Source organism: Jaculus jaculus, chromosome 19, assembly GCF_020740685.1.
Source record: "Jaculus jaculus isolate mJacJac1 chromosome 19, mJacJac1.mat.Y.cur, whole genome shotgun sequence".
In the NCBI taxonomy this organism is placed as follows: domain Eukaryota; kingdom Metazoa; phylum Chordata; class Mammalia; order Rodentia; family Dipodidae; genus Jaculus; species Jaculus jaculus.
This window is the reverse complement of record NC_059120.1, coordinates 54,072,135-54,204,762: the sequence shown is the minus strand read 5'-3', so window position 1 is coordinate 54,204,762 and position 132,628 is coordinate 54,072,135. Positions and strand designations below refer to the sequence as shown.

General features: G+C 44.2%; 2 protein-coding genes, 1 non-coding gene and 2 pseudogenes across 4 annotated transcripts; 3 read left to right on the top strand and 2 right to left on the bottom strand.

The window, feature by feature from the left end:
- Nucleotides 1-39,638: 39,638 nt before the first annotated feature.
- On the bottom strand, nucleotides 39,639-51,078 carry Plekho1 (pleckstrin homology domain containing O1). 2 transcript variants are annotated; one of them, XM_045138430.1, is made up of 6 exons: nucleotides 51,012-51,078; nucleotides 50,292-50,438; nucleotides 45,415-45,555; nucleotides 43,173-43,277; nucleotides 42,395-42,496; nucleotides 39,643-40,424 (listed from the first exon to the last, which is right to left on the bottom strand). In XM_045138430.1, the coding sequence occupies exons 1-6, from the start codon at nucleotides 51,036-51,038 to the stop codon at nucleotides 39,717-39,719; spliced, it is 1,230 nt and encodes a 409-aa protein (XP_044994365.1). In that variant the 5' UTR covers nucleotides 51,039-51,078; the 3' UTR covers nucleotides 39,643-39,716. The 2 variants fall into 2 exon arrangements, with proteins under 2 accessions (XP_044994366.1, XP_044994365.1); XM_045138431.1 differs by lacking the exons at nucleotides 50,292-50,438; nucleotides 51,012-51,078 and having other exon boundaries at nucleotides 39,639-40,424; nucleotides 43,173-43,326; nucleotides 45,415-45,551.
- An 8,026-nt stretch (nucleotides 51,079-59,104) lies between these two features.
- Nucleotides 59,105-132,396, bottom strand: Vps45 (vacuolar protein sorting 45 homolog). The gene is made up of 15 exons (XM_045138701.1): nucleotides 132,242-132,396; nucleotides 131,068-131,202; nucleotides 127,422-127,482; nucleotides 125,587-125,666; nucleotides 122,375-122,443; nucleotides 122,119-122,256; nucleotides 121,573-121,683; nucleotides 117,457-117,591; nucleotides 116,780-116,893; nucleotides 114,406-114,573; nucleotides 98,864-99,022; nucleotides 97,934-98,041; nucleotides 94,528-94,649; nucleotides 79,278-79,409; nucleotides 59,105-59,695 (listed from the first exon to the last, which is right to left on the bottom strand). The coding sequence occupies exons 1-15, from the start codon at nucleotides 132,332-132,334 to the stop codon at nucleotides 59,608-59,610; spliced, it is 1,713 nt and encodes a 570-aa protein (XP_044994636.1). The 5' UTR covers nucleotides 132,335-132,396; the 3' UTR covers nucleotides 59,105-59,607.
- Nucleotides 100,676-100,840, top strand: LOC105944037 (annotated as a pseudogene).
- Nucleotides 108,474-108,919, top strand: LOC101602801 (annotated as a pseudogene).
- On the top strand, nucleotides 111,289-111,391 carry LOC123456170. Its single transcript, XR_006634384.1, has one exon. It is a non-coding gene; the product is annotated as a small nucleolar RNA U13 (small nucleolar RNA).
- Nucleotides 132,397-132,628: the final 232 nt, after the last annotated feature.

Here is a 132,628-nt window from a genome sequence, read left to right as displayed (position 1 = left end):
GATGCTTGCCAGGTTTTAAGCTGCTCTCCCAGATGATTTAGATATCAACTCTGTGAAATACTTTTACTATACATTGGAGTAGAACCTTTAAATATTCTGATAGTTTTAAAGCATTATCAGATGTAGCATTTGCTTGGAACATAGGCAGAATGAGGAAAGTAAATATTAAAATTCAGATTGACTTCAGCTGGATGTCTTTTTAAAACTAGAAAATATTTGGGATAAGTATGTGTGTTTACCTCTAGCCACTAAGTACAAGTAAACCAGTGTGTCCATTTTTGTCTTGGAGGCTCCATGTTCAAGTTAATTAAATTTTTTTTTCCTGTTGTTTTACTTATTTGTAATTCTTTAAAGTCAGTGTCAGCAACTTAATTGAAGTTGTACTTCTCTACTGTCATACATTTAAATTACTCAGCATAGTACTGCTGCTGCTTTTTTAGTTTAAAATGTATGGCCTGGTGTTTTAAAATAAAACTTAGGAAGTTATTTGTAGAGAAACTAAAGAGTTGCACAGCTGACTGCAGTAAGACACTTGTGAAAATATTAATGGAAGGACTGGAGTCTCTGAAAGTCTTAAATTTTCCTCCTAAATTTAACAATTGGAATGCCTGCTTTTAGTCCCTAAAAAATTCTTATTGCACACTCTGCCAGATTAAAAAAAAATGCTTATTTTTCAAAAATGGAATTTATATATTGACTTTTTTTAAATCAATCATCTTACTGTGCAATCAACATTAAGAGTTCTTTGGTTTAGAAAAAAAAAAAAACCACAAAACGAAAACACTTAGAGCCTCCAGATAACTTTTAAGACCTATTTAGGTTTGTGGGGTGGAATTTTGATGCAAATAAGCGAGGGTGGGTTTTGTATTTTGTAGAAGTTTGGGTCCTGTTTCAATGCTCTTTGTATGGCGGTATGTATATAGTGTGACAAGCTCCCCAAGACTTTCTCCTTAAAAACTTTGAAGTTAATACTTTTGTGCAACTGTGTTTTGAATAAAGCCACGACAGTGTTAAAAACAAATAAAATTATGCAGTATTCTTGATCATTCTTTTACTGTTTCTGATTATTCCCTGTTTTTCTGTGAGTGCTGTAACTTAAAATTAAGTTTTTGAAATTGAAATGCTTCAAATAAAGTGACGATTTGTTATAATGATTAGTTTCAGTGTGTGACTTTTATTTATTTATTTATTTTTGAGGTAGGGTCTCACTCTAGCTCAGGCTGACTTGGAATTCACTATGTAATCTCAGGGTGGCCTCAAACTCATGGTCATCCTCCTACCGCTGCCTCACGAGTGCTGGGATTAAAGGCGTGCGCCACCACCAACCCAGCTCTCAGAGGCACGCACCACTTTTTGCATCTGCTTTATGTGGGCAACTGGGGAAATCAAACCGGGTCATTAGGCTTTGCAGGCAAACAAACAGCTGCTAAGCCATCTCTCTAGCCCGATTATTATTATTATTACTACCACACAGTTGCCATCTTTTAGAGAAGTAGCCCCTTTTGGTTTTTTCTTTCTTTCTTTCTTTCTTTCTTTCTTTCTTTCTTTCTTTCTTTCTTTCTTTCTCTCTCTCTCTCTTTCTCTCTTTCTTTCTCTCTCTCTTTCTTTCTCTTTCTCTCTCTCTTTCTTTCTCTCTCTTTCTCTCTTTCTTTCTTTCTCTCTTTCTTTCTCTCTCTCTCTCTCTCTTTCTCTCTCTCTCTCTCTCTCTCTTTCTTTCTTTCTTTCTTTCGATGTAAATTCTCACTCCAGCCCCGGTTGACCTGGAATTCACTATGAAGTCTCAGGGTGGCCTCAGATTCACAGCGATCCTTCTGCCTCTGCTTCCCTAGTTCTGTGATTAAAACAGGTGAGTCACCACACCTGGTGCAACTGTTAATTTATTTTATTTAAGAGAGAGGGAGAGAATGGGCGCACCAGGGCCTCCAACCACCTCCAGATGCATGCGCCCCCTTGTGCATCTGGTTTACGTGGGTCCTGGAAACACCTTAACCATGGTCTCCACCCCCGCGATAGTTATTCCTTAAAGAACTAAGGACAGAAAAAAAGGGGAACTGGAGCTCACACTGCAAGTCAGCAGGGAAGCCACTGTGTTCTCCACCCGAGTTAAGACGAACCTAATTTTGCAGTGTTGAGGCTTTATTGTTGGTACGTTAGTACAGAATTACTATTGAAGTTTCACCGAATTTGGTGTTCTTACCAAAAAAAATTTTTTTTTACAAAGCCATCTGTTGGAATGTGGCAGGAACCACTGCAAGAGCTGCTGGGCTGGGGCAGTTAGCCTGAGCAGCAGTCACAGGTCTAGAAGCAAGCTTCTTTATTTAACCTCAAGGACTCCTGAAGATTAAATTTTTACGATCTTGCTCCATCACACTCCCGAGGCGAACCATCGTGCTGTCTCAGCTTTCCTACAGCATGTAAGGAATTCAACCGTGATAAATCGGTCTTTTCAAGCGCTCGGGAGGCAGAGGTACGAGGATCGTCATGAGTTCGAGGCCACCCTGAGACTACATAGTGAATTCCAGATCAGCCTGGGCTAGAGCGAGACCTAACCTCGAAAAACCGGAATAAATAAAAAATAGGTCTTGAACGTTTGAGGAAGAGAGCAATAGGACTTGTAGTTAAAGAGAATTTCTATTCTGCGATGGAGAAAAAATAAAAATAAAAAAGCGCCGCTAAGTGTTTAGTGTTCGACTCGCGGGACAAACGGCAAAATTTTCTGCAAAGTCAGAATTCTGGATTTAGACCAGCGTCAAAAAACCAGGAATGGCCGGGCCGGTGGTGGCGCACGCCTTTAATCCCAGCACTCGGGAGGCAGAGGTAGGAGGATCGCCGTGAGTTCGAGGCCACCCTTGAGACTCCATAGTGAAGTCCAGGTCAGCCTGGGCTAGAGCGAGATCTTAGCTCGCAAAACCAAAAAAACAAAACAAAAACAAACCCAAAAGAAAACCGACAACGCAAAACCCGGCCTCGCGCCCCCAGCTCCCCCTGCGTCACGAGGGCGCCTGCCCGAGCTCCTCTCCATTGGCCGAGAAGTGCCGCAACGCCCGTCACGTGACCGCAGCGCTCCGCCCCCAGAGCCCGCGCCTGCGCATGCTCAGTTCACGGCGAGGCTTGCGCATGCGCGGTTTGCGCGGCGAGGACACGCCGGAAGTGTGGGCCGTGGACGTTGTCTCCTTGTGCTGCCCTCCTGGGCCCAAGCGCCGGGTCCCCTGGACTACGTTTGCTGCAGGGTTAACGGAACCTTTTCTTCATTTTTTTTCCTAAAAAGATCCCACTTAATTATATTTATTTATATTTATTTATATATATATAATATATTATATATTAATATATTATAATTATATAATTATAATATATTATAATATTAATATATTAATATATATATACCCGGCATATATATATATATATATATGCCGGGTATGGTGGCGCACGCCTTTAATCCCAGCACTCGGGAGGCAGAGGTAGGAGGATCGCCGTGAGTTCGAGGCCACCCTGAGACTACACGGTGAATTCCAGATCAGCCTGGGCCAGAGTGAGACCCTACCTCTAAAAACAAAACAAACATACATGCATACATATCACCCGGCTATTCCGCAGATTGAAAGCTGGGGCGCTAGCCCGCGAAGCCGAAGGACGTAGGTTCGAATACCCAGTACCCAAGTAAGCCAGCTGCTGGAGTTCTTTAGCGTGGCTGGAGGCCCAAGCGCACCTCTTCGCTCTCTCTGCCTCTCTCTCAAATAAATAAGTAAAAAATAAGTCTTTGGGAGAAAAAAAAAGAGGAAGGCTAACCAGTTTGTTTCTGTGTTTGGAGCCATACTTCCTTCAGTGACCTTGGCCTCTTGTCCCTATGCGCTACCTGCGTGGTGCCCCCCTGTAATAATTTAACGTATGTGAGAGCATTCCTCCTGAGAAAAGTTGGTTCCACTGGGAAAAACCAAGGGGGAAATATTAATTTTGGGGGCGGGAGAGGTGGCTTAGCCATTAAGGTGCTTGCTGTTTTTTTTTTTTTTTTTTTGAAGTAGGTTCTCACTCTAGCTCAGGCTGACCTGAAACTCAGTATGTAGTCTCAGGGTGGCCTCGAACTCACGGTGATCCTCCTACCTCTGCCTCCCGAGTGCTGGGATTAAAGGCATGCGCCACCACGCCTGGCACTACTGCGATTTTTTTAAAAGTATTTTTTTGTTTATCTTTATTTATTTGAGAGTGACAGGGAGGGAGGAAGGGAGGAAGGAAGGAAGGAAAAAAATAGGCGCTCCAGGGCCTCCAGCCACTGCAAACGAACTCCAAACACGTGCGCCCCCTTTTGCATCTGGCTAACGTGGGTCCTGGGGAATCGAGCCTCCAACTGGGGTCCTTAGGCTTCACAGGCGAGCGCCTAACGGCTAAGACATCTCTCCAGCCCAACCACTGCGATTTTTTTTAATTAATTAATTTATTTGAAAGAGAGAGAAAGAAAGAAAGAAAGAGAATGGGCGCCCCAGGGTGTCCAGACACTGAAAACGAACTTTAGACGTGTGTGGACTCTTGTGCATCTGACTAACGCAGGTCCTGGGGAATCCAACCTGGGTCCTTCAGCTTTGCAGGCAAATGCCTTAATCGCTAAGCCATCTCTCCAGCCCACTACTGTGATTTAAAATTTTTTTTCGTTTATTTTTATTTATTTATTTGACAGTGACAGAGAGAGAAAGAGGCAGAGAGAGAGAGAGAGACAGACAGACAGATAGGGGTCCTTAGGCTTCACAGGCAAGTGCTTAACCACTAAACCATCTCTCCAGCCCTGCTGTGACTTTTTTTAAATAGTCCATTTTCTCTGTACAAAAAACTCATTGCAGAAGGGGGAAGGGAGAATATAATCCTGAGCATGTGCAGATTTGGAGGGAGGACAGGCTGGCATTAGTATTCAAAACTGGTGCATCTATCGTCTGCTTTCAGGAGGTGTGTTTCTCCTGTTTTTTTGTTTTTGTTTTTGTTTTTTGTTTGTTTGTTTGAGGTAGGGTCTCACTTTGGCCAAGGCTAACCTGGAATTCTCTATGTATTCTCAGGGTGGCCTTGAACTCACGGTGATTCTCCTACCTCTGTTTCCCTAGTGCTGGGATTAAAGACGTGCATCACCACGCTCTGCTTTTTTCCAAGTTGTTTAAAAAATATTTATTTATTTGATAGAAAAGAAAGAGAATGTGCATACCAGGGCCTCCAGCCACCGTAAACAGACTCAAGACGCTTATACTACCTTGTGTATCTGGATTTACGTGGGTACTTGGCAATCGAACCCAGATCCTTAGGCTTTGCAGGCAAGCTCCTTAAAGCTGAGCCATCTCTCCGAACCCCCATTTTTTTATGGTATTTTATTTGAGAGTGAGAGGCAGAGAATGGGTATGCCAGGGCCTACTGCCACTGCAAACAAAGTAAAATAATAAATTCAAGCAACATAGTAAATTCAAGTCCAGCCTGGGTTACCTTGGCATCTGGCTCATGTGCTACTGGGAAATTGTTATAGTCAGGTCTGCACTGCTGGCAGTAAACACCTGACAAAGATCAGCTTGTAGAAAAAAAAGGGGGGAGGTTATTTTGGCTTACAGTAGCTCCATGATAGCAGGGGAAAATGATGACATGAGCAGAGCCTGGACATTACCTCCTGGCCAACATCAGGTGGACAATAGTAACAGAAGAGTGTGCCAAAGGATGGCAAGGGGACACTGACGGCAATACCCATAAACCCGCCTCTAACAATTCACTGCCTCCAGGAGGCTTTAGTTTCCAAATTGTCATCAGCTGGGGACCTAGCATTCGGAACACCTAAGTTTATGGGGGACACCTTAATCAAACCACCATATTCTGCCCCTGGCCCCCATAAACTGAACAATCCATGATGTATAATGCAATGCATTAAGGCCAACTTCAAAAGCCTCCATAGTTTTTATCACTACTGAGGATCTTCAAACATCCCCATAGCCCAAGGTCTTCTAACTGAGCTATAATATAAAAAACAAACAAACAAACAAACAAACAAACACAAAAAACCCCACCCATAATGGCACAGAATAAACATTCACACTGCAAAAGATGGCATTGGTACTGGATGGTGGCACACACCTTTAATCCCAGCACACAGGAGGCAGAGGTCAGAGGATCACTGTGAGTTTGAGGCCACTCTGAGACTACAGAGTGAATTCCAGGTCAGCCTGGGTTAGAGCGAGACCCTACCTTGAAGATGGCATTAGGCATAGCAAAAATATATACTCAACCAATACAAGGTTTAAATAGGACCAACATCAAACTTTGTAGCTTGAAGTTCAACAACTCTGGTCAGTGACAAATCTCCAAGTCTGATAATTCTAACCAGTTGACAAGTCTCTAGAGTTCCAATTCTGCCTCACAGTCCTGGAAGACTTCATCAGTTGTTGGCTGCTGTCCGTGGCGGCCATCTCATAGTCCTGACATTTCATTTCTATTGGATCTCTATTGCAACCTGCGGTTTAGCCTCATGGCTCCACTGGGCTCTACACAGATAATTCAACAAGCTTCCCTCACACTGCCCATGGACATTTCCAAAATACAAAACCATGTTGCAAGTTCAATGACCCTCTCTTTCCTGCACTTCTCATACTCCACAATACCAGGTGGGGTGCCAATTTGTTAATCCAGAGAGGAATAAAGTAGACTTTTCAAATCCTTCCACATTCCTCTTCAAAATCAGCTCCAAAAGGCCAAAGCCACACAGTCAGGTGTCTAGCAGCAAATGACACCACTCCTTGGTACCAACTTTCCTGTTGCAGTAAGGTTCACAATGCTGGCAGAAATCACCTGACCAAGAGCAGCTTGTGGGAAAAAAGGTTTCTTTTGGCTTACGGACTTGAGGGGAACCTAAGAATGCCTGTTTAAATCTTCAGACACCATGTAGCCAGAGGCACAGTGACACAAGCATGCAATGTCCAATGTCACACATGTCTGGAGTTTATTCATAGTGGCTGAAAGGCCCTGGCATGCATGCTCTCTCTCTCTCTCTCTTAAAAATAATATATATATATATATTTATATATTATATGTATGTGTGTGTGTGTGTGTGTATCTATCTATCAGGTGTAGGGGTTGACCACTTTAAAATAAGAATAGCCAGGGAGAGGGAGAGGGAGAGAATGAATCTTGCTCTAGCCTAGGCAGGCCTAGAATCACTCTGTAGTCTCAGGCTGGCTTGAGGCTGGCCTCAAACACATAGCAATCCTCCTACCTCTGCCTCCTGAGGACTGGGATTAAAGACGTAAGCCACCATGCCTGGTGAAAAATCTTTTTTTTTTTTTTGAAAAAAATTAGCCAGGCATGGTGGCACATGCCTTTAATCCCAGAACTAGGAAGGCAGAGGTAGGAGGATTGCCATGAGTTTGAGGCCACCCTGAGATTACATAGTGAATTCCAGGTCAGCCTGGGCTAGAGTGAAATCCTACCTCAAAAACAAAATGAACAACAACAACAAAATCAAAGAGAGAGAGAGAGAGAGGCAAAGAGAATGGGTATGCCAGGGCTTCCAGCCGCTGCAAAGGAACTCCAGATACATGTGCCACCTTGTGCATCTGGCTTATTTGGATACTGGGGAATCAAACCTGGCTCCTTAGGCTTTCCAGGCAAGTGCCTTAACAGCTAAGCCATGTCTCCAGCCCGCAAAGCTTTATTTTTTTATTTAAAAAATTTTACTTAAGCCGGGTGTGGTGGCACATGCCTTTAATCTCAGCACTTGGGAGGCAGAAGTAGGAGGATCGCCATGAGTTCGAAGCCACCCTGAGACTACATAGTGAAATCCAGGTCAGCCTAGACTAGAGTGAGACCCTACCTCAGAAAAACAACAAAAACAAAACAAACCAAAAAAATTTTTGCTTATTGGGGGGTGGGGAGGGAGAGAATGGGTGCACCAGGGCATAGAGCCCCTGCAAACAAACTCCAGATGCTTGCATCACCTTTTTTCATCTGGCTTACATGGGTCCTGGAGAATTGAACTTGGGTCCTTTGGCTTTGCAGGGAAGTGCCTTAACACTTAACACTAAGCCATCTCTCCAGCCTGCAAAGCTTTATTTTTGTTAAGCTTTCTTCCACCACTTTCTGTGGTATTCCTTGCACCTGCCTTTCATGAGCACTCTGATTAGAGATAATTTATTTATTATTTTATTTTATTTTGGGGGGGCTAGTCATGAGCCCTAGGAGTGTATTGTAAGTAGGGTCTCACTCTAGCCCTGGCTGACCTGGAATTCACTATGTAGTCTCAGGGTGGCCTCGAACTCATGCCAATCCTCCTACCTCTGCCTCCCAAGTGCTGGGATTAAAGATGTGTACCACCATGCCTGGCTAGAGATAATTTATTTTATTTTGTTTTTTATAAGAGAGAGACAGAGAGAAAGGGCACACCAGGGCATCTTGTCACTACAAATGTACTCCAGACTTATGTGCCACCTTGTGCATCTGGCTTTACATGGGTACTGGGAAATAAAACCTGGGTCTTTAGGGTTGTTTATTTATTTATTTGAGAGCAACAGACAGAGAAAGAGACAGAGGGAGAGCAGAGTGGGTGTGCCAGGGTTTCTAGCCACTGCAAACGAACTCCAGACGCGTGCGCCCCCTTGTGCATCTGGCTAATGTGGGACCTGGGGAACCGAGCCTCGAACCAGGGTCCTTAGGCTTCACAGGCAAGAGCTTAACCACTAAGCCATCTCTCCAGCCCTGTTTTTTTTTTTTTTTTTTTTTTTTGAGGTAGGTTCTCACTCTAGCTCAGGCTGATGTGGAGGTGGCCTCGAACTCACAGCGATCCTTCTACCTCTGCCTCTCAAGTGCTGGGGTTAAAGGCATGTGCCACCACGCCTGGCTCAGTCCTTAGGTTTTGCAGGTAAGCGTCTTAAAGTACTGAGCCATCTTTCCAGCCCCCTTGTTTTAGTAGATAATTTGATTATCAGATTGAGTATAATATTCATATTAAGCCTGAATGTGTTAATAAAAAATGACAGCTGGGTGTGGTGGTACATATCTATAATCCTAGCCCTTGGGAGGTCGAGGCAGGAGGAGCTGGAGCTCAAGGCCAGTCTTGACTATATGGTGGGCTTGAGGCTCGCCCTGGCTACACAAAACTGCTTCAGTAACAAAAAAAGTGAGGGCTGGGGAGATGGCTCAGCAGTTAAGGTGCTTGCATGCAAAGCCTAAGGACTCAGGTTCAACTCTCCAGATCCCATGTAAGCCAGATGCACAAAGGCGAGGCAAGCACAAGATTGCACAGGGTCCACTTGGTTGTGTAAGCACCTGTAAATTTGATCACAGTGGCTGAGGCCTGGGTGTGCCAATTCTTTCTCCCTCTGTCTCTGTCTAAAGTATAAAAAAGAAAAAAGAAGAAGAAGAAAAAAGACCAGTTTGTTGGGCTTGCCTCAAAAAAAGAAAAAAATTTTTTTCAAGGTAGGGGTCTCACTTTGTAGCCCAGGCTGACCTGGAATTCACTATGTAGTCTCAGGGTGGCCTTGAATTCATGGTGATCCTCCTACCTCTGCCTCCCAAGTGCTGGGATTAAAGGTGTGTGCCACCACGGCCAGCCCCCAAATTTATTTTCAAAAAGTGATACATCTTCATCATAGGCATGAGTGAAAATCCTCCACTCTATTCTCTGTATCTGGCCCAAAGAAAAGTTTCACTTTCTAACCATTTTGAAGAAACAACGGAGCTAAGAAAACAGATGTAGACACTAAGGGTGTGGTAAGAATGTCGCATTAGGATTCTGAGGGTGGGGAGAAAATGAATAAAAAAGTCAGTTATTTATGGGGGGGCATGTACCAGGGTATCTTGCTGCTACAAATGAACACTAGATGCATACATTACCTTTTGCTTCTGACTTTATGTGGATATGGGGAATTGAACCCTGGCAGGCAGGCTTTGCAAGCAAGTGCCTTTTAACACTGAGCTGTCTCCCCAGCCCCTGAAAAATTTAATTCTCTATATTTTTGTCTTTCATGAAGAAATGAAGTTCTTGGGTTGGAGAGATGGCTTATTGGTTAAGGTTTTTGCCCTCAAAGCTAAAGAACGCAGGTTCAATTCCCCAGTGACCACATAAGCCAGGTGGCACATGTCTCTGGGGTTTGTTTGCAGGGGCTGAAGGCTCTGGCACACCCATTCTCCCTTCCTCACTCTCTCTTTTTGTCTCTTTCTCTCTCTCAAATAAATAGTGTTTTTAAAAAAGAAATAAAGTTCTTCACTTTACACAAAGGACTCAGTCCAGAGGACTTCTTGTTCCTCACCATTTTCAGATCTAATATGAATGTTCCAGACACTCTTCAGGCTAATGAAGTGACTCTTAGCCAGGAGTGGTTTTGCTCCCCAGAGACATCACTGATGTCTGGGCATATTTTTGGTTGTCACAACTGGGCTGGACGCTACTCTATCTGTCTGGTAGGTTGATTGGATGATTGCGGAGGACCATCCAACAATGGACAAGACACGTCAATACTGTAAAGTTGAAAAATCATGGGTTAGAAAGATGATATTTGACTTTCCGCAGACTTCCTTTGCTTTGATGTTAGAGAAAAGGGCAGCGTTTAAAATTTTTATTATAAAAGCTCAAGCGCTAGAGGGCAGTACTTGATTAAAAGTTCATTTCAGGTGTGTGTCGGGTTGTATGCAAAAGAAAAAAAAAAAAAAAGGAAGGAAGGAACGGGTGATTTAGCCAACTAGAAGGGGATAGGTGACTGTAAGAGACCTTGAAAGGATGATTTAATTCTAAATCAAAAGACAGCTTTAAAGCCCGGCGTGGTGATGCAAATCCCAGCACTTGGGAGGCCAAGGTAGGAGGATCGCGAGACGATATAGTGAATTCCAGGTCAGCCTGAGCTAGAGCGAGACCCTGCCTTGAAAAACAAACAAAAAAGATAGCTTTAAAAACTACTGCATTTGAAGTCAATACAAGAAAACAGGACCCCCCCACCCGCCCCGCCGCCCGCCCTTTCTTTTAATAATGTCTTGTGAAGTTTTGCCGAAGGGAAAGATTCACACTAGGTTTTCACATGCACAAACACCGTTACTGCTGCTCACACCTGTTTGCTCTGTTGCAGAGCAGGTGATGGAGAGCCGCTATTCTGGGGTCTGTGGCTCCCTGGAGCTGTAGAAGGGGGGCGGGTGTGTGGAGCAGGGAGCTCTGCAGACAAGCCAAGCATCAAGACTGAGCCCGGGAGATGAGCCTGTGTCCACGCAGAGCTCCGAAACAGGAATAGGAGCCGATTTTTTTTTTCTTTCTTTCCTATGCAAAGATGTAACACAATTTCCTCCAAAGGATCCATCTGATTTTATTTTATTTTATTTTAATTTTTTTGAGGTAGGGTCTCACTCTAGCCCAGGTTGACCTGGAATTCACTCTGTAGTCTCAGGGTGGCCTCAAACTCTCGGTGATCCTCCTACCTCTGCCTCCTGAGTGCTGGGATTAAAGGCGTGCATCACCACGCCCAGCTCAATCTGATTTTAAAAAGGAAATAATTGTTTGTTTGTTTCTTTTTTGGTCAAGGCACTTGCTTGCTTGCAAAGCCTAACAGATGTAGGTTCAAACCCACACCTTTTTTTCTTTTGGTTTTTCAAGGTAGGATCTCCCTGTAGTTTAGGCTAGTCTCAGGCTGGGTTTGAACTCACAACAATCCTCTTACCTCTGCCTCCTGAGTGCTGGGATTAAAGGCATGACCGTCATGCCTGCCTCCTTTTACGATTTTTTTAATTGATAATTTCCATAAATATAAATAGTATACCATGGTGTGCAAGGAATTTTAAAAATATATTTATTTATTTATTTCAAAGAGAGAATGGGCGCACCAGGGCCTCGAACCACCACAAATGAACTCCACGGCCCTGGTGCGCCCATTCTCTCTTTTTCTCCCTCTGTCTCAAATAAAAAAATAAAAGTTAAAAAAAATGAATTTGTTGAGCCGGGCGTGGTGGCGCACGCCTTTAATCTCAGCACTCGGGAGGCAGAGGTAGGAGGATTGCCATGAGTTCAAGGTCATCCTGAGATGACAGAGTTAGTTCCAGGTCAGCCTGGACCAGAGTGAGACCCTACCTCGAAAAACAAAACAAAACAAAACAAACAAAAAAAAAAAAAAAAAAAAAAAAAAAAAGAAAAGAAAAAAAAAGTGAATTTGTTGAGATGATATACTTTAGTTTGGAAAGGATGGATGACCTGCATACACATATTTGATTTTTAGTTTGGAATTGTTTGATACTCCCAAACCTGAAAAATACCTTATTGGTTTCCAGTGCTCAGAACTGACTTAAAAACAATCAAAAATGAAAACAACTCCCTCCAACACCCTGTCTAGTGCCTGGTTTCTATGGGAGGTAAACTCCTCTCTTCCAGCAGAGACTCGAGGGCCCCTTTTCCTTTCTTCTTTCTTCACTGTTTAAAAGCGCCGGGCCCCAGACTCCTCTGTCCTTCCGTGTGCTGAAGCAAGACAGCTGGACGGGAGGCCTTTCTTTTTAAAGAAGTTGATGGACAAATGGCACCGGGCTCACCCTTCTTGCCAGCCGAGGGCTCAGCTTCCAGAAAGCTCTACTCCAGGGAACAAGCGAGGCAGTGTGGAGGCCTGAAAGGCCTCATTGACAGCACAGCCCGGAGTCTCTGCTAGCACACTGTCTGGTATGCGGCTCCCTTCCATAAACCAGCTCCCAGATCTGTGCGCCCCCCAACATCCCCAAAGCTTCGAAAATTAGTCTCTTAGTTTTCCAAGAGAAATTCCCCCAAGGTACTTACTGGCCCTTGGTGGTGGTGGTGATGGGGGTGGTGGTGATGGGGGGTGGGGGTGGTGGTCAGGCAGAGATTCCCAAGCCACTGGGCTGTCTCGAAGGACACGTGGGTCTCTCTGGGGGAGGCCTGCAGCTCCCCCGACAAGCCAGCACCTCAACATCTTGAGCTCATTTTCTGAACTAAATCTATATGCTGCTGCGGAGGGGGTGGTATCAGGAGAAATGCCAACTTCATTCTGACAGTTTATATCATTTTTAAATCCTTCGATTTCTTTTTTGTTGTTGTTTTGTTTTGTTTTTTGAGGTAGGGTCTTTTCGGCTAAGACATTTCTCTTTCATTGGACATTGGCCAGTGATGGTGGCATGACCCATTTGACCTGGGCCTTGCATCTGTTTTATTTTTATTTATTTATTTGTTTGTTTGTTTTTCCAGGTAGGGTCTCACTCTGGTCCAGGCTGACCTGGAATTCACTATGTAGTCTCAGGGTGGCCTCGAACTCACAGAGATCCTCCTACCTCTGCCTCCCGAGTGCTGGGATTAAAGGCGTGCGCCACCACGATTGGCTTGCTTGCCTGCTTTCTCTCTCTCTCTCTCTCTCTCTCTCTCTAAGTCTCTGTCTCTGTCTCTCTCTCTCTCTTTCTTTTTTGAGATGTCTCACTCTAGCCATATTGACCTAGAATTCACTCAGTTGTCCCAGGCTAGCCTCAAACTCACTGCGATTCTACCTGGGATTAAAGGCATGGGCCACCATGCTTGGTTCTCTTTTCTTTCCTTTTTCCCCTTTCCTTTTCCTTTCTTTTCTTCCTTCTCTCCCTCCCTCCTTTCTTTCTTTTTTAAAAATAATTTTATTTATTTGACAATGAGGGGGAGACAGAGACAGAAAAAGAAGCAGAGAGAGTATGGACAACTCAAGGTCTCCTGCCACTGTGAATGGCATACTTGGTACGTCTGGCTTCATGTGGGTACTAAGGAATTAAACCCGGGCCATGAGGCCTTGCAAGCAAGGGCCTTTAGCCACCAAACCATCTCTCCAGTCCTTCTTTTTTTGGGGTGGGGGGTTTCGAGGCAAAGTCTCACTCTAGTCCAGGCTGACCTGGAATTAACTATGTAGTCTCAGGGTGGCCTTGAACTCATGGTGATCCTCCTACCTCTGCTTCCAGAGTGCTGGGATTACTAAAGGCGTGTGACACCATGCCCGGCTTCTTCTTTTTTTTTTTTTTTAATTTAAAATAGCTTTATTTATTTATTTGAGAGGCAGAGACAGAGGTAGAAAGGATAAGTACAGGCAGGTGTTCTAGGGCTTCCTTCCACTTTGTGCGTCTAGCTTTATATGGGTACTGGGGAACTGACCCCAGGCCATCAGGCCTTGAAAGCAAATGCCTTTAACAGCTGAGCCCTCTCTCCAGCCCCTCCTTTTGCTGTCTTAAAGGTTCGTCTGAAGGGATGTAACTTTACACTGAAGGATAGCGTTCCCAGGACATTAAAAGTTATTACCTCCAGGCAGGTGTGGTGGCGCATTCCTTTAATCTCAGCATGTGCAAGGCTGAGGTAGGAGGACCAGTATGAGTTTGAGGCCACCCTGAGACCACACAGTGAATTCCAGGTCAGCCTGGGCTAGAGCAAGACCCTATCCTTGAAAAACCAAAAAAAAAAAAAAAAAAAAAAAATTACATCTGTATCATGGAATGGATTCAATGATAGAGCTTCTCCCACATGTCTTGAGAAAGCATGTAGCCTGAGGTCCTGCACATTGAGAAGTTCAGAGTCACACACTGTGGCTTAGCTGGCCTCACAGTGCTTTGTAGGGAGCACTAAGTCCAGAAAGGTTAGTTGTTCAAGGTTACACAGAGCCCTAGTGGCAGACACGTGATGAAAAGGCAGACCGCTAAACTCCTAGCATGGCCTTTATCCATTCTGTCACTGTTGGCATTGCCTTGTGGCCATTAGAGAACAAATCCAGCCAGTGTGTACTGTGTCAAACAAATGATCACTGCATTGACTGAATTATCTGCAAATATGATGGAGGTTCAAGAATGGGAATAGGGGGTTGGGGAGATCGCTTAGCAGTTAAGGCATTTGCTTGCGAAGCCAAAGGACCCAGGTTCAATTCCCCAGGACCCACGTAAGCCAGATGTACAAGGGGCACATGCATCTGGAGTTTGTTTGCAGTGGCTAGAGACCCTGGCATGCCTATTCTCTGTCTCTCTTCTCTCTCTCATTTTCTGCTTTAAAAATATAAAAAATGGGGCTGGAGAGATGGCTTAGCGGTTAAGCGCTTGCCTGTGAAGCCTAAGGACCCCGGTTCGAGGCTTGGTTCCCCAGGTCCCACATTAGCCAGATGCACAAGGGGGCGCACGCATCTGGAGTTTGTTTGCAGAGGCTGGAAGCCCTGGCGTGCCCATTCTCTCTCTCTCCTCTATCTGTCTTTCTCTCTGTGTCTGTGGCTCTCAAATAAATAAATAAAAATTAAAAAAAATATATAAAAAATGAAGAAATATGAAAATAAAAAAAATCATAAAAGAATGGAATAGAGGTTCACGTGTGGTGGCGCATGCCTTTAATCCCAGCACTCTGGAGGCAGAGGTAGGAGGATCGTGTGAGTTTGAAGCCACCCTGAGAATGCAGAGTGAATTCCAGGTCAGCCTGGGCTAGAGTGAGACCCTACCTCGAAAAACAAAATGAAACAAAACAAAGGAGGAATGGGAATGGCCTGGGCAGAGGATAAACAGAAAACTTGGTCTCTGGTCTGTATTGTTTGGGGACCTAAGATGTAAAGAAATTTGTATTCTTTGGAGGAAGAAAGCTTTGATCACGTCCTGGATTACAAGAAGTGTCTGGGAAAGGGCATATGCTGGAAAACCACTCTCTTCTCAGATGGGAGGGGAAGCATACACTTATTCAAGTGGTTGGAGGTTTCTGAGTAAGTCTGCCAGGTCATTGCTCCTTTGGGGATCAACCCAACACTTTGACCCCAAGCCACAAGTGGGCCTTGGGAAGCTTGGTGGAAAGAACACAAGTTGTTTCCTAACTTCTGCCAGAAGAGTTCATTCTTTTATTTATTTATTTATTTTTTTTCGAAGTAGGGTCTTGCTCTAACCCAGGCTGACTTGGAATTCACTCTGTAGACTCAGGGTGGCCTTGAACTCATGACGATCCTCCTACCTCTACCATCCAAGTGCTGGGATTAAAGGCATGCACCACCACACTTGCTATTCTTTTTTATCTTAAAATATTTTATTTTTCGCCTTTAATCCCAGCACTTGGGAGGCAGAGGTAGGAGGATTGCTGTGAGTTCGAGGCCACCCTGAGACTACACAGAGAATTCCAGGTAGCCTGAGCTAGTGTGAGACCCTACCTCGAAAAACCAGAAAAAAAAAAATATATATATATATGTATATGTATATGTATATGTATGTATATACATATATATATATACACACACACACATTTATTTATTTATTTATTTATTTATTTATTTGAGAGAGAATGGGTGTGCCTAGGCCTCTAGCCACTGCAAACGAACTTCAGATGCATGCACTACTACATTTGGCTTACATGGGTGCTGGGGAATCAAACCTGGGTCTTTAAGCTTTGAAGAGTAGAGCCTTAACAGCTAAGCCATCTGTTGTAGTCAGGTTTGCATTGCTGGTAGATATCACCTGACCAAGAGCAGCTTGTGGGGGGAAAAAAAAAGGTTTACTTTGGCTTACAGGCTTGAGGGGAAGCTCCACAATGGCAGGGGGAAATGATGGCATGAGCAGAGGGTGGACATCAACCCCTGGCCAACAGAAGGTAGACAATAGCAACAGGAGAGTGTGCCAAACACTAGCAAGGGGAAACTGGCTATAACACCCATAAGCCCACCCCCAACAATACACTGTCTCCAGGAGGTGTTAATTCCCAAATCTCCATCAGCTGGGAACCCAGCATTCAGAACACCTAAGTTTATGCGGGACACCTGAATCAAACCACCACATTCTGCCCCTGGTCCCCATAAACTGGTAACCATACATGATGTAAAATACAATGCATTCAGTCCAATTTAAAAGCCCCCATAGTTTTTATCAATCCCAATGATGTTCAAACATCCCCATAATCCAAGATCTTTTAACTGAGCCATAATACCAAAAAAATCCCTCCCAAAACCCATAATGGCACAGAATAAACACTCGTACTACAAAAGATGGCATTGGGCATAGCAAAGAAATATTCAACCAATACAAAATTTAAACAGGGCAAACATCAAACTCTGTAGCTCCAAGTCCAAAACTCTAGCCAGTGACAAGTCTCCAAGTCCAATAATTCTAACCAGCAACAAGTCTCTGGAGTTCCAATTCTGCCCCTCCAGCTAGGCTACTCACAGTCCTGGAAAACTTCATGTGGGGCCGGCAGCTCTCCTTAGCAGCCATCTCGTGGTTCCAGCATCTCCACTGGGTCTTCACTGCAATCCACCGTTCATCCTCATGGCTCCATGGGGTCTCCACAGGCATCCAGTAAACCTGCTTCACACTGCCCATGGCCGTTTCCAAAACACAAGACTGTGTTGCAAACTCAATGACCCTCTCTTTTCTGCATGACTTATACTCCATAATACCAGGTAGGGTGCCAATTTGCTAATCCGGGGGGAATAAAGCAGACTTTGAAAACAGGACACTCTCAGCACTCAGGCCCCTTCAAAAGAGTCCACATTCTTCCTGTTGCTCCAATGCAGGCCAGCTGGCCCAATCTTAAAAGTTGTAATCTCTCAAACAAATTTCAGGTGAATGGGCAGCAGTTTAGGTCCAAAGATTTCATTTTTTCTGTGTCATATCCCTCTGCTCACACCAGTCCATTTCTATGCAATGCAACCCTGCACAACTTCTCAGGACACGGGCATAACAGCAAGCCTCTCAATCTGCTTCTAGTCCACTCAGTCCAAGCAAAGCTCTTTCTCACCCTCATAAGCCAAACCTCACAGTCCGTAGTTCTTACTGCATTCAGGCCTTTCAACTCTGACCAGAATCAAGCTGTACTTACAGCCCTGCAAGATGTCTCTTAGGCCAAGGTTTCAAATCTTTCAACATTCCTCTTTAAAGTCAGCTCCAAAAGGCTAAAGCCACACAGTCAGATGTCTAGCAGCAACCTCAGTCTTCTGGTACCAACATTACTGTTGCAGTCAGGTTCGCATGGCTGGTAGAAATCATCCAACTAAGAGCAGCTTGTGGGGAAAAAAAAAGGTTTATTTTGGCTTGAGAGGAGGTTCCACGATGGCAGAGGAAAACGATGGCATGAGCAGAGGGTGGACATCACCCCCTCACCAACGTCAGGTGGACAACAGCAATAGGAGAGTGTGCCAAACACTGGCAAGGGGACACTGGCTATAATACCCATAAACCCACCCCAACAATACACTGTCTTCAGGAGGTGTTAATTCCCAAACCTCCATCAGCTGGGAACCTAGCATTTAGAACACTTGTTTATGGAGGACACCTGAATCAAACCACAATGCCCATATATTAATGTTACTCTAACTATTGAATATTTTATTTATTTATTTATTTGAAAGAGGGGGAATGAGGAAGAAGCAGAGAGAGAGAGAGAGAGAGAGAGAGAGTACACCATGGCCTCCAGCCACTGAAAACAAACTCAAAACTCCTGATGCATGCACCACCTTGTGCATCTGGCTTATGTGGGTCCTGGGGAATCGAACCTAGGTCCTTGGGCTTTGTAGGCAAATGCCTTAACTGCTAAGCCATATCTCTAGCCCATATTCTCACTTTTGGTTAGAGAAGCTTCTCTTCTCAGATGGTGGTGACCACTGGGATGACTGAAAAGGCAATATAGTGCTGAGAAGAAGTGACACCTTCCAATGCTCAGGGCCCAGTGAGGAAGAGGTGGTGGAAAGAATGTAAGAGACAAAGGAAGGGTGGACTGTTCAAATGCACTCTTCCAGACGCAAAATGGCCTGGATATCCCTGACTTCACAATGCCTAGTACTACATACACAGGACCCTCATAATAGGAGAAAAAGATGATGACATCAAAATGAAAGAGAGACTGAGAGAAGGAGGGGATATGATGGAGAGTGGATTTGTGAAGGGGAAAATTAGGGGAAAGGAGTTATCATGGTTTATTATCTATAATTATTGAAGTTGTCAATAAAAAAGTTAAAAATGGGGCTGGAGAGATGGCTTAGCGGGTAAGCGCTTGCCTGTGAACCCTAAGTACCCCGGTTCGAGGCTCGGTTCCCCAGGTCCCACGTTAGCCAGATGCACAAGGGGGCGCACGCGTCTGGAGTTCGTTTGCAGAGGCTGGAAGCCCTGGCGCGCCCATTCTCTCTCTCTCCCTCTATCTGTCTTTCTCTCTGTGTCTGTCGCTCTCAAATAAATAAAAAAATTAAAAAAAAAAGTTAAAAATGTGTGTGCTTATGTTTGTGTGTGCACAGGTGCATGTGCAGGTGGATGCACACGTGTGTTCATATGTATGTACAGGCTAGACAACAATCACCTCATTCATTCATTTATTTAAAATATATATATTTCTTCTTTTTTAAAATTGTATTTATTTGAGAGAGAGAGAGAGAGTATGGGTGAGCCAGGGCTTCTTGCCAGTGCAAATGAATTCCAGATATGTGCTCCACTAAGTGCATCTGGATTTACATGGGTACGGGGAAATCAAACATATGTCTAGGCTTTGCAGGCAAGTGCCTTAACCACTGAACCATCTCTCTATCCTGTTAAAATATGTATATTTTAAAAATATTTAAAAATTAATTTAATTAAAATATTTTTATTTATTTGAGAGAGAAAGAGGCAAAGAGAGGGAGAGAGAGAGAGTGAGCGAGAGGGAGAGAGAGAATGGATACGCCAGGGTCTCTAGCCACTGCAAACAAACTCCAGATGCATATGCCACTTTGTGCATCTGGCATTACATTGGTGCTGAGAAATCAAACCTTGGCTGTTAGGCTTTGCAAGCAAACACCTTTAACTGCTGAGCAGTCTCCCCAATCTCTTTTTATTTATTTAATATTTTATTTATTTATTTGGCAGATAAAGAGGGAGAGTGGGAGAGAAAGAATTGGTATGCCAGGGCCTCCAGCCACTGCAAATGAATTCCAGACATATGTGCCCCCTTGTGCATCTGGTTTACGTGGGTCCTGGGGAATTGAACATGGGTCCTTTGGCTTTGCAGGCAAATGCCTTAATTGCTAAGTCATCCCTCCAGCCCCCTATTTATTTATTTATTTGCAAGCACAGAGTGAAAACTATTTTTGAGACAAAGTCTCTCACTGGCCTGAAACTCACTGGTCAGGCTACACTTGCTGACCATTAAGTCCCAGAGTTCCTCTTGTCTGTGCATCTCCAGAGCTGGGATTCCAGGTGTATACCACCATTTTTACATGCGTACTGGGGATTGAATTTAGGCTCTCATGTTTGCAAAGCAAATGCCTTTCTTTTCCTTTTTTTTTTTTTTTTTTTCCCAAGGTAGGGTCTCACTCTGGTCCAGGCTGACCTGGAATTAACTATGTCTTCTCGGGGTAGCCTCAAACTCATGTCGATCCTCCTACCTCTGCCTCCTGACTGCTGGGATTAAAGGCATGCACCACCATGCCTGGCTGCAAACACTTTTCTTTATTTTTATTTATTTTTGATCATTTTTATTTATTTATTGGAGAGTGACAGAGAAAGAAAGAGGCAGAGAGAGAGAAAGAGAGAGAGAGAGAGAGAGAGAGAGAGAGAGAGAATGGGCGCGTCAGGGCCTCCAGCCATTGCAAACGAACTCCAGACGCGTGTGCCCCTTGTGTATCTGGCTAACGTGGGTCCTGGAGAATTGAGCCTCGAACCAGGGTCCTTAGGCTTCACAGGCAAGTGCTTACCCGCTAAGCCATCTCTCCAGCCCCAAACACTTTTCTAAATGAGCTAGCATCCCAGCCCGAACTTCTGATCTTGAGTGCTGGGATCACAGACATGCACTACCATGCCCAGTTTATGCAGGACTGGGGATGAGACCCAGGGCGTCGTGCATACTGAGCAGACACTCAACAGCTGAGCTATACCTCCAGCCCCTATTATTATTACCTTATTAATATTATTATTAATTTGGTTATATGAGGTTGGGTCTTGTTCTCGCCCAGGCTGACCCAGAATTCACTATGTAGTCTCAAGATGGCCTCAAATTCACAGCGATTCTCCTGTCTCTGCTTCCTTAGTGCTGGAATTAAAGGTGTGTGCCACACACCTGGAAATATATATATATGTTTTTTTTATTTGTTAGAGACAGAGAGAAAGGGAGGGAGAGAGATAGAACGGGCACACCAGGGCCTTTAGCCACTGCAAACGAACTCCAGATACATGCATCCCCATGTGCATCTGGCTTACGTGGGTCCTGGAGAATTGAACCTGGGTCCTTAGGCTTCGCAGGCAAGTGCCTTAACCACTAAACCAGTCCTGGAATTATACTTTTTTGAGATACAGTTTTGTTATGTACAGGCTGTCCCCAACCTCACATTTTTCCTATCTCACTGGGATAAAGCCCATATCCTTCTGATATATAATTTGGCTTTACAGGGATCTGGAGAGTCGAACATGGGTCCTTAGACTTCATAGGCAAAGTGCCTTAACCACTAAGCCATCTCTCCAACCCTGTATAATATATTTTTATCATACTCACCTTTTGATCTTTTTTTATTTTTTATTTGTTTTTTGTTTTTTTCAAGGTAAAGTCTTGCTGTAGCCCAGACTGACCTGGAATTTACTATGTAGTCTCAGGATGGCCTTGAACTCACAAGTGATCCTCTTATCTCTGTCCTCCTGAGTGCTGGGATTAAAGGAGTGCGCCACCACACCAGGCTCACCCTTTGATCTTGTTAATTGAAATGGGAAGATCCACCTTCACTGTGGGTGCACCATTCCATAGGCTGGAGTTGTGTACTGATTAAAGAGGAGAAAGCAAGATGAGGTCACTGCCTTCTGCTTCCTGGCTGTGGACTGAATGTGACATGATGCACCAACTGTCATTGCCTTCCTTAGCTTTGTGGATGGTCACTGTAAACTCTAAGCTAAAATAAACCCTTCCTTCCTTAAGTTGCTTCCTGTCAGGTGTTTGGTTACAGCAAGAAGAAAGTAACTAATACACCCTTCTTACCGTCATGACCGTCTCTTGTTTCCCCCATGCCTGCTGATCCCCTCCATTCTCCCAACTACTTCATTTGCTACTTACATAGCTTTTTTGTTTTGTGACCTATTGCATTTTATTATGGTTTTATTTTATTTTAAATTAACAAATATTTTCACTTATTTATTTGCAAGGAGAGAAAGATTGAGAGACGGGTGGCATACCAGGACCTTTTCGCAACTGTAAGTGAACTCCAGTTGCATGTGCCACTTTGTGCATCTGCCTTTACATGGGAACTGGAGATTTGAACTGGGGCTGTCAGGCTTTGCAAGCAAGCACCTTTAACCATCAAGCCATCTCTCCAGCCCAGGTTTTTTTTTTTTTTTTTTTTTTTTTTTTTGTGGTAGGGTTGCCCAGGCTGACCTGGAATTCACTCTGTATTCTCAGGGTGGCCTTGAACTCATGGTGATCCTCCTACCTCTGCCTCCTGAGTACTGGGATTAAAGGTGTGTGCTACCATGCCTGGCCCGTTTTAATTTTTTTTTAATTTAATTTTTTTTCAGGTTTCAAAAACAATTTTTTTTTTTCAGAAAATGTACCATCTAGCACCAATGCCTACAAATGCCGGAATTTCACCTGATTCCTACGTTTTGAAACTGGTGTGTTCAGTCCTTGACAGATTAGTCTATGTGAGCAGATGACTATTTTAACAAAAAAGGGAGACAACACGGACCAAAATTCATCTTATAAGTGTATATACAGCTACACTTGTAGTTATTCAAAACTCTTGCACTTTTTCATGTAAGAAGGTTAATACTAGTGTTCTAAGGTCGGGTTTCTTGGGGTACACAGACAAGGAAACCTGCATGACAAATCCAACACGGGCAGGCTTTGCTCCCTCCCCCTTCCCAAATGAGAAGTTGTGTAATGCAACTTTTGTTCTCCCAATGTCTTATCTGCTTACTAACTTACTATACTTCTATTTACTGTTCAAATCACTCACACACTTGTGGCAGAAGAGAAGGGTAAAACTTTGACTGATATAAATATACAAGAGGACGTTTTAAAAGATATTATTTATCTGAGAGAGAGAGAGAGAGAGTACACCAGGGCCTCTGCAAACGAACTCCAGATGCATGCGTCCCCTTGTGCATCTGGCTCACGTGGGTCCTGGAGAATCAAACTGGGATCCTTTGGCTTTGCAGGCAAACACCTTAACCGCTAAGCCATCTCTCCAGCCCCAACAAGATGACATTTTTATTTTTTTTTAATTTTTTTTTTAAATTTATTTATTTGAGAGCGACAGACACAGAGAGAAAGACAGATAGAGGGAGAGAGAGAGAGAATGGGCGCGCCAGGGCTTCCAGCCTCTGCAAACGAACTCCAGACGCGTGCGCCCCCTTGTGCATCTGGCTAACGTGGGACCTAGGGAACCGAGCCTCGAACCGGGGTCCTTAGGCTTCACAGGCAAGCGCTTAACCGCTAAGCCATCTCTCCAGCCCTGGTTTCCTTTTTGATTTTTTTTTTCTACATGGAGAATTAACTGACTATTGTTACTTTTATTTATTTATTTGACAGAGAAAGAAGGGGAGGGGGAGAGAGAGAGAATGGGCATACCAGGGCCTCTAGCCCCTGCAAACGAACTCCAGACATGTGTGCCCCCTTGTGCACCTGACTAATGTGGGTCCTTTGGCTTTGTAGGCAAATGCCTTAACTGCTAAGCCATTCCTCCAGCCCCTTTTTGATTTCTTCAATAACCCATTCTTTTTTTTTTTTTAATTTATTTATTTGAAAGCGACAGACACAGAGAGAAAGACAGATAGAGGGAGAGAGAGAGAATGGGCGCGCCAGGGCTTCCAGCCTCTGCAAACGAACTCCAGACGCGTGCGCCCCCTTGTGCATCTGGCTAACGTGGGACCTGGGGAACTGAGCCTCGAACCGGGGTCCTTAGGCTTCACAGGCAAGCGTTTAACCGCTAAGCCATCTCTCTCCAGCCCAATAACCCATTCTTTATTCAATAGTGTATTGTTTAGTCTCCATGAACTTGTATGCTCTGTAGTTTTTCTTTTAAAATTTTTTTTAATTTTAATTTAATTTTTTAAATTATTTTATTTTATTTTTGGTTTTTCGAGGTAGGGTCCCACTCTGGTCCAGGCTGACCTGGAATTAGCTATGTAGTCTCAGGGTGGTCTTGAACTCACGGCGGTCCTCCTACCTCTGTCTCCCTAGTGCTGGTATTAAAGGCGTGCACCACCATGCCCGGCTGCTCTGTAGTTTTTCTTGTTGCTGATTTGTAGTTTAATCCCATTGTGGTCAGATATAATACAGGGATTATTTCAATTTTCCTGTATTTGTTAAGATTTTCTTTATGTTCTAATATATGGTCTATTTTGGAGACTGTACCATGTGCTGCTGAGAAAAATGTATATTCTGCAGCATTTGGATGGATATCTGTTAGGTCCTAGGATTGTAATGTCCTCCTGTTGGAGTGTTCCTTTAATCAGTATAAAGTGACCTCCTTTATCTTTCCTCATTGTTGCAGTCAGGTTCACATTGCTGGTAGAAATCACCCAACCAAGAGCAGCTTATGGGAAAAAGAGGCTTATTTTGACTTATAGGCTCGAGAGGGAAGCTCCATTATGGCAGGGAAAAATGGTGGCATGAGCAGAGGGTGGTCAATAGCAACAGAAGAGTGTGCCAAACACTGGCAGGGGAAACTGGCTGTAACACCCATAAGCCCGCCCCCAGCAATACACCTCCATCAGCTGGGATCCTAGCATTCAGAACACTTAAGTTTATAGGGGACACCTGAATCAAACCGCCACACTCACTAATGTTGGTTGGAAGTCTATCTGTCAGATACTAGGATAGCAACCTCTGCTTGTTTCCTAGGCCCATTTTTTTGAACAATCGTTTTCCATCCTTTCACCCTAAGACAGTGTCTATCTTTTTTTTTCATTTTTTAAAAATTTTTATTAGCATTTTCCATGATTATAAAAAAAATCCCATGGTAATTCCCTCCCTCCTCCTCCCCTACACTTTCCCCTTTGAAATTCCATTCTCCATCATATTACCTCCCCATCTCAATCATTGTACTTACATATATACAGTATCAACCTCAGTGTCTATCTTTTATTGGGAGATGAGTTTCCTGGAGGCAACAAATGGCAGGATCCTGCCTTTTAAACCAGTCTGCAAGCCTGTGTCTTTTGGTTGGGGCATTGAGGCCATTGTTATTAGGTGTTATTATTATTATTTGCTCTTTTGAGGTAGGGTCTCACTCTAGCTCAGGTTGACCTGGAAATCACCCTGTAGTCTAAGAGTGGCCTTGAACTCATGACAATCCTCCTAGCTCTGCCTCCCGAATGTTGGGATTAAAGGTGTGCGCCACCACATCTGGCAAGAGTTATTATTGAAAGGTGTGAATTTATTCTCGCCATTTTTCTTGCTTTGTAGTGCTTCCTGTTTTCCCTTACTTATTTGTTTTAACTGTTATTTGAATATGGTTTATTTTTTTTTCTATTTCCTCCTTGTGTATGTTTTGCTTTCTCTTCAGCGTGAAGGATTCCTTCAAGTATTTTCTGTAGAGCTGGTCATGAATTCCTTTTGCCTGTTTGTGTTGTGGAATGCCCTTATTTCTCCATCAATTTGGATAGATAGCTTTGCAGGATAAAGTAATCTTGGTTGACAGTTATCTTTCAGAACTTGGAATACATCAACCCAAGCCCTTCTGGCTTTTAAAGCTTGTGTTGAATAATCTGCTGTGATCCTGATGGGCTTGCCTTTGTAGGTAATTTGCTTTTTCTAACTGCTTTCTATATATTTTTTTCCGGCTTGTGTGTTTAGTACTTTAATTACAACCTGGTGAGGAGAGGTTCTTTCCAGGTTTTGTCTGTTTGGCATTCTAAAAGCTTCTTGTATTTGTATTGGCATTTCTTTCCCAATTTAGGGAAAATCTTCCGCTATGATTTTGTTGAAAATGCCTGCTAAACCTCTGGATTAAAATTCTTCTCCTTCTACTATACACTGAATTCTTATGTTTGATCTTTTCTTAAAATTCCCATTCATGCCTTCCTATTAGCTGTCTTTCTCTTTGTTGGACTGTATTAGAGCTGCCACCTGATCTTTTAGTTTAGATATTCTGTTCTCTCCTTCATCCATTCTGCTGGTGAGACTTTCCACAGAGTTTCTTATTTGATTGACTGTGTTTTTCAGAAGTAGAATTTTAGCCTGGTTTTTCTTCAGTATTTATATTTCCTTACTCATGTCTTGTAATGACCTCCTTATTTCATTAAGCTGGTTTCCTGTGTTCTCTTTCAGGAGTTTGTTTTCTTTTTTTTTTTTTTTTAAATTATTTATTTATTTATTTGAGAGTGACAGACACAGAGAGAAAGATAGAGGGAGAGAGAGAGAGAATGGGCGCGCCAGGGCTTCCAGCCTCTGCAAACGAACTCCAGACGTGTGCGCCCCCTTGTGCATCTGGCTAACGTGGGACCTGGGGAACCGAGCCTCGAACCGGGGTCCTTAGGCTTCACAGGCAAGTGCTTAACCGCTAAGCCATCTCTCCAGCCCTGTTTTCTTTTTTGATTCCTTTGTTTTCTTCTTTGATTCCTTTTATTCTTCTTTGATTTCTTTGCATATAGATAAAATCAATTTTTTTAGCCAGGCGTGGTAGTGCACACCTTTAATCCCAGCACTCAGGAGGGAGGCAGAGGTAGGAGGATCACCTTTAGTTCAAGGTCACCCTGAGACTACATAGTGAATTCCAGGTAAGCTTGGGCTAGAGTGAGACCCTACCTCGAAAAAAACCAGAAAAAAAATTTTTTATAAAAGAGGACTGGAGAGATGGCTTAGCGGTTAACGCACTAGGTGGTGTAAGTGTCTGGAGTTTTATGGCAGTGGATGGAGGCCCTGGCAAATTCTATCTCCCTCTTTTCATAAAAAATAAGTCAATTAATTAATAAAAAAAGAAAAAAAGAGAGAAAGAAAAAGATAGAGGAAAAAACACATTAGTCATTTGGGGTATGTAAAGCAAGCAATCTGAGTAATCTGATTTTTCAAATGAGGAAATAGATTTAGGAATTGACATATGTCTAACTGAGACATGCCAGCCAATAAAAAGTGGAGCCCAAGGGGAACCTGATCTCTCAGCTAGTGACTTCAATGGCTCTTAATATTTTTATTGTTGTTACCATACTTTTATTATGTTGTTATCGTATTATGTAATTAGACTTTAAATTTTTTAGCCAGTTAATGCCTCATAGACATTCATCAAAAGCATTTATCCTGCTGGGCGTGGTGACGCACGCCTTTACCCCAGCACTCGGGAGGCAGAGGTAGGAGGATCGCTGAGTTCAAGGACACCCTGAGACTCCATAGTTAATTCCAGGTCAGTCTGGGCCAAAGTGAGACCCTTCCTCAAAAAACCAACCAACCAAACAAACAAACAAAAAACTCCATTTACCCTGCCTGGCATGGTGGCATATTCCTTTAATCCCACCCCTTGGGAGGCAGAGGAAGGAGGATCACTGTGAGTTGGAGGCCAGCCTGGGACTACATAGTGAATTCCAGGTCAGCCTGGGCTAGAGTGAAACCCTACCTTGAAAAAACAAATTATCCTTGAGCAACTGTGTAATGGCACACCATCTACTTGGAAGAAAGGCAAATAAATAAATGATTTCAAAGACAAAGCATACTTTGCAATTTGGAGACTTAAGTATTCTCTCTCTCTGTCTCTCATGTTGGAGTTGGGATCCAGAGCCTTGAGCATGCTAGGCAAGCAGTCTACCACCAAGCTACACCCCTAATGCTTATTTATTTATTTTGGTTTTTCGAGGTAGGGTTTCACTCTGGCCCAGGCTTACCTGGATTTCCCTATGTAGTCTCAGGGTGGCCTCGAACTCACGGCGATCCTCCTACCTCTGCCTCCTGAGTGCTGGGATTAAAGGCGTGTGCCACCACCACCAGCTTAATTTATTTTATTATTATTATTATTTCTTGGGGGGGGGCAGATAGAAAGAGAATGCGTGTCCAGGGCCTCTAGCCACTGCAAACAGACTCTAGATACATGTGCCACCGTGTGCATCTGTCTTATGTGGGTTCTGGGGAATCAAACCTGGGTCCTTTGGCTTCACAGGCAAGCTCTTTAACTGCTAAGCCATCTCTCCAGCCCCATAACTCTTTTTTTTTTTTTTAAAAAATTATTTTATTTATTTGAGAGAGGGAAAGAGGAAGAGAGAGAGAAAGAAAGAGAATGGACATGCCAGGACCTCCAGCCACTGCAAATGAACTCCAGACACATGTACCCCTTGTGCATCTGGCTTACGTGGGTCCTGGAGAGTCGAGCTGGGATCCTTTGGCTTTGTAGGCAAATGCCTTAACCACTAAGGCATCTCTCCAGCACCCCCACCACTCCTTGCCGCCACACTCTTTTCTGATACAACATCTTACCATATTGACCAGGCTGGAGTCAATCTTGGAATGCTTCTGCCTTAGCCTCCTGATGAGCATATAACTCCCGTACACCAGTGGAAAGCATGGACTTGTACATCTCAGCAAGCGGTGCTTCTCTTGGCATGGTAATCTGTAGGAAACTCCAGGCTGCAGCGCTGCAGAGTACCATCAGAGAATGTCAAGTAGATTACAGTATTATGTTACTGGGCTGCCCCTGCCCCGCATTGTTTTGGGCTGCTCATCTTGTCCTTATTAATAGACACATTTATTAAATCCTATTTCAGTATCATGTTTAAAAAGAATCTGTAGGGGTAGGGAGATGGCTCAGTGGTTAAAGGCGCTTGCTTGCAAAGCCTGTTAGCTTGGGTTCCTGTCGGGCACTGCCAGGCATCAGGCACCTGCTGGAGCCTTCAGGAGAGGGGCCTGAGCTTCCAGGCACAGCTAAGGACCCCTGGGCTACAGGAGGCCCCACCATCTCCAAGCCCAGCACACCTGAACTTAGGCTCTGCCCATAGCCCTGTGACCTTTGACCAGTAGCCTAGGAAACTCCTATCAGCCTTCACACAGCCATCCCCCTGAGACCCTAGATCACCTGACCCCCCTCCCATTGTTTACTGCTGGAATGAATGGACATGCTTATTGGGCATCAGAAATGAAGTTGGTACATCTAATCCCCTTAGGACCCTTCCCCTACCCTCAGATGCTTATAAACCCATTTCATTGACAATAAACTGAGAGAGCTGTTCAACTTTCTCCCGGGAGTGTTTCTCTTCACTGCACTCACCCACCCGGGGTTGCCTGGATGCCTTCTCGGGGGAACCTCAGCCAGTGTCTGGAGCAAGAATCCAGGAACCCACAGGTTCCCTATTTCCCAATACCAATGTAAGGTCAGAGCACAAGTGATGATTGTGTCTGGCATTTGTTTGTGGTGGCGGGATGCCCTGGTGTGTGTGCGTGCGTGTGGGCGTGCACGCACACACACATGCAAATAAATAAATATTATTATTTACTTATTTTTATTTATTTGCAAGCAGAGAGAAAGAGAGAGAGGGGGGCAGGGAAGAGACAATTGGGTGTGTCAGGGCTTCTTACTGCTGTAAACAGGCTGCAGATGCATGCGCCGCTTTGTGCATCTGGCTGTACATGGTCACTGGGGAATCAAACCCAGCTATCAGGCTTTGCAAGCACTTTTAATGGCTGAGCCGTCTTCCAAGCCCAATTTATTTATTTTTATTTTATTTGAGAAAGAGAGAGACAGAGAGAGAGAGAGAGAGAGGGAGAGAGAACTGGCTCACCAGGGCCTCAGCCAGCGCAATTGAACTCCAGACCTAATGTGACCTTGCGCTTGCCTCACCTTTGTGCATCTGGCTTAAGTGGGATCTGGAGAGTCGAACATAGATCCTTAGGCTTTGCAGGCAAGTGCCTTAACCACTAAGCAATCTCTCTAGCTCACAACTTACTTATTTTTATTTTTTTTTGGCTTTTCAAGGTAGGGTATCATTCTAGAGCAGGCTGACCTGGAATTCAGTGTGGAGTCTCAGGGTGGCCTCAAACTCATGGCAATCTTCCTACCTCTGCTTCCCGAGTGCTGGGATTAAAGGCATGAGCCACATGCCTGGCTTTAATATTTTTATTTATTTATTTGCAAGCAGACAGAGAGAAGAAATGGGTACACCAGGGCTTCCTGCCACTGTAAACAAACTGTTTTGTAATACATTTCCAGGTCAGTTGTCCCACTAATAATTAGTTCAAGGGGCTGCAAGCCGATTTAAACATTAACTTAACCAAAATACAATTGGGAAGTTAAGTATCCTGCCAAAAATTACATAATGCATTCCAAAGCCAATTAAAAATGAACTGTAGACCAAACATGACAAACATTTGCATTTAACATCGTTTTTTTTCTTTTCATTTTTTTAAATTAGCAACTTCCATGGTTATAAAAAAATATCCCATGGCAATACCCTCTCTCCCTCCACTTTCCCCTTTGAAACTCCATTCCCCATCATATCCCCTCCCCATTTCAATCAGTCTCTCTTTTATTTTGATGTCATGATCTTTTCCTCCTATGATGGTCTTGTGTAGGTAGTGTCAGGCACTGTGAGGTCATGGATATCCAGGCCATTTTGTCTGGGGGAGCAAGTTGTGAGGAGTCCTACCCTTCCTTTGGCTCTTACATTCTTTTTTTTTTTTTTTTTTTTTTTTGGTTTTTTGAGGTAGGGTCTTACTCTGGTCCAGGCTGACCTGGAATTAACTCTGTAGTCTCAGAGTGGCCTTGAACTCATGGCGATCCTCCTACCTCTGCCTCCCAAGTGCTGGGATTAAAGGCGTGCGCCACCATGCCCGGCTGGCTCTTACATTCTTTTTGCCACCTCTTCAGCAATAGCCTTGGAAGGTGAGATATTACAGTACTGAGCACTCCTGTCACTTCTTTCCAGCACCATAATGCCTTCCGAGTCATCCCAAGGTCACTGCCATCTGAAAAGAGAAGATTCTCTACCAAAAGTGAGACTAGCATTAATATAAGGGTATGAACATTAAGAGAAGTGCTTACTGGGCAGTTTGATAAATATAGTATATACATTCAGCCAGACAGCAGCAGATGTTACACCCCTAGGGTTCATGACTACCCCTGTTTAAGTTTTCAGTACCAGGAATGTATTCCCTTCCATGAAGTGGGCCTCTAGTCCAATTAGAGGGTAGTTGGTTTCCACCATGACAGATGTGCCACTATTGCACCCATTGGCTCATTTGGCCTGGGTGGCCAAATATAAAGCTTGCAGTGTCTACTGTTGAGTATCTTCACTGGTGATTTCTCTCTCTCCCACTGAACTTCATGCAGAATGGCATCTTCCAGGTTTCTATCAGCTGGTCTACTTGGAGGAGGTTATCAGCTCAGCTCCAGCAGGATTTCTCAGTGACCTTGCAGCCCAAGTATGTGGAGTCTTCAGCAATAGGGTCTTACCATCTATTCCTGGTGGGAAATCAAGGGCCTCCACAATGGCCTATAATGTTTTGGGGGCATCAGGGACCTCCCTGGCCAAACAACTCACTGGAGGGCTTCCCATCCCTGGCATTTTCTAGCAACAACCTACAGTTCCCGAGTGTTCCATTGTCCAAAAAAGTAGGTTTCCATATGATTTATCCATATGATATATCATCTTAGATTTTGATTAGCCCTCTCTTCCCTCCACCTTTCCTTTACTCAGTCTCTTCCCTGACCTCGCTTTGGTGCAGCTGATTTTTTTTTTTTTTTTTTTTTTTTTGAGGTAGGGTCTCACTGTAGCTCAGGCTGACCTGGAACTCACTATGTAGTTTCAGGGTGGCCTCGAACTCACGGTAATCCTCTTACCTCTGCCTCCCGAGTGCTGGGATTAAAGGCGTGTGCCACCAAGCCCAGCTGGTGCAGCTGATCTTTAAGAGGGCTAGAGTGGAGACTATAAACCACTTATGGCCCAAGATCTAATATTTACACAGTGGCATGTTCTGTTGGTTAAAACAAGTCACAAGGAAAGCTCAGGTTCAAGCAGCTGTTAGAGAATTGGCAACGCGTCTTGACTGGGAAGAACAGTGACCCAACATTGCAAAGGAGCAAGAAGAGAGGTTGATTGAGGACCTCATTTAAATATTTTGTTTATTTATTTATTTATTTAAGAGAGAAAGAGGCAAAGACACACACACACACACACACACACACAGAGAGAGAGAGAGAGAGAGAGAGAGAGAGAGAGAGAGAGAGAAACAGAGAGAGAGAATGGATGCACCAGAGCCTCTAGCCACTACAAACTCCAGACACATACACCACCTTGTGCAACTGGCTTACGTGGGTACTGGGGAATCAAACTTGGGTCCTTAGGCTTCAGAGGCAAGCGCCTTAACCACTAAGCCATCTCTCCAGCCCTGTGAGGGTCTCATTTAATGATCTAACACACTTTAGTCAGTTTAAGATGGCCCGTTGGTAGCTGGGCGCGGTGGCGCACGCCTTCAATCCCAGCACTTGGGACGCAGAGGTAGGAGGATCGCCATGAGTTCAAGGCCATCCTGAGACTCCATAGTGAATTCCAGGTTAGCCTGGGCTAGAGTGAGACCCTACCTCAAAAAAAAAAAAAAAATAGATGGCCCATTGGGCATCCTGGTGGAGATGCTTCAGATAAACACTCAGCTACAAGGCCCTTGTCGGAAGAGAGGGTTAGGCTGGAGCAATGCACGTGAGAATCATCAGTTTATAGACAGGGTGCTTATGGGAACTGGCGGGAATTGTGGGTAGTCAGGAGTCACGTGTCGGCAGAACCCTACCCTCTGCGGTCAGAGCTGGTGGAAACTGTGGGAAGAACCATTCTGTTTTGTTTGTCTGTTGCTTTCTTTATTTATTTTGCTTTTTCAAGGTAGGCTCTTGATCTAGCCCAGGCTGACCTGGATTCCCTACATAGTCTCAGGCTGGTCTCGAACTCATGGCAATCCTTCTATCTCAGCCTCCCCAGTGCTGTGATTAAAGGCGTGCGCCACCACTCCCAGCCTACATTTCTTCTTTTGAGAGAGAGAAAGAGAGAGAGAGAAAGGCAGATATAGAGAGAATGGGCATATTAGGGCCTACCTCTAGGCTCTGCAAACAAACTCTAGACGCATGCACCACCTTGTACATCTGGCTTATGTGGGTACTGGGGAATTGCATCTGGGTCCGTAGGCTTCACAGGCAAGCACCTTAATTTTAAGCCATCTCTCCAGCCCCACATTTTGTTTTTGAGGAGGTTTTAAGTCTACTTCTCCACTTGCACATAAACCATTCCCTTAGCTCCTCGCGTTCTCCACAGAGCTACAGGTATTAGGGGCAACAGGCTTCGTGACAAGCTCTTGGACAGGAAACTGGTAGTCCATTGCCTGGTTCTGCCACCTTTATAGAGAAAAGGACCATGGAAGGGAGGGGCAAGGAGAAAAAGCAAGAATAAGGGTAAACTGCCCCAAGATGGACAGAAGTGGTGGCTCTGGCTATCTGAAGGAGGAAGTAAGGAGGAGGACCAGGGGGAAGTAAGGAGGAGGACCAGGGGACAATGCGGCCATGATTCAATCCCCAGCCCCAGTGCTGCTTTTCTCTGAGCTCCTGTTATTCATAGGAAGTGTTTATGAAAAAAAAAAACCAAACCCCAAAACAAAAAAGCTGCCCATACCCACCGCCTCTGCAGCTGCACCAACTCCGTGCTTCGGATCAGTTAAGAGGAGTTGAGAATCTGCAATTCTTTGTAGCCCAGGCAGGCCCCAATTTTGCCATTCTTCCTCTCCAGCCTCCTAACGTGCCACCATGCCCCGATGGGAATCACTGTTCCCCAAATGCAATGTCTCCCCCCCTCCACACACACACTGGTTGACTCTCCAAGCTCCCCCCTTTCCAGTGGGATCCTGCGATCTTGTGCATGTCCCCCCCCCCCCGGGGCCCCCAAACCTTTGCTTCAACCCCAGGGTTGGAGAAGGGTCAGCCAAGGCATGTGCACGGCTTTTCTGTCTCCCTCTCTCATTTCCCTGGCGGGGCTGGACTGCACTAATTGACCTCGAGGGTCTCAGCTGTGCTAAGCTGGGTGTTTGTTAGATCTCGTTAGGCTTGTAATTAGTGCAGGGAATCTAGGTCACAGGCAACGGGGTTGGAGTGATGGTCTCCCGGGGGGCATGGAGAAAGGTGGGAAGTAGCAAACAGGTTCCTCATGCTGTGGGTGAGGTGAACCAGGGACAGGGACAGTGGGACTCGTGGTTCGCACACAGACAGACACAGGCAGGGTCACGTGCAGAAAGGCGCTCAAACTGTGGTGTGTGTGTGTGTGTGTGTGTGTGTGTGTGTGTGTGTGTGTGTGTTTTCTCTATGCTTTTACTCCGGTTTCCTTCCAACCTCTCCATATATGGTGTGGCTCTAGAGCGGGCTGGGGATTGGCTGCTGTTGGGAGCTTGGGAGGAGGTCGGAGGAAAGCAGAAAAAGAAATAAACCCAGCTTTGGGGAGGGAGGGAGTGAGAAGGGAGGGGCGTGAGAGCCCGGTCCCAAGGGTTGCAGAAGCCAGGTTAAGTCGGCTTGCCTATGAAGTTTAGGTAGAGGATTCTTTGGACTGGTTTCTGGGGATAAGGGTGGGGGGGCTACATTTACTGTTGGCAGAGGGGCTTGGGGTAGTGTGGGTGGGGCAACAGACAGGGGCTATAATTCTAGGGTCACAGCCCTTGGCATAGAGCAAGGTTTGCAAGGGTTGGAGTGAGGGGGGGGTGCACAGAAACGTGTGCTCCCCACGCTAGACAGCTCACGGCTACGCTGTGCAAATGGCATGCAAATCAACTCATTAGCTTTCCAGGCCGACCCTTCAGACGTTCTTCCTTAAAAGAGGGAGATCTGGACCGTACCTTTCCTCAGCTCCCCCAAACCCTCCCGAGCCACCCAGGGAGAGCTGAGGAGAAGCCCCTGGAACGTGAAGTGGAGCCTCTGGTTCTCCAATTGACCTGCTCCTACCAGTTCTAGTCCGTGTCCTGGATTTCCGCCTGTGCCCATCCCGAAGCCTCTACAAGGAGCTTCCCTTTGCCTGTACATTTGGGTGAGACGAAAGAAAATACAGCAAAGTTGATGAGAGGGAGAAAGGAAGGGCCTAAACACCCTGAGAAATGCCCGTCAGCAGCTTTGGAGAGAAAGCTTCCCCATGCAGACACAGAGCCCTCCCCGCCCCCCCCCCCCTGCTCAGTCCATCTATTTATGCAGTGACTGGGAGGAAGTAAGGGAGAAATTGTAGCAAACCCTTTAGAATGATGGAGGAAGGAGAGGGACCAAGAGACCAGAGTAACACATTGTGATCTTGTTGGAGGGTCTAAGTTCCAAATCCTTCATGATCAGAAATCTTGCTCATAGCCCACCGAAAGCAGAGACTTGAGGCTGCTTTTCCAGTGAGAAACCTGGCTTTGGGTTAAGTTCTGGAATTCCTGAGGACCAGTACTCATGCTTGTCCCCTCTTCACAGCCCCCAGCCTTAGAACTAAGCATGGTAAAGCCGGGTGTGGTGGCGCACGCCTTTAATCCAGGCAGAGGTGGGAGGATCGTTGTGAGTTTGAGGCCAGCCTGAGACTACATAGTAAATTCAAGATCAGCCTGGGCTAGAGTGAGACCCTACCTCAAAAAACAATATATATAATAACATAAGCATGATGATATATATATACTCTGTCCTCCGAAGAGTATAACTTGCGGCCTACTCAAGTATGCGGGCGGGCTAGGAACAGAGTGGCAGTGATTACCGCCATGCCCTCGCCCACACTCAAACTGGGCTCCGGCCACCTGAGTTTGCTGTTCGTTGTTCATTGAGCCAAACTAATGCTCTCAGCCTTAGCAGCCACTGAGTGACTGACAGGCATTGTCCACATGTTGTCTTTACTCATTCAACAACTCTGCAGTTTGCGGATGAGAAAAGGGACACCCAGAAAGCCTGCATTTGTCCGGGGCCTCTTAGCCAAAACCGTGGTAGGCTGCACTTGAATCTCATCCTATCTGGTTTCAAAGCCAGGCTCGTTGGACTGCCTGAGGGCCTGGGTATGGGAGCAGTTGCTGAGTCCTGGAAGCTGCTGGCTTTGGTATCCGAAGACCGCGGGGAGCTAGTCCTTGGCTTTTAGTCTCAGGGGGTCCTCAATATTCTGCTTCTCACCCATCATGCTCCTCTCAAGGTTTTCTTGTTTTGTTTCTTTTTCAAGGTAGTGTCTCACTCTAGCCCAGGCTAACCTGGAATTTACTCTGTAGTCTCAGGTTGGTCTCGAACTCACTGTGATCCTCTTACCTCTGCCTCTCAAGTGACTCTCAAGTTTTTCCCTTCTCTGGATGCCACAGATGATTGGCATGTGGGGAACACATATGTCATTCTTAGTTTTGTCTTTTTCTTGATTATGTGAGCGCAACAAGGAAGAAAGAGAGAAAAGGGAAAGTGCTGATAAAATGAAAAGAGGGATACGTAAAAAGAGAGGATAGCGGGGCTGGAGAGATGGCTTAGCGGTTAAGCGCTTGCCTGTGAAGCCTAAGAACGCCGGTTCGAGGCTCGGTTCCCCAGGACCCACGTTAGCCAGATGCACAAGGGGGCGCACGCGTCTGGAGTTCGTTTGCAGTGGCTGGAGGCCCTGGCGTGTCCATTCTCTCTCTCTCTCTATGTGCCTCTTTCTCTCTCTGTCTGTTGCTCTCAAATAAATAAATAAAAATAAACAAAACAAAAAGCATAGGGGCTGGAGACATGGCTTAGCAGTTAAGGTGTCGGCCAGCAAAGCCAAAGGACCTGGTTTCAATTCCCCAGGATGTCGAGCCGGGTGCACAAGGTGGGGCATGTGTCTGGGGTTCATTTGCAGTGGCTGAGGCTCTGGCGTGCCCATTCTCTCTGACTCTCTGCCTTTCACTCTCTCAAAAGGAAGAATTATTTATTTATTATTTTCTTTTCTTTTTTTTTTTTTTTTAGGTAGGATCTTATTCTAGCCCAGGCTGACCTGGAATTCACTATGTAGTCTCAGGGTGGCCTGGAACTCATGGTGATACTCTTACTTCTGCCTCCCAAGTGCTGGGATTAAAAGCATATGCCACCATACCTGGCTAAAATTCTTTTTTAAAAAAATCTTTTAGCTGGGCAATGTGGCACACACCTTTAATCCCAGCACTCGGGAGGCAGAGGTAGGAGGATTGCCTTGAGTTCGAGGCCACCCTGAGACTATACAGTGAATTCCAGGTCAGCCTGGGCTAGAGCAAGACCCTACCTTGAAAAACCAAACACACACACACACACACACACACAAAAAAAAAAAAAAAAGAGAGAGAGAAAGAATTTTAGGGTTGGAGGGATAGTTCAGCAGTTAACAGTGCTTGCTTGCAAAGCCCAATGACCCAGGTTTGATTCCCCAGTATCCACGTAAAGTCAGATGTACAAAGTGGCTCATGCATCTGGAGTCCGTCTGCTGTGGCAAAAGCCCTAGTACATTCCTTCTTTCGTTGTCTGTTTGCAAATAACTTAAAAAGTTTAAGAGAGAGAGAGAGAGAGAGAGTGAGTGAGTGTGTGTGTTGGAGAGATAGCTTAGCAGTTAAGGCACTTGCCTGCAAAGCCAAAGACCCAGGTTCGATTCCCCAGGACCCGTGGAAGCCGGATGCACAAGATGACACATGCATCTGGAATTCATTTGCAGTGGCTAAGAGGCCCTGGCACATCCATTCTTTCTCTCTCACATAAATAAATAAATATTTAAAACAACAATTCAAACATAACTTTCCATATCTGTGGCAACAGTGGCTCTGACAGCCAGGTTTGGAGCAGTGGAAAGTGAAACCTCCGAGGGGGGAGGGAAGCGTAAAACCCTCACCTCACCCCACAGGAGCCCGGGATGACAGCAAGGTGGCATCCTGGTCGCTTTGTCTGATGCAAGTAGGATGTTTGTTCCCAGAAAACTACAAGAGCAAACCTCCATGACAAGAAATGGGCTGAGAGGGGATCTAGGAAAGAGGATCAAGGGTCTGCAGAGGACACTTTTAAGTTCTGGTCTACTACATTCACAGGAAGGCCCTGTGTCCTCTTCTTTCAAAAAAAAAAAAAAAAAAATCAGGGGCTGGAGAGATGGCTTAGTGGTTAAGGTGTTTGCCTGTGAAGCCTAAGGACCCAGGTTCTATTCCCCGGAACCCACGTAAAGCCAGATGCACAAAGTGGCACACGCATCTGGAGTCTGTTTGCAGTGGCTGGAGGCCCTGGTGTGCCCACTCTTCCTCTGCCTCACCCTTTCTCAATAACTAGATAAATAAAATATTTTTAAAAAGTCACTTTTGCCTCAACTCTAGACTATACCAGCATGACTAAACTGATCTTGGAAATTTTGGAGAAAGGCCCTAAAAATAAGCTATGGAGGGCCTACCGCAGATAAGCCTGAAGGAAGCCAGACAGGGAGCACCACAGCAGCCGGGCGGCCAGGGCGGTGCTGCGCCGTGGGCAGAGCTGCTTTTCTGAAGCTGCACTGGCAGCCGTGGCAGGTCTGAGGAAGGAGGGGGAGAGGACACTCTTGTGTCCTCGCTTGGCCAAAAGAGGAAGCTGAACAGGTTTGGATTTCCCCCTCATCCTACATGGCCTGCGTCACAACCTCGGTTCATTCTCGGTTCAGTTCTTCCACGGGGCCAGCTGTCCCTAGTTCCTGTTAGCTGCTCAATGCCACCCCGGATGCCTGAACCAGTCCCTGTACCAGTTTTGTGTCTCTGAATCCATGACGGTAAAGGGCATGGGAGATGAAGGAAGCTCCCTGTAGGAAAATCCAGCCACTTCAACTTTTTTTTTTTTTTTTTGGTTTTTCGAGGTAGGGTCTCGCTCTAGCCCAGGCTGACGTGGAATTCACTATGGAGTCTCACAGTGGCCTTGAACTCACATCAATCCTCCTACCTCTGCCTCCCGAGTGCTGGGATTAAAGGCGTGCGCCACCACGCCTGGCTCTTTTTCTTTTTTAACAGCAAAATGAACACACAGTACTGAGGATCCAACCCAGAGCCTTTGCATGCTGGGCCAGTGCCCTGTCACTGAAAGACCACTATGGTGAGAAGCCAGCAGCAGGCTGGGGAATTTTTTTTTTCGAGGTAGGGTTTCACTGTAGCCCAGGCTGACCTGGAATTCACTCTGTAGTCTCAGGCTGGCCTCGAACACACGGCGATCCTCCTATCTCTCCCTTCCGAGTGCTGGGATTAAAGACGTGTGCCACCATGCCTGGCCAGGCTGGGGAAATTTTAATTCCACAATCCTCTTTGGGGCCGGGGTGAATTTCAGTTCTCCTATGGCACGGACAGGTGGCACTGGCCCCGTGCATCCCTAGAACTAGAGCTGTAGAGCTGAAATTTCACCCTCAGAATGAAAACCTGGAATGGGACATCTGAGAAAACTCCCCCCCCCACACCTCCCGGCCTGCTCTAAACTCAGATGCCCCGTATGCCCGTGTGTCTCTCCCCGCGGGGCCTGGGAGGAGAGTGGGATGTGTACAATGAGAAGACGGTGTCTTTACTTCCCTTCGTGACGGTGAAGCTCCTTATTTCTGCTACAGCGTTCACTGCCTTCTCCAGCACTTGCCTGTGAAGCCAAAGGACCCAGGTTCGATTCCCCAGGACCCACGTAAGCCAGGTGCACAAGGTGGCGTGTGCATCTGGAGTTTGTTCGCAGTGACTGGAGGCCCTGGCGTGCCCATTCTCTATCTGCCTCTTTCTCTCTAAAGTAAATAAAATCAAATCGTAAATAAAATAAAATACAATGAAAGGCGGTAGGGAGAGGTCAGAGGGGTCAGTCATCAGCAAGAGCAATGAGTTTTTTTTTTTTTTTTATGGTTCTTTTTTTTTTTTTTGAGGTAAATAAAAATGTTTCGTCCTGCAACACTTGGAGAGAAGAGTCTATGCCCCCTCACAAGTTCTGCCCCCTCCCCACTGACCCCCGGCTTCACATCAGGCTCTTCCGGTACTGACTGTGCTGGGCGGTCTGTGTGAGGTGTGAGTCAGGCGTCTGCAGGTCCATCTGTCTGTACAGGTCCCTCAGCTCCCTGATTTCCTGCAGCACCCTTTTGGCCTGGCTCCAGTTCGAGGACGCCTCTCCCAGCAGCCGCTCGGTCTCCAGCAGCAGCTGCTCGGACTCAGAATCGGGTGGAGACTGGGGGGGGTCCTTGGCCTTCCGCTTGCCATCTCCCAGTCCCTGAACCTCCGCCAGCAGCTCCTGAGTCTTCTCCAGTTTCCTTGCTACCAGGTCCTGGATCCTGGACAGCTGCCCCGGGGGCTGGGGTGCGAGGGGGGCGGGGGCGTCCTCTGCTCGCAGCTGGAGGGGGCGGGCTGGGGCGGTGTCCCTCTGGGACAGGATCTCCTCCAGGGAGGCGCAGCGGCTTTTCTCTGTGGGGTTCAGCTTCTTGGGTGCCTGGGGGGTGTAGGTGGCCCCTTTGTCTGGCTTTTCCCAAGGTCGAGAGAGGTTGCTTGCCCTGTAGGAGGAGGGCTGGATCCGGTCGGAGTCTGCTCTCCGTCGACTGCTGGCCAGCTGGGCCACAGACTTGTCCAGGTCCACCCGAAAGCTCTCGGCACATGAGGTGGGCTCCTCGGGAGAAGGGTCTTCTTCTTGGATCAGGTCCAAGGTCAGCATCCCATCTGAGGTAGAGGTGGAAGCCTGGGGAGGAAAGGGGCAGGGATGGAGGTGAGCTGCCATCAATAGGCCTGAAAGATGGACACGAGCTGTGGCATCCCTCTTCCCCGCCCCTCCCACCCCACACACAACACGCCTCCCATGAGTGAAAGCTCTCTGCTCTTGACTGAACACTTTTTAAAAAAATTATTCATTTTTATTTGTTTGAGAGTGAGAGAGACAGAGAGAGAAGGAAAGAATAGGCATGCCAGGGCCTCCAGCCACTGTAAATGAACTCCAGATGTGTGCACCACCTTGTGCATCTGGCTAATGTGGGTCCTGGGGAATTGAGCCTCAAACCAGAGTCCTCAGGCTTCACAGGCAAGCGCTTAACCACTAAGCCATCTCTCCAGCCCTTCACTTCATCTGTAACTTCTGATCTCTTTGATGGGGATGTGAACTTTCCTATTCCACTATCTAACCTAAAGTGATATCTCCCCCTTGTTTCCCAGCTCCTCTACTTTGCTTTGAGCATCCTCAGATATGCCCACCTCAGGGCTGGAGAGATGACTTAGCGGTTAAGGCACATGCCCATGAAGCCTAACAACCCAGGTTCGATTCCCCAGGACCCACGTAAAGCCAGATGCACAAAGTGGTGCATGTGTCTGGAGTTCGTTTGTTTGCAGAAGCTGGAGGCACTGGTGTACCCATTCTCTCTCTCTCTGCCCCCCCCCCCCACTCACAGACAAATAAAATATTAAAAAAAGAGAAATGTCTACTTCAGGGGCTAGAGATGGTTTAGCAGTTAAGGCGCTTTTCTGCAAAGCCTAAGGTCCCATGTTCAACTCTTCTGATCCCATGTAAGACAGTTGCACAAAGTGATGCAAGCGCACAAGGTGACACGTGCACGCAAGGGGGCGCACGCATCCTCAGCTCACTTACAGTGGCTGGAGGCCCTGGCCCACCAATCCCCTCTCTCTCCCTCTATCACAGACTCGTAAGCATCCCACTGGGATGGCGCACTGGATGGTCCACGTGATCCGCTAACCTTTCTTCTGTCTGCATCCTCCAGCCACATAGCTCAGACTGTTTTGATATTTGAACTCTGAACCTTTTTTTTAAGATTTATGTATTTATTAGAAACAGAGAGTGGGGTGGGGGAGGGAGAGAGAATGGGTGTGCCAGTGCCTTTAGCCACTGCAAATGAACTCCAGACGCATGCGCCACCATGTGCGTCTGGCTTATGTGGGACCTGGAGAATTGAACCTGGGTCCTTAGGCTTTGCAGACATGTGTCTTAACCACTAAGCCATCTCTCCAGACCCTGAACCTCTTTTAAAAGAACAAGAATAGGTGATCCTCCTACCTCTGCCTCCCGAGTGCTGGGATTAAAGGTATGCACTATCATGTCTGGCATATATATATATATATATATATGTATATATATATATATATAATATATATATATGTATATATATATACATATATATATATAATATATATATATATATATATATATATATATATATATATATATATATATATTAAGGTCTCACTCTAGCCCAGGCTGTCCTGGCACTCATTCTGTAGTGCCAGGCTGGCAATCCTCCTACCTCTGCCTCCCAAGTACTGGGATCAAAGGATTAAAGGCATGTGCCATCACACCCAGCTTGAATCCATGTCCCCCCACTCCCCCAGGTAGGGTCTCACTCTAGCTCAGGCTGACCTGGAATTCACTATGTAGTCTGAGGGTGGCCTTGAACTCATGATAATCCTCCTACCTCTGCCTCCCGAGTGCTGGGATTAAAGGCATGCGCCACCATGCCTGGCTTGGCCCCATGTTTTTGATTAGAGTACTCAGGCAGGGCAATGGAAGTGAGGGACCTCTTTCGTCTCTGATCTTAATTATCAGGAGACGTCCCACAAACACCTGTGGTTGTGTATAGCTCTGGAGACAGACTGATGCCAAAGCGGTCCTTCTGCGAGGTTTCCTACATTACAGGTTTACTTACGTACCACGGCCATGAGGTGTCCCCGAGTTGGGGGGCGGCGGGAGTGCTGAATTTTTGCTCTGTCTCGAGTAGGGTGGGCAAGATAGCTGTCCTCCTCAACGGTGACCTGAAGGGATGCACTGGGTCACAGGTCTTCTTCGGGACTCTGCTGCCCCAAGCCCGTATCCCCCAAGGCATCAGTGCGCTTGGACTGAGGACTAAACTCATCCCATCAACTATTCTGAGCAGGTCCACAGGCCAAGAGATCTATGGGAATGAAGGGGCTCTCTCTCTCTCTCTCTCTCTCTTTTTTTTTTTTTTTGAGGCAGGGTCTTACTCTAGCCCAGGCTGGCCTTGAAGTCATGGTATTCCTCCTACTTCAACCACCCCAAGTCCTGGGATTCTAGGCATGAGCCCCCATGACCAGCTAAAAGGATCCAAGGCTGACTCATCACCATGAAGTGGGGGAGAGCAACAGCAAAGACTTAAGACAGGAGGAGAACAGGGCTTTTAAAAAGGGAGAGAGCCGGGCATGGTGGCACGCACCTTTAAGCCCAGCACTAGGGAGGCAGAGGTAGGAAGATCGCTGTGAGTTTAAGGCCACCATGAGACTACATAGTGGATTCCAAGTCAGGTAGAAAGAAACCCTACGTCAGAAAACAAAACAAAAGGGAGAGAAAGGAGTTGAGCTGGTAGGGAGGGGACTATTCAATGGGGACCCAAATAATAATTCTTTCTCTTTAGAAAGTGAAGGCTGCTGCCTCCACCCCAGCATCCCCTTCCTCCCAGTGAACCCTTCTGACCTCATCCAAGATGCGGTTCTTAGCCCTGGTGATGGCAGAGTTGAGGGCACTGATCCACGACTCCTTCTCTTCGGGACTCACTGCCAGGAAGATCAGGTTGGGTGCCTGTGGGGAGATTCTTGTTTCAGCCAGGGTTTTACAGTTGGTGCCTCACCTTGATAGTGAAGAAATAAGAAATTATGATCTCATTCCCTCTGATCCAGCTCCTGGAAGGACAGAGGTTCTGCTTCCAGTGTCATCTATAACTCAAAGAAATCCAGTCTCTATTCCTACAAAATTCATAGGTTTTATTTTATTTTGTAAAAAAAAACAAAAAAAAAAAAACAAAAACCAAAAACAACAACAACAAAAAAACATTATTGGGCTGGAGAGATGGCTTAGTCGTTAAGGCATTTGCCTGCAAAGCCAAAGGATCCCGGTTTGACTCTCCAGGATCCATGTAAGCCAGCTGCACAAGAGGGCACATGCTTCTGGAGTTTGTTTGCAGTGGCTGGAGGCCCTGGCATGCCCATTCTCTCTCTCTCTCTCAAATAAATAAATAAAATATATTTAAAAAATTTATTTGCAAGGGGAGAGAAAGACAGAGTGAGAATGAATATGAATGAATATGAGAGAGAGAGAGAGAGAGAGAGAGAGAGAGAGGGAACAGGCGTGCCAGGGCCTCCTGTCACTGCAAATTCCAGATGCATGCACCACTTTGTGCACCTGGCTTTATGTGAATACTAGGGAATTAAAGCCAGATCATCAGCCTTTGCAAGCAAATGACTTTAACTACTGAGCCATCTCTAGCCCGTACAGGTGGTTTTAGAAAAGACCAAGAAACAGTTAAGAATGGAATTGGTTAGGAGGACTGCTGTGAGTTCAAGGCCACCCTGAGACTACGTAGTGAATTCCAGGTCAGCCTGGGCTAGAGTGAGACCCTACCTAGGAAAACAGAAAAAAAAAAAGGTGGGGGAAATTGGACATTAATATGGAACTAGAGATAAGTAGAGGCAGTATAATCAGGCTTGGGTATTAAAAAGTCTTTAAAAGGCTGGAGAGATGGCTTAGCAGCTAAGCGCCTGCCTGTGAAGCCTAAGGACCCCGGTTTGAGGCTCGATTCCCCAGGACCCACGTAAGTCAGATGCACAAGGGGGCGCACATGTCTGGAGTTTGTTTGCAATGGCTGGAGGCCCTGGTGCACCCATTCTCTCTCTCTCTCTACTTCTTTCTCTGTCTGTCACTCTCAAATAAATAAATAAAAATTGAAAAACGCCTTTAAAGGTTTGAGGAGCACTGGGAAGATAACTTAGTAAAGTGCTTGTCTTGCAAGTATAAGATCCAAGTTCAATCCCAAAACCCAGGTTAAAAAAAAAAAAAAAAAAAAAAAAAAAGCTGGCTGTGCACTGGGGAGACAGATTGCTGGAACTCCCTGGTCAGCCAGTCTAGGGAGAGACCCTGTCTCAAAAAAGGACAGTGGGCTGCAGAGATGGCTCAGTGGTTAAAGCATTTGCCTGCAAAGCCGAAGTACCCAGGTTCGATTCCCCAGGACCCACGTAAGCCAGCTGCACAAGGGGCACATGCATCTGGAGTACATTTGCAGTGGACGGAGGCCCTGGTGTGCCCATTCCTCTCTGTCTCTCTTCTCTCTCGCTCTGCTTGCAGATAAATAAATATAAATAAATAATAATAATAATTTGTTTTAAAAGGAGGACAGGCCTGAGGAATTACACTTGAGGTTTGAAGAAACAGATGACATAGCTTCTCTGGGTTCCCTCTTTCCAGAGGACTTAAGATTCAGAAAGCTTCAACGACCTGTCAGGGCACAAGGACCAGCGATTTTTCTCCCAAGGGTATGAGATGCATACACTCGTGTGTGTGTGTGTGTGTGGGGGGGGGGGGGGAATATAAGGCAGGACAATTAAAGATTGGCCTGCTTAGAGGGAAGGAAATGGCCAGAATATTCTCCAATTAAATAAAAGCCAGCTGGACGTGGTGGCACACACCTTTAATCCCAGCACTCGGGAGGCAGAGGTAGGAGGATCGCCATGAGTTCGAGGCCACCCTGAGACTACAGAGTGAATTCCAGGTCAACCTGGGCTAGAGTGAGACCCTACCTCGAAAAACCAAATAAATAATAATAACAATAACAGCAGCCAGCGAGGGACAATTTGGGGCCTCTGAGCCAAGACTGCTGAGACCCCCAGCGTGCTGGGGCAGCTCCCCTCCCGCTCCCGCGGCCAGGGCGGCAGGAGGGACGTACCATGTTGCCGGGCTGTTTGGAGTGAGCGAGAGTGAACTTGCTGTGGTTTTTCTTGCTCCTGCTCTTGGACTTGCGGAGCTCTTCACACTTCTCATAGTCACTCAGGTCAAACACCTCTTGAATATTTTTCTCATCTTTTACCTAGGGGAGGTTTGGGAGGTGCAGTGAGGATAAAATTACTTCGCTTCTCCTCCAAAACTGTTAGTTTAGATGGGTGCCGGGAGCAGAAGCAGCCCGATGACAGGGAAGGAGGGAAGCGCAGGAGAGGGTCGTCCCAGCCAAGGTGCGCGGGGCATGGGCTGGACCTCTGGGCATGGGCCGGACCTCAGGGCATGGGATGGACCTCAGGGCATGGGACAGACCCAATCTCCAGCTCCTGACAAGTCCTCAGCTCTGGTTCTGTTGAAACCCCTTCTCCACTCTCCTCGGCTGAGGTCCCATTTCCAGAGCGTCTCTCCAGCCTCCTGAAGGACACAGCTCATGCCCTTAAAGGGACATGGTGAGCAGGCTGAACTGAACATCCCCAATAAGGAAGTCCTGGATGGCCACTGATGGCCAGAGGAAGGTGATAAACACAGCTGGCACTGGCACCAGGGAGATCCAGAGGGCATGGGGGCTGCTTCCAGCCTCAGAGAGTCTTACGGCTTGTGTGGTAGCTTTCCAGCCCCTACCTGCTCCCTTCTCTAATATATACAATTAGAGAGACTCGGCCGGCCCGGCAGTGTCCTCATGTACTAGCTGGGCACCTCTTAGGTAACATGGGTTGATCATGTTTCCTGGGATCAAAGTGAAAATTAAGCAAACATGTCAAAGCGACCCCATGTCTTTCTTGGAAGAGAATCTACGCTCTTCAACTGTTTCTGAAAGAGCCCCCATTTCCCAAGCTCTGGCATGGGAATCATATGTGTGTGTGGGGGGGGGCACGGGGGAGGGTCTAATGTGTCTTCCTGGGTCTTGTCAACCTTGTGCTCTCTCATTTCCCACCTGCAGTTTTCTATCTGCTCATCCTTTTCTTTTTCTTTTTCCTTTTTTGATTTTTCGAGGTAGGGTCTCACTCTGGCCCAGCTTGACCTAGAATACACTATGTAGTCTCAAGGTGGCCTCAAACTCATAGTGATCCTCCTACCTCTGCCTCCTGAGCGCTGGGATTACAGGCGTGCGCCACCATGCCCAGCTACTCATCCTTTTCATTTGCGGGGCTCAGGGCTGACCACTGAGCCCCGAGACCCGGGCAGAGGAGTGAGGGTGTGTCCACCCATCTCCACTTGTCTGCCAAGGCTCCGCTCTCCAGAGCCCTCCTTTTTCCAGGGTTCCCTGGCTTCGGGCTGGGAAGTGACCACTATAGGGGGAAGCGAAACAAGGTGCTGCAAGGGCATACAGAACAATTCCCAGAAATGGAGCGGCGATGCTGGAAGGCGCATCACCGCTCCTGTGGGCTTGTTCCCTGAACGACTATCAGCAGAGGCCAGGAGCCTTGGAGAGGAAAGCACCGGGTGTGTGTGCAGCCACGGGAAGAGAGTCACTCGTTCTCTTTTCCTTAGGGAGAGGGAAGGGAGTTCTTCTGGCGTGCACACAGGCTGATAAGGAGCTCTGGGAGCCAGAGATAATGACAGAGGTTAGGTAGGTCAGGGAGAGGGGGAGTGAGACGGGCGTGGTGGCGCACGCCTTTAGTCCCAGCACTTGGGAAGCAGAGGTAGGAGGACTGCCATGAGTTCAAGGCCACCCTGAGACTCTATAGTGAATACTAGGTCACCCTGGGCTAGACTAAGACCCTACCTCAAAAAAGAAAAAGAGAGAGAGAGAAACGGGGTGGGGGGGGGTGTTGGAGAGGCAAACAGAAGAACAAGAGTTCATTGTATTTATTTTCTCCCCATATTCAATTCCGGAAGTCTTTAAATAATAGCTATATCTTCCTTTCCCCTGATTCCTCATCCATGACCCATAGAAAGGGTCCCCCCCCATACTTGCTAGGTTGCCCTCAACTTCCTCTACCATTGAGCCTCCCTAAGATCTAGCTTCTGTTCCTATACATTAGCCCTCTATCAGATAGATGGTATCCCAGCTCTGTCTGAGAAAGGGTGCCCTTTGAGAAGGAGGAAAATGAATAGTGACAAATATAGAAGGGTTTCTATGGTGGAAGCTGTTGTGAGAAGCCTTGCTTTTCCAAGTGGAAAGTGGAGGTAACCACAGAAGACAGGTGAAAACTATGGGAAAGAGCTGAGTGTGGTGGCGAACGCCTTCCATGCCAGCACCCGGAAGGCAGAGCTGGGAGGATCGCCATGAGTTCAAGGCCACCCTGAGACTACGTAGTGAATTCCAGGTCAGTCTGGACTAGAGGGAGACCCTACCTCGAAAAAAAAACAAAAACAAACAAACAAACAAAAAAACCTATAGGGGAAAAAAAAACAACAACTACGGAATAGATATTTTTTTCACTAACATTCACAGTTACAAATATTATGCTTTTTCTTTATTTGAGATTTGAACCTGGAGCTTTTGTTCCCAGGCAGGATAAAACACAGCCCTTGCCGGGTGTGGTGGTGCACGCCTTTAGTCCCAACACTCAGGAGGCAGAGGTAGGAGGATCGCCGTGAGTTCGAGGCCACCCTGAGACTACATAGTGATTTCCCGGTCAGCCTGAGCTAAAATGAGACCCTGACTCGAAAAACAAATAAACAAAACAACAACAACAACAACAACAAAAACAGCCCTCTGGCTGCTTCACTCTAGCCCAGGCCTAGTGGAGCATGGAAATTGGTTCTGGAGAGACACCGCAATGTGCCCTGTTCCCTGGCTCCTGATGCTTTTCCCATCAGGGGGCAGCTGGCCCCAGGACTCGTCAGATGCTCCTGACTCATAGGACACAGGCTGAGGTCACTCATCCATCCCCCGACTCTGTGCCTCTTCCTTCACACACGAGGTTTCCCATACACTTCTGCCCCTAGATCCTGCCCTTCGGACGCATGCAAACAAGAAAAACATCTTGTTTCTGTCATCCTTCCACTGTTCTGTAGTTTCCCTCTGACGTGTAGGAAGTTATCCCTGGCTGCTCGCTCCAGCTTCCTGTCAAGGAGGACAGGAGGTATACTTTGACACTTGCTTTTTTTTTTTTTTTTCACATCCCAACTCCCTCCAGGGAGGGTCTCCCTCTAGCCCAGGCTGACCTGCAATTCACTACATAGTTTCCGTGGCCTTGAACTCACAGCGATCCTCCTACCTCTGCCTCCTGAGTGCTGAGATTAAAAGGCCTGCGCCACCACAACCAGCATACTTCTTAAAAAAAAAAAAAAAAAGAAGGGGGAGTGAGGGAATATTTTTTTATAATCATGGAAAATGTTAATAAAAATTTTTAAAAAAGTAAAAAAAAAAAAAAAAAAAAGAAGAAGAAAGAAAACAAAGCAAAACTGGAAAGCCAGAACATTGTGAAGAAGACTTTATAGGGTTTCTGATTGGGTGCAAGTGACCCTTAAAAGTAAATGCCCCTAGCTGGACGTGGTGGTGCACGCACCTTTAATTCCAGCACTGGGGAGGCAGAGGTAGGAGGGTCACCGTGAGTTCAAGGCCACCCTGAGAATACATAGGGAATTCCAGGTCAGCCTGGGCTAGAGCGAGACCCTATCTTGAAAACCAAAAATAAAAAAGAAAATAAGAAGAAATAAAAATAAATGTCCCTGTCAAAAGCCGCCCCTCAGCTCACACCTAGGTCTGTCCACCAGCAGGTTCACAAGGACAGTTTCTCTTCCCGGGACCGCTGGGGCTCTGACATCGCTTTGTTCTTCCCTGCTTATCTTGGTAGACACTGATTTCAGATGAACGCTTCTCTTGGGCTTTGAGTGAGTCTGTTTCAATACCATAAAAGGATTTATTTACCTAAATATAACCTACTCAATGCAAGTGTCTACTGCCGAAAGCAGAAGAGGTTAGAACTCGGGGAGGACTTCCCAGTTAGCTTGGCAAGAACACAGAATCAGGGAGCAAGGGCCACTGTAAGGTTGGGGGGGGGGGCGCTATCCAGCAAGTTCTGTAGACAGTCCAATTTCTCACTGTCGCTAAGTGGCGTTGATCACGAGGGTTAGGGGTGGCAAAGGGGGGAAAGAGTCCAGATTCAATGATCTGGGCTGATTCTGGCCCACGGTGGACTGTGGCTTCACGTTCAAGCACAGAGCCAAGGCTGCACCCCACACACAGAGGGGCTGCTAACTCCATCTCTCCTCCTGGGGTGCAAACAGGGATGGGCACAGCATGATTTCCTTGAATTTTTTTTTCTTTTTTTAATGGAGTAGAGGTGGGGAGCCGAGGCCTGGTTAGGACATAGGATCCAACAAAAATAACTATCTGGCATTCAGAGTTAGCCTACCCTACCCCACCTTAGGTCCCAGGCCGAGCCTGGGTGGTGTGTTTTGTGTCATTCAGGGGGCTGTGCTACTCAGGATCCACGTGGGTCCCTGCTACAGACAGGAAAGAGATGGCTGGGTCAGGGTGTGGAGACAGGAAGGGGTGAGAGACAGGCTGACCAACGTGTTTCAGCAGCGATAGCAAAGAAAAACAAAACAAAAACAAACCCCGTATTTCAGGAGATCGGAATCGAGCAGGAGGCGGTAGGGGGCACTCAGAACTTCTCGGACATGTTGGGAGGGGAAGGTTATTTGCAAAAGGCAAGCCGTCAAATAAGAGGCAAAACTCAAGCTTTTCTAATTCTTTCTGACTCAGGTCGTCTCACTGAGGGGTGACCTTTCTCTGCAGAAAAGACACCGCTGAACTTGCTTCAGATCACACCGGGAGGGAGGCGGGAGACAAAGTGTGTGTCTGGGGAGGGGTGGGGGGACGGGAGACACCGGGGAGGAGGGGTGGTCTCGCTGGGGGAGGGGGGCACCTACCTCCTTGTCAGAGATGTAGAGCTGGTCTCCCTTCAGAACCACATAGCGGTTTTTCCAAATCTCCCTGAAGATCCCTTTTCCACAGAATTTCCGGACCCAGCCGACCTTCTCAGGCGCTGCAGACTGGTGGCTGCCATCCTGAGGCCCCTGCCCCGGGGAGAGGGGGGTGGTGGTGGTGGAGGACAAAATCAGAAGCATCCCGTTAGGTCCGATGGCATCTCGGTCCACCCTTCACGATCTCAGCTGCCCAGTGGCCTGCGCACAGGCTGGTGTCCGGGACACCTGCCCCCGCCCCTCCCTTCCCCGCCCCACTCACCTCCTAGGAACTCTCCGGGGCGCTCCCCTCCCCCTCCCAGATAAACAGACGAAAGTGCCCGGGGCTCGGGGGAGAGGGGCGGGGGACCCCCGGGCCCCTCCCCGGCCCACCCGGGCTCCGCGTCTCTCATTGTGTCTCCCGCGGCCGCGCCGGAGCCAAGTTCTAGCCGCAGACGCCGGTCCCCGAACAAAAGCCCCCCCCTACACCCCCCTCTCCCGCGCCGGGGGTGGAGGTGGGGGTGGGGGCGCCGCGCGGCGCGTGTGTTGGGGAACCGGGGTGTCGGTGCCAGGGACGCGGTTGGAGGGATGGGGGGGAGAGAACTGGGGTTCCCGCAGGCCGCCCCGCAGCCGCCAACGGAGCGGGAGGTGTGGGATGGCACGGTCAGGGGGCGCGGGCGCACTCACCCTCTTGCTGGAATTGTTCTTCTTCATCCTTCCCGGCGCGCGCGCGTGCGTGCGGGGCGCGGGGCCGAGGGGCCGCCCCGCGTGGGGCCCGGGCCGCGCGCCGAGGCGGGGAGGCGGCGGGGTGGGGTGGGGGTACGGTGGTGGTGGGGGGGATGTCCTTTCCCGGGCGGCGGAGATGCTCGCGGGTCTCTCTCGCTCGCTCGATCGCTCGCCCGCCCGCTCGATCGCACGCACGCTCCCTCCCCGGACGCTCCCCCTTCTTTGTAGCTCCGGTTACACTAGAGGCCGGCCTCCCCGGCGCTCGCTGTCGCCGTCGCTCTGGCACACACGCGCCCGCCCGCTCCCCGCCCCTCGGCGCCCTCCATGCCTGCGCCCACGCGGCCCGGGCCCGAGCGCGCCCCCCGCCGTCCGCGCCCCTGCGCCCCGCGAGCCCCGCGCCCGCCGCCGCCGCCGCCGCCGCTCCATCGCCGACACCGACCTGACGTTGCGAGTTCAAGAATCAAGGGCGAATCGCCGAGCCGCAGCCGGGGGTGGGGTGGGGTGAGGTGGGGGTGGGGGGGTGCTACCCCCTCCCCCTGCATCCCTCCACACACCCCCGCCCCACCCCCCCACCCCCGGCCTTTGTCTCTGACTCGCGGAGGATGGTGGAAGACAGATCCGAACCCACACAGACCCAGACCGCAGACCCGGTGGACACCTGCCCTGGCGTCCAGCACTGAGGAACTCCCCCCCTCCCCGACTCCTGGGTGGGGGGGATGGATAACCGAGAGTACCGGAGATAACCAAGATCGAGATCAGCACCCCCCCCCACCGCCACCACCATCACCCTCCCCACCCCTCCCCGCTCCCCAACCCTAAAACAAAAACCGAAGTGTGAGCCCGAGAGTGCGTGACCAAGAGCCTCCCGGGCGGGAGTGGACACTCGCTGCGGGACACAGGGGCGTCGGGGCAGGTCTGGGAAGCTGGGAAAAAGTTTTCTGTTTTCCAAGGTATCGTGGAATGGGCGAGAAGTTACTATGAACGCACGTCTCTCTCTCTCCCTCTCTCTTCCAGTTCACAAAGCCCAGGGCCTCGTTTTGAGCCCCAGGAGGAGAGCTCGCGTCCGCGGGGCGCACGGGGTGGGGGGGACGGGGCAGGTGACACCTAGGTGCAGTCGCAGAAGCGCCGCAGGAGGAGAACTCTGCCTCCACAGCCGCGATCCACTATTCCAGGGACTTCAAATATAAGCTCCAAAGGAGGCCTCGGCTTCCTGGGTACATGTCCTGCCACCTGGCCCTGCACACATTTTCATCCTGTCCGCACACTGGAGTCCAGGGCAGAGACGTGCTTCACGCCCGGAGGATGCCCTGGCTGGGGAACCTTTGCAGAGCCCCCCACGCCGGCTCAGCAGTCTGGTGCTTCAATATCTGCGTGTCTGGAAGCGGGAGCCGGGGAAACCCACGCCTCTGTGTTGGTTTTATCGCCATTCTGTGGCCTTTGGTCAAGTCATCCAGTCTCTGTTCCTCGGCCGATTAAATGGCGAGGGATGAATAACTGTTCCTACAATAAGGAACGTTAGGGGACCGTACAAGGTAACCCATGAAAGTCCTTTGAAAACTACTGCTCTCGGGCTGAACAGATGGCTTAGCGGTTAAGGCAGCTCAGCTGCTGAAGCCCAAGGACCGAGGTTTGATTCCCCGCTTCCCACGGAAGCCACATACACCAGGTGTCTCACGCTTGTGGACTTCCGCTCACGGTGGCTAGAGGTCCTGGCATACTCATTGTCGCTCTGCCTCTTTTGCTCTATTTCTCAAATGAATAAATAAAAATATAAGGGGCTGGAGAGATGGCTTAACGGTTAAGGCATTTGCCTGCAAAGCCGAAGGATCCACGTTAGCCAGGTGCACAAGAGGGCGCACGCATCTGTAGTGGCTGGAGGCCCTGGTGCACCCATTCTCTCTCTCTCTCTGTTTCTCTCAATATATATATATATATATGAAAACTCCTGCTTTCTAGGACTATATGCTAATAAACCCATCGCCTGACAATTGGGAGACACTCAATAACCACAAAGAGAATTAAAAATCCTCGCCACAGCAGGGAAAAAAGAAACCACCACCACCTTTTTTTTTTTTTTTTTCTGGAGATGTCGCAAAATAAAACGTTGGTCGAAGTCGATGGTTTCAGCAGTGGAAGTTGTTTTAGCTTTTCTTCTGTGATCTTTTTCAGACCTAGTTTTTCCTAGTAGCTCCACTCTTCTCTGTGATGGATATAGAGGTTGAGCCTTACAGAACACTCGTCCGGCAATAAAAATGTCTTTACGATCATTTTGTGAGGCATAGAGAGTATTAACATTTTCACGAGGGAAGTGAGCAATCCAGGTGGGGTGAATCAAGTAACTTGCTCAAATTTACGTATTATTGGCTCAATGAGTTACAATTTAGATTTTCTGACTTCAGTTTACCATTTTACTTCACCTTCCCCCCCCCCCACGCTTCCCAAATCATCCCCTTCCCTTCCCACTATCTCTATTTGGTACCCTACTGTTTAAAAAATTTTAAATTTTTAAAATTTTATTTTTAAACATTTTATTTATTTATGAGAGAGAATTTATTTTATTAATTTATTATTATATATTGTAATTTATTTAATTATGAGAGAGAGAGAATGGGCATGCCAGGGCCTCTAGCCGTTGCAAATGAACTCCAGATGCATGTGCCACCTTGTGCAACCTGGGCTTACGTGGGTCCTGGGGAATCGAACTTTGGTCCTTTGGCTTTGCAAGCAAGTGCCTTAACCACTAAGCCATCTTTCCAGTACTAAAATTATTATTTATTTTTAAAATATTTATTTATTTGCAAGCAGACAGAGATTAAAAGAAAGCAATTGAGGGCTGGAGAGATGGCTTAGTGGTTAAACACTTGCCTGTGAAGCCTAGGGACCCTGGTTTGAGGCTTGATTCCCCAGGACCCACGTTAGCCAGATGCACAAGGGGCGCATACATCTGGAGTTCGTTTGCAGTAGCTGGAGGCTCTGGTGTGCCCATTCTCTCTCTGCCTCTTTCTCTCTCTATCACTCTCAAATAAATAAAAATAAACAACAACAACAACAATAAAAGAAAGCAATTGAGAGAATGGGTGTGCCAGGGCCTCTAGCTGCTGCAAACTCCAAGATGCATGCACCACTTTGTGCATCTGGCTTTATGTGGGTGCTGGGGAATCGAACTCTGGTCTTTAGGTTTTGCAGGCAAGTGCCTTAACTGCTAAGCCATCTCTCCAGCCCAAAACTTTTAAATATTTTTTATTTATCTTAAGAGAGAGAGAGAGAGAGAATGGGCACACCAGGGTCTCTAGCCACTGTAAACCAACTTGAGACACATGTGCCACCTTGTGCATGTGGCTTAAGTGGGTCGTGGGGAATCAAACCTGGGTCCTTAGGCATCACAGGCAAGTGCCTTAACTGCTAAGCCATCTCTCTAGCCCATAAACTGTTTTTATTTATGTATTGTATTTGAGAGAGAAAAGCAGAAACAGACAAAGAATGAGCATGGGCACACCAGGGCCTCCTGCCAGTGCAAACAACCTTCTAGACACATGCTACTCTGTGCCTCTGGGTTTACAGGGGTACTAGGGAATTGAACCTGCACTGTCAAGCTTTGCAAGCAAGCACCTTTAACCACTGAGCCATTTCTCCAGCCCCAGAATCGATTTAGCCTGTACTTTTTTTTTTCTTTGTAGCGCATCTGATTATCAAATCCAGGGCTTCCTGCATGCTAAGCAAGTACACCAACACTGAGCTAAACCACCAACTCCTAGTTATACGTTAAGTCAGGAAGAGGCAGGAGGATCAGGAGCTTACTGCCAGCCTCAGCTACTCAGTAAGTTTGAAGCTAGCTTGGGCCTCTCTCAAAAGAAAAAAAAAAAAAAGAGAGAGAGGAGGAATCAGAGAGATGGTTTAATGGTTAAGTCCCAGGTTCAATTCCCCAGGACCCATGTAAACTAGATGCACAAGGTGGCACATGCATCTGGAGTTCTTTTGCAGAGGCTGAGGGCCCTGGTGCGCCCATTCACTCTCTCTCAAATAAATAAATAAAATAAAAAGCAATAACAAAACCAGTCATGGTGGCACACGCCTTTGGGAAAAAAAAAAAAAAAAGCTGGGCGTGGTGGTACATGCCTTTAAGCCTTTAATCCCAGAACTTGGGAGGCAGAGGTAGAAGGATTGCCAAGAGTTTAAGGCCACTCTGAGACTACATAGTGAATTCCAGGTCAGCCTGGGATAGAGCAAAACCCTACCTTGAAAACAAAACAAAAGCAAAATGAAATAAAACAAACCAAAAAAAAAAAAAAATCCTAAAAACAAAACAAAACCAAACAAAATCCCCCAAAAGATAAAGACTATAATGCAAGGTATTCTTACCTGCCTAGCTAGTAAGTCCTCCAAAGATTATACAAGCTAATTTCCTCACCAATGTTCTCACACTGATAGACTTTGCTTCCTCATATATGAAGATACCCTGCATTTTCCCATTCTTTAAAAGGTTTTGGGGCTGGAGAGATGGCTTAGTGGTTAAGGCACTTGCCTATGAAGCCTAAGGACCCAGGTCTGATTTCCTCAGGACCCATGTAAGCCTGATGTACAAGGTGGCATATGCATCTGGAGTTTGTTTGCAGTGGCTAGAGACCCTGGCGTGCCTATCCTCTCTCTCTGTCTCTCTCTCTCCCTGTCTCAAATAAAAATAAATTTTAGAAAATGAAAAAATAGTTGCCAACAAACACTTATGTCCCTCTGGTACGCAAGGCACTGGGCTCCCAGTACACAGCCCCAGACAGGAGTTAAAGCTTTGTGAAACATCAGGCAGAGGGACCCGAAAAAAAAAAAAAATGAACCATCCAAAGTCATTTTCAGAATTTTGAGCAGATGCATGTGGGCTGCAGAACCTTCTTTGCGTGTATGTGTGTGTGTGTGTTCCTTCAGATGTTACATAAATCTCTGCTGGCCACCGTCCTGCCTCCTCCGTCCCTCCCACTAACCCACACTGTTTCGTTGCTTCACCCTCTCCTGCCCCTGCCCCTGCTGCCCCCACCTCTGGGCCCTTGGTCTTGGCACTCAGCCCTTCCCCATGCCAACTCCTTCCTTGGTTTGAGGTTGAAGCGGATTTCTCTCTGGCCAGGTGAACCTCTAGGCACCTGAGTTTGGATCTGTGTGGGGCTGTAAGTGCTGAAGTGAGAAACCAGGGCCAGCACCTGTGGTTTCCTTCACGAGGTTTCACGGCACCACGTCCTCAGTAAGTTACCACATCCAAAACACAAAAATAACTCCCGAGCCAAAATTTTTTTTAAACTTTTAAACTTTTTATTTTTTTCAGCTCTCAAGTCTTTTTATTTTATTTTTATTTTATTTATTTTTATTGAGAGTGACAGAGAGAGAGAGAGAGAGAGAGAGAGAGAAAGAGAGAGAGAGAGAGAGAGAGAGAGAGAGAGAGAGAATGGATGCGCCAGCCACTGCAAACGAACTCCAGACGCGTGCGCCCCCTTGTGCATCTGGCTAACGTGGGTCCTGGGGAATCGAGCCTCGAACTGGGGTCCTTAGGCTTCACAGGTAAGCGCTTAACAGCTAAGCCATCTCTCCAGCCCTTAAACTTTTTTTAATTAAAAAAATTTTTTTAGAGAGAGAGAATTGACATGCCAGGGCCTCAGCCACTGTAATTGAATGCCAGACACTTGCGCCACCTAGTGGGCATGTGTGACCTTTTGTTCGCCTCACCTTTGTGTGTCTGGCATATGTGAGATCTGGAGAGTTGAACATGGGCCCTCGGGCTTTGCAGGCAAGCGCCTTAATCGCTAAGCCATCTCTCCAGCTCTTGAGCGAATTTCTTTGTGGAGATAAGGATTTGTGGTGGGGCCACCTCCCCAAAATGTCCATTGCCCATAGCTTTTATTCAACTGGATTTAAAAAAAAATATATTTTACTTTTATTTATTTGACAGAGAAAGAGAGGGAGAGAAAGACACACAGAGAGAATGGGTGCGCCAGGGCCTCCAGCCACTGTGAACGAACTCCAGATGTGTGTGCCCCTTGTGCATCTGGCGTACTTGGGTCCTGGGTAATTGATCCTGGGTCCTTTATCTTTGCAGGCAAATGCCTTAACTGCTAAGCCATTTCTCCAGCCTCTCCCTCCCTTTTTCTTTTTCTTTTCTTTTCCTTTTTTTTTTTTTTTTTTTGAGGTAGGGTTTCACTCTAGTCCAGGCTGACCTGGAATTCACTAGTATTGGGGTGGCCTTGAACTCATGGTGATCCTCCTACCTCTCCCTCCTGAGTGCTGGGAGAGGCATGCACCATCATGCCTAACTTTTTAAAAAATATATTATTTATTTATTTATTTGCAAGCAGAAATAGAAGAGAGAAGAGAAAGAAAGAGAGAGTGAGACAATGGGCATGCCAGGGCCTCTAGCCACTGCAAATGAACTCCAGATGCACATGCCACTTTGTGCATCTGGCTTATGTAGGTACTGGGGAATTGAACCTGAGTCCTTTAGGCTTTGCAGGCAAGTGCCTTAACCACTAAGCCATCTCTCCAGCCTTAATTTTTTTTTTGAGGTAGGTTCTTGCTTTAGCCCAGGCTGACCTAGAATAGTCTCAGGCTGCCTTTGAACTCACAGCGATCCTCCTACCTCTGCCTCTGTGCTGGGATTAAAGGTATGTACCACCATGACTGGCTTTTGTTATTTATTTGTGTATGGGGGGGGGGTGCTGAGGTCAGAGAAGTTGTCTGTGCGAAAGGGTTTCCTGCCTTTGCAAATGAGCTTCAGTTTCTCCTGGCTCTGCCTCCCCTTGTCATGGGGGGCTGCTCACAGATCTACGTGTCCAGTTCACGTGAATGCTGGGGAATAGAACCTGGGATGGCAGGCTTTGAAAGCAAGTACCTTTAACCATTGAGCCATCTCCCCAGCCCTCAAGTCTCAAGTGAGATTATTTCTGGGAAATAACTCCATTTAAGGGGAGAAGTCGGAAGCTATCAGAGGTTAAAAACTTGTGTCTGCTGCTAGAAAGTTTACTGGACAAAAACTCAATAGCCTTGACTTTTATAGATGGGATAGAGGTTTTTTTTAAACAAACAATTATTTATTACAATATTTGAGAGAGAGAGAGGGAGAGAAAGAGAGAGAATGAACACACCAGGGCCTCTGGTCACTGCAAATGAACTCCAGGTGCATGTACCACCTTGTACATCTGGCTTTATATGATTACTGGGGATTGAACTTGGGTTCTTTAGGCTTAGCAGGCAAGTACCTTAACTACTGAGCCATTCCTCTAGCCTAGCATAGAGGTTTTGACCAGGACATTTTACTCTATGGGGAAAGGGCTATTAAAAACCAATGACCTCTGTTAAAATGATGTTTTTATAAGGAAAAAAAATGAAGGGCCAGGGGGCTGGAGAGATGGCTTAGCAGTTAAGTGCTTGCTTGTGAAGCCTAAGGACCCCGGTTTGAGGCTCGATTCCCCAGTACCCATGTAAGCCAGATGCCCAAGGGGGCGCATGCATCTGGAGTTTGTTTGCAGTGGCTGGAGGCCTTGGCATGTCCATTCTCTCTCTCTCTCTCTCTCTCTGTCGCTCTCAAATAAATAAAAAAATGAAGGGCCAGTAATAGAATCAGCTCTGTAAATATTATTTACTATCTCATTGTATTTAATCCTTAACAATTCAGTGAGGAAGGTACTAATTATTGTTTTCATTTTATAGATGAGGAAGCTGAGCCACCAAGAGTCTATATAATATTCCAGTGCCACATAACTGACAGAAATTTGAGTGTAGGCTGATACTAGAGAAAACTTATTAATGTATAAGAGAAGCTAAGAAGAAAACACAGGCCCACGCCCACCAAGAACCAGGCAGTGGCATGTGTTGCTGTCACAGGATTGTTTGACATGGTAAGACTCTCATATTTACCGCTTCCAAGAGAGGCAAGGGGGAGACCAGTATTGACTTGCCTTGGCATACTCAAGCGTGTCTGGTAGAGGCCATGCGTTCATTAGGCTTGGCAGAAAGCCTTTTCATGCCTCAAGTTATGAACCCCCATAAGTGAACCCCAAAGAAATCAAATCACTCGTATCTCCACAAAATGAATTTTTATTTTAGTCATACATGGTTTCTCAGTGCCACAGAAAATTGCAATGCAGAGGCAATTTTTGGATGGTTCCATAAAGAAACATGGTGAGTTCTCACAAAAGAATGTGCAGGAATGTGGTTAATGGAAAGAAAGAGTCCGGGGAAGAGAGGGAATTGAGGACAGTGGCTTGTGTACCACGTGGTTCCTTTGAATCCCCCTCAGCTCTGATGCCCTCTTCCAAGAAAGAACCCAGCAACCCTCCCGGTGCCACTGCCGCCTGCACCCAGGGGACAAGCTACAAAGAGCGGGTTTATTTCTTAAGGCCATCACACGAGAAGGCCTTAGACGGGCTCAGACTTACTCTCAGCTTATCACTAGGAGTGTTATGGCGGGCAGTTCAGGGGTTGGGGGTTACCTGCTATGAGGTACAGCAAACACAAGAGTAACCCCGAGGCCTCTGGGCAGCAGGGGAGACCTGCAGCAGGGCAAGGAGCTTCTCCCTGCCCTTCACCGTCTGCTCACTGGTCTCGATGCGGCCTGAGAGCTCTCCCTGCTTCGGCTGTGCAGTCCGGAACCCAGGACTTCCTCTAGGAAACTGACAAGGAGATTTGAGGTTACTTAGTGGGAAAACAAAAGCATCACCAAAAATGGGGCTGGAGAGATGGCTTAGCAGTTGAGGCACATGCCTGTGAAGCCTAAGGACCCAGGTTCGATTCTCCAGTTCCCACGTGAGCCAGATGCACATGGTGGCGCATGCATCTGGAGATCATTTGCAGTGGCTGGAGGCCCTGGTGTGCCCCTTCTCTCTCTCTCTAATAAATAAATAAAAATAAATAAAATCTTAAAAAAATAAATAAAAGTATCTTGCTTATGACACTGAAGTACACGTAAGGATATTGTGGATGGTTTTCAAGAAGTTCTGGTTTGAAGCCGGGCGTGGTGGCGCACGCCTTTAATCCCAGCACTTGGGAGGCAGAGGTAGGAGGATCACGGAGAGTTCGAGGCCACCCTGAGACTACATAGTTAATTCCAGGTCAGCCTGTACCAGAGTGAGACCCTACCTCGAAAAACCAAAAAAAAAAAAAGAAGTTCTGGTTTGATATTTAGGTGTTGTATAGAAGAATGTTGAATAAAACACCACATTCTATAGGCGTGGTGGCGTGTGCCTTTAATCCTAGCCCTTGGGAAGCAGAGGTAGGAGGATCACTGTGAGTTCAAGACCACCCTGAGACTACATAGTGAATTCCAGGTCAACCCAGGCTAGAATGAGACCCTGCCTTAAAAGACCAAAACAAAACAACAACCAAACACCATACTAGAAAAAGAATCCTCACATATACTCTTCTCTGAGGTTCTCACTGTTTTTTTGGTGGCGGTGGGGGGGTTCAAGGTAGGGTCTTACTTTAGCCCAGGCTAACCTAGAATCCACTCTGAAGTCTCAAGTTGGCCTTAAACTCATGGTGACCCTTCTACCTCACCCTCCTGAGTGCTAGGATTAAAGGTGTGTGCCACCATTAGATTAACTTAAAATATTTTATTTATATGCAAGCAGAGAGAGACAGAGAGAATGGGTGTGCCAGGCCCTCTAACCTCTGCAAACAAACTTCAGACACATGCACCACCTTGTGCATCTGGTTTAGGTCCTAGAGAACTGAACCTGGGTCCTTTGGCTTTGCCGTCAAGTGCCTTAACCACTAAGCCATCTCTCCAGCCCTTGTTTGTTTGTTTGTTTTAATTTTAATTTATTTATTAGTGACAAAGAGAGGGAGAGAAAGAGAGAGAAAGAATGGGCATGCCGGGGCCTCTAGCCACTGCAAATGAACTCCAGGTGCATGTGCCACAATGTGCGTCTGGCTTATGTGAGACCTGGAGAACTGAACTTGGGTACTTAGGCTTCACAGGCAGGCACCTTAACTGCTAAGCTATCTCTCCAGCCCTTCTTTCTTCTTCTTCTTCTTCTTTTATTTATTTATTTATTTATTTATTTATTTGAGAGCGACAGACACAGAGAGAAAGACAGATAGAGGGAGAGAGAGAATGGGCGCGCCAGGGCTTCCAGCCTCTGTAAACGAACTCCAGACGCGTGCGCCCCCTTGTGCATCTGGCTAACGTGGGACCTGGGGAACCCAGCCTCGAACGGGGGTCCTTAGGCTTCACAGGCAAGTGCTTAACCGCTAAGCCATCTCTCCAGCTCCTTCTTCTTTTTTTTTTAATGAAGGCAAGTTCACTGTAGAGAAGTGACAGTGGAGTGTTTAGCACTCAGTGACACATCTCTATCACACCTGGAGGCGCAGGGCCCGTGCAAGAGGTGGGGGAAGAATGTAAGAGCCAAAGGAAGGGCGAGTCAGCGGTTTCGCTGCAGCATGCAATATGGCTTCCCTCTTGTCTGGTTTCGTGTGCCACAGTGCCACTTAGGTGCCACCCATGTGCAAGCACTCGCTGCGCCCTGGACGGCATGCTCTTGCTCGTACTGTGTCCTTGTGGGATGCCAGGCTGCCCCTTTTCTCTTTGGGGAAATCTTTGTCATTTCAGGCTAAGGGTTAAAAGTTGCTTCTTCTGCAAAGCCTTTCCAGACCCCTCAGTGTTGATCTGACCTGCCCAGTCACCATTCCTTGGTTAGGTTTGTCCCAAGGTACTTTATTTTCTTCGATGCAGTTGTGAATGGGAGTGAGTCTCTGCTTTCATCCTCTGTGTGTTTGTTGTTAGCATATAGGAAGGCTACTGATTTCTGTGTGCTTATTTTGTATCCTGCTACATGGCTGTAGGTGTTTATCAGCTCTAACAGTTTGCTGGTAGAGTCTTTAGGGTCCTTTATATATAGAATCATGTCATCTGCAAATAATAACAACTTGATCTCTTCCTTTCCAATTTGTACCCCTTTTATGTGCGTCTCTTGCCTTGAACTCATGGCAATCCTCCTACCTCTGCCTCCCAAGTGCTGGGATTAAAGGTGTGCGCCACCATACCTGGCTATATATATTAATATTTATATCATTATAATACACATATATTGATATTTTCCCAAATAGATTGAGCTCCTTAGGATGGAATGTTTTATTTTGCTTACTCGGGACATAGTGAAGGCAACCAGTGCACATACACTGAGTAAATGAGTGACATAAAACAACTCTTCATGGCTGGAGAGATGGCTTAGTGGTTAAGGCGCTCGCCTACAAAGCCAAAGGACCCAGGTTAAATTCCCCAAGACCCACGTAAAGCCAGATGCACAAGGAAGTACATGTGTCTGGAGTTTGTTTGCAGTGGCTAGAGGCCCTGGTGCGCCCATTCTCACTCTCTCTCTCTAAGGAAAATAAACAAAAAAAAAAAAAAAAAAGACAGTTCTTTGTTGGTGAGCGAACCTTCTCCACATCAGGGGTTATTTTAATCATATTTATGAGTTTGCTCACAGGACACAGATCTGGCCTGGGTGAGTGATGAGGAACCTATGACTGTCACTGTTTCACTGGATGATTCCGGGCTGGGAGGATTCAACTCTGAAACTCCTTTGGAAAACAAACTGTAGGGAAAGGAGTAGAAAGAAACTAAGCTCAGGTTGGAGAGTTGGTTTGGCGGTTAAGGCATTTGCCTGCGAAGCCTAAGGATCCAGGTTCGATTCTCCAGGTCCCACATAAGCCAGATGCACAAGGTGGCACATATGCCTGGAGTTCGTTTGCAGTGGCTACAGGCCCTGGCATGCCCATTCTCACTCTCTCTCCAATAAATAAATAAGTAAAAATAAATCTTAAAAAACATAAAACAAAAATAGAAAAATAAACTGAGCTCATTTATGATCTTCTAGAATACAGGTGCCTCTGTGTGGCCTATTGACCCTTGAACTGGAAATACCTGGAGGTCACTGAACAGGGTCAGTAAACGAGAGAGCCCCGTCCTTCAGAAAGGTAACCAGTGACTTCCAGTGAGGATGAGACAGATGTGGAATATATCAGGTGAGCTTTACTTCATTTTCAACTCTGCTACAAAGGAAAAAAAAATAACTTTGCTAAAATTACTTAAAGAACCTCCTCTGTATATCAATAAGACCCCATATTCCTGACTACAAAGAAAAAAACACTACATTTGCCAAGGCTAATTTTGTTTCCTAGGGCTATTGTGACTTTTAAAATATCTATTTAGGAACTTTGATGAGTCATTGCATGGAATGCCTAAAAAAATTATGGGCAATGAACATATTGGTAGCTGTACGCTAAATTTAGACTGTTTTAAAACAAACAAAAAGAAGTCTTTTTCTTTTCTCTTTGTTTTAGATCAATTTTACTTACAAAACTCAAAAATATCTCTTGTAGAACTATACTCCAATTCAATTCAGTTAAATTCAGCTTAACAAGTGTTTACCTAACATGTGCAGTGATCCAGGCACGGAACTGTACAAATGGACACCTGTTCTTTTTCCTACCTTGAGGGGCTCTTAGAAACATAGACATGACTATAGCAATAGGAGATGGTTCTGGGGACCAACAGAGGGGTGACTCTGTTGCTCATCTTTGTGCTATCGTCCAGGGTGCTTCCCAGCTCTGCAGATAGAAGGTGGGTGGAAAAAAACCAGAATCCCCTCATCTGGTTTTAAAAATGCCAACCTCAAAAACCCCTGAGTCACATATTAAGATGCAAGTGTTTACACTTTATAATCACTGGTCAGAGACTAGAGAACAACACTTACAGTGTTAAATTTAAAAATTATATATTATTTTTATTTATTTATTTATTTGGCAAAAAGACAGAAAGAGCATGCTAGGTCCTCTGGTCACTGCAAATGAACTCCAGATGCACGTGCTACCTTGTGCATCTCGTTTATGTGGGTCCTGGGGATTCGAAGCCAGGTCCTTTGGCTTTGGAGGCAAGTGCCTTAACCTCTGAGCTATCTCTCCAGTTTCCAAGTTCAGTTGATGAGAATCTTTATTTATTTGCAAGGCAGAGAAAAGAGCGAGAGTATGGGTGCACCAGGACCTCCTGCCATTGCACAGGAACTCCAGACGTATGTGCATCTGCCTTTATGTGGGCACTGGGGAATTGAACCTGGGCCAGTAGGCTTTGAAAGCAAGTGCCTTTAACCACTGAGCAATTAACCCAGTCCAGTTTGTGAGAATCTTGAGAGATTTTGCACTTATGCTCATTGGGGAATGTGTACTGTTGGGTGTGTGTTTTGATCTGGTGTGGGAACCAGAGTAATACTGGCTTCATGGTATGAATTTAGAAGTGTCCCTTTCCTTTCCATTTTGTGCAACAACTTGAGAAGAATCAGTATCAGGTTGTCTTTAAAAGTTTGATAGATGGGCTGGGGAGAAGGCTCAATGGTTAAAGGTGCTTTGCAAAGCTTACTAGCCTGGGTCCAGTTCTGTAGCATGCACGTAAATCCAGACAGAGCCGGGTGTGGTGGTGCGCCGTCTTTAATCTCAGCACTCACGCTTGGGAGGCAGAGGTAGGAGGATCACCGCGAGTTCGAGGCCACCCTTCGACTACATAGTGAATTCCAGGTCAACCTGGACTAGAGTGAAACCCTACTTCAAAAAACCAAAAAAAATAAATTAAAAATAAATAAATAAAATAAGATTAAAAAAAAATCCAGACAGACACACTGTGGCACATACATCTGAAGTTTCTTTGCAGCAGCAAGAGGCCTTGATACACACACACACACACACACACACACACAGTCTCTCTCTCTCAATATGTAAATAAATAAATAAAACAGACATTTGATAGAGTCCTACAGTGAAGCCATCTGGCCCCTAGGCTTTTCCTTGCAGGAGACTTGGTTCCAGCTTCAAGCTCATTGTTGGTCATGGGTCTGTTTAAGGTATTGATATCATCTACATTTAAGTGTTACATGGTTAGACACTTGTCCATTTCTTCTAGGTTTTCTACCATTTTGGAATATAAGTTTTCAAAGTTTTTTTTTTTTTTGAGGTAGGGTCTCACTCCTGTCCAGGCTGACCTGGCATTAACTATGTAGTCTCAGGGTGGTCTTGAACTCACAGTGATCCTTCTCCCTCTGCCTCCCGAGTGCTGGGACTAAAGGCATATGCCACCCACACCTGGCTTCAAAGTAATTTCTAATGATGGTTTGGGTTTCACTGGGGTTTGTTGTTAATAACTCCTTTTTGGTCTCTGTTTTTGTTAATTTGGGACTACTCTCTTCTCTTGTTATTTGGCTAAGGGTTTATCAATCTTATTTACCTTATCAAATAACCAACTCTTCATTTAATTAGTTCTATGTATTGTTCTTTTTGTATTTATGACATTAATTTCTGCCTTGATCTTTATTATTTTCATCGTCTGCTGTGTTTGGTATTGACTTCTTGTTTTTCTGAAGTCTTGGGATGGATCATTTGGTTATATGAGATCTACTTTTTTTTTTTTCCTTTGGTTTTTCAAGGCAGGGTCTTGCTCTAGCCCAGTCTGACCTAGAAGTCACTTTAGTCTCAGGGTGGCCTCAAACTCACGTGATCCTCCTACCTCTGCCTCCCAAGTGCTGGGATTAAAGGCATGCGCCACCATACCTGGTAATGAGATCTAATTTCTTAATATGGGTGCCTACAGGTAAAAGCTTTCATCTTAGGGCTGCCTTAGGTGTATCCCAGAGGATCAGATAGATTGTATTATCATTTGCATTTGTTTCTAAGAATTTTTAAATTTCCTCCTTGATTTTTTTTCCAATATTCCATTGCTCATTCAAAAGTGTGCTGTGCAGTCTCTAAGAATTTGTGGAGTTTCTGTCTTATCTCTTGTTGATTTCTATTTTTAGTCTACTGTGGCCTGATAGAATTCATGGCATTACCTCAATTTTTTTTTTCTGTTTGTTAAGGTTTACTTTATGGCCTATCATGTAGTTGATTTTGGAAAAGGGTTTATCTGCTGCTGAGAAGAATGTGTATTCTCTCTCTGTTGGGTGGAATACTCTGTCTTTTTATTTTTATTTATTTATTTATTTATTTTTGGTTTAGTTTTTCGAGGTAGGGTCTCACTCTGGTTCAGGCTGACCTGGAATTAACTATGTAGTCTCAGGGTGGCCTTGAACTCACAGTGATCTTCCTACCTCTGCCTCTGGAGTGCTAGGATTAAAGGTGTGTGCCACCATGCCCAGCATTGTCTTTTTATTTTTATTTATTTGACAGAGAGGGAGAGGGGGAGAGAGGGCGAGAGAGAATGGGCACACCAGGGCCTCCAGTCGCTGCAAATGAATTCCAGATGCATGCACCCCCTTGTGCACCTGGTGAATGTGGGTCCTGGAGAATTGAACCTTGCTCCTTGGATTTGCAGGAAAATGCCTTAACCACTAAGCCATCCCTCCAGCCCTGCTCTGTCTTTTCTGATTAGTCTTGAGGTCTACTTTGTCTGATATAAGGACAGCCACTCCTGATTGTTTACAGCTTCCATTTGCTTGGTAGCTTGATTTCCATCCTTTGATACTCAGTTTTTGGATATCTTTGCTGGTTAGGTGTGTTTCTGAGAGACAGCACATAGAGCTGACATTTTTAAAAAATATTTTTGTTTATTTTTTATTTATTTATTTGAGAGTGACAGAGAGAGAGAGAGAGACACACACACAGAGAGAGATTGAGAACGGGCGTGCCAGGGCTTCCAGCTACTGCAAATGAACTCCAGATGCATGTGCCCCCTTGTGCATCTGGCTAACGTGGGTCCTGGGGAACTGAGCCTCGAACCGGGGTCCTTAGGCTTCACAGGCAAGCACTGAACTGCTAAGCCATCTCTCCAGCCCTAGAGCTGGCATTTTTATCGGTCAGTTGAGGCCATTTACATTTAGGGTTATTATAGAAGTATATCATGTATAGAAAGAAATAAATTATATATAAATAAGCTTGGTATTCCTTAATTTTTTTTGTTGGGTGATCTTCTGACTGGCTGGATAATAGGCATTTCTCCTTTGCCCCTGAGAATTTGCTAATTTGTTTCAGGCACATTTGATTCCCATTTCTTCTTTGTCCATCTGTGTCTTTCTTTAAAAAAAAATTAAAATATTTTATGTATTTATACATTTGTGCATTTGTGAGAAAGAGGCAGAGACTTCATGGCTTTGCATTTTTGACATTGTCACTATGGTGTGCAGAGGGTCTTCTCTGGTCAAGTCTACCCAGAGTTCTAGATGCCTCTTGTGTTTGATGCCAGCTTCTTTCTCTAGGTTTGGGAAAATTTATCCTATAATTCCATTAAACAATCAGTTCCTTTTGCATTTATCTGAGCTCTTTCTACCCCTTTTCTCTGTGGCTTGGTCTCTTGACCGAATCCCAGCATTCTTGGAAATACTGGTCATATTCCTAAATTTTCTCCTGGAGGCAGCGTATTGTTGGGGGCGGGCTTATGGGTGTTACAGCCAGTGTCCCCTTACCAGTGTTGGACACACGCTCCTGTACTGTTGTCCATCTGATAATGTCCACCCTCTGCTCATGCCATCGTTTTCCTCTGCCATCATGGAGCTTCCCCTCGAGCCTATAAGCCAAAATAAACCCTTTTTTCCCAAAAGCTGCTCTTGGTCAGGTGATTTCTGCCAGCAATGTGAACTTGACTGCTACATATCCAATAAGTATTTTTTATTATTTTAAAAATATTTTATTTATTAATTTATTTGAAAGAGAGAGAGAGCGGGAGAAAGAGAGAGAGAGGGAGGGAGAGAGAAAGAGAAAGAGAATGGGTGCACCAGGGCCTCTAGCCACTGCAAACAAACTCCAGATGCATGCGCCACCTTATGCATCTGGTTTATGTGGGTTCTAGGGAATTGTACCTGGGTCCTTAGGCTTCACAACTACCTTAACCACTAAGGCAACTACCTTAACCACTAAGCCATCTCTCCAGCTCCCAATAAGTATTTATTGAATGAACTGGGCTGAATAAATTGTGTTTAAGGTGCTTGCCTCTAATAAATAAATACTAAAAAAAGAAAAAAAAACAAGAAATCAGTGGAAAGAAAGGCGTGTGTGCACAATTACTGGTGAAGTCTAAAAGACTACAGTCAGGATGGCAACAACAATCTTTATGGTAGGATGGTTAGTATCTTCTCTTAATTGCATTTATTTTTCCCATAAAAATTATGTATTAAATTTTGATAATTTTTTGTTTGTTTGTTTGTTTGTTTTGTTTTTTGAGGTAGCGTTTCACTCTAGCTCAGGCTGACCTGGAATTCACTATGTAGTCTCAAGAGTGGCCACAGCGATCCTCCTACCTCTGTCTCCTGAGTGCTGGGATTAAAGGCATGTACCACCACATCTAGAGAAAATTTGATTTGGAATCAGAGGACATATTTAGATCTGAGTCTTGGGTTAAAATTCAACTTTAGGGGCTGGAGAGATGGCTTAGCGGTTAAGTGCTTGCCTGTGAAGCCTAAGGACCCTGGTTCGAGGCTCCATTCCCCAGGACCCACGTTAGCCAGATGCACAAGGGGGCGCACACGTCTGGAGTTCGTTTGCAGTGGCTGGAGGCCCTGGCGCGCCCATTCTCTCTCTCTCTCTCTCTCTCTCTCTCTCTCATCTATCTGCCTCTTTTTCTCTGTCTGTCTGTTGCTCTCAAATAAATAAATAAAAATAAAAAAAATTTAAAGTTCAACTTTAGAAGAAAGAGATGATTGTTCATGTCTATGTCATGCTCCCATTTGACATGAGACCTTACAGGTACAGAACAGGGCTTCCTCTCCACCTGCAACGGAGCATCACACATCATCAGCACAAAAGAAGAACTGGTCAGTGGAAGCTCACACTCTCCACACTTCTGCAGTGGTGCCTGGCACTTAGGTCAAAAGAGGAAAGTGAACTCCTAAAGAAAACTCTACAAAGAAGGTGACTCTGATGGGGTCAATCCCCATCTGGAAATATCCAAAGTGAAGAAGAGAGCTCTCTCTGGATTCCCTTCTTTGAAATGCAAATTCTGTCACAGTATCCTGATTTTTCTGTAAATAATTCAGGATCAAACCAACCTGTGGTTACAGGAGATGGTCTAGGTTTCTAGTGTTACTTGTTTAGTTAGAAATCTATAACGTACCTGTTGATAATGTGCATTAAACCCTTCCCAGCTTCACGCTGCTGTTTAAGCAATCACCATCTGCTACTAAATCAAACTAATCATTTTATTCAGACAGCAACACCATTTTTTATCTTTTGATGACAACAATCCTAAAATAAAGTGGTTCCTCACTTTTTAAAAATACATTTTTTATATATTTATTTGCAAGCAGAGAGATATAGATATAGAGAAAGACAGAAAGAATGGGCTTGCCAGGGCCTCTAGCCACTGCAAACAGACTCCAGATGCATGCGTCACCTTGTGCATCTGGGTTTATGTGGGTATTGGGGATTTGAACCCCAGTTGTTAGGTTTTGCAGGCAACAGTCTTAACTGCTGAGCCATCTCTCCATCCCCAGTTCCTCACATTCACACTACTTTCTCAGTAGGCAGAAAGCTTCACATTTTGTCTATCCTAATAAGTCACATTTTGCTTATCTTAAAATTGATACTTAAAAGCAGAGAATTAACACTTTAAACTATGTGGTGTCCTGTATAACAGGAGGAAGGGGGAAAGCGTTCACAAGCGGACACTTCCCAGTATTCTCAAGTAACCTGCTGACCTCATGCGATGGATGAAGTCTCAAAGTTTCTCAGTACTTTTCCTGTACAAATCAAGATCTTTTTCATACTGTTTTCTGTTTGTGAAGTTTATATCATAATTATCTTTTTTTTTTGGTTTTTTGAGGTAGGGTCTCACTCTAGCCCAGGCTGACCTGGAATTCATTATGTCGTCTCAGGGTGGCCTCACACTCACAGCAATCCTCCTACTTCTGCCTCCTGAGTGCTGGGATTAAAGGCATGTACCACCACACCCGGCTAAATCATAATGCTTTTGTTTTTGCTCTTGTTTATGTTTTTACTAAAATCCCCAATGTACACTAAGACACAAAGAAGTTTTTTTTATTTTCAAAATATTTTTATTTTTGTTTATTTATTTGAGAAAGAGAAAGACACAAGAAGAGAGAGAGAGAGAAAGGGAGGGGGAGAAAGAGGGAGAGAAGGGCCTCTAGCCATTGCAAACTCCAGACGCATGAGCCACCTTGTGCATCTGGTTTATATGGGGAATCAAGTTGGGGTCCACAGGCTTCGCAGGCAAGTGCCTTAACTGCTAAGTCATCTCTCCAGCCTTATTTTTACTTTTATATGGATTTATTTACCTTTTACAATGGGCATGTAATAGTTGGTGGCAGAGAATTTCACTCTGTCTGCTGACACTCTAGGCCTTTGCTAGTTAGAGGGAAGATAACTGAAAAATGAGACTCTTGATCAACTTGCACATGTAAAGCCAATGAGGGGTTAACTGCATCCAGTTCAATTTTAACTGAGCAGAGAACCTACTATGTGCTGTACACACTTCTGACTTGAAAGGGAATCTTGGAGGCAAAGGACTGACTTGGTGTCACCTTGCAGATGCCTGTGTGTCAGGAGTCTGAAGCGTTGCACTGACAGGTGGCACGGCTCAGGCCAGATGGCTGAGAGTCACGCGGGCTCTTTCCCTTCGCCTCTATCCGGAATCCTATGATGATGGGGGTTTTATTAGAACAATTCCATCTATATGGGATTCTTGACCTCTTGGCTCACGCAAGAATGTCAATTGTCGCCAGCAAGGACTCTCTAGAAATGACTGATGTGGGAAGTGATAAAGCAGGCCAGCTCAAAATCCAAACCAAAATGCTTATTTATATGCAAGGAAGGATCCTATGCTCCAGAAATACCACAGAATAAAGACTCAATTTATTGCAGGTGAATAAACAGGTATAGCGTACTACATCTAGCACTTGTCATTTTCTTAATAAACAAATGTTCATTTTGATAGATAATTCTCTTAGTTCACATCAGCATTGTTTTTTAAAATTTTCATCTTTATTTATTAGAGAGAGAAAAAGTGAGAACAGAGAGTGAGTGAGAGAGAGGGAGGCAGATAGAGATTGGGTACACCAAGGTTTCCAGCCACTGCATCTGTGCATCTGGCTTATGTGGGTCTTGGGGAATCGAACTTGGATCCTTTGGCTTTGTGGGCAAGCACCTTAACCACTCAGCCATCTCTCCAGCTCTAGCATTTTTTTAAAAATATTTATTTATTTGCAAGGGGAGAGAAGGAGGAGAAAGAGAATGAATGGGCGCACCAGGGTCTCCAGCCAATACAAGCAAACTCCAGATGCATGTAGCAGTTTGTGCATCTGGCCTCAAGCCAGTACTGGGGAATAAAACCAGGGTTGTCAGGCATTGCAGGCAAGCGCCTTAACCACTGAGCCATCTCTCCAGCCCCACATCAGCTTTATAGCACAGATGATATTCGGAAACATGTGCTAGATGTCATGACTCTGCTGAAAGCCTGTAGTATGCCCAGACTTAGACAGAACTAGTTCTGAGCAGCATTATTGATAATAGCCAAAAGATGGAAACCAGTCAAATGGGTGCAAGATGATGAACAGAGGATTACAATATAGCACGTTGATATAGGCGCTGAGTACTGATGTATGCTACTACAGCATGGATGACCCTTCAAAACATTATGTCTCAGAGGCACTGCCTCTCCCCCATAACTGGCTGCTGACCCCACAATGCATGACCCATAATCCCCATGGGGATGACCTGCATCACCAATGAGGAGGGTCCCTTTGGAAAAGGGGCAGGGATGAGGGAAAGGATGGTACCAACATGTATTGTTTATATACTAAATATGTCCATAACTAATAAAAATAAATATAAAATGATTTATAAGGAAATGGAAGTATGCATTTTTAGAAAGTTTAAAGAAGTATTTTTGTTTTCATAAAGATGCATCATGAAAGCTGGGCATGGTGGTGCATGCCTTAAATCCCAGCACTTTGGAGGCAGAGGTAGGAGGATCACCAATGAGTTCAAGGCCACCCTGAGACTACATAGTGAATTCCAGTCAGCCTGAGCTAGAGTGAGAGCCTACCTCAAAAAACCAAAGATAAACATATACAAAGTACACAATTTGAGAGTTTTATACATTTATATGCCTGTGAAATAATCAAAATTAAGATACTAATGACACATCGTTAGCTCATTTGAAACCTCCACTACCTCTTCTCACTTGTCTCCAGGAAACCATTAATGTGCTCAGGGTTACAGACTGTAATTTCATTTACCAGAGCTTTGCGTCGATGGAATCATGCACTTTTAGTATCTGGCTGGTTTTTCAAACACAACATGGTTATTCTGAGATTCATGTACTTGTCTATATCTTATTATTTTCTACTGCTGAATAGTACTATTTCATTGTAGGGCTGTGCTACAGATTCTTTGTACTATAGCACATTTTGTGTTTAAAGTGTTAAACGATCACAAAACTCCTATGAATAAAAAACCAAACCATCATGCCCATGGAGAAGCTAGTAACCGAAGATAACACATGTTATAATCCCACTTGTGTGAAATGTCCAGAGCAGGGAAACCCATAGGGGTAGAAAGAGGACTAGGAGAGAGTTCCTTTTGATATGATGATGATAATTATGTTTGCATATATCTGTGAATATACTGAAAATGTGAATTCATTGTATAGCATGAGAACTTTATCTCAGTAAGTCTATCTTTAATAACCCCATCCTACTATGTTCTGTATCACACAGTGAAAGTGAATCCTTATGACAGTGTACAGGCCTTTTATGATCAGGCCCCAATGATATTCCTTCAATTGTGTCTTAAAATTAAAAAAAAAGAAACAAAACTTACTTATGTAAAAGCTTTATCCTGGGCTGGAGAGATGGCTTAGCAGTTAAGGCACCTGCCTGCAAAGCCAAAGAACTCAGGTTTGATTCCCCAGGACCCATGTAAGCCAGATACACAAGGAGGTGCACACATCTGGAGTTTATTTGCTGTGGTTGGAAGCCCTGATGCGCCCATTCTCTCTCTCTACTTGCCTATTTCTGTATCTCTGTCTCAAATAAATAAATAAAAACAAAATAAAAGAGCTTTATTCTTTTTATCTAATAACTTATTTATTTATTTGAGAGAGAGAGAGAGAGAGAAAGAGGCAGACAAAGAAGGAGAATGGGCATGCCAGGGCCTTCTAATACTGCAAATGAACTCCAGATGCATGTGCCAGTTTGTGAATCTGGCTTTACATGGGTAATGGGGAATTGAACCCAAGCTGTCAGGCTTTGCAAGAAAGCATCTTTCCCTGCTAAGCCATCTCTTTGGCCTAAAAGCTTTATTCTTTTGTTGGGATTAGTGGTACACACTTGCAATCCTAGCATTTGGGAAGCAGAGGCAGGAGAATCTCAGAGTTTGAGCTTAGCCTGGACTAAACAGCAAGACTCTGTCTCAAAAACCAAACAAAGAAACAAACAACAACAAAAACATCAGAAAACCATGAAGATAGTTCAATGGTACAGTGATTACTTAGCATATACAAGGCCTTGGATTTGATTCTCAGTACAGCCAACCCCATCCCCAAACAATTAATAACAAAAAACTATTTGCTCAACAAAAACTTCATTCATTCTGAAAATATACTAGGGAGAGAAAGAAATAATTTTTTTTTTTTTCTTCCCGAGGTAGGGTTTCACTTTAGCCCAGGCTGACTTGAAATTCACTATGTAGTCTCAGAGTGGCCTCGAATTCAAGGTGATCCTCCTACCTCTGCTTCCCAAGTGCTGGGATTAAAGGCGTGTACCATCATACCCAGCTTAAGAACTGCTTTTTGATCTTTTCCTCCCTCCCTCCCTTCTCTTTCTCTCTCTCCTGAGACAAGATCCTAATATGCAGCCCAGGCTAGCTCCTGCCTTAACTTCTTGTGCTGGTATTATAGGCATGTGCTACTATTTCTATTCTTTATATTTATATTTTGGCTTTTTGAGATAGGGTCTCACTCTAGCCCAGGCTGACCTGGAATTGACTATGTAGTCTCAGGGTGGCCTCAAACTCATGGCAATCCTCCTACCTCTGCCTACGGAGTGCTGGGATTAAAGGCGTGCGCCACCACACCAGGCCTATGATTTTTAGTTATGTTTGGAATTCAGGTTTTATTTAAGTTTACAGTAAAGGCAATCTTAATATATGAGAAATAGTCATGAAAGTTGTTAAAAGGACCACTTGAGAGACAAGGAGACCTGTAATCTTCTGGAAGACAAGGGACCAATTTTGAGACACCTAGCACATTGAGTAACTTATGCCAAATCATAAAGTGGTGGTTAATGTAAGTTTTAGAAAGTGATGTTTTCTGACATTTGTCCGCAAAATAAGTCTGCAATAATCTCAGATTTTCCTTAAGAGTCGTAAAGATCAAGTGAGCTGTATCCAGAAATATCATACAATAAACATTTTCCAGCCGGGAAAGATAATGGCTTCCATCTCAGCACACACCACTCACAATAACAGGATATGATTTCTTTCCTGTTTATTGGAGTACCCACAATTCCAGCTGCTTGTTGAGGCAACATGCACCATGCTTCCAAGTGTATGAGGATGGCATCCATCATGGCACATCTAAAAGCAGACTTGAGATCAAGGCTGTATGGCTGTTGTTTAGTTCTCTGAACTTTACTTTTTATAAAAAAAAAATTATTTATTTATTTGAGAGGGTGAGAGAGAAAGAGAGAGACAGGCTTTACGTGGGTACTGGGGAATTGAACTCAGGTCATTAAGCTTTGCAGGCAAGTGCCTTAACCACGGAGCCATCTCTCTATCCCCATGAGCATTTAAAAAATATATATTATTTATTTATTTATTTAAGACAGAGAGAGAGAAAGAGAGAGAGAGAGAGAGAGAGAGAGAGAGAGAGAACGGGTGTACCAGGGCCTCTAGTCACTGCAAACGAACTCCAGATGCATGCGCCACCATGTGCATCTGGCTTACATGGGACCTAGAGATTTGAACTGGGGTCCTTAGGCTTTGCAGGCATGCACCTTAGCCAATAAGCTATCTCTCCAGCCCACCACGGACTTTTCTTTAAGAAATAACCCATGTACTACATGGAATATAATACTCTCCACTAAATTCATAATTCACAGAAAGAATTATTTAATTTGACATGGTCTGCCCCGTATCAGTTTTTATTGCTAGCTTGCAGTAGCCTTACCATATCTAGCTTTAAAAATATGTTTTTCAAAGCTGGGCATTGCCTGGTGCGGTGGCGCATGCCTTTAATCCCAGCACTTGGTAGGCATAGGTAGGAGGCTTGCCATGAGTTTAAGGCCACCCTAGGACTACAGAGTGAATTTCAGGTCAGCCTGAGCTAGAGTGAGACCCTACCTCGAAAAACAAACAAATAAACAATATATATATGTATGTATGTATGTATGTATGTGTGTATATATATGAGTGTGTGTGTGTGTTTTATAAAATACTAGCATTTCCCTTACTCAGAGTCTAGGACCCCACCTTCCCACTGAGCCTTATGAATGCTAGGCACACACTCTTCTACTGAGCTAACCCCCAGCCCCAGGATTTCAAGGATTTAATAATGCGGTCCCTGGACATGATGGAAGCTAGCTAGCTATGTAGTATGCTGAGGCAGGAGCATGGCTTGAGACCAGCTAAGCAACGTAGTCAGGCTCCGTAAAAAGAGGGCATCCAGTCTGTGGATCCTCCTCTAACAGCGAGGCTGTTCGTCTTTGCCTCTTTAACTTTTCTTCTGAATAAACTCTGCTCTGCTTTATCTTTTAAGAAAATGAAGAGTTGTGACTTTCTTGACTAGGTTGGTACTACCTAAGTGAGCCTACATGCATTATGAAAATCAAACCTTTCTTTTCAAACTTGAACTTTGTGTGTTGCCTTCAATTACTTCAATCTTTATAATAACTGACCTTTAAAATTTAAATAACTATTTCTCCCTGAAGATTTCCCTGGCTGGGTGCCAATAAACAATCCTGTCTGACACTTCATGGACTCTTGCTGTTGTCTGCCATCATGTAAACAGTTGGGTCAAATGTGCTAGTTGGGCCAAAGAAATACCAACGTTGGCTGTAGTCGTCAGGATTTGGCAGAAAGCTTTTTCAGGGCTTCCTTACCTCTTAGTTTGACAACAAAGATTATGTTTTCAGTAGCTTGGACACTAAGAGAAAACTGAAATGTCCCGTTGTTTCCTTGTTTTTGTTTTGTCCGTGTGTGGGGTGTGCGTGTGTGATATGGTGCACGCACATGTGTGTGCATTTGCATGTGCCTATGTGCATACACGTAGAGGCCAGAGGAGAACATCGGTGTTCTCTGACTGCTCAGCTGCATAATTTCTTGAGAGGGGGTTTCTCCCTCAACATGGAGCTGCTGTCTATCAGTGATTCTCCAATCTCTGCCCCCGACAACTGGGGTTACAGATGTTTGTGGCCATGCCTAGATTTTTTTTTTCTTTTTTCAGGTAGGGTCTCATTGTAGCCCAGGCTGACCTGGAATTCACTATGGAGTCTCAGGGTGGCCTCTAACTCACAATCCTCCCACCTCTGCCTCCCGAGAGCTGGGATTAAAGGCGTGCACCACCACGCCTAGCTAGAATTTTTTTTTTTTTTTTTTTTTTGAGGTAGAGTCTCACTCTAGCCCAGGCAGACCTGGAATTCACTATGTAGTCTCAGGGTGACCTCGAACTCGTGGCAATCCTCCTACCTCTGCCTCCCGAGTGCTGGGATTAAAGGCGTGCACCACCATGCTGGGATTAAAGGCATGCGCCACCGCACCAGGCAATGCCTAGATTTTTAAATGGGTTCTGGGGAGCTGAATTTGATTATCTCCTGCCCAAGAGGCCCTCGTGCTTCCATGGCAAGGGCTCTTAATCTCTGAGCCATCTCCTAAACTTTCCTTTAAGGCAGCAAATGAAACCTAGGGCAATAGCTCACTCAGTGTTGCCTTGCAGGCGGGAGGTCCTGAGTTCGGTTTCCAGAGCCCGTGTTTAAAACAAACAGCTGAAATGGCGGTGTGCACTTGCAAGCCAGTGCTAGGAAGGCAGGGACAGCACGGCCCTGCAGCCTGGCCTGATCAGTAATCTCCATGCCAGAGAGATCCCGTCCTAAAAAGAGGGTGCCACGTGGGGCTGTCCTCTGTCTTTCACATGTACACCAACACACCTAAGTACAAAACAGAAATGAATCCGTATTTGCATTAGAATATTAAGACTATGCCGGTAGGGATGAGAAGATCTTTGAACAGAGACAGAGGAGAGTGTCTCCAAATGAAAAAGAATTATATTGATTGCATACTTCTTTTAAAATTTAGTTATTTTTACTTGTTTTTGCATGCGTGTGTTCATGTGTGTGTGGGTGCACCTATTTGTGTGTATGTCAGTGTGTGCTTGTGGAAGCCAGAGGACAACCTTGGGAGCTGCTCCTTCTTGAGACAGCATCTCTCATGAGCCTCGAGCTCCAGAATTAGGCGAGACTGGCTGACCTTCGGCTCCAGGGATCCTTGTGTCTGGATTATAGTCACACCACCATGCCTGGTACATTTAAGTGGGTTCTGGGCATCAGACTCATGTGTTCATGATTGTGAGGCAAGCACTTTGCAGCCTGAGCATCACCTCTCCAGGCTGCTTACAAGTAACAGGTGAAAATAATATTCCATTGTCACCTGCTTTTTTTTTTTTTGTCATACAGTTTTTCAGTGCTGAAAAGAAATTATCAACCCAGAATTCTAAACTTCACTGAACTAGCACATTTTTAGGCCTATCAAGGTGAATGATAGTTGGAAGAATGACTAACAGCGTTCTTTAGTAAAAAGAAAGTTGGGTAAGAGAAAGGGCCAGGATGAAAGAAACAAAATGGAGGTGGGGAAGTGGGTAAATCTATTTGTGAGAGAGGCTGAGATAGACTATGGATACACTGTGGAGGTTTTGTTTTCTATATACTCGCAGAATTAAAAAAAAAAAAAAAAGCTGGGTGTGGTGGTGTATGCCTTTAATCCTAGCACTTGGAAGGCAGAGGTAGGAGGATTGCTATGAGTTCGAGGCCACCCTGAGACTAGAGTGAATTCCAGGTCAGCCTGGGCTAGAGCGAAACCCTACTTTGAAAAACAAAACAAAAAAATCAAACAAGGCCTGGAAGATGGCTTAGCAGTTAAGGCACTTGCTTCTGAAGCTAAGGACTCAGGTTTGACTCCCCAGGACCCATATAAGCCAGGTGCATAGGGGTGCATGCATCTGGAGTTTGCACTAGGTAAAGGCCCTGGTGTGCCCATCCTCTCTATCTGCCTATCTCTCTCTCTCAAATAAATAAATTAAAAAAAAATCAAACAATACACAATGAAAGAGTACAGAAGTACTTTTCATGGCTTTCAGCTATCTATATATACCCTTGTTAGCATAGATCTCCCAGGGTTCCCAATCATTAAGCTCAACTATCCTGTCATAGTTCTCCAGTCTAAAAATCTTTTCTCTATCCTCAATGCCAAATTAATCTTCCTAAGTCAGTATGTAGTAAGAAAACAAAACACGGGATAAGCTTTCCTATAGAACACAAGCAATATAAAAGCAAGTACAGCAAATCTGTAAGCGAACATGGAATACTATCCTCTTGTAATTTCACTGCCTAAAAAATATCTTCAGTATTTCCCAGACAAGCCTCAGCCTGGCACTCCAAGCCTTCCAGAATGACAGCATTCAATCAAACTTTTACTTTTTACACTCATTACCATGTGTAGTTACCTGTACGTGTGTGATGCCTACAGCTTTCCTAACCTGCTCACGGGAGAGACTCTCAATCAAATGTGGTCCCTCCGCATCTCAACTTCCACCGAGGCCCAGCTTGTACACCATCTCCTCCAAGAAACGCCCGCTCATCTCCCTTAGCCACTCTAGGAACCCACGGCTCTCCCGTCTGCCTCTTCAAACACTCACTTTCTTGCTTATGTTCTAGATTGCCAAATAGACAATGACTTACTTGAGAAAGTTCATTCTTTTTTTTGTATTCTTACTGATTATTGAAGGTAGTTTATCAACAAACTAGAAAAACCCAGAATTCGGTGCCACGTTTTTCAAAGAACATGAGTGTTTATAGCACAGGATGGTCCTTCATCTTTGGCCTAATGACTAGCGAACATAGGGTCTTTATCTCAGAGATGCTCAAGTTTCTATGACCTGATTCTACAAACCAACAGTGCTGCGCCATGCTTGACCAGCCATTCCACGATACAGGGAGTTATGGCATCATTCTCTGGGAAGGGGACAGAACCACAGGACTGCAAGGTGTCTCTTACCTCTTCGTATTGTGTATTGTGGTTCCTCCCAGGACAATCCTCACTCCAGGAGTGGACCGGTTCAGGTTATAAACTGTTACAGCTTCTTCATAGGTGGATCCTCCAATTATGAAGACAATGATATCCTGAGGTCTGTCAGTGAGCGAGAGGTATGTCGCCAGATAAGGGGAGAAAGGGAAAAGATGTGTTGTTATATGCATAGAGTTTCCATTTCCAAATCTCCCCTCCTCCTTTTTTTCTTTCTTTCTTTCTTTCTTTTTTTTTTGGTAGAGGAAGCAGAATTAAACAGAATAGAATAAAAGATTTAAAAAAAGTTTTAATTATCTGAAATTGGCAGGAAACAGAGAAGGAAATGCTGAATAGTGATTTGCTTTCTGTTTATGAGCGGATGTCTTTTAATTTCTGTGCTGCAGATTTATGAATAGCACAATGGTATTTGCTAGAAGCAAATGCAGAAATATCCCTTTATATTCAAGAGGCTGCCGAGCGCCGTACTGCAGCACACATCACAACAGCAGCACTTTATGCTTGCGCTACGGGCCTGCTCTCTTACTCAGAGAGCCCTGGGTCCTTACGAGGGGACAGCGCCATTACAATGGCTTCTGTCCAAGGACCTCCAGATGTTTTGTAAAATACTAGACATTCGGATGCTCTCACCACACAGGAACTAAAAGCACTTAGTATTTTGATGGAAGAAAAGAATGGAACCTCAGTTCCTGCATCTGGAACACAGCTAAGACTTTCCCATGTCCACTCTTCTTATCCACCCTTCCCTCCCTGTTCTTCTGGGTTATAACCTACTGAAACCATGAATCAAAATAAACTCCCTTTATTAAAAGAAAAAAAAAAGCCGGGCATGGTGGCGCATGCCTTTAATCCCAGCACTCGGGAGGCAGAGGTAGGAGGATCACTGTGAGTTCGAGGCCACCCTGAGACTGCGTAGTGAATTCCAGGTCAGCCTGGGCTAGAGTGAGACCCTACCTTTAAAAACCAAAAAAAAAAAAAAAAAAAAAGAAGAATGGAACACATAAACTGATAGTGTTATCTAGTAATTCCTCCTCTTCTTTTTCTTCTTTAAAAATTATCTATTTATTTATTTTTTTTTTTTAGTTTTTATTTTATTTGAGTGAGTGAGAGAAAGACAAGAGAGGCAGATAGAGAATGTACATGCCAGGGCCTTCAGCCACTGCAAACAAACTCCAGATGCATGTGACGCCTTGTGCATCTGGCTTACATAAGTCCTGTGGAATTGAACCTGGGTCCTTTGGCTTTTCAGGAGGCACCTTAACAACTAAACCACTTCTCCAGCCCTATTTATTTATTTTTAAAAATATTTTTGTTTATTACACAGGGAGAAAGAGAGCCTCTTGCTACTGCAAATAAACTCCAAATACATGCACCACTTTATACTGGCTTTATGTGGGTCCTGGGGAATTAAACACCAGCTGTGAGGTTTGCAAGCAAGCACTGTTAGCCACTGAACCATCTCCCCAGCCCTATTTTTATTTTATTTTATTTTTTATTTTTTTTATTTTTGAGAGGGAGAGGGAAAGGGAGAAAGAGGCAGAGAGAGAGAGAGAGAGAAAGAGAATGGGTGCTCCACGACCTTCAGCCTGCTGCAAATGAGCTCCAGACATGTGCGCTCCCTTGTGGCACGTGCGACATTGTATGCTTACATCACTGTGCATCTGGCTATGTGGGACCTGGAGATGTGAACATGAGTTCTTAGGCTACGCAGGCAACCACCTTAACCATTAAACCATCTCTCCAGCCCTTGTTTTATTTTTTGGTTTATTTTTATTCATTTATTTGAGAGTGATAGACAGAGAAAGAGGCAGAGAGAGAGAGAGAGAGAGAGAGAGAGAGAGAGAGAGAGATGATGGGCGCGCCAGGGCTTCCAGCCACTGCAGATGAATTCCAGATGCGTGTGCCCCTTTGTGCATCTGGCTAACATGGGTCCTGGGGAATCGAGCCTCAAACTGGAGTCCTTAGGCTTCACAGGCAAGCGCTTAACTGCTAAGCCATCTCTCCAGCCCCCTTGTTTTATTTTATTTTATTTTTATTTTTATTTTTGGTTTTATGAGGTAAGGTCTCACTTTAGCTCAGGCTGACCTGGAATTAACTATGTAGTCTCAGGGTGGCCTCGAACTCACGGCAATCCTCCTACCTCTGCCTCCCAAGTGCTCGGATTAAAGGTGTGCACCACCATGCCCGACTGCCTTGTTTTATTTTTTGAGGCAGGGTCTCACTCTAGCTCAGACTGATCTGCAATTCATTATATAGTCTCAGGGTAGCCTCACTGCCTTCCAGGTGCTAAGATTAAAGACGTGCACCACCATGCCCAGCCTCACCTCTTCTTTTTAGAAAATACTTTTATTTATGTAAGAGAGAGTATGAGTGCACCAGGACCTCTTGACACTGCAAATGAACTCCACATGCAGGTACCATTTTGTGCATCTGGCTTTACATGGGTAATGAGGAGTCAAATATGGGCCATCGGGCTTTGCAAGCCTTCCACTGAGCCATCTCCCCAGTCCTCCATATCTTCTTAAAGTCTTTTGTTTCTAATTCATTAATAAACCAAGAAAAGGAAACCATGGAAACAAACACAACAACAAGAAGCAGCTTAGTGAAGTTTTCACGCTGGGCAAGCTGTGCATCAGAGAACCACTCATTTCACTGGGGCAGCAGCACTGTGTTGTTTGCCTGGTTACAACAGTCATCAGAAAGACTCCATAACAAAAGACAATACATCTCCTATTAGCTCCTTCTGAAGATATCAACAAGAAGATTGTATTTTCAAAGTTGCTAATGTTTATCTTGTTATACTTTTCTTATGCCATCAAAAAAGGTAAAATTAGAGCTGGGCATGGTGGCACACGCCTTTAGTCCCAGTACTCAGGAGGCAGAGGTAGCAGGATCACTGTGAGTTCAAGGCCACCCTGAGACTACATAGTGAATTCCAGGTCAGCCTGAGCTAGAGTGAAACCCTACCTCAAAAACAAAACAAAACAAATAAATAAAATTAATCTTAGTAGGCAAGTAATGTTGTTAAATTCCATTATTACAACTATGTCAAGAAGAAGCACCTATTTGGAAATTATGGCATGAAACTAAATAGAAACAGGGCTGGAGAGATGGCTTAGCAGTTAAGATGCTTGCTATGAAGCAAAAGTACCCAGGTTTGATTCTCCAGGTCCCATGTAAGCCAGATGCCCATGTGTCTGGAGTTTGTTTGCAGTGGCAAGAGGCCCTGGCACACCCATTCTCACTCTCCATCTCCCTCTCTCTAATAAATAAATAAAGTAAAACTTAAAAAAAAATAGAGACATCTTAGTCAGGGGACATACATGCTTATGTGTAAATCACGGAAAACCCCATGAAACTGTACATTTCCCTACCATTTGTTCTCTTGTTTTTTCCTTTTGTTTTTTTTTTTTGGAGGTAGGGTATCACTTTAGCCCAGGCTCAGCTGAAACTCACTCTGTAGTTCTAGGCTGGCCTCAAACTCACAGCAGTCCTCCTACCTCTGCTGGGATTAAAAGTGTGTGTTGGGCTGGAGAGATGGCTTAGCGGTTAAGCACTTGCCTGTGAAGCCTAAGGACCCCGGTTCGAGGCTCAATTCCCCAGGACCCACATTAGCCAGATGCACAAGAAGGTGCATGCATCTGGAGTTCGTTTGCAGTGGCTGGAAGCCCTGGTGTGCCCATTCTCTCTCTTTCTCCTCCTCTGACTGTTACTCTCAAATAAATAAATAAAAATAAACAAAAATCAATTAAAAAAAAAGTGTGTGTCACCACATCCAGCTTGTTCTTTGTCTTTTTCTAAAGCACTTTGAAGCAATTAACCAAGAGAGTATTTGTTCTTGTGGGACTTCATGAAACAATCAGATATTGCAGCTATTTAAATAAGCTCAGGTAGTCTCTGAATTGCAGAAATTCTCAAATGAAAAAGATGCAAAAAAGTAGGCAAGTTTGTAATTATGAAGAGGTATTTTGCAAGTAACTAGGTAGAATCAATTATGATATTTCTTTTTAAATATATTTTTACTATTAATTTGACAGAAGACAGACAGACAGACAGACAGAGAGAATGGGCATGTCAGGGCCTCTAGCCACTACAAACTCCAGATACATGTGCCACTTTGTGCATCTGTCTTACATGCGTCCTGGGGAATCAAACCTGGGTCCTTTGGCTTTGTAGGCAAATGCCTTAACCACTAAGCCATCCCTCCAGCCCCCCAATTATGACATCTCTATGTGGATCCAGGGCTTAAAATCTTATTTTTTTGGGGAGGGGTGTTTTTTTCAAGGCAGTGTCTCACTGTAGCTCCAGGCTGGCCTCAAATTCACTGCAATCCTCCTACTTCTGCCTCCCACAAGTGCTGGGATTAAAGGCATTCACCACTATGCCTGGCTTTTTATTTTATTTTATCTTACCTTTAAAAAATATTTTTATGGGGGAGGGAGGGTATTACCATGGGATATTTTTTATAATCATGGAAAATATTAATAAAAATTTGAGAAATAAAAGAAAAAAATAGGGCTGGAGAAATGTCTTAGCAATTAAGGCACTTGCCTGCAAAGCCAAAGGACCCAGGTTCAACTCCCCAGGACCCACATAAGCCAGATGCACAAGGGGGTACATGCATCTGGAGTTCATTTGCAGTGGCTGGAGGCCCTGGCGTGCCCATTCTTTCTCTCTCTCTCTCTCTCCCTGCCTATTTCTGTATCTCTCTCTCAAATAAATAAATAAATAAATAATTTTTTAATTAAAAAATATTTTTGGGCTGGAGAGATGGCTTAGCGGTTAAGCGCTTGCCTGTGAAGCCTAAGGACCCCAGTTCGAGGCTTGGTTCCCCAGGTCCCATGTTAGCCAGATGCACAAGGGGGCGCACGCGTCTGGAGTTCGTTTGCAGAGGCTGGAAGCCCTGGCGTGCCCATTCTCTCTCTCTCCCTCTATCTGTCTTTCTCTCTGTGTCTGTCGCTCTCAAATAAATAAATAAAAAATTAAAAAAAAATATTTTTATGAGCTGGATGTGGTGGCACACGCCTTTAATCCCAGCACTCGGGAAGCAGAGGTAGGAAGGTCACCATGAGTTTGAGGCCACCCTAAGATGACATAGTGAATTCCAGGTCAGCCTGAGCTAGAGTCCCTACCTCAAAAGACAAAAGATAAAAAAATAATATTTTTTATTTATGAGAAAAGGAGGGAGAGGAAAGGGAAGGAGAGACAGACAGAATAAATATGGGCACACCAGGCTCTCTTGCCACTGCAAAAAGAACTGCAGAGACATGTGCCATTTTGTGCATCTGGCTTTATGTGAGTAGTGGAGAATCAAACCCAGGCTGGTAGACTTTTCAAGCAAGTTATTTTAACCACTGAACCATCCTGCAAGCCTAGAATCTTACCTTTGAAACACTAAACTACTTAAAAAAGTATAAAATGAGCCAGGCATGGTGGCGCATGCCTTTAATTCCAACATTTGGGAGATAGAGGTAGGAGGATCGCTGTGAGTTTGAGGCCATCTTGAGGCTGCACAGCGAATTCCAGGTGAGCCTGAGCTAGAGTAAGACCCTACCTTGACACCCCCCCCCACCAAAAAAAAAATAATAATAATAATAAATGAAATACAGTTGATTCAAGACTAACCACTTGAGGGTGGGGATGTAGCTGTATACACCTGGCACGTGCAAGGCCCTGGGTTTGGTTCCCAATGCCATGAAATAACTAAACCAAACCATAACAGGAAAAGCTACCCAGTTAAACACTACATCAAGCCATCAAGCATGACAGTGCTTTGGCAGTCAAAGCCCGTCGCCTGCTATAAAGTCACCTTGCTGCCATTTAAAGCCGAGGCCTGAGGCTGGCTCTGGTGGGCCTGGGAGGAAGAAGCAGAATGACTGTGGCACGGCTGAGGCCAAGTCTGGGCTCCAGAGAGTTCCAGGCTAGACAGGGCTGTACAGGGAGACGGTGTGTTACAAAACCGAGCACCAAGGAACAGCGTCAGTACTGGCTTGGAGTAGATCAAGGCAAGTGATGGTATAAAACACAAAAGAGTACGCAGCCCAAATTTCCTTCTCACTTCAGTTCTTTTACTGCCTCCCCCATTCCTGCTCCATCGAGAAGCAAACACTCATCTCTCACGTTTCCTCTCAGATTCTCTCTCTCAGCACACATTGCACACTTAAACATAAACGCAAAGCATTTCGTGCACACCATCCTGGGCCTTGCCCTCATCATGGTTATATACATTTAAAATCCAGAGAGCGCGGGCTGGAGAGATGGCTCAGCGGTTAAGGCACTTTCCTGCCAAGCCTAATGAGCTGGGTTCGGTTCCCCAGTGCCCAAGTGGAGCTGGATGCCTGAGGTGGCACATGTAGTTTGTAGTGGCTAGAGGCCCTGGCATGCCCATTCTCTTTCTCTCTCACTCCCTCGCCCTTTCCTTACAAATAAATAAATAGAAATATTTTTAAAAATTCAGAGAGCTTGCTCCAAGGCCTCCTATGAACAACTCAGCAAAGGGCCTGTTTCTCCTCCTTTGTGAGGCACAGGTGGTAACCAATACACTATGGAAACTGCTGTCGTTCTCATCTGTATCAGCACCACGTATCTTCAAAGACTTTGATTTCTTTAATTGGACAGATGACACAGTAGTTTCTCACTAAGGTTTCTTTTTTTTTTTTAATCATTCTTTCTTTTTGTTTATTTTTATTTATTTATTTGAGAGCGACAGACAGAGACAGAAAGAGGCAGATAGAGAGAGAGAGAATGGGTACGCCAGGGCCTCCAGCCACTGCAAATGAACTCCAGACGCATGCACCCCTTTGTGTATCTGGCTTACATGGGTCCTGGGGAATCGAGCCTCAAACCAGGGCCCTTAGGCTTCACAGGCAAGCACTTAACTGCTAAGCCATCTCTCCAGCCCTCACTAAGGTTTCTTATTATGATTTGTTTGATAAAGATGTTGGTTACAGGGCCAGGCGTGGTGGACGCAAACCTTTAATCCCAGCACTCAGGAGGCAGATGTAGGAGGACTGCTGTGACTTTGAGGCCAGCCTGGAACTACAAAAATGAGTTCCAGGTCAGCCTGGGCTAGAGTGAAACCCTGCCTTGAATAAAACAACAAAAAGATGTTAGCTACAGGTGGAGATGTACGTATCAATGGCCTGCAAACTCTGGGCGATGGTATGGTGTGCAGTGTGAGAAAAGAGGCTGTGCTGAACCGTGGCCACACAGGATGGGGTGGGACAACAGGAAATCTGAGAAAGGCAAGGGAGAATGGCGCATGCATCTGGAGTTCATGTGCAGTGGCTATAGGCCCTGGTGCATCCATTCTCTCTCTCTCTTCTCTGATTACAAATAAGTACATACAGAACAAATAAATAAATGATTTTTAAAATAGGCAAAGAAGGAATATCCAGAAAATAAAACATCATAATAACATGGCTGCCCTCTGGCTCCCACCTCCAGAGTACACCTGTCTTTAATGGAGAAAGAGAGAACTGGGAGAGAATAAAGTGGGCTTCTAACATAGACAGGGCGCATTGTCCTTTAGTCTGATCCTTTCAGGGTGCTGGGGTATTTTTGTATTCTGGAGAGAGAAGAAAATGTCATAGATGGTTGTCTGTGGGTGTAGGTTATGTAAATGTAAGGACAAAACCCAGATAGAAAGGCTAGAAAGGCTCTTGGAACTTGACTCAATTATATACTCAACAAAGATGGCTACGTCATAAAACCCTTTTTTTTTTTTTTTCGAGGTAGGGTCTCACTGTAGTCTCACTCTAGTGATCCTCCTACCTCTGCCTCTTGAGTGCTGGCATTAAAGGCGTGTGCCACCACACCCAGCTGAAAACCATTTTTTAATAAAAGTCTGAAGCCAGGTATGGTGACTCACACCTGTAATCTCAGCACTAATGGGCTCAGGGATGGATCACTGCTGAAGGTTAGAGGCCAGCCTGGGTGACATAGTGAATTCCAGGACAGCTTGAGTTACAAAGTGAGATGGCTTAGCAGTTAAAGAGCTTGCCTGCAAAGCTTAAGGACCCAGGTTCAATTTCCTAGGATACACATAAGCCAGATACACAAGATGGCACATGCATCTGGAGTTCATTTGCAGTGGCTAGAGGACCTGGTGTGCCCATTCTCTCTCTCTCTCTTTTTTTCTTTTTTTTAAACCTCTTTCTCTCTTTCAAATAAATAAATAAATTAATTAAAAATCTAAATTAAAGCTGGGCATGGTGGTGATCCCAGACTCAGGAGGCAGAGGTAGGACTGCTGTGAGTTTGAAGCTACCCTGAGACTACATAGTGAATTCCAGATCAGTCTGGGCTAGAGGGAAACCCTACCTTGAAAAAAACAAAACAAACAAAAAACTAAATTAAAAACTCTCCTGCATGTTTCCTTTCCATTCCTTTTACCAATGAATTTAAAAAGTGAACATTTTGTTACAACCAATGGTAAAATATAAAGCACATCTTTTTTATATGATGGTTTACGTTAAGTATAATACATGAGCTAATTTTCCGGGTGCATCTTCTGTGCTCTCATTCGCCATAGCAACCAAAGCATTAATTAATGCACACAGCAAGCGTTACGAAACAGCAGCCAGTTCATGCTTTATCAGGCTGTACAAGGGCAGTTGAGAAACCAAGGTGAATCTTATTTTGTTAGACAAATAAAAAAATTTGAATACACTAATTTTGGAAACTCTTTCCTCTCTGTTTTCTTTTTCTTGCCTTCTTTTCTTTCCCTCCATTCCTTCCCTTTTTTTTATTTTAATTTTTTTTTTTTTTTTTTTTTTTTTTTGAGGCAGGGTTTCACTCTAGACCTGACTGACCTGGAATTCATTCTAGCCTAGGCTGGCCTCAAACTCATGGCAATCTTCCTTCCTCAGCTTCCTGAGTGCTTGGATTAAAGGCTTGTGCCACCATGCCCACTGGAAACCATTATTTCTATAACTCAAAAACAACTTTCAAAATATAACAATCTACTTTATGTCTAAAATTTAAATTTGGGGGGCTGGAGAGATGGCTTAGCAGTTAAGGTGCTTGCGTGCAAAGCCAAAAGACCTCAGTTCGATTCCCCAGGTCCCATGTAAGCCAGATGCACAAGGTGGTACATGCCTCTGGAGTTTGTTTGCAGTGGCTGCAGGCCCTGGTGAGGCTATTCTCTCTCTCTCCCCCTCTATTTCTCAAATAAATAAATAAAAATAAAATATTAACATTGAAAAAATTTTTTAAATTGTTTATTTATTTATTTGTTTGAGAGCGACAGACACAGAGAGAAAGACAGATAGAGGGAGAGAGAGAATGGGCGTGCCAGGGCTTCTAGCCTCTGCAAACGAACTCCAGACGCGTGCGCTCCCTTGTGCATCTGGCTAACGTGGGACCTGGGGAACTGAGCCTCGAACTTGGGTCCTTAGGCTTCACAGGCAAACGCTTAACCGCTAAGCCATCTCTCCAGCCCTAACATTGAAATTTTTGAATTTACTTACAAAGGACAAAGTTCTTATTTGCATTTAATACAGGAAAAATGCCAATAAATAAGCACTGCTGCTATTACAGAAACAAAAGTAAGTATTGTGACCAGAGTCTATGAAATTTTCATCCATGTGAAAACTATTTCCTTTTAAATTGCTTGATTCTGGAATGTACTATGACTTAGCTTATTTCCCTCATATACGAAGAAGTTGCTTGTGTTTAAACAGGAAGCAATTCTGGGGAAAATGTAATTAGCCTGAAGCCAGGTGTAGTGGTGCACACCTTTAATTCTAGCACTTGAGAGGCAGGGTAGGAGGATAGCTCTGAGTTCGAGAGCACCGAGACTACATAGTGAATTCCAGGTCAGCCTGGGTTGAGTGAAACCCTGCCTCAAAAACACGAAACAAGCCAGGTGTGGTGGCGCACGCCTTTAATCCCAGCACTTGGAAGGCAGAGGTAGGAGAATTGCCTTGAATTTGAGGCCACCCTGAGAATACATAGTGAATTCCAGGTCAGCCTGGGCTAGAGTGAGACTCTACCTCAAAAAAAAACAAAACAAAACCATGTTATGTATGTAAGTATGTATGTATATATTTAGCCTGATCAGTAGGATATGTGGGAACCCCATCTGTAGGATGCAGTTCAAACCATTTATGGATATTCCCATATTGTCGACTAGGTTAAGAGAGTGTGAAAGAGAGAAAGCGGCAGATAGAGAATGGGGGTGCCAGGGCCTCTAGCCACTGCAAACAAACTCCAGGTACATGTGCCACCTTGTGCATTTGGCTTACTGGGGAATTGAACTTGGGTCCTTAGGCTTCATAGGCAAGTGCCTTAACCACTAAGCCATCTCTCCAATCCCTTTAGGTGAATTATTAATCTCTCCTTCTTGGATTTTTGTTTTGGGCTTTTTTGTTTGTTTGTTTGGTTTGGTTTATTGAGGCCCAGGCTGACCTATGTAGTCTCAGGCTGGCCTTGAACTCATGGCAATCCTTCTACCTCTGCCTCTCAAGTGCTAGGATCAAAGGTGTGTGCCACCAAACCCAGTTTCTCTCCTTCTTTATTAGATAATTTTCATCAGATTACAAACATGCTCTAGAGTCTTTCTCTTGAACCCACAAAATCTCCTGGATACCCAAAACATCTTGAAAAGTGTTATATCCATGTCTCCATTTTCTTATATCCTGTAAATCTAATTTGGTTTTCAACCTCATTGAAACTTAAAAATAGAACATCAATGACCTTCATGTCATCAAATTTATAGATTCTTGACATTTTTTTCTTTTCTTTGCCTCTCAGAAGATGGACATTTGTTGTTATGACATCTTGCTTTCCTGGTTCTCTGCATGGTCTACTAAGTGATCTTAAACCTCAGCCTCAAAGATCACCCAAACTTTGCCAACTCCCAACTTCATATGTAACTTTTTTTTTTTCTCCCTGAGACTGGGCCTTGCTACATAGTCTAGTCTCTTACCTGAACTTTCTGCCTCAGGCTCTCAAGTACTAGGGATTATAGGTGTGTGCCACCATGCCTGGCAATATATGACATTTTTGTTTATTTAATGGGCCTCTCCAATTTAACAAAACTCTGTATTTTGCCTCAAAATCTGAGAATTATCTTTAATTTCTCTTATTCTTGTTTCATCAATGGATCTATTAAATAAACCCATTGAGTCTTCCTTTATCACTGATCCAAACCATTGTCACTCTCACTTGTGTGACTACAGCAATCTCCTTCAGTTGTCTCCTTCTTCTACTTTTTATTTATTTATTTTGTTTTGAGGTAGGGTCTCACTCTAGGTAGTCTCAGGGTGGCCTTGAACTCATGGTGATCCTCCTACCTCTGCCTCCCCAGTGCTGGGATTAAAGGTGTGTGCCACCACGCCCAGCTTCCTGCTTCTATTTTTGCCATCAGCAATCCATTCTCCCCTCAAAACTATTTACAACATAATTCAGTTCAAGACACTCACATCCTTAAAGCTCTTCACTGACTTCTTATGATATTTACCAAAAAAAGAAAGGAAAACAGGCTGGGGATGGAGCCTTTAATCCCAGCATAGGGAAGCTGAGGTGGGAGGATCACTGAAAGTTCAAGGCTACCTTGAGACTACATAGGAATTCCAGGTCAGCCTGGGCTAGAGCGAGACCCTACCTGGGGAGCAGGAGAGGGGGAAACAGTACTTTTTTATTACTTTATTTATTTCTTTGACAGCCTTACGTTTGTTTACATGTTTATTGTAAAAGGTATCTTGAGAGCAAGTTCCCTGTCTCTCCACTTCTGTCTACTTAACAACTGGAATCATCTAATAAAACTGGACTTGCTGACTATATGCATGCTTAGGTCATCATGACAAATGCCAACAAATGCCAAAAACTGATCCATGTGCACTTTTGGGGAACAGCATCACTTTGAGCTGTTTAGGAAGAAATCATGTAACAGAAAGGTTGCTGATTACATCATCGTATATAGAATCTTCTGCTCTATACTTTTCCTTTAGGAGTAAGTAGCTAATTTTTTGTTTGTATATGAAATGTATAGCATATTGTTTTAATCTTATTAAATTAACTAAAAGCCTCAGGAACAGAGTTACCTTACATTTTTGGATTTTGTTGCAAAGGTCCCTAAACATTGTATTTGAATGAATGTGCTCTTAGAATTTGACATTAGATGTTCATCCTTTCAACCTTTGATTTTTTTTTTTAACTTATTTATTTGAGAGAGAGAGAATGGGCATGCCAGAGCTTCTAGCCACTGCAAACAAACTCCAGAAGCATGTGCCACCATGTGCATCTGACTTACGTGGGTACTGGGGAATCAAATCTGGATCCATAGGCTTCATACTATATTTTTACCTGTCAACCTTTGATTTTTTTTTTTTTTTTGAGGTAGGGTCTCACTCTAGCGCAGGCTGACCTGGAATTCACTATGTAGTCTCAGGTTGGCCTCAAACTCATGGAGATCCTCCTACCTCTGCCTCCCAAGTGCTGGGATTAAAGGAGTACATCACCATGCCCAGCTAACCTTTGATTTTTTAAAAGCATTTTTTTTTTTTTTTTTGAGGTAGGGTCTCATTAGGACCTGAAATTCACTATGTAGTCTCAGGCTGGCCTCAGACTCACAGCAATCCTTTTACTTCTGACTCTGAGTGGTAGAATTAAAGGCATGGGCCACCATGCCTGGCCTAAAAGCTGTTTTTTTTTCTTTTTTCTTTTTTTCCTGGTATATAGGAAATCATAATTTTTTTTAAAGGACTATTTAAAAAAATTATACACACACACACATACATATATTATCATGTACAGGTCATCTGTGAACTTCAAAACATTTTCCCTTTTCAGAAATTGATTTTATCTATGAAACACTATACTTTCAAGGCTCTTGGATTATTACTGAATGAAATAATAGAATTAAACCAACAGCAATTTTTTTTTTCACCCAATAAACTACCCAGTAGAATTCAGCTACATGTGGTCCAAATAAAAACTATAAAAATTTAATTTTTAACTAGGAAGAATTTGTATATATTTAACTTTCAGTTTGGCTTAAGTAAATTATTCTGGGAAAATTTTGTTTTTATTCAAATTAACTAACCACTGGAGTAAAATTACAACTAAAAGAACGTCATCCTTTTCTTCTGTGAAACAAATGGCCTTTATTAATCAGGTCTCTCAGTCTGTGTTTGGCCACTTTTGGCAAAGCTCAATCCATACTAAAAATAGTAGCGCCCTACTCGGGTGGCAGTCAGGCAGCAAGCTGGCTTTTCGGTGCTAATGTTTGGGATTCCAGGAGCAGACGCCACAGAGCTCGACCTTCCTTATTGTCATAAGTAAATGGCCTGTTTCTAAAATACAGAATATAGGGACTTGGGGTCCTCAAAAACACCTTTGCTTTGTTCAAAAGCATGTAAAGGATTTGGTTTTAGCAGAGGAATTCATATTTAGTGCCGACATATACAAAACCAAATGAATCTTAGACCCAGACAATACTGACACCACTTCAGTGCTTGTTCCTAACATTACTCTAAATCTCTAAATCAGCCAGGCATGGTGGCGCACGCCTTTAATCCCAGCACTCGGGAAGCAGAGGTAGGAGGATTGCCGCGAGTTCGAGGCCACCCTGAGACTACAGAGTGAATTCCAGGTCAGCCTTGGCTAGAGTGAGACCCTACCTCGAAAAATAAATAAGTAGATCTAAATCTCTAAATCTTTTATTTTTGTTGATTCCATCTTTTTTAAAAAAAAATATATCATCATTATATAACAAAGTACCAGAAACTTAGTAGATTCATAAAACCAAAATTGTATATGATAGAGATAAAAACATTTTGAGTTCAAAGAAAATTTCAGATCTTTTGAAATGACAAAAAGTTATTTTCAATCTATGTTTTATTATATGATTAGCCTCAGTCTTGAAAACTGATAAAAGCAAACTCTAATATATGTCATCATCAGATACAGAAAAAAAAATCCTCTTGGCTCTTTGTAATGAGTATTTTGAACAGCGATTAGCATGCTCTGGACTTAGAAATGTTTCAGTAGATTATGTATGAATTTAAACAAAACTTGAGGGGGGTATAAGAGATGAAATCCAGGGCCTCATGCATGCTAGGCAAATGCTCTACCAGTGAGCGATTTACTTATTTAGTATTTATTTGAGTGTGGGAACATGCATGCCACAGCGCACATACGGAGGCCACTTTGAGGTATCTGTGCTCCTTGTTCTTTGAGAAAGGGTCTCTTGCTGCTGCAGTTGAATTTCCAGACTGCGAGCAAAGGTCGGACTAGCAGACCTGTGGGGCGAGGCTTCTCCCGACCGTGCCTCCCGCCGCCTTAGGCACATTTGCTGTACACAAGTGCTTGGCTTCGCAAGCAAGCCCCGTTAACCACTGAGACATCCCCACCCTCTTATCAGTTTTACATTTTTTTTTTTCGGGTTTTCTGAGGTAGGGTCTCACTGTAGCTCAAGCTGACCTGGAATTAATTGTAGTCTCAGGATGGCCTCGAACTCACTGCGATCTTCCTACCTCTGCCTCCTGAGTGCTGGGATTAAAGGTGAGTGTCACCACGCCCAGCTAGTTTTACATTTTTAAAAATATTTATTTGAGAGAGAGAGAATATGGGTGCACCAGGGCCTCTAGCCACTATAACTGAACTCCAGATGCGTGTGCCACCTTGTGCATCTGGCTTTATGTGGGTAATGGGGAATCAAACCTGGGTCCTTAGGATATGCAGGCAAGTGCCTTAACCTCTAAGCCATCTCTCCAGCCCTCACTGTTTTACATTTTGAGACAAGTCTCACTAAGATACCCAGGCAGGCCTTGAACCAACAGCTGGGCTTGTAGGTATGTAACATGTAACACCACACTCATGTGAACATTTGTTTTGATAAATAAAACTGAATTGTTTTTAATGTGTTAAAGATGCATCGTTTATAAACTGACAGTTTCTGTGGGTCTAAAGTCTATGCAGAGTTAGACCCGAGTCCTCTGCTCAGGTCTTACCAAGCAGAAGTCAAGCTGTCAGCCAAGGCTGTGATCTCATCTTGGCTTGGAGTCCTCTGCCAAGGTCACGGGTGGCTGGTAAAGCTCAGTTTTTCACCATGATGGAACCAAGGTCCTCGGCTCTTAGCAGCCTCCCACCTGTCCTTCGGCCCTCTCAGCAGTATGTAGTGTGTTTCTTCAGGACAGCTGTGCATCTTGTGAACTGAGAATTTCTCTGTCTTTTTCTGGGATTCGAGTTTTTAATCACTAATATCTTTGTTACCTTACCTGTCTCTGAGTGTGCTGGGACCTAAATAAGGATAGAGGTTTTCTTTAAGCTTTCCTTTGATGAGATGGTCCAGGGTCTCATGCAGGAAAGGCTGATGCTGTGTATATACATTTTCCACTCCCTAAAATAGGGAAAATTGTATTTATGTTATTTGGGGGAAAGCTAGCAATATAACATTTAGTAACACTCATATTAGGAAAAGACATACACACAATAGCTATAATACAATAAAATCAAATGGAAATTTTAGAATATTTAAAAATTACTTGGGGGGATGTTGCTGGAGAGACGGCTTAGAGGTTAAGGTGTTTGCCTGCGAAGCCACAGGACCCACATAAGACAGATGCACAAGGGGCACATGCGTCTGGAGTTCGTTTGCAGTGGCTAGAGGCCCTGATGTGCCCTTTCTGTCTGTCTGTCTCTTTTCTCTCTCTCTGCTTGCAAATAAGTAATTAAAAAACAATTATTTTGGGAGCTGGAGAGATGGCTCAGTGGTTAAGGTATTTGCCCAAAAAGTGTTAGGATTCAAGTTTGAGTCTCCAGTACCCACGTAAAGCCAGATGCAGTAAGGGACACAAGCATCTGGAGTTCATTTGCAGTGGTGGGAAGCCATAGCATGCCCACACTACTCTATGTGTGCCTCTTTCTCTCACTGTCTCAAATAAATAAATAAGTTATTTTGAGGTTGTGAAAATGGCTCAGCAGTTAAAGGCACTTGCTTATAAAGCCTGATAGCCCAATTCAATTCCCCAGTACCCAGGTAAAGCCTGCACAAAATGGTACATGCATTTGGAGTTCATTTGCAGTAGCAAGAGGCCCTGGCTCACCCATTCTCTCTCCTTGCAAATATTTTTTCTTTTGATATTTTGAGGTAGGATCTTGCTCTAGCTCAGCTGCCACCACACTCAGCTTATATATGTATTTTTAAAATATTTTATTTTTATTTATTTATTACAGTGAGAGAGAGACACACACATGTGTGTGCCTGGGCTTCTAGCCAATGCAAATGAACTCCAGATGCCATGTGCCACTATGAGCATCTGGCTTATGTGGAACCTAGAGAATTGAACCTGGGTCCTTAGGCTTCCAGGCATGTGCCTTAACTGCTAAGCCATCTCTCCAGCCCTATATTTTTTTTCTCAAAAATCTCAGCACTCGGGAGGCAGAGGTAGGAGGATTACTGTGAGTTTGAGGCTACCTGAGACTACATTGTGAATTCCAGGTCAGCCTGAGCTAGAGTGAAACCCTACCTTGGGAAAAAAAGAAAGAAAGAAAGAAAGAAAGAAAGAAAGAAAGGAAGGAAGGAAGGAAGGAAGGAAGGAAGGAAGGAAGGAAGGAAGGAAGGAAGGAAAGTAAGAGCCAGGTATGGTGGCATATGCCTTTAACCCAACACTTGGGAGGCAGAGGTAAGAGGATTGTCATGAGGGGCTGGAGAGATGGCTCAGGGCTTAAGGTGCTTGCCAACAAAACCAAAGGGCTCAGCTTCAATTCTCTAGTACCCACATAAAGCCAGATGTACAAGGTAGTATATGCAACTGGAGCTTGTTTGCAGAGGCTAGAGGCCTTGGTGTGCACTTTCTCTCTCTATCTCTCTATCTGCCTTGCTATCTCAAAAAATATATTCATATATATATATATATGTAAATTTTTTTTGAAATAGGGTTTCACTCTTGAACTCACAGTGCTAATCCTACCTCTGCCTTCCAAGTGCTGGGATTAAAGGCGTGTGCCACTATGCCCTGCCAGTGGTTTCTTTTTGAAGGAAATTAAAGACAAAACATTTGTTGATTTCTTTTTTTTTTTTTAATATTTTTATTGCTGGACATGGTGGCGCACATAGGTAGGTGGATCGCCGTGAGTTTGAGGCCACCCTGAGGCTACATAGTGAATTCCAGGACAGCCTGGGCTAGAGTGAGACCCTATCTCAAAAAAACATAACATAACAAAACAAAATAAAAAAGCTGGGCATGCTGGCACACACCTTTAATCCTAGCAGTTGGGAGGCAGAGTAGGAGGATCACTGAGAGTTCAAGATCACCCCGAGACTATGGAGTGAATTCCGGGTCAGCTTGGGCTAGAGTGAGACCCTGCCTCAAGAAACCAAAGAAAGAAAGAAAGAAAGAAAGAAACGTAAAGAAAAAGAAACCACTGGATCAGGGCTGGAGAGATGGCTAAGTGGTTAAAGGCACTTGCTTGCAAAGGCTGATGGCCGGTGTCAGATTCCTCAGTACCCATGTAAAGCCAAGGCACAAAGTAATACGGTGGCAAAATAGTCATGTATACCCATCCTCTCTTGCTCTCCTTGTAAATAAATAAGTAATAAATAAATGTAGCTCAGTTGGTTGAATGCCTGCCTAGAATGCAGGAAGCCCTGGGTTCAATGCCCAGAACCGCTAAACCCAGGCATGGTGGCACATGCCTATGTTCCCAGCACTTGGGAGGTGGAGGCAGGAGGATCAGAAGTTCAAGGATATCCTTGACTACACCATAAATTGGAGGAAAGCCTGTGGTACATGAGATCCAGAGAGAGAGACACTACTTAACACATGAAGAAAAAGTAAATGTGACTAACACAGCTGTTTCTATTTTCACTCTTGAGTACTTCCTGGAAATATGTTCAATTATTTCCTGCTCAGCAATTTGGTCCACTTTAATACTCTCCAGAGGGCTGGAGGGATGGCTTAGTAGTTAAGGTGCTTGCCTACAAAGCCTAAGGATCCAGGTTCAATTCTCCAGATCCCACGTAAGCCAGATGCACATGATGGTGTATACATCTGGAGTTTGTTTACAGTGGCCAGAGGCCCTGTCACGCCCATTCTCTCTCTCTTCCTCCCTCCTTCTCTCTCTAATAAGTAAATGAAAAATAAAATAATAAGTTTTTAATACTGTCCAGAACAGAAAGCACTAAAAGAAAAAGTTTGGAGAGATGGCTCAGTAGTTAAGGTGCTTGCCTGTAAAGCCTAAGGATCTGAGTTCAATTCCCCAGTACACATGAAAAGCCAGATAAGTGATGTATGCATCTGGGGTCCATTTACAATGGCTCGAGGCTTTGGTATGCTCATTCTTTCTGTCTCTCTTCAATGTCTGTTTGCAAATAAATAAAAAATAATACTTTAAAAGAAAAAGCTTTCAAAAGAATGTCTCCTACTAGGTTTAGTGGTACATGCCTTAATCCTAGCAGTTGGGAAGCAGACATAGAAGGATCACTGAGTTTGAAGCCACCTGACACCACATAGTGAATTCCAGGTCAGCGTGCTAAAGTGAAACCCTACTGGTTTGTCGAGGTAGGGTCTTGCACCACCACGCCCAGCCTGGATATACATTTAAGATCACTTTCATTTCACTCTCAGTCTCAGGGGTTTTGACTGCTTGTCCCTTAGGAAAAGCATAGAAGAGCCGTCTAACCTTCAATCCTTTGAGGAACTGTTTAGTAATAGCCACTGCATCTTTGGGGCTGAAGAGGTCACTTCCTCTAACCCGTTTACCACCATATTCAACAACAGCAGACACAAGCTATAAAAAGAAAAAGAGGAGTAATCTTTTACTGCAAAGGGATTAAGAAGTTCATTTCAAAATACAATTTTATTAAGCACATGAAAGATATGAGAAGACAGAATTATACATTGCTATAAATAAGCAGTATGATTTATTATTTGTTGGGGCAAAGAACATAACAGAGTTGGTTCTTGGTTTCTAGGTTTAATATGTAAATTTGGTGCTGGGCACAGTGATGCATGCCAGTAATCCTAGAACTTGGAAGACTCCCGTAGGAGGACTGTAAGTTTGAGCCATCCACTCCCCCACTACATAGTAAGATTCCTTTTAAAAAAAAATTATTTATTTATTTGAGAGAGGGATAGAGGGAGGGAGGGAGAGAGAAAGAGAGAGAGAGAGAGAATGGGCATGCCACAGCTTCCAGCCACTGCAAATGAACTCCAGATGCATGCACCACCTTGTGCATCTGGCTTACATGGGTCCTGGGGAACTGAACCAAGGTCCTTTGGCTTTGTAGGCAAGCGCCTTAACTGCTAAGCCATCTCTCCAGCCCCATAAGATTCTTTTTAAAAAAATGTTTTTACACAAACACACATACACACACAAATGTTGGTACCTTTCGGGATGGAGAGATGGCTTAGCAGTTAAGGCGCTTGTCTGTGAAGCCTAAGAACCCACGTTCAATTCCCCAGGACCCATGTAAGCCAGATGCACAAGGTAGTACCCAAGTCTGGAGCTCTTTTACAGTGGCTAGAGGCCCTCACATGCCCATTCTTATTCTCTCTCTTTCAAGTAAGTAAATGAATGAATTAGTTAAATCTTTTTTAAAAATGTCGGTACCTTTCGATACTTCTCAGAAACTCCTTTGTTCCGGAGGTCCATTATTAGCCCAGGCAGGCTGTTGCTGCTGTGTCGCTCATAATGCAGAGCATAAAGCATCACCAAGCGGGCAGCATCAAATTCTGTCACTTTCGGGTTCTGTAGGAGCCTCTTCACATTCTGAAGAGAAACAGAACTGATATTTATCCTCCCTTCACTTGATTGATCTCTTGTGTAATGCTTGCGATCTGACAACTATTGAGTGGTAGAGACACAAGGGAATTCATGACTGAGATAACTACCACAAGAATGTGTATGTCATGGTGTCTGAACTATGGAACATTACTCTTTATTTAAGGTCAGAATTAAATAAGGACAGTATTACCATTGTAATTGCTTTAGGAAAAAAGTGAATTTAATGAGTTTCTCTTTTCTTTTTTTTAAATATATTTTTATTTATTTATTTTTTAATTTTTTAAAATTTTTATTAGCATTTTCCATGATTATAAAAAAAAAATCCCATGGTAATTCCCTTCCTCCCCACCCCCATACCTTCCCCTTTGAAATTCCATTCTCCATCATATTACCTCCCCATCACAATCATTGTACTTAACATATATACAATATCAACCTATTATTTATTTATTTATTATATGAGAGAGAGAGAGAGAATGGGCATGCCAAGACCTCTAGCCACTGCAAATGAACCCCAGACACATGTGCCACCTTATGCATCTGGCTTACATGGGTACTGGGGAACTGACTCTGGGTCCTTAGGCTTCACAGGCAAGGGCCCTAACCACTTAGCAATCTCTCAAGCAACTCTTTTCTTTTTTAATAGTTCAAATTACTTCCTTGCTGATATAAAAAGCATCTCCTATTTCTACCTTAACCAATACAACACACAGCAAGAACAACAACTAACTTGCAAAATGCTGCTTTCTTGTAGTACTAGAGACTGATCACTTAATTATGTCTGAATGGAGACAAGATGGCAGAATTTTACAAAGGACTGAACTTAATCTCCAGGAAACACCAGAAGTAATAGGCCTCTATACGGCTGACAGAGGCATGAGTATGTACTAGAATGGAATCTCTAAAACTGAGAACTTGAGCTGGAAATATGGCTTAGTGGTTAAGACACTTGCCTGCAAAGCCAAAGGACCCAGGTTTGACTCCCCAGGACCCATGTAAGCCAGATGCACAAGGAGGTGCATGCATCTAAAGCTTTTTGTTTGCAGTGGCTGGAGGCCCTGGCATGCCAGTTCTCTCCCTCTCTCTCTTTACCTGTCTATTTCTGTATCTCTCTCTCAAAAAAATAAATAATAAAATTGAGAATTTATGATCTTAAGATGCAGGAACAGATGGCAATGAGAATCAGAATAAATCATGTTTACCTTCTGTAATTCTCTAACAAGGGTGTTCCTGCAGTATTTAGCAGAACAAATAATTGAACCCAAAATACTTTTTGAGCCACCAGAAGGTGCTATGCTAGGCACTGCTGGGGAAGCACAGATGACTTAAGACCAGATTTTGGCTTCAGTGAGTTAACAGACAATAGGGTAAAGAAGGATGAAACTGATTTAATCCAGGCTGGAGAGATGGCTTAGTGATTAAGGCACTTGCCTGCAAAGCCAAAGGACCCAGGTTTGATTCCCTAGGACACATATAAGCCAGATGTACAAGGGGGCACATGCGTCTGGATTTCATTTGCAATGGCTAGAGGCCCTGGTGCACCCCACCCATTCTCTTTCTCTCACTCAAATAAGTAAATAAAAGGAAATATTAGCTCTTCTGATTTCCTCTATCATCGTGGTTCATTGCATTTGCCTGATGTCTTTCTTATCGTCTCACAAGACTTTCAGTATTAAGCAACTCCTTGCCAAGAAACACAAGCAAAACCATCCCATTCTTCAATGGATTTGAGTGAAAACTGCTAACAAAATCAGGTACAACTCCAAGAGAAGACACTGCAAGAGAACTAAGCTGGGTCTGTAAAGATTTGCACCCTCGTACAGCTATTCCTGCCAAATCATGGTCAGCAACAGAGTCTACCAAATGGAGCCAATAATGTCCACACTGCAGAGGTTTCTGCATGCTAAACTGGAATCTGATTTCACTTTCTACCTGATCTATATGGATGTGTTGGTCCAAAAATAAATATGCAAAAAAAAGAAACTAAGGTAATCCATTGTGCTGCAAAATGTGTTTCTTCATGATCCCCCAGCTCTTGAGGTTGACCAATAAGGAAATGGCATCAGCTTAACACAGAAGGCATACTGCTTCGTGTATCAACTGTCCATCAATGAAAACCCTGCAGAAGCATTTTCTGCAGAAAGCATATGTTTCGGTAGCTTTAGGAGCTGCTGAGCTGTGTTAATTACCCTGGGAAAGGGGCAAGTGTGACTATGAAAAGGACACAAGGGTGTTTCATTGAAATAAAATCAAAACAAAATAACCAAAAATGATTGATGAAGATGACCTTATGTGGCATTTTAAATTTTAGTGTAATTAGTCTCTGTAAGAAAATAACTTTTTCTTTTCTTTTTCTTTTTGGTATTTGGTCTTTCGAGGTAGGGTCTCCCTCTAGCCCAGGCTGACCTGGAATTCACTATGTAGTCTCAGGGTGCCCTCAAACTCACTGCAATCCTGTGTCTGCCTCCTGAATGGTGGGATGAAAGGCATGCACCATCATGCCTGGCTTCTTTTTTTTTAATTTTGAAAATATTTTACTTTTATTTATTTGACAGAGAAAGAGGGAGAGAGAAAGAATGGGTGTGCCAGGGCCTCCAGCTACTACAAATGAACTCTAGACACGTTTGCCCATTTGTGCTTCTGATTAATGTGGATCCTGAGGAATTGAACCTGGATCCTTTGGCTTTGCAGGAAAATGCTTTAACTGCTAAGCCATTCCTCCAGCCTTTTTTTTTTTTTGTGGCAATCCTTTTGACTCTATCTTTAAGTGCTAGGATTCCAGCTGTGAGCCACCACAACTGGCTACAAATGTTATAAATTTTTTTATTAGGGCTGATTAAAAAGTTACCTAGGGGCTAGAGAGATGGTAAAGTGGTTAAGGCACTTGCCTGCAAAGCCAAAGAACCAATATAAGCCAGATGCACAAGGTGGCACATGCATCTGGAGTTTGTTTGCAGTGGCTGGATGCCCTGGTGCTCCCATTCTATCTCTCTTTCTATCTGTCTATCTGCCTTTCTCTCTCTCCTCCTCTCTCTCTCAAATAAATAAATAAAAATAAAATATTTTCTTTAAAAAGTTACCTAGAAGCTGGGTGTGGTGGCACATGCCTTTAATCTTAGCACTTGGGACATAGAGGTAGGATTGCTGTGAGTTCGAGGCCAGCCTGAGACTGGTGAGTGAATTCCAGGCCAGTCTGGGCTAGAGAGCAAGACCCTATCTTGGAAAACCAAAAAAAAAAAAAAAAAAAAAAAAAAAGAAGGAAAGAAAGAAAAGAAAAGAAAAAAGTTACCTAGGTTTCTTTTTGTTTTGTCAGACAATGTTAAGTGGTACGCTTATGGCCCTATTTCCCACCTTTATGTACTTTAGTACATGTTTTTTATGGATTTTTGTGAGAATTTTTTACAATACATTTTTTCTTTATTTTATTTTTATTTGGGGGGGGGATGGGTGTGTCAGGGCCTTCAATTGCTGCAAATGAACTCCAGAGGTATTGCCACTTTGTGCATCTGGCTTGTGTGGGTCCTGGGGAATTGAACCAAGGTCCTTTGGCTTCACAGGCAAACACCTTAACTGCTAAGCCATCTCTCCAGCCCAAGACAATTTTTCTCTTCCAGAGCAAATGAAGCATATCAACAACCACCACCACAACAAAATCCCCCAAAATAAAAACAGAAAAATTAGAGTGAGAGGGGAGGAGTGCAGAGGAGAGGTAAGATGAAGAGAAAGTATGTGCGACTGCTGAGTCAGGAACAACTTCAAAAAACAAGAGGCAGCTCCAGCAAAGTGGGGTTAGCGCGAGAGGCTGGAAGCAGTGGCGCTGTTACCGGGAGTATGAAAGCCAGGGGAAGAAATGTGGAAGAGTGGAAAGAGCCCCCGAGGGCCCTGGATCCTGGGGCACAACAACAATCGCCTGCAGAGAACATTACAACTTATTTAGTTAAGAGGAGGGGGGAGGGAGAGAGAAAGGGAAGGAGAGAGGGAGGGAGAAAGATGCACATGGTGGGGAGGGAGAGAATGGACACTCCAGGGCCTCTAGCCACTGCAGATGAACTCCAGACGCATGCACTACCTTGTGCGTCTGGCTATGTGGGTTATGGGGAACTGAACCTGGGTCTTAAGCTTTGTAGGCAAGTACCTTAACCACTCAGTCTTCGCTCCAGCCCCAAAGGAGGCAATTTTTAAATTTTTATGATTTAAAAGATGCTATAAGGGCTGGAGAGATGGCTTAGTGGTTAAGTGCTTGCCTGTGAAGCCGAAGGACCCCAGATTGAGGCTCGATTCCCCAGGACCCACGTGGGCCAGATGCACAAGGGGGCGCACGCGTCTAGAGTTCGTTTGCAGTGGCTGGAGGCCCTGATGTGCCCATTCTCTTTCTCTCTCTCTCACTCTCAAATAAATAAATAAAATAAAAATGAAGAACAACAACAAAAAAGATGCTATAAGAAGCAAATGACTTTCTGACCTTCTATCCTGAAGAAAACATGAGCCCCAGGAGCACATTCCCTTCACGCCTCCCAGCAGCCATGCGTCCTGCCTAAGAATGACAGCTCTGCACACCAGGGACAGGGGCCAGGACCGCGTGCGGAACCTCATGCCAGGTCTGAGAAGTAGCCCGCTGTTTTTCTGGGTTTATGTTCTATCTTTATCAACCAGGGATCAGAAAGGAAGAAAATTTTCATTTAGAAATCAATTCATAGGAATTTTTTTCTTTTTTTTCCTTTTGTGGTAACTTTTCCAGAGTAGCCATGGGATACAGCCTACTTGGGATATCTATTCGAATGTTCTAGTATTTTCTGTCATAATGTAAAGACAGTTCAGGGTACAATTTATCAAAGAACTATACACAATCTCATATGTTTCAACTTACTTGGCATAATTTAAACACTGTGAAATTCTATCTGTGGTATCTACTGTCATTTCTCTTTTGCACAATGTGCACTTTTTCGTAGGCACAATGTTTGATTTCCTGCCCTTGCAGTCATCTGCCTTTCACCTTTAAAGCCACTCAATTTCTGGCTGACTTGTCATTTTACTTTTAAGCAAATCTGAGATGCCCAAGTCACTGTATGGAAAGTAGCATGGGAACACCCAAAGCTGTCGCAGCCATCAGTCTGCACCCTCCCCTCACTCCTTTCATGTGGGTCTTACTCTGCTGCTTCCCATGCAAGAATCTATTCCCATTTTTCTCAAGATTTGGTACTGGTATTTACACTTTTCTGGCTTGACTTAGCTCTCTATGGTAGATCTGGCCCAGATCCTACCTAGAATCACAATGAGTAGACATTTTGTCTACTTTGGAGCTCTTAGGACCCAATGCAAGACTCAGCTCCAAGTTCTAGCTAGATTATACTCATGAACAGGAACATGTAGGTACAAGCGGAATTCCTGCTTCTCTTTCAGCTCTGTCAGTCCTTGGAAAAGCAGGTCTTTTTGGTTTGTCTCACTCTCCTGTTACTCTTTTCTTTTAAATTTACTATTTATTTATTGGACAGAGAAAGAGGGAGAGAGAGAATGGGTGTGCCACTGCAAACAAACTCCAGATGTGGGCCCCCTTGTGCATCTAGCTATCATGGGTCCTGGGGAATCGAACCTCGGTCCTTTGGCTTTGCAGGCAAACACCTTACCCGCTAAGCCATCCCTCCAGCCCTCTCATGTTACTCTTTGACTCCATTTTTGAACTGCTTTCCTCAGGGCTTCTTAATTATCAATATGACTGTTGGGAAATGGACACTACATTAAGATTACAGGGTCCTGGCCAGGTGTGGTAGTGCACGCCTTTGATCCTGGCATTTGGGAGGCAGAAGTAGGAGGATTGCTGTGAGTTTGAGGCCAGCCTGAGACTACATAATGAATTCCAGGTCAGCCTGGGCTAGAGCAAGATCTTTCCTTGAAAAATGAAAAAAAAAAAAAAAAAAAAGCCAGGCGTGGTGATGCACACCTTTAATCCCAGCACTTGGGAGGCAGAGGTAGGAGGATTATCATGAGTTTGAGGCCAGCTTGAGACTACATAGTGAATTCCAGGTCAGCCTGAGCCAGAGTGAAACCCTACCTTGAAAAACCAAAAAAAAAAAAAAAAAAAAGTTAAAATAAAATAAAATAAGAGAAGAAGAGTTAGACAGGCTGTTAACTGCATGGCAAATGTCTGCTACATGGTAGTGTTTATTTGTTAGGAATATAAATGAATTTTTGGTTATTCTTTATTAAAATTTCCATTAGCCTTGCTACTACCAAGAGAAAAAAGTACAGCAACAACACAGTAATAGTACTAGTAATTAACACTAATAGTAACCAACAATAATAAATGAATAGAGAACAAAACAGAAAACTATTGTCTATTTAACAATCTAGGATTAAAAAAACTTTGGGCCAGGCATAGTGATGCATGCTTTTAATCCCAGCATTTAGGAGACTATGGTAGAAGGATCACAGAGTTTAAGGCAAACCCAGGGCTACAGAGAGAGTTCCAGGTCAGCCTGAGCTAGAGTAGAACCTTCCTTAGGAAAAAAAGAAACACACACACACACACACACACACACACACACACACACACCTTTATACTAAACTCTGATTTTGTATAGGCCTAATCAAGAAATAGGGAAAGACCACCAGGCATGACAGCACACTTAGGAAGCAGAGGTAGGAGAACTGCTGTGAGTTCAAGACCACCCTGAGACTACATAGTGGATTCCAGGTTAGCCTGAGCTAAGGTGAGACCCTTCCTCAAAAAAACAACAAAACAAACAAAAAGATTACAAAACTAGGAGTAGCACAGCAACCATTTTTTGTGCCATATAAACATCTGAGATTATTGTACAAACTGCAGATGATCTCAATAATTGAAGTCAACTTCCACGTTTTTTGCTTTAGTTCAACCCACAGAATCTCTCCCTTGCTATTTACTTACTATCATATGAATGTAGTAAACCACCAAGGAATAAGAAAATGAGCTGTAGATTAAATGCAAGGAGTGTTCAACATGCTGATAAGATGAAAATGACTGATTTAACTGCCTCTCAGAGAACAGTGCTAAGGGACTATAAACAGTGTTTCTAGGAAAAATAGGTAGGATCTAATTTAATTTCATTGATGGTAACATATCTAAACCAATCTTCTTTTTTTTTTTGGTGGGGGGGAGACAGTATATTATGCAGCCCAAGCTGGTCTTAAATTTACTTTGTAGCTAAGAATGACCTCGACTCCTGATCTTCCGGCTTGTGTTATAGCACTGACCACCATTCCTGGCTTTCAATATTCTTTTTAAGCTATTTTTTTTAAATATTTATCTGTGAGACAGAGAAGAGGCAGGGAGAGAGAATGGGCATGCCAGGGCCTTCAAATGCTGCAAATGAATTCCAGACGCATGTGCCACTTTGTGCATCTGGCTTTATGTGGGTCCTGGAGAACTGAACCTGGGTCCTTAGGAATCAGCAGGCAAGCTCCTTTACCACGAAGCCATCTCTCTAGACCTCAATATATACATACATATTTTTGGTTTTTCAAGGTAGGGTTTCCTTCTAGCCCAGGCAGACCTGGAATTCATGTTGGAGTCTCAGGGTGGGGCCTCAAACTCATGGTGATCCTCCTACCTCTGCCTCCCGAGTGCTGGGATTAAAGGAGTGTACCACTACACCCAGCATAATATTCTTAAAAAAAATATATTTTATATATTTATTTATTTGAGAGAGGGAGAGAGGCAGAGAGAGAGAGACAGAGAGAGAGAGAAGGGGCATGCCAGGGCTCCTTGCCACTGCAAATGAACTCGAGATGCATGTGACTCCTTGTGTATCTGGTTTACATGGGTGCTGGGGAATCAAACGGAGGTCCTTTGGCTTTGTAGGCAAGCACCTTAGCTGCTAAGCCATCTCTCCAGCCCTCAATTTTCTTTTTTAACAAAATGTTTTTTACCAGAGAAAGAAAGGCACAGAGAGAGTGTGTATGTATGTGTACAGGAATGCCAGACCCTCCTGTTACTGCAAACGAACTCCAGACACATGTGCCACTTTGTGCACCTGGCTTTCCATGGGTACCGGGGCATTGAACTTGAGCTGTTAGGCTTTGCAAGAAAGTGCCTTTAACCACTGATTGTCTAGTCCATAATATTCTCTTTTTTTCTTTTTTTGGTTTTATGAGGTAGGGTCTCACTCTGAACCAGGCTGCCCTGGAGTTCTCAGGGTGGCCTTGACTCACAGACACCCTTCTACCTCTGCCTCCCAAGTACTGGGACTATGGGAGCCACTATGCCCGGCTCACAATATTCTTTTACTTTTTTTTTTTTTTTTTTGGTAGGGTCTCACTGTAGCTCAGGCTGACCTGGAATTCACTATGGAGTCTCAGGGTGGCCTCGAACTCATAGCAATCCTCCCGCCTCTGCCTCCCAAGTGCTGGGATTAAAGGCGTGAGCCACCATGCCCGGCAATATTCTTTTTCTTAATGACTAGTCAACATAAAATTTTGCTTTACAGGTCTATTGTTGGTCAATATGGTTTCTGAAATGCTGGCTAAATGGTGGTTTAGAAAAAAAAAAAAAAAAGATACTTTTTTTGTTTGTTGAGACAAGTTCTTGCTTGCTATTTAGCCTCAGGCTGGCCTGGCACTTGTGATCCTTCTGCCTCAATCTTCCTTGAGTAGGGATTGTAAGTGTGTATCACCATGCCTGGCTATTTTTTTGTTTTCGTTAAGTGATCAAAGTTAAGTAGTGCAATGTGTCTCAAGTAGTCCTCTTATGAGTTTAATGAGAATAAAATTTATTAGTAAAAGATCCAAGGTCATATGAGGATTAAAAAAAAAAACAAACATGATCTAGAAGCCATTAAAAAAAAAACAACAACTTTGGGCTGGAGAGCTGGCTTAACAGTTAAGGCAAAGGACCTTGGTTTACCTGCAAAGCCAAAGGACCCAGGTCAATTCCCTAGGACACACATAAATCAGATGCACAAGGTGGTACATATATCTGGAGTTTGTTTGCAATGGTTGGAGGCCCTGGCATGCCTATTCTCTCTCTCTCTCTCTCTCTCTCTCTCAAATACATATACATATACATATACATATACATATACATATACATATACATATACATATACATATACATATACATATACATATACATATACATATATATATATATTTTAAAGAGCCTGGCCTAGCATGGTAGTGCACACCTTTAATCCCAGCACCCAGGATACAGAGGTAGGAGGATCACTATGAGTTCAAAGCCACCCTGAGACTACATAGTGAATTCTAGGTCAGCCTGGGCTAGAGTAGGAGCCTATCTCAAAAAAACAAACAAAAACCAACAATAACAACAGAAAAGAGCCTGCCTCGCTCTAGCTGTCTTGTGTCACCACATATGAATGCCTATTCTCAGCTGGTCAGAGACCCCTGAGCTTCAACTCTAGTATCCTTCGAGGATCCATTTCTACTCCGACAAGATGAAAAGACTATTATGAACCAGGAAAAACTGGCCAAACTGCAGGCACCAGTGTGCATTGGTGGGAAAGGAACTGCTTGTAGAAAGAAGGTGGTTCACAGGGCAAGTACAGCAGAGAGTAAAAAAGCTTCAGTTCTCCTTAATGAAGTTCGGGGTAAACAGTATCTCTGGCACTGAGAAGGTGAGTATGTCTGCAAACCAAGGAACAGTGAGCCACTTTAACAAGTCCAGGCATCTCTGGCAGCAAACACTTTCACCATGACAGGCCATGCTGACAAAGCAGCTGAATGCGGAAACCAGCTTGGTGCAGAGACTGACTAGTTTAAGGAGACGAGCTGCACCTCAGCCCAAATAACCTGCACATGGAAAAGCGCCACTTGCTGCCAGAGAGGAGGGTGAAGACCAGGTTCCAGATCTTGAGAATTTTGATGCGGCTTAAGAATGAGGCAAACTGAACTGAATCAACTTCTGAAGAAGAAAGCTTGAAGAAGGCATTGTGAGCTGCTATTTTGTTATGACTGCTTTTTAGGATGCTTTTGTTCATGGATCTGATAAAATCTACACCTCTAATATTTTCATTTGTTTGATTTGTTTTCTCGAGGTTTCACTTTAACCCAGACTGACCTGGAATTCATTATGTAGTCTCAGGGTGGCCTTGAACTCATAGCAATCCTCCTACCTCTGCCTCCTGAGTGCTGGGATTAAAGGTGTGCACCACCACGCTACCTCTAATATTTTTAAGCCAACACCTCTTGGACACAGCAGCTCTTTTTTAGTTTTTGCTTATAAACAATTCATTCTTTGCAGCTAATTAAGCTGAAAAAGCCTGAGAATAAAGTTTGAAACACAAATTTAAAAAAAAAAAAAAGAGAGAAAGAGAGAAAGAAAATTGGGGCTGTGGAGATGACTCAGTGGTTAGAGACACTTGATTGCAAAATCTGCTGCCTCGGGCTGAATTACCTGGCACCTACATGAAACCAGACACAAAAAAATGGTCCATGTATCTGGTGTTTGTTTGCAGCAGCAAAAGACTCTGGTGTGCACACACATACACACACACATAAATAAATTTTAAAAATGAAAATAGAGCTGTAGAGATAGCTTAGCAGTTAAGGCTCTTGCCTGAGAAGCCTAAGGACCCAGGTTCAATTCCCCAGTACCATATAAAGCCAGATGCACAAGGTGGGGCATGCGCCTGCAGTCAGTTTGCAATGTCACGTGTACTAGCTACTTCACCCTCACCGTGATCTTTAACGTAAGTGCTATTACTTTCCCTCCCTCTCTCTCTCTCTCTTTCTCTTAAAATAAAAATCCTGGGATTTAGAATGACTGACAATCATTTTCATACCCAAGTAATCCAAGGCTCAAGCTCCCAGACACTATTTATGTTGCTTCATTCTTCTAAGAAGTATTTCCTGAGACTTCACTACTTGTCTACAGCATGACCTGAGACAGGAAAGAAGGGTGTCAAATACAAGTGTTCTTCCTTCCAGACAAAGCCGTGCTGTGACGGCGCGGGGGGGAGGGGACTACCCACTTTCTGCACAGGCTTCTTTTCATGACCTGACAAGCTTCAGCAGGAACCAGTCAGGGTCTCTGAGATTATGAACTTTGGGTCTAGTGAAAGTCTTTCTAAATAAAAACTCATGTTAGCCTGTAGGCTAGCAGATTAGAAGTAATAGCAAGTTATAAATTAATGTTTTTGTTATTGTTGCTTTAAGTTTTTTCGAGGTAGGGTCTCACTCTAGCCCAGGCTGACCTGGAACTCACTCTGTAGTCCCAGGCTGGTCTTGAACTCACAACAATCCTCCTAACCTTTGCCTCCTGAGTGCTAGGATTAAAGACATGTGCCACCACACCCAATTATAGATTAATTTTTTATTTTATTTTATCGTATTTTGGTTTTCCGAGTTAGAATCCCGCTCTAGCTCTGGCTGACCTGGAATTCAATATGTAGTTTCAAAGTGGCCTCAAACTCAAGGCAATCCTCCTATCTCTGCTTCCTGAATGCTGGGATAAAGGTGTGCACCACCGTGCCCGGCTATAAATCAATTTTTTAAATGCACCATATGTGAATTTTTTTCTCACCATGAAACACTTTGCCTCTACTCAAAACCCTCAATTCATTTGCTTCATGACATATTGTTATCTAAGGTCAAGCCAAGGAATGTTGTGACCCATCTAGGCCCTTGGCATCCATTCATTGACTAACAAAAGTCCTCTTTATGGTCTATTGAAATTCTGTTACCAAAGAAATCTTTTATGGTGGAGAATCCAAATCTACCACTGACTGTAAAACTCTAGTACTCTGGACAAGAAAACCTTTAAGAATAAAATATTAAGTAGATGACAAAGTACAGTTCTTTTGTTGTTATTTTTAAGATAGAGTCTCATTTTTAAACCAAGCTGGTTTTGAGCTCATAATAATTCTCCTGCCCCAGCCCTGAGTGCTGGGATTACAGGCATGAACTACCATGCCTGACTAGAATTCATATGTTTAAAGTATCTACTTTTCTTTCAAAGGAAATTAAAAAATAAAGCTTCATGGACTGGAGAGATGGTTTAGTGGTTAAGGTACTTGCCTGCAAAGCCAAAGGACCCATGTTTGACTCTTCAGATCTCATGTGAACCAGACACAAGGTGATGCAAATGTGGGTGGCACATGTGTCTGGAGTTCAATTACAGTGGCTGGAGGCCCAACAAAATAATTAAAAAAAAAAAAAAAAAAGCAGCTGGGCGTGGTGGTGCATGCCTTGGGAGGCAGGGTTAGGAGGATCACCATGAATTTGAGGCCACCCTGAGACTACATAGCAAATTTCAGGTCAGCCTGGGCTAGACATAAGCGTGATGATTGGGTGTTCACGCTCTTGCGTGACGTGTGCCTCCCACTAAACCTTGTTACGCTCTGGCACATAACCCGTCTGACGTGAAAAAAAAAAAAATAGTCTGTTGTCTTGCCTCAAAATAAATAAATAAAATTTCAGACAAAAAAATTGCAATAACTTTTTCTAACGGATTTCCTATGATCCAGAGATATAAATAAAGACAGTGAAATTGGCTAGTGCTTAACTTTGGTTCTATTGTTTTTGAAAAGAAATATCAAATAATAAAGAAACATAAGGAAGTTTAAATTTAGCAAATTTGTTTGTATTTAGGAAGAGGCAAAAACTCATTTAACTGAGATGTATGAAGGAACGCATCTAATAAACCCAGAAAACAACTACAAACTATTATTAGTAAGATTATTTAAAGTAAGTTAGATAAGTTAAATATATTATTTTATATCTCTGTAAAGAATAATGGCAAGCTATTAAAAATGAGCTTGAAAGCCAGGCATGGGGGCACATGACTTTAATCCCAGCACTTGGGAGGCAGAGGTAGGAGGGTTGCCATGAGTTCAAGGCCACCCTGAAACTGCATAGTGAATTCCAGGTCAGCCTGAGCTAGAGTGAGACCCTACCTCGAAAAACCAAAAAATACACACACACACACACACACAAAAAAAAAAAAAAAAAAACCCTGGAATTATTTATCTCGGATAATTGTCAGTGCTCTCAGATCTGTCCCTCTCTGCACTCTTTCGTTACAAGCCTCTCGGACCTCAGTGTTTCTCTACAAGGCACCCTCACTAGATTAAACTTCCTAAAATACTGCTTCTTCCCACTTAGGTTCCTAAGCTAGAACTCTGCCTATCCCAGCAAACACAAATTCCTCGTACAAACATCTTCATAGGGTGGTTCCTGCTTACCAATCCACTCATGTCCTGTTTCTCTTCTACACCCACTCGCCACAGGTCAAGCTGCTTATTATTTTCTGCATACTTGAAGATCTTTGCTTTGCTGTTATTCCTGACTGAAACCCTCCTCCAAATTCTACTCATTCCTATGCTCCTCCATCTTGATTCACTGCTCCAAGAACATCTTCCCAACAACCTCAAGTCTTATTATAGTCCGGACCACAATTTTGACTTAAATATTGTTTTGAAACATCATTTCATTTTTTCCCCTTGTGCTGTAGTTTTCTCTACTAGACAATAAATTTCCTGAAGTTAGGCTATTGTTACAGAATTTTTCTTCTCAAATCCTTTGGTGGCACCTATCATTTAAATTTGCCTCTTTTCAATGGCTATAACCTGGTCCCAAACTATATTTCTTTCTGCCTTTAAAAAAAAATTTATTTATTTATTTTTAATTTTTGGTGGTCTGGGGATTGAACCCAGGGTCTTGAGCATGCTAGGCAAGTGCTCTATGACTGGGCTACAGTCCTGACCCTTCGAACTCTTTCTAGTTTACCTAAAACCATTCCTCAGCATGTGCTTTCTGCTTAAGCCTCAGACCACAGCTTCTGTCTATACACTCCCATCCCCACACCTGGGCTCTTCTCTGCTGAGAATGCCCCTGTCTGCTCTGCACGGTGGACTTTTCCTTGTTTATCTTTTCCAAACCCAGCTTTCAGAAGTCTTGTCATTGAGGGAAAGAGCTGTCCCCTCTCTATAGTTCCATGTCCTTTGTAAAAGTCTCTATCACCTATGCATGATAATACGATTCATTACCATTTTTCTTCATGTATAGTAGGAACAAATTGAGGAAAAGGATGTTATCTTATCATCTTTATATACCTACATCCTGATAAGCATCAGGTACATGTAACAGGCTTCCATTTGTTTGTGGAACAAAAAATATCTTCAACAACTAAAACAAAAAAATTTAAACCAGGTGTGGTGGTGCACTCCTTTAATCCTAGCACGTGGGAGGCAGAGGTAGGAGGATCTCTGAGATTTCAAGCCACCCTGAGAATATATAGGGAATTCCAGGTCAGTTTGGGCTAGAGCAAGACCCTACCTTGAAAACCCAAATATATGTATATATATATTTTTTTAGTGGTTCTGGAAATTGAATGTATGTTATTATGTATATTATGTATGTTAGGTAAGCACTCTAACACTAGGCTTCATCCCTAATCTTAAAAAAAAAAATTTTTTTTTTTGAGACAGAGTCTGATTATGTTGCTCATGTAAGCCTTGAACTTGTGATCTTTTTGCCTCAGTCTCCTGAGTAGTATGAGGTAGTTACCACCATGCATGACTCCTTTTGTCTTTGAAAATCTTCCTCACAGCCCTGTGAAATCAGTGCTACTATGCCTGTTTTACAAATGTGAAAACTGGCTCGGAGATTAAGTCAAGAGCTCTAGGTGACAGTGAGTAAGTGGAAAACCAGACACTACGATTCAGATCACCTGGCTCTAGTCTAATCTCTTTTCTCTTAAACTAGGCTGCCTTCGTATATACTCGGCTCACTTACTGAACTTCTTTCAAGATAACTTTTTATTTTGTTTATTTATTTCTTACATGAGGAGAGAGAGAGTGAGAATGGGCCTGTCAGGGCCTCTAGCCACTGCAAACGAACTCCAGACGCAGTGCTACCACTGTAGCATCTGGCTTATGTAGGACCTGGAGAATTGAACTGGTGTCCTTAGGATTCGCCTTAACCGCTAAACTAAGCCATCTCTCCAGCCCCATTTACTGAACTTTTAAATTGCATGCTATACTTTTTCTGTGGCTGTCATACCCAAAACACACACACACACACACACACACCACATATATACATACACGTGTGTGTGTGTGTGTGTGTGTGTGTGTGTGTGTGTAAACTTTTCTTTCGAAATGGGGTCTAGACTTGCCTGAAACTTGTTATTGCCATGTCCAGCTCTCTCAAGTCGGCATCAAATCCTGTCTCAGGCCCCCCAGGTCCTGGGATTACAGATATGACTGCCACACTCAGCCCATGTTCACCTGAAATGATGTTCATCTGCGTTCTCTTCTAAACTCCTTGCTAAACTGAATCCCATGTTGGTGATGATAAAGGATGACTTGCCTTTGTATTGCATTCTCTGCCTGGCACAGTATCTTACACACAGTAGGTGCTCAAATTAGACTGACCTGGAGAGCACTAGAATGGTCATTTTGACAGGCCAGCTCCTGCTCAACCTCTGAAACCTCCAACAGATTCCGCTCACTGACCAGTCGAGACAGTTCTCCGACCACTGTCACGTGCTTTGACACGGTCCCAGACATCTTCTTGAACTGTGGATAATTCTCAACAAAGGCCTGCCAGAGGAAAAACAGCAATGGGAGACTGTTACTTTCTTGTGGAGGAGGATTGCAAAGAAGGGTCTCACACTAGCCCGGGCTGACCTGGCACCCACTCTGTAGTCCAAGACTAGCCTTGAACTCCTGGAGATCTTCCTACCTCTGCCTTCCAAGTGCTGGAATTAAAGGCATGTGCCACCATGTCTGGCTTTCTGTTATGTTTTTGTGTTTGTTTTTTATTTATTAGAGAAGGGGGAGAGAGAATAGCTGTGCCAGGACCTCTTGAAGCTGCAAATGAACTTCAGATGTATGTACCACTTTATGCAACTGGCTTTATGTAGGTACTGGTGAACTGAACCCAGACTGTGAGGCATTTCTGGAAGTGCCTTAACCACTGAGCAATCTCTCCGGCTCTCTGTTACTTTTTTTTTCCGAGGTAGGGTCTCACTCTAGCCCAGGCTGACCTGGAATTCACTATGTAGTCTCAGGGTGGCTTTGAACTCATGGCGATCCTCCTACCTCTGCCTCCCGAGTACTGGGATTAAAGGCCTGCACCACAACACCTGGCTTCTCTGTTACTTTTTGACTAAGGATAGGCAGGAATTCTTTTCCTACCCAGGCTAAGGTAACTACAATTCCCAATCACATGGTATTTTGATAAGAAGTAAAAAGCTGATATATCATTAGACTGAGGAAAGAGTTTAAATATGGTAGGCATGGTGGTGTATGCCTTTAATCCCAGCACTCGGGCGGCAGAGGTAGAAGGATCACCGTGAGTTCAAGGCCACCCTGAAACTACAGAATGACTTCCAGGTCAGCCTGGACTAGAGTAAGACTTTACCTCAAAAACAAACAAACAAGACCAAAAAAAAAAAAAAAAAAAAAAAAAAGAATTGAAAGTAACATATGACTGATGATACATTTTTTACTATACTGTTCATTAAACCGAAACATTATAAAAAGTGTCTCACCCTAAACAAAGTGATTTACTGGTTGTAGGGATTCACACCTGTAATCCCAGCAGTCGGGAGGCTGAAGCAGGAGGGACTGCCGTAACTCTGAGGTTTAAGCTGGACTGTGCAGCTATGTTCGAGGCCAGCCCAGGCCGCAGGATGAGATCTTCTCTTAAAAATAAAAGCAGGGGCTAGGGCAAAGGCTCAGTAGGAAAGGAGCTTGCCTGTAAAGCCTGATGGCCTGGGTCCAATTCCCTAGACCCACACAAAGCCAGATGAACAAAGCGGCACATGAGTCTAGAGTTTGTTTATAGGGCCAAGAGGCTTTGGTATGCTCATGTGTACTCTCAAATAATTTCTTTTGGTTTTTCAAGGTAGGGTCTCACTCTAGCCCAGGCTGACCTGGAATTCACTACGGAATCTCAGGGTGGCCTTGAACTCACGGGCGATCCTCCTACCTCTGCCTCCCGAGTGCTGGGATTAAAGGCGTGAGTCACCACGAGCAGCTTCAAATAGTTTTTTTAATTCAAGAAAAAATTTTATTTTGTTTTGTTTCGTTTTGAGGTAGGGTCTCACTCTAGCCCAGACTGACCTGGAATACACTATGTAGTCTCAGACTTGCTTCAAACTAATAACAATCCTCCTACCTCTGCTTCCTGAGTCCTGGGATGAAAGGCATGTGCCATCACCCCTGGATAATAAAAATATTAAAAATAAAATAAAATAAAGTGCAAGAGGCTGGAGAAATGGCTCAGTGGTTAAACATGCTTGTTTATAAAGCCTGACTGCCCAGGTCTGATTCCCCATTATCCGTAAAGTCAGATGAATAATACATGTATCTGCAGTACATGCGTGCAGTTATGCATGTATCTGGAGTTTGTTAGCAGTGGCAAGAGGCCCTGGTGCACCTATATTTTCTTTCTTCCCCTCTCTCTCTCTCTCTCTCTCTCTCAAATAAATACATAAATAGATGAATATGCATGTTTAAAAAAACACAAATAGAAACACAGATAAATAGAATCTGGGCACAGTGATACACACCTGTAATCCCAGTACTTGCGAGGTTAAGGCAGGAGAACTATGGGAGTTTGAGGCCAGCCTGGGCTCCATAGCAAGTACCAGGCCTGATTCAAGTCTCAACCCCCCACCATAAAGCCCCACAAAACACAAAACAAAGAATCAAGGTAGAAATTAGATGCAGACTATTTCAGAATGTTGCTTTCATGAGTAGTTTCAAGTCTCATGTCAGTCTGTGTGTACATGGGATTTACCTTCATGTCTGCTATTGACTCTAGTCTCTGCTGCTCCTTTGGTTTCTTCTTCTGAAAGTCTTCCATTAGATTCTTGATATTGCTACCAATCTCTGCAAAGTTCAGGTACATGTTCTGTGAAACAGGAAGTTAAGGCTGTGTGTAAATGAGTCTGATTTTTGGATAATTTAAAAGAATAATAATTCTGAATGCAGATTTGAAAGACAAATTCCATTTTGATGACCACATCTGGACATCAGCCAGGACACTAGTGAGTAGCATTATTATTCTCACAAAGAGCCTCTAGAGTGGGGAGTAAATAATTGTGATCTCGCTGAAGAAAATATTAGTGGGTCAACAGCCAAGTCTTGCATTCCTTTATAGTGGAGCCTAACTGTAGGCTACATCTTTTCTTATGAAATCCCATACCTGTCTCCCCTTCTAATAATCCAATATTGACCTTCTTATATGAAGTAACTAAAAACAATTCAGAATTAAAGCCTGAGCCAGGCGTGGTGGTGCACTCCTTTAATCTCAGCACTGGGGAGGCAGAGACAGGAGGATCACTGGGAGTTCGAGGCCACCCTGAGACTCCACAGTGAATTCCAGGTCAGCCTGGGCTAGAGTGAAACCCTACCTCGAAAAACAAAACAAACAAACAAACAAACAACAACAACAAAAAAATCAAAGCCACCTACATTAGCATAGAATTCATCATTTTCAGCAGATAGGACCACTTCTCTTAGGTCTTTGCTGATGCCTGGCACTCTGGAAAGATCAATCCGGTTGTTGTTTATGCCCAGTAATTCATGGACCATGGCTTGATACGTCCACTAAATAATTAGGACAGAAAGTTAGTAACTTACAAAACATGGAAATAGCAAGTATTTAGGAAAACAAAAATAATAACATTCTTAGTAACTGGCCTAGCTTACACAAAGATTTGTGTGTCTACGTGGTGTGTTCGTGTGTGAATGCATGTTCTTCCATGAGTGAGTACATGTCAATGTGTACATGTAGACACGCCTCCCAGACTGCTGTCTACCTTACTTATTGTGACTAAGTCCCTCACTGAATGCAGATCTCACTGACTCAGCTAGTAACTCCCCATCGTGACCCAGGATCTGCCTGCCTCTGCCTGCCATGGGTGCTGGGATTGCCGGTGTAGGCCACCATGCCCAGCCTTCCTTTGGTGTCACAGATCCAAACTCAGGTCCTCATGCTTGCACATCACGTGCTTGACTGAGCTCCAGCCCCAATATTCTCTATTTAGTTCAATTTTATTAATACTTTATGCTATAAAAAGCATTAAGATTATCATTTTAATTAGTTAAACACTCAAAAAGTCAAAATACCTTTACATTTCACACATTGAGAAGAACTACAGCCAGATTAATGTTCTTGATAGAGAAAAAACAAATTATATCTATCATTACTTCCAATTCTTGCCTGCAAATTAGGAGTATATTTTTGGCTTCACAGACAGGGCTATATTGGTCTTGTAGTTACAAGCTGTGCCATTTCCTGTGTGCTTCTGTGGTTTTCTACAGCATGAGAAGTAAGTTCTTGCAGATTGGAGTGGAGCTATATTTACCCTGGAGCACAGCATTATCACTGAGCTAATCAACACACTGGCACATTCTGATGCCTGCCCCCAAGTCCACTTTATTCTATATTCTTACTGAGCATGACTCATAAGGAGGGACTGATTTCCAGCCTTAAAATGTAAAAATGCTTGATGAAAATAAAAGAAATGCCTAAATTATGCTTTCTCACCATTTATGGAGAATGGCTTTTTAGAAAATCAAATATTTTCTACCAAATTACCTTCTAGAATACAAATTCTAGAAATATTTATGCATGCATGTATTTATCTTAAGCTAGATTTATTAAAAAATAATTTGAGGGCTAGAGAGATGGCTCAGCAGTTAAGGCACTTGCCTGCAAAGCTAAAGGACCTGAGCTCTATTTCCCAGGGCCCATGTAAGCCAGATGCACATGGTGACACATGCATCTGGAGTTCATTTGCAGTGGCTGTAGGCCCTAGAGCACTCATTCTTTCTCTACCTGCCTCTTCCTGCCTCCATTCTCTTTCAAATAAGTAAAAATAAAATTAAAAATAATAATTTGAGGGCTGGAAAGATGGCTCAGCGGTTAAGATGTTTGTATGCAAAGCCTAAGGACCCAGGTTTGATTCCCCAGTACCTATGTAAAGTCAGATGCACAAGGTGGAACATGTGTCTGGAGTTCATTTGCAGTGGCTAGAGGCCCTAGTGTGCCCATTCTTTCTCTCTTTCACCTGACTCTCTTTCTCTCTTAAACATAAATAACATGTTTAAAAAATTGCCGGAGCCGGGCGTGGTGGCTCATGCCTTTAATCCCAGCACTCGGGAGGCAGAGGTAGGAGGATCGCTGTGAGTTCGAGGCCACCCTGAGACTACATAGTGAATTCCAGGTCAGCCTGAGCCAGAGTGAGACCCTACCTTGAAAAACCAAAAAAAAAAAAAAAAAAAAAAAATTGCCGAGCGTGGTGGCACACACCTTTAATCCCAGCACTTGGGAGGCAGAGGTAGGAGGATTGCCCTGAGTTTGAGGCTGGCCTGAGACTACATAGTAGATTCCAGGTCAGTCTGGGCTATAGCAAGATCCTATTGGAAAACCAATAATAATAATAATAATAATAATAATAATAATAATAATAACATAATAATAATAATAATTTAAGAGGCAATAAAAGAAGGGCTTATTTTCTAAAAGATTTTGCAAAAGAATTCTTAAGGGAAAAGGGAGGGGTGTAGAGATGGATAAGTGGTTAAAAGTGCTTGCTTGTAAAGCCTGACGGCCTGGGTTCCATTCCCAGCACCCACATTAAGCCAGATATACAAAGTGGTACATTCATCTGGAATGCATTTGCAGTGGTAAGAGGCCCTAACATACCCATATTCTCTCTCGCTCTCTCTCTTTCTCCTTACAAATAAATAAATATTTTTTAAAAAGAAGAAGAAAAGGCAAGTTCTGTCAGAGCATTTGCAGTAAGGACAAGAAGGTGCTGTGCTTCTCTGGGCAGCGTCAGCATTGTTAGCGGGTTCTCCCGCACGTGCACGTCCAGGACGTACAGTCTGTTTTCTTCTCTCCTCATTGGATCATAGGTTCTTTTAGGAATGAAAAGGAATCCTTCACCCTCTTATCTCCAATACTTAGTTTAACACATGCCACATAATAGGTCCTCAGTGAAATTTGTTGAATAAACAGTTGCTTTTCTTTGCAATACAGAATTATTGATAATTTCAGCCAGGCATAGAGGTGCACACCTTTAATCCCAGCACTTGGGAGGCAGAGGAAGGAGGATCGTCCTGAGTTCGAGGCTGGCCTGAAACTACATAGTGAATTCCAGGTCAGCCTGACCTAGAGTGAGGCCCTACCTCAACAAACAAACAAAAAAAAACAATAAACAAAATTAAATTATTGATAACTTCCTCCTATTTTTTAAAATATCATTAAAAGTTTGTTTAGTGGGAGCTGGGCATGATGGCGCACATCTTTAATCCCAGCACTTGGGGGCAGAGGTAGGAGGATCGCCATGAGTTGGAGGCCACTCTGAGACTACAGAGTGAATTCCAGGTCAGCCTGGGCTAGAGTGAACCCTACCTTGAACAACAAAAAAGAAGTTTGTTTCGTGGGTAGATGTGACTTTGAATTTTAGGAATGCAGGGTCACTTTACAATACAAAGAAGTAATTAAAGCATGAGTTTCCTTTAGCATTAACATTATTTTAGGCTGGGAAGAAACTAAAACGTGCATTATGCCTCGGTATAAATCCCAAGTCACAATCAACAGAGCACAACTGAAGGCAAGGAGCTCTGCAGGAACACTACAGACAATCAGCCTCAAAGGAATGCAAACCCGAGAGAGCGAGAAAGCAAGTGAAGGAGCAAGTTTGGCAAGTACAGCATGAGATCAACAGAGCCAAGTTCTGCAGCGACGACGTTAGGGAGAAAAGACCTTGCCTAACTAAGAGAACAGCTCCAAAGAGATGTTGTGTAGCTGAAGAGTGGCTTCAAGGGAGAAGTATGGCATAGGTAGGTAAGGATAGGAAGAGAAGATGGTCTAAACATTCCAGAGCTTAGACAGTCGTCACAGCAAATGCATGGTGGCAGGAAACCACGTGACATCTCTGAAGCGGTGATGTACGAGGTTTGGCACATACTGGAAGGCACTGGATGCCAAATTCAGGAGTTTGTTTTTCAACCCAGCAGGCAACAGAACCAACAAAGCTTTTACAGGCGGGAGTAAAGTATCTGGAGTTGCCGTTTAACAGCACTGGGCTTGTGCAACATGTTAGAGCGAAGAGATTACAACTCAGGAATCAAATAGATGACTATTTCACTATTCCCGTAAGACACTGGGGTTTACACCAAGGCAAGAGCAGAGGGAAGGAAACACTGGAAGTTAGAATCCATGGCTTACAAGGGTCCTTGATTAGGAGTGGGAGGAGTGACAGAAAGAGATAATAAGGATGAGGCAGAAGGAAATGACTGTGGCTGGAAAAATAATGATACCAAAACACCAGGAAATACATGGCAAGAGAGAGAGAGAGAGAGAGAGAGAGAGAGAGGAGGGAGGAGGGAGGGAGGGAGGAGGAGGGAGGGAGGGAAGGAGGGAGGGAGGGAAGGAGGGAGGGAGGGAAGGAGGGAGGGAGGGAGGGAGAGAAAGCTGAAAACAAGGAGGCAAACAAAAGCAGTTACTCCTATCTTTGCACATTGGCGACTCTCACTTCAGACCATCTTTCTTTAGGCAAACGAAAGGCTCTGCACCTGGTTGAGCAGTGGGGTGATGGCATCGTCGCAGCGATCTAAAATAAGAAGCAACGGGGGAACCTCTGTCCGCCGGAACTCAAACAGTTCATATTCTTTAGTTATCACTTGCTGTGGGGAAGAGAGAAGAATGGTGGGTCAGCCAATTGATTGCAGGTACAGATGGCAAAAATAGGAAATAAAAAAACACATGTACCAGATCTTTGTACCCTCATAGGCCTTCCATGAAAAGATTCAAAAGCGTCACAAAGTTTACTCAGCACACTATTTACAAGGTTACGACTTAAACCCACCCCCACCTCCCTTACAAGTAGTTTATCTGGATCCCCAAAAGTTAAATATCTTGGGATGTTTAAGCTAAACCAAAGAATCTTAGTGTTAATTTGTTTCTTTTTTGTTTGAATTATATAATCTCATTTCTTTACCAATGTAACTAACATCTCCATTCCTGTAGAGAAAATATATATCCCTGATAGTTCCTGAAATATGACAGGGAAATGAATGGCCTTGAGGTTTTAGAAACAGGAACAGGAAGAAACGTCATACCTTAACACATTCCGCAAGTCTCTTTGCCACTTCTGATGAGAGCTGATAGCGAATCATGGGACACTTCTTCAGAGACAGGAGGAGAGCTGTCAGCCCCTGAGTTGTTCTGGATAGATGGCTTGGATCCCAATTTCTACCCTTTTGGTCAAAAACATATTCAAAGAAAATATGTGAATTTTTTTCTTTATGACTCCAATTACATGCTGAATTAAATCCCACTTGATTAACTTATTTTGAAAATCCTTTCTATCCATACCTGGCAGCAACCCAAAATATTGAGGGAAAACAAATGTGGATTCACAGCAATGTAATCACCATAAAATTCCTGCGAATAAATCACCAAGATCAGTCAGTCCATAAACTCCAACTGTACAGGCAGAAACATTTTCATATGCAATACACTGTGTGATATAATCAAATGGTAACATACAGATAGAAAAGATGTACAAAAATGCTCAAAGAGGGCTAGAGAGATTGCTCAGTGTTTAAGGCACTTGCCTGCAAAACCAAAGGACCTCAATTCAATTCCCCAGGACCCACATAAGCCAAATACACAGGATGGTGCATGTGTCAGGAAACACATTTGCAGTGGCTTGAGGCCCTGGAGTACCCATTCTCTCTGTCTGTCTCTTTCTCTCTCAAATAACTAAATAAAGATAAAATAAAATAAATGCTCAAAGAGCCAGGTGTGGTGATGTACACCTTTGATCCCAGCACTTGGGAGGCAGAGGTAGGAGAATCACCATGAGTCTGAGGCCAGCCTAAGACTACATAGCGAATTTCAGTCAGCCTGAGCTAAAGTGAAACCTCCAAAAAAAAAAAAAATGCTCAAAGAGGGCTTGGAGAGATGGCTTAGCAGTTAAGGCACTTGTCTGTGAAGCCTAAGGACCCATGTTTGACTCTCCAGATCCCACATTAGCCAGATGCACAAAGGTGAGGCAAGCGTAAGGTTGCACACGCCCACTAGGTGGTGCAAGTGTCTGGCTGAAGCCCTGGCACATCAATTCTCTCTCTCTCTAAAAAAAACTAAAATAAATAAATACAATTTTAAATGCTCAAAGAATAAATAAATAACAATGGTCAGCATGGGGGAATAAGAATAACCATAAGCCACCAGCAATAATGACAAATCTGGGCTGGAGAGATGGCTTAGGGGTTAAGGCATTTGCCTGCAAAGCCTAAGGACCCCGGTTTGATTCTCCAGGTCCCACATAAGCCAGATGCACATGATGGCACATGCGTATGGAGTTCGTTTGCAGTGGCTGGAGGCCCTGGGGCACCCATTCTCTCTCTTTCTCTATCCTCCCTCCCGTCTCAAATAAATAAATAAAAATAAAATCTTAAAAAATACTAATAATGACAAATCTTTTTAAGAATTTTTATGAGAGAGAGAAAGCAAGAGAGAGAGAAGTGGTGCGGCAGGGCCTCTAGCCACGGCAATCGAACTGCAGACACGTGCTCCATTTTATGTGCGTGTAAAGACCTTGCGTGCTTGTGTCACCTCTGGGTCTGGTCACATAGGATCTGGACAGTTGAGCATGGGTCCTTCGGCTTCCCAGGCAAGTGCCTTAAGTGCTAAACCATCTCTTCAGCCCTGATAAATCTTTTTAAAAGTAAGCTGGGCTCATGCCTTTAATCCCAGCACTCAGTGGGGCAAATGTAGGAGGATTGCCTTGCCGTGAGTTCAAGGTCACCCACAGACGAATTCCAGGTTAGCCTGAGGTACAGTGAAACCCTACCTCTAAAAACAAAACAAAACAAAACAAAAATCTTTTTAAAACTTTTTAAAAAGTTGTAGAGGGATACACGTATTATTTTCAAAAATGTCAATGTCAGGCTAGGGAGATGGCTCCACAGTGAAAGGCACTTTTCTGCAAAGCCTGACAGCCAAAGTTCGATTCCCCAGTACCTATATAAAGCCAGATGCGTAAAGTGGTACATGCATCTGGAGTTTGTTTACATTGGCAAGAGACCTTGGTGTACTCATTTTTTCTCTCTTCACAATATTTAAAATCTCAATATACTTATAAATTATTAAAAATAGCAGGGCATGGTGGCACATGCCTTTAACCCCAGCACTTGGGAAGCAGAAGTAAGAGGATGGCTGTGAGTTCGAGGCCAGCCTGAGACTACAGAGCGAATTCCAGGTCAGCTTCAGCTAGAGTGAGACCCTACCTCGAAAAACCAAAATAAATAAACAAATGAAACAAAACACAACATTGTTACAGGATATACAATGCTACAAAAAACCTTGTTGGCTAATATATTCTTGACACAGAATGTGACTGAAGACAGGTCTTTTTTATATATTTTTTTAAGATAGGTCTTTTTATATTTATCATCTATCATGTCCTTTTGAAAAATTCAAAACTAGTTTATTTGACTAGGGTGATGGCTTAGCAATTAAAGGTACTCCCTTGCAAAATCTGTCTGCCTGGGTTCCATTCTCCAAGACCCATGTAAAACCAGATGCACAAAGTGGCACATGCATCTGGAGATTGTTTGCAGTAGCAAGAGGCCCTGGCACACCCATTCCCTTTTTTATTTACACACACACACACACACACACACACACACAAAGCTAGCTTATTTGTTGCCTGTGAGAACAATATTTTTCACACAGGTGATAAATACATTCAAATATTCATGATAAATGTATTTGAGAACTCTACTGTATTCAAGGGAAAGGTAGCATAATAAATATAGAGTTTGCATAACAAATGCATAGGACTTTCCAAGTTTTAACCTAGTGAGAAAGACTGCTCATTAACTCCCAAAATATGAAATGCACAGATAGAAGCCAGGCATGGTGGCGTACACTTTTAATCCCAGCACTCGGGAGGCAGAGGTAGGAAGACAGCTGTGAGTTGGAGGTCAGCTTGAGACTACATAGTAAATGCCAGGTCAGCCTGGGGTAGATTGAGAACCTACCTCGCTGGGGGGGGAGGGGAACAAAACAAAACACAGAACAGGGCTGGAGAGATTGCTCAGTGGTTATAGGCATTTGTTTGCAAATCCTCGTGGCCTGGGTTTGATTCTCCAGTACCTACATAATGCCAGATGCACAAAGTAGTGCATGTGTCTGAATTCATTTGCAGTGGCAGGACACCCTGGTGCACCCATACTCATTCTTTCTCTCTGTGTCTGCTTCTTTCTCTCTCTAATAAAGAAACAAAAAACATTTAAAGAAACAAAAACAAAAAACAACATTCTTGCCTCTGTCCTCCAATCCTGTGAGCCTTTCCTCCTGATTCATCATGCTACATTCCTTCTTCCCATGATTCCCTTAATCCTGTTCCTTTCTAAATTCTTCTCTCTTCCAGATTTCTAAATGTTAAGTATAGTGTGGTATATGTACATTTATTCTATCTGATCAATGGCTTCCCTTCTTTGAGACAGTATCTTCCTTATTTTAGACAAACTTTCAAAGGGTCAATAACAAACATGTTACAGGACCCACATGTTTACCTGAACCTCAGCCACAACTTCCTGTTCATCAGCTTCAGCTAAGGACTTCACATCACTCTTGCTGATCACATTACTGAAATCTGAAACAGACACAAGAACTGCATTTGCTTCAAAGGACACCATCTTTGCTGCAATTAAATGGATCTGATCGCTAAAGCTCAGCGAATAAGTGTCAGTCAGCAGATTGTGTATGTATCAGTTGGCACATTGTGTATGTATCAGTCAGTAGATTGTGTATGTATCAGTCAGGCACCTTCAGACTGAGTAAGTAGCACAACTATGTTTACATTCTGAAATTAATGCAGAAAGGCCCTACCTCTGCCTCCCAAAGTTAAAGGGGTAAGCCACCATGCCTGGCTGAACCCTGCAGTTTAAATGCTCACTTGTCCTTATTCCTATACATTCATAGGGAAGACAGAACCTTAAGGAGGGTAAGTATATCACCTCAGTGGGTGTTTGTTCTGGTCCTGGTATTCCTGGAGGAGACAGTGCCCAGGGCACAGGTCCTTCCGCTGATTGACTGGAGCTGGCCTGATGCCATTGTAACTAACACAGTATTCTTGTTTGTTGTCTCAGATGCATTTTTTCTATAAAAGTTGTCCCCTCATCATTTGGTATAATTTATATATAAAAGAAAATATAAGCTGGGCACAGCGGTGCATGCCTTTAATCCCAGCACTTGGGAGGCAGAGGTAGGAGGAGGATCACCTTGAGTTTGAGGCCAGCCTAGGACTACAGAGTGAATTCCATGTCAGCCTGGGCTAGAGTGTAACTGTACCTTGAGAAAAAACAAAGAAAGAAGTATGTGTGTCTTAGATGATGGTTTAAACCCTAAAACTCTGCCTTTCAGTAAGTTTTAAAATTCTTAAATGTCCTCTTTTAGGAGTGTTAAGAGTTTGTTGGTCCTTTAGTTTTAAAACATTACCAGACTATCCTAATTCTACAAAGATCAATAGTGCCATCTAGGGGAGAACAGATGTAACTTCCACAGCAGAATGTATTTGGTCAGAAAAATCCATTTAACTGGTATAGTAATCAGACTTCTAGTTTATTTCAATTCCCTCCCACCTCCCAAAAATTCACATACATGGCAGATAACTACCTTGTGATTTGTACTGTCAAGCATAAAGTGAGTAAGAGAGGTGGATGGTTTCATCTGGTATATAATCTTTAATTTTCTAAGACACTTAAGAATGCCCTTCCTCCCCAAAATAAAGTCATTCATAAGTGAAACACAGTAAACACTTTGGTGGAGGTAGGATGAGAAATTAGAAGCCAGACATGGTGGTGCACACCTTTAATCCCAGCACTTGGGAGGCATACAGGTAGGAGGATCGCCATGAGTTCAAGGCCACCCTGAGACTACATAGGGAATTGCAGGTCAGCCTGGGCTAGAGTGAGACCCTACCTCAGGGGGGAAAAAAAAGAGAGAGAGAGAGAGAGAAAGAAAGAAAAAAAAGAAAAGAAAGAAATTTGAATACTTACAACTATGACTTATCCATCTTAAAAAGCAAAGTAAAACTGAAAAATAGGATTGTGGTGAGTTTGACACTACCTTGAGAGTAATAGTTAATTCCAGGTCAGCCTGGGCTACAGCAAGACCCTACTTCAGGGGTGGGGGAGGAAACCTTAAAAGTTTCTCTAAGCAATCAATGATGAATGGAAACTGTATTTAGCTCTCTGAAAGGGAATGTGGCCACTCTTAGCACTCGGGAAAGGCATTAAGTTAACGGAGGCTTGTACAGTGATCAGCTAATCAGGAGTAAGTGCGACATGATGAGGTGCTCAAGGGCCTAGACCTGGGATATATACACAGAACTGAAACACTTACTTACAAATGAAATATATACTGTATTTGGGTCTGCGGAGCTCCTGAATCAGATAATCCACATTTTCCTAGAAAATAAAGGACACATAATCAAAACACGAGCAGAGCTGCTTAAGTCAAAAAGTTATTAATACAGCCAGATGTGGTGGCGTACACCTTTAATCCTGAGGCAGAGGTAGGAGGATCACAGTGAGTTTGAGGCCACCCTGAGACTACATAAAAAAACAAGAATAAATAAATAACTAATAAATAAATTAAGTATCATCCATCAGTTGATTTAGTGAGAGTCTTTGTATGCTGAGGTTAAGATTGGGTATATGTTGGGCATTATGGGGTGAGGACAAAAAAAAAAAAAAAAAGAAAGAAATACAAGGCTAGAGAGATGGCTCAATGGTCAAAGGTGCTTGATTACAAAGCCTGATAGTCTGGACTTGATTCCCCAGTATCCACGTAAAGCCAGATACACAATATGGTGCATGTACCTAGAGTTCATTTGCAGTGGCAGGAGGCCCTAGGGTGCCTATTCTCTCTCTCTCTCAAGTAAATAAATATTTTTGTCTCTCTTTTATTTTTCAAGGTAGGGTCTCACTCTAGCCCAGACTGACCTGGAACTCACTCTAGAGTCCCAGGCTGGCCTCAAACTCACAGCAATCCTCCTACCTCTGTCTCCCAAGTGCTGGAATAAAAGATATGCGCTGCCACATAATATTTAAAGTATTTAAATATTCTATTTTTAAAAAGAAATGTTAAATGATCAGAATTTTACACATGATTTACTAGTATACATTAGCACTAAATATTAGTTGTCTGCATTATGTTGGCTATAGATGTACAAGTACAATATAAAATTGCCAGTTTTGCAGATTTGTCTCACTGGTTGTAAATAGATTATATTCATCTAATAAATTATTTTAAAACAAAAAAATTGGGCTGGAGAGATGGTTTAGCGGTTAAGCGCTTGCCTATGAAGCCTAAGGACCCCAGTTGGAGGCTCAGTTCCCCAGGTCCCACGTTAGCCAGATGCACAAGGGGACGCACGCGTCTGGAGTTCGTTTGCAGAGGCTGGAAGCCCTGGCACGCCCATCCTGTCTCTCTCCCTCTGTCTTTCTCCCTGTGTCTGTCACTCTCAAATAAATAAATAAAAAATGAACAAAAAATATTTAAAAAAATTTAAAACAAGATTTAAAAGGCAATATAGTTAACTATATTCATTTAGGCTTTGAAAATATCTTTGTGTGTGTGTATGATGTGTGTATATATATGTACGTATGTGAATGTGGGCACAGCATGCCATGCACGGTACATGGTGTGGAGGCCAGAGGACAACTTTCACGTGTTGATGTCCATCTTTCACCTGGTGTGAGGCAGGGTCTCTGTTGTTCACTGCTGCCCATGCAAAGGTAGCTGGCCTCAAGCTTCTCTCTACCTTCCATCTCACTACAGAAGGTGGGATTGCAGGGCTGGTGAGATGGCTTAGCAGTTAAAGCACTTGCCTGTGAAGCCTAAGGACCTGGGTTTGATTCCCCAGGTCCCACCTAAGCCAGATGCACAAGGTGGCACATGTGTCTGTAGTTCATTTGCAGCAGCTGAAGGGCTTGGAGGGCCCATTCTCTCTCTCTCTCTCTATATATATATATCTCTTTCAAATAAATAAATTAATAAAATGATTTTTAAAAATCAGAAGACAGGATTGCAGATGTCCCCACTGTGTGTTAGCTTTTCAGTAGGTTCTGAGGATACAACTCAGGTCATCATGCTGAACCATCTCCCCAGCTCTTGCTTAGGCTCTGAACTTACTGAAACCTAAGAGTGTTCAATGGGGATATTTGCAAAGTACCGGAGAAATGATAGGAATGAGACCACACTGGGCTTTGCAAAGTATTTGCAAATATCAGGTTAAGATCTGTTCTATAATTATTTTAAAATAAAATAATGCATATTAGGGCTGGAGAGATGGCTTAGCAGGTAAGACGCTTGCCTGCAAAGCCTAAGGACCCAGGTTCACTTCCCCAGTACCCACATAAGCCAGATGCACAAGGTGGCCCCATGTGTCTGGGGTTTGTTTGCAGTGGCTGGAGGCCATGGCCCGCCCATCCTGTCTTCCTCTCTCTCCTTTGCTATCTATCTATCTATCTATCTATCTATCTATCTATCTATCTATCTACTGATCTCATTTGCCTCTCTCAAATATTTTTATTTATTTTATTTATTTTGGTTTTCTGAGGTAGGGTCTCACACTAGTTTAGACTGACCTGAAATTCACTATATTGTCTCAGGGTGGCCTCGAACTCACAGCGTTCCTCCTACTTCTGCCTCCTGAGTGCTGAGATTAAAGGCATGCGCCACCACGCCTGGCTCAAATAAGTATTTTTTTTTTTAAAATAATGAATACTTGGGCTGGAGAGATGGCTTAGCAGTTAAGCACTAGCCTGTGAAGCCTAAGGATCTCGGTTTGAGGTAGGAGGATCACTGTGAGTTCAAGGCCACCTTGAGACTACATAGTGAATTCCAGATCAGCCTGAACTAAAGGAAGACCCTACCTTGAAAACCCAAAAGGAAAAAGAAGAAGAAAACCCAAACAAACCCCATATAACTTCAACCACAACAAGCAACAAGGTGTGAAAGGTAGTGCTGGGTTTATAAAAGGGGTCAGCAAGTCAGGTGAAGTTTGCTGAGGAAGTGAGACGTCCTGGGCAGGGGGAGGAGACCAGGTACAGGTCCTAGGCATGATGGCACAGAGGAATATATGTGAACTGAAAGATCGGGCAGTGAAGGTGCAAAGTACCGGAGAAATGATAGGAATGAGACCACACTGGGCTTTGCAAACAATTTATCATAAAACAATGAAAAATTAGTCAAGAACTGCAGGCAGGGAGGTGGTATAATGAGATTCGCATGTTGGGAGGTACATAATGTATCAGCATAAATGCATTAGTGTGAAAGAACATGAATATGAAAATGAAGATGAGGGTACAGAAGGCAGTGTACACCTGCAACCCTTGAGCTGAGGCAGAAACAGGAGGACTGCTGCAAGTTTGAGGCTAGCCTCGTTTTCACATGAGGTCCAGGTTTCCTAGGGCTATATGGGGAGACCCTATTTCAAAAACCAACAGGAGAGAATATCAAAAAAATATAAGTAGCCGGGCATGGTGGTGCACACCTTTAATCCCAGCACTTGGGAGGCAGAGGTAGGAGGATCACCCTGAGCTCAAGGCCACTCTAAGACTGCATAGTAAATTCCAGGTCAGCTTGGGCTAGAGTGAGACCCTGCCTTGAAAAACAAAAACAAAAACAAAAACAAATAATAAAGGAAGAAAGAAAGAAAATATAAGTAGAAAAAGATTCTTCTAAGCCAGGCATGGTGGCACACACCAGAGGATCGTCATGAGTTCAAGGCCACCCTGAGACTACATAGTGAATTCCAGGTCAGCCTGAGCTACAGCGAAACCCTATCTTGAAAAAACAAAAACAAAAACAAAAGCAAGCAAAGAACAGCAAGATATGGGAAGGAGAATAAAGGTTACAATTCTGACAAACCAGGATAATTATGATGTCAAAAATGATGCTAATACAAATTTATTTTGCCTTCTTATTGCTTTCCAATCAATGTTCTGGATTTTCTTGGGGAGATGGCAGCTCAGGTTTGGTAGTACCTTTGTAGGGCGAAGAAAACAAATTGCCTTCAAGTGTTTCATGGTCTCCCGATTTTGAGAATCAATGCGTTCAAAGAGGTATACTTCCTTCTGCAGAATCTCTGACTGTGTGTAGACCATACTCACTATGCCAGTCTGCAAGGAAAAAGAATTCACTACATTTATGCTGGTCAAAAGTAATAAAAATGTGCCAATATTTAAGCCTTTTTTTCCCCATTAATACCTAGCTGGGTAATTTAAACACTAACACATGTAATAACATTTACTGATCATCCAAAACAGTTAGTAATGTAGCAGAATGAATACCAACAATCCATAAACTTCTAAAAGTATTTTCCTATTGCCTTAAAAAGGTTCCCCCATCCTCTTTAAGTTTGTACCTGCCAGTTAGCTTGAGCCCCAACAGGATACTTTTAAAAACACATCATGAGAAAATATAAATAAAAAGCAGGGTGTGGTGATGGACATCTTTAGTCCCATCACCAGGGTGGTTGAGATAGGAGGATTGCTGTGAGTTTGAGGCCAGCCTGAGCTAGACTGAGACCCTGCCTTAAAAAATAAAAACAGCCAGGCGTGGTGGCTCATGCCTTTAACCCCAGCACTTGGGAGGCAGAGGTAGGAGGATCACTGTGCGTTCGAGCCCACGCTAAGACTACAGAGTTAATTCTAGGTCATCCTGGGCTAGAGTGAGATTCTACCTCGAAAAACCAAAATAATAATAATAAATAATAAATAAAAATAAAAACAGCCAGGCTTGGTGGCACACACCTTTAATCCCAGCACTCAGGAGGCAGAGGAGGAAGATCGCCCTGAGTTCGAGGCCAGCCTGAGACTACATAGTGAATTCCACGTCAGCCTGGGCCACAGTGAGACCCTACCTCGAAAAATAATAATAATAACAATAATAATAATAATAAATAATAATGTAATCACAACGTTAAAGAAAAGAACAGGGCTATTTTCAAATATTCCCAGTGCTCTGTCTCACACATGATTTCTTGGCAGAGACATTGTTCGGGGTACAAGAAGTTCCTCAGCAGCGGTTGAAAACCCACTGGGCAAGCTTTACAGCTGCAGACAGGGCTGACCACCATCATCCATTCAACGCTACATGTTTCCCGTCGAAGGGGACCGGCTAACCCCTCCACAAATAATGGAGCCAAAGCAAACTCACCGTCTCTTTATCCATGAGAAGAACCTTCATACCTGGCCCGCTGTCTTCTATCATTTTGGAAACATACTGCTTCACAGCAAAAACCACGTTCATAGTGGCGGACTGACAGCTACCCTCACGCCTCCCCGCCCCCCTTTCCTCGCTGAATTAAAACCCCAGGCCTGGAGGTCTCAGCTGCTTCCGGTCGGCCGGGCACCGGCTTCCGGGTGTCCGGGCAGCCCCGGTACTGGGAATTGTAGTTCCGCTGTGGAGTGTGGGGAAACCCGGCCTCCCCCGGCGGAATGGAGACGCAGGGCTGAGACGCGCCGTGCCGCCGAGCCCGGGCGCTGCTCCCCGCTCGCCTCCGCCCCGAGGTGCAGAAAACCCGAATCTTCACATCGGTCCCGG

What these genes read in the sequence shown, in the direction of transcription:
- Plekho1 (XM_045138430.1), bottom strand. Translation starts at nt 51,038, where the DNA reads ATGAAGAAGAACAATTCCAGCAAGAGG. An exon ending in AGAACAATTCCAGCAAGAGG is followed by an intron (nt 50,439 to 51,011) that starts GTGAGTGCGCCC and finishes TCCCCGGGGCAG; the next exon opens with GGGCCTCAGGATGGCAGCCA. An exon ending in TCTACATCTCTGACAAGGAG is followed by an intron (nt 45,556 to 50,291) that starts GTAGGTGCCCCC and finishes AACCTCCCCTAG; the next exon opens with GTAAAAGATGAGAAAAATAT.
- Vps45 (XM_045138701.1), bottom strand. Translation starts at nt 132,334, where the DNA reads ATGAACGTGGTTTTTGCTGTGAAGCAGTATGTTTCCAAAATGATAGAA. An exon ending in ATATTTTGGGTTGCTGCCAG is followed by an intron (nt 122,257 to 122,374) that starts GTATGGATAGAA and finishes TTTGACCAAAAG; the next exon opens with GGTAGAAATTGGGATCCAAG. An exon ending in AGTCAATAGCAGACATGAAG is followed by an intron (nt 114,574 to 116,779) that starts GTAAATCCCATG and finishes TTCCTCTGGCAG; the next exon opens with GCCTTTGTTGAGAATTATCC.